The sequence below is a fragment of the Hypanus sabinus genome, chromosome 8 (genome assembly GCF_030144855.1).
Source record: "Hypanus sabinus isolate sHypSab1 chromosome 8, sHypSab1.hap1, whole genome shotgun sequence".
Lineage (NCBI taxonomy): Eukaryota > Metazoa > Chordata > Chondrichthyes > Myliobatiformes > Dasyatidae > Hypanus > Hypanus sabinus.
The window spans coordinates 32,473,644-32,617,822 of NC_082713.1; the positions used below are offsets into that span (position 1 = coordinate 32,473,644).

General features: G+C 41.0%; 2 long non-coding RNA genes across 9 annotated transcripts; one reads left to right on the plus strand and one right to left on the minus strand.

Annotated features, from left to right (window-relative positions):
* Positions 1-18,915: 18,915 nt before the first annotated feature.
* LOC132398032 (uncharacterized) lies at positions 18,916-103,267 on the plus strand. 8 transcript variants are annotated; one of them, XR_009513517.1, is made up of 9 exons: positions 18,916-19,079; positions 39,760-39,876; positions 49,491-50,885; positions 52,485-52,587; positions 59,384-59,533; positions 61,227-61,319; positions 72,560-72,685; positions 91,367-91,428; positions 99,567-103,267. It is a non-coding gene; the product is annotated as an uncharacterized LOC132398032 (long non-coding RNA). The 8 variants fall into 8 exon arrangements; XR_009513519.1 differs by having other exon boundaries at positions 52,527-52,587; XR_009513512.1 differs by having other exon boundaries at positions 49,491-52,587.
* On the minus strand, positions 61,232-73,831 carry LOC132398033 (uncharacterized). Its single transcript, XR_009513520.1, has 3 exons — positions 72,548-73,831; positions 62,656-62,872; positions 61,232-61,966 (listed from the first exon to the last, which is right to left on the minus strand). It is a non-coding gene; the product is annotated as an uncharacterized LOC132398033 (long non-coding RNA).
* Positions 103,268-144,179: the final 40,912 nt, after the last annotated feature.

Consider the following 144,179-nt stretch of genomic DNA (forward strand, 5'->3'; position numbering starts at 1 on the left):
CAAGGAAACCCAAAAGACCCCATAAATTAAAAGGCCATTAAATGCCCCATGTGCAGGAAAAAAGAACAAATGGTGCAAACAATAAGCACAAGCAAACAGCATTCTAAACTGATGTCCACAAACCCTGAGTTCAAGGCAGAGTGGAGCAGCCAGCTGAACCGGCCCATCCTTGACATATGCCCCTGCACCCTAACCTTTTTCCACCTGGCCCAGCGCCTGAGTTGTCATTGAAACGTTGGGCCTGGACCCCACCACCTCAATTCAGCCTGTACCCGACCTTTCCAATTCAGCTCGGCGACTACATCTATCAAACCTTGGGTTTTCCTCCCTTGCAGTGACGGGGCCCGTCACCTCACCTCACCTCGGATCTGCCACGTTGAATTGCTGGAAACTCATCAGTCCAGCCTTATGTATCATGCATAGTTTCTCTGGGCACTGTCTGAGGCCCAAACATTGTTGACTGCTTCAGCAACATCCTTAGCTCCATCACAAGATCAGCAATGGAAACGTTTGCTGATGAATGCCAAGTGTTCAGTTCCTTTTGCACCATTTCAGATAATGAAACTGCCTGTGTATATGCAACTATCGGGCAAGAAATAATAAGTTGGCAAGTAACATTCATATCACGTATGCTGGATAATGATCACCTCCAGCATGGACAGTATGACCATCTACCTATGTTGCTCAATGGCATTATCATTGCCAAGCACTCATTTGTGCTAACTTGCATAACACCACTGCCCAGAAGTTCAGTCACAGAAAGACTGTGGCTACAATAGAATTTTAGAGCCTAGGCATTTTTGTAGTAAGTGAGTCATGAACCGGCTCTGTATAGCCTATCAACCATCTAGTAGATTCATGTCAGGAGTATGGTAGGAGGCTGTCTTCTTGCCTTGATGAGTATAGTTCCTGCAGTTCTAACAAAGCTTGACACCATCCAGATTAAAGCAACTAACTTGAGTGACATCTCAGACATCATACAAAGTGTTAGTGTAAATAGAGGGCGTACAATTCTTTAAAAATAATTCAATTATATGACCCTGTCAAATCTTACAAACCCATGCATTCAGTCTACCAGAAGATAGAAGACACATAGAAGTACCACCCCTATAAGTTCTCACACATGTGGACTTGGGAATGTAGTCCCATTCTCTTGCTACTCACACAAAATGCTGGAGGAACTCAGCAGGTCAGGCAGCATCTAAGGAGAGGAGTAAACAGTAGACAATTTGGGCCAACACCCTTCATCAGGAATGGAGAGGAAGGGGAAAGAAGCCAGAATAAAAAGCTGGCAGAGAGGGGAAAGAGTACAGAGATTCATTTGTTGTCTCCTGTATAGTTCTACCTAAATACATAGTGGTACTAGTTCAAAGAGGTAACTTATCAACATCTTGCAAAGAGCAATTGGGGATGGCATTAATTGGTGGTCTTCCATCAATTTATATATTTTGTAAATGAAAGAAATCTAAAGAAATTGAAAAGAGTAGAACATACTAAATGGTTTGGAGTAAAGTGAGAGGCTGAAGTGCATTAAAGAACCAAAATTTGGTAGCATCACTAGAATTCTGAGATTAGAAGATTTCAGTAAGTCATAGTGCATCTGCAGAAAAGAACACAGTCAATAATTCAGTTTGATGACATCTCTCAGATGTTGTGCGGTGTGAGTAGTTATGAATAAGAAGAGGAAATACGCATATTAAAGCCCTTTTAGCTAAAATAACATAGCTTATAGGAAAATATAAAAGTATAAAAAAAAACTGGGGTCCAATACATGAAAGTTGTCTTATAACATAGGACAGTTCAGGTTCCAAGATTAAAGGGACAATGGTACTTGACTAGGAAATTTTGCATAGAGAAATATCTTTACACAGAAAGATCTGTTATTTCTCAGGGCTTGAATTTGAAACTGATCACAGTCAAAGTTAAATTTAGATTGCTGAATAACCAAGTAGGGATTGATGGAATATGACAGTATGGTAGATGTCTGTGTTTAGAACATCTTTCTTACACAGAGAAACCTGATGATGCAGACTGATAAAACTGAATTCCTTTTATAACTTCAGTATATGCATATTAATGCAATCATATTAGATTCCTGTTTTAATGAAGCCATCTACTGTTTAAAATGCATTGAATGCTACTTTTTAAAATGACAAAACTGGAATTAGTGTACATATATTATGTATTTGTACCAAAACATCACCAATAGAATTTCCTTGTTTTTGTATGTTTTAACTTCATATTTTTAAAAAACTTCTTCCTGTATTTCTGATTACAGCATACCTTAACCAAATGACAATTATTCACTTAAAAGCTTTCTATGACAGTAAACAAAATTATACTGAAGATTATGATGTACTCATTGGGCTCAGCTTTGTCTAAACTCCATAGATCCACCATGAATTTTTAGATAACTATTATATAGGGGAAGTCCAGTTGGATATTTTCTTGCTGAGAAAACAAAGCTAAGTTTAATACTTCCTTCACCATTAGGTGTGTTTTTTTTATTCAAATAAAATAGAAATGACCGCAGAAGTATTCATCACACAGTCATAATCAACTCTTCAGAGGTTTGCTTAGAAATTACATAGACAGGAAAGTCAACACGTTAGGGGTCAGGGAGAGAGATTGCTGTCTGGATTCACATACAGGGCAGACTGGATAAGGACAGTAAATTTCTTTCTCTAAAGAACAATAGTATTTCTGGTATGTTTTGCAACTATCCATTGCCTCACATACACAATTATTGACAAAAGTATTTTGTTTCTTATTTATTTATTGTAATTACTTGACTTTAAAATGTGTAGCTTATCGATCAGATAAAATGTCATTTGATCAATAGTATAATACTTTTCATATGCATTTTATCACTATTCAAAATATCCTATGACCATGATGGGCCAAGCTAACATAGAGCTAATATTTACTGTTACCTGTCCAATTGACTTTGTTATCAAAAACCAGAATGACTCTTTTTTTTTGCTTACCTGTTTTGGTCATAAAATGGTAGAAGTTACGGTTCTTAGGTTATTAAGTTATGAAAAAGAATATTTTATGAGATTGAAAGGGCATTTTTCCAAATTTTCATGATTCCTGCTGGGGTTTCACTAAGTGATCCACTAACCATTTTCTGTTTGTTAGTCATAATAGGGAGCGTGAGATAGTGGGGTCACCAGGCAAGAAGAAATGCAGAAAATCAAACTTGTATGAATGTTGCATTTTGCTGTATGAGTAAACACTGTATATGTCACCACAGATCATGGCAACTAAGATAGAATAATTACAGAAAATCAATTCTGTGGTAAAATATTCAAGGCAAATTCAATAACATTAACCAGAAGATCAAATTAATAAATATAAATGCAACAAAACATTGACATATGTTATCACAACTTAAGTACCAAAGGCATCATAAACAAAAAAAAACTTCCGTCCAGTTCTCTTGCTGGAATAAAACATCCTGTTAAGTGTTGATTCCATTCATTGAAGGTGAGATATGTTTTTGCAATGCATTTCTTTATTATTGACATGATGGAAATTAACTCATGCTTTGGAGAGGCTGGAGCTTCAGTAGTCTTATATACAAATAACCATTTTACTAAAGGAAAAAATAAATAGCTTGTCTTATCATTAAAGTGTTCGAACTAACCACTATTTGTTATTACTTCTAGCTCTGAGTAACGGGACAAGTAGTGAAACAAGACTACAGGCAGTAGTTTTCATTTACTAGTTACTATTAGATGGTATATGAGAAGCCAAGTTCTAATTATGAATTTTCAATGTAAATTAGCAGATACTATAATGTACCTCCAGAATAATAAGATTATTATTACTCCAGAATGAACACAAGATTACTGTCCATTGCAATGTTCCTTGGTTTGCAGCAGCAAATGGAAATTGAATGGATTGATGAGGTTTTTGTCATTACTGTTCAAGACCTGGGGCTCTGTTTTTTTTTTGATTCTGTGTTATGTCGAGTTTTCTAATGTCCCTTGAAAATATAAAAGTTTTTCTTTTATTAGGCTTGATGCTTATAATACTTTATTAATCCTGTCTTGACAGAAGCATTTACTTCCTTAACCTCAATGTAATATTATGCCTGAGAGGAATTAAAAAAGGAACATAGACTGAGTGGAAGAAGATGACTAAATGTACGGTCAAGATAATTTGCAATGACAATTCCAAGTGTAGAGTGAAATGGCACAAAATTGAAAGATTTAAGCTGAGAGTTTCAGATGCCAGAATGCACCTACAGTAGTGCTAGAAAGTTTGTGAACCCTGTAGAATTTTCTCTATTTCTGCATAAATATAACCTAAAATGTGATCAAATCTTCATATGTCTTAAAACAGATAAAGAGAACCTAATTAAATAAATAACACAAAATATTATACGTGCTCATTTATTTATTGAGAGAAATGTCTTCTATAAAAGCTGTTTGGAGTCAAGTGTTCTGATCAATGAGATGCAATGGAAGTGTGGGTTGTGGACATGCTCTGCCCTATAAAAATGACACACAAAGTCAGGTTACTGACAAAGCCTGCTCTTCTCAAGAAAGAACTGCTAAAGTGTGCCATGCCTCGATCAAAACAACTTTCAGAGGACCTTAGAAGAATAATTGCAGAGATGCATGAAGCTGGAAAAGGCTACAAAAGCATTTCTAAAGACCTGAGTTTTCATCAGTCCACAGTAAGAGAAATTGTCTACAAATGGAGGAACAGTACTGTTGCTACTCTCCCTAGGAGTGAGCATAATGTTTTTTGTGTTATTTATTTAATTAGGTTCACTTTATCTAGTTCTATGACTTATATGAAGATCTGATCACATTTTATGTCATATTTATACAGAAATAGAGAAAATTCTACAGAGTTCACAAACTTTCTAGCACTACTGTATATTATTCATAACGAGAGCTGTGCGCTGGCAGAGTAGATAATAACACAGTGGTGTAGCTGAAAGTCTGAGGACATGATGGAGGAGAGGTGATAGCAACAAGCAGCCTGATACAGAAGATTTCTCTTAGGACATAATTTCCTGCAACATAGGAGAATGATAGGAGATTTGATAGAAGTGTACAAAACTATAATAGGTATAGATAGGATTATTGCAAGCAGGATTCTTCCACTGAGGTTGGGTGAGACTAGAACTGGAAGTCATGAGTTAAGGGTGAAAGGTGAAATGTTTGGGGGACGAACTGCCATTGGAAGTGGTCGATGTGGGTTTGATTTCAATACTTAAGAGAAATTCGGATAGGTACATCAATGGAAAATGTATGGAGGGCTATGTTCTGAATGCAAGTCAATGGGACTAGGCAGAATAATAATTTGGCATGGACTAGATGGGATGAAGAGACTGCTTCTGTGCTACAGTATTCTATGGCTAAAATTAGTGGGAAATTAAAGGATTGGGAAGCTTTTCAAAACCAATAGAAGTCTCCTAAAAGGCAGAGAACTAAGGAGAGAAAAAATAAATTTGAAGGTAAGCTTGCCAATAATATCAAAGAGGACACCAAAAGAATTTTCAGAAATATAAAGAGTAAAAGCAAGGTAATAGTAGACCTCTAGAAATTAATGTTGAAGAGATAGTAAGGTGAAAAATAAAATGGAAGAAAAACTTAATCAGTATTTTATATCAGACTTCACTGAGGAAGACAATAGCAGTGTGCCAGAAATTTGAGAGAGTCAGCAGGCAGAAGGGAGTGTAATTGCTAAGGCGAAGGTGCTTGGCAGCTAAAAGGATTGAACGTAGAAAGGTCATCTGGACCAGATGGACTACACCAGCATGTTCTGATATCATAGACGAAGAGCTTGTGGAGGCATTAGTAACTATATTTCAAGAATCACTAGATTCAGGGATGGTTCTGCAGGACTAAAATTTTGCAAATGTCACACCATTCTTTAAGAAGGGAGGAAAGCAGAAGAAAAATAAATAGGCCAGTTAGCCTGACTTTATTGGGTGGAAAGATATTGGAGATGATTGTTAAGGATGAGGCTTCAGGGATACTTGGAGGCACATGATAAAATAGGCCAAATTCAGCATGGTATTCTTAAGGGGGAATCTTGCCTGATAAATCTGTTAGAATTCTTTGAGGAAATAACAGGCAGGATAGAGAATAGAAAGTCAATGGATGTAGTTTAAATGGATTTTCAAGAGGCCTTTGACAAGGTGCTACGCATGAGGCTGTAAAACAACATAAGAGCCCTTGCTATTACAGAAAATGTACTAACTTGGATAGAAGATTGACTGATTCCCAGGATCAAAGTGTGGGAGTAAAGGGGGCCTTTTTTGCCAGTGACTAGTAATATTCCAGAGGGATTAATGTTAAGACTTTCTATTCATGGTTTGTCAATAATTAGGAATTTATTGTTTTGTGGCCAAGTTTTTAAATGATACAAAGATTGGTGGAGGAGCAGGTAGTGCTGAGGAAGCAGGAAGTCTGCAGAAGGGCTTAATTTGGGAAAATGGCAAAGAAGTGTCAGGTAGAATATGGTGTAGGGAAGTGCATGGTCATGCATTTTCATAGAAGGAATAAAGGAGTAGACTATTTTCTAAATGGGGAAAAAAATTCAAAAATCAGAAGTGCAAAGGGACTTGGGAGTGCTCACAAAGGGTTCCCTTGCAGATTGAAGGAGTGTCATGAGAATAATTCTGGGATTGAAAGTGTTAACATATGAGGATTGTTTGATGGTTCCGGGCCTGTAGTTGCTAGGGTTTAGTAGGATGTGGGTGGATTTAATTGAATCCTATCGAATATTGAAAGGCCTAGAAAGAGTGGATGTGGAAAGAATGCTTCCTATATTTAGTGAGTCCAGGACCAGAGGGCACAGCCTCAGAAAAGAGTGATGTCCATTTCGAAGTGAGCTGAGGAGGAACTTCTTTAACCAGTGGGTAGTGAATCCACAAGCGTCTGAGGAGACCAAATTAATAGGTATACTTAAAGCAGAAGTTGATAAGTTCTTGATTTATTACAGTTTCAAAGTTTGCAGGGATAAGGCAGGAGAATGACGTTGAAAGGGATAATAAATAAGCCATAAAGGAGTGGCATAGCAAACTCAATTGGCAGAATGACCTAATTTTGCTCCTATATCTTATGGTCTTATAGCATTATGGATTACAATGGATAAGCTATGACAAGGGCGGCAGAAATTTACATTATTCCAACATAAATTAATGAAGAAGTTATAAACAATAAATTGATATTGAATTCTGGGATATGTGAACAGCAAGAATGTTCAAAACAGAGTTGTGGATTCATTGGAGTTTGTATGGAATAGATCTCATGAAGCGATTGAGGAGGAAATAGTAGTAGAACAATCGAGGAAGCTAAAATATTGGCAGGAGTGCTAATGGTGCAGGAATGGGGAAAGTATTTCAAAAATCATTGCTGGAATGTGTGCTAAATAAACTATCTGCTTCTGAAATTCAATAGTATCAATGGAAGGAGAGCACAATGTGCTAGAACACCTATGTATCATGATAAATGCTAACAAAAGGCCTTGACAGAGTGGATATGGAAAGGATAATTCCTATGCTGGGAGAGTCCAAGGCCACAGCCTCAGAACAGAGGCACCCTTTTAGAATGGAGATGAGAAGGGATTTCTTTAGCTGGAGTGTGGTGAATCTGTGGAATTCATTGCCACAGACAGCTGTGGAGGTCAAGTCATTATGTATATTTAAGGCAGAGGTTGATAGATTTTTGATTGGTCAGGGCAGGAAGGAATATGGGGAGAAGGCAGGAGATTGTGGCTGCAAGACAAAGTGGATAGAGAAATGGCAGAACAGATTCGATTGGCCAAATGGTCTAATTTCACTTCTATATCTTATGGTCAAAGTACAGTATATTTCTAGGCAAATGGAGGAAATATTGTTTCTTGCTGTATTGTCATCAGCTGAAATTGAACTGTAAAGGGGGTTTCTTCTTTTTTCTTTGTTGCTCTTGGGAAAGGGTTTCTTCTTTTTGTTAACTAGCAGGAATGCTAATTTACTGATAACAAGAATGGTATTCCTTTGTAAACCAAATTGGGATTAATGTTCTTTCTTCTGAGTCGGTAAGCTTTTGTTGACGGACTTTTGGGCAGATCGGCGCGAGGGGGTCGAGAGAGAGGACGCAATGCTGTAAGCTGGGCGAGGATTGGACCCCAAAGGGGGGTCCGAAGCCGGGAGGTACTCCGAGGAGGGGGGATGAAGCTAGATGTGCTTGGTTGACCACTCGGAGGGTCCTGAGCTGCGAGTCGAGGAGTTCGGAGGGGATCGAATGGTGGCCAGAAGACTTCAGAAATTGAGCTCCAACGGTTGTGCATGAAGTGGTTTGGACTTTGATAAGTTTGGCGCCTTTTCTTTATTTTTTTTCTCTTCATATATACTGTATCGTTATTAATCACTTAGTTCTAGTAACCTTTATAAATTGTACTCATTTAATCACATATGGTGTACTGTCTGGTTTTGGGCGAGGCGGGGACATCACACAGCATCCACACCAGTTGATTACCCAGTTTGGCGGGGCCGAAGGCTGCTCCCCCCCCTAGACGAAATGAGCTGAACGAGCCTGAGGCGACCCGGGGGTTACAGAACTATCAAATTCCTGACAAATAAGAGAGTTAACTTAAATATAATTTAGTTCTTCTTAATGTGAAGGAAGGGTTGAGCATTGTGAATCTTCAGTTAAAAAAAGCATCATAAGTGGAGGAAGTTATAATAAAGATAACAACATTTGAATTCTAGCAATTAAAGAAAACAGTAAAGATGGAAGAACCATTTTGCGCAAGGTATTCCTGCTATCTTATGATCATTTCATAGCCATAGTTCTCCATTCATGGCTCCAATCTGATTATGTTACATTATATGTTCCAGTTTACTTTTGTCCTTCTTACAAAAATATTGAAAGGTACCTGTAAAGATGCAGTACTGAGGCAGTGTAAGTGAACCAGAAAATGATTTATTTAAGAACACACTCCTGAAAAATTCAGCAGCATGTTATGCATTTGGTACTCAATGTCTCATCACTTCACACAGACACTTCGATCTTTGCAAATACTGCTGTCCTTTAAGCAAGTGTAAATTTCTCTGGTTATAAGACTACAAAATCTCCTGGCTATTTAACAGTCTCAAAAGAGTAACAATGTAATTGCAAGCAATCTGTTTGTTGGTGCTCTTGTACTTGATTTACACAAGAAAAACTACGTCAGCACTCAATACTATAGTCTTAAATTTATTTCAAGGACTCCCACATTAAAGGTAGGTGCCCACGAAACTAGGCATTTCTTGCTTGAGCTTTGCCAATAGTTCCTCTTATCCTCACCTACCTCCCCATTAGCCTTTGCATTCAACACATCATTGTCTTCAACTTATGCCTTCTTCAATGGGACCCTACCATCATACACCTCTTCACCTCACCTGCCACTCGCTACTTTCCACAGGAATTATTCCATCCCTGCTTCCATTGTTCATTCATCCCTCCTCAATAATCTCTCCCCTGGTACATCCCTCCAAGTGGCCAAGGTATCACTCTTGCCCATTCACCTCCTTCCTCACCTTCATTCATGGCCCCAAATAGTCCTTCCAGGTGAGGCAACACTTCACCTGTGAACCTGTTGGGGTCATTTATTGTGTCCGTGCTCCCTATGCAGCCTCCTCTACATTGGTGAGATCCAACATAGATCGAAAGAACGTTTTGTTGAGCGCTCCCGCTCTATCCACAAAAAGCAGCATTTTCTGGTGGCCAACCATTTCAATTCATATTTCCATTTCCATTTCAACATGTCAGTCCATGGTCTCATCTTCTGCCATGATGAGGCCACTCTCAGGCTGGAAGAGCAACACCTCATATTCTGTCTAGGTAGCCTTCAACCCAATGGCATGAACACCCAATGTATTTCTCCAACTTATGGTAATTTTTCTTCCTCCTCCCCCTTCTTCCCAATCTGGCTCCTTATTTCTTCTCCTCAGCAGTTTATCACCTCCTTCGGGTGGCCCTTTTTCTTTCCTTTCTCTCATGGTCCACTGTCCTCTCCTATCAGGTTCTTTCTTCTCCACCCTTTTGCACCTATTATCTCCCAGCTTCTTACTTCATCTCCTCTGCGTTCACCTATCTAGTTTGACCTCCTTCCCCTCCCTTCTTCTTCTGACAATTTCCCCCTTTATTTCCAGCCCTGATGAAAGGTCTCAGCCTGAAACATTGACTGTTTATTCATTTCCATAGATGATGCCTGACTTGCTGAGTTACTCCAGCATTCTGTGTCTATTGCTCTGGGTTTCCAGCATCTGCAGAATGACTTCAATTTACTGGTAGTTGTTAGATATTTTTTAGGCTGTGAAAAGGCTGCAGCGGGGGCAAAAATGGAACAAAATATTGGAGCAGGCTATACAGGTAAGAAGTGAAGATTGCAGATAGATGTCAAGTTGGTGTTGAAATATATGCCTGATTACTGACTTACAAAATAATTGAATCCATTGTGAAGAGAGGCACTTTTCTTTGCACAACACATTGGTCTTCTTGGAAGGCCCAAGTGCAGAAGCCTTGTAATTAATTAAGTAGTGCAAAAAGAGATCAAAATATAATAATGAGGTTGTTCCAGGAACAGAAAACGTGGTTCTGGTCAGAAATTCAATTGTAGTTTCTTCTACCATAGTGATTTCCATTCAGTCCTAATGGTATGGTCACCTCTTCTTTGAAGAAACTGAACACCAGTTGAGTGATGACTTTGCAGTTCACAGGAGTGACTCCAAACTTTCAATTATCTGTGAATTTAATTCTCCATTCCTCTTCAGTTTTGACTTACCTTAATTTTCAAAGTACCTTTATTATCAAAGTATGCATATTATATATCATCCTGAGTTTTGTCTCCCTACAGGCAGCCCCACAACAAAGAAACCCAAAAGAAGCCTTTGTAAAAAAGACTGGCAAACACACAATATACAGAAAGAGAAAACAAATTGTGCAAACAATAAAAGTAGTCAAATAACATTCAGAACTGAAATTTACGACAGTGAGTCCACAGCCACAAAGCCCATCATTACTGCAGCTAATCCAGGAGCACATTAGTTGCAGGCCGCAGCCTCAGTTCAGCACAGAGATGAATAAACCTCATGGAGCTGAGAGCTGAACACCAACCCATCCTCCTCCTCCAGCCCTGAAACCAGTGGTCGGTGCTCAAATTGACCAAACTATCTGTCTGTGGTCCTACTGTTATAAGAAGCCCAAAGGAAGTTTCATGAACAACACTTCATCTTCCATTTGGGCATACTAAAGTGCAATCAACAATTTTAGTAACTTGTTTCTCTTGTTTATCAAAACTGGTCAATTCTTCTGTAGGTAATATTAAATGTTTTTTTCCTCTATTTTGAATGATCCACTGGCCATTTCCTACAAAATTTCACACATATTGCATGATCTTTTTTTTAAATTTAGGGATAGAGTGCAGAACAGGGTCTTCCAGTCCAACAAGCAAACCACCTATTTAACCCTAACCTAATTGTAGGACAATTTACAATGAGCAATTAACCATACTAACCAGTAAGTCCCTAGAATGTGGGAGAAAATGAGGACACCCACGTCTGATTGGAAGGATGAACAAACTTCTTACAGACGGCTTGGGATTTGAACTCCAAACTCAGACACCCTGGTATGTAATAGTGTCATGCTAACAACTATACTACCTTGGCGCCCCAAGTTTTTGATAAGTATCTCTAAATGTCCTCATTAATCTATCAATTACTAAATGGTTTCATCAGCGGATTGTCACCACAGCAACCCTGGCTCCATCCTTTCTGACTTTGATTGGATCCTGTGGCATTCTGGGCCATGCGAACACCTGGGAGCTGTTCCCCAGCTGAAAGATGTGCCTAAAGATTTGCTCCAAGAGCAGGTTTTTTAAGCAGGCAACCAGAATATTTGGGTGGCTAGCTGGTCAGTGCAGGATCCAGGCCTTAGCAACTACCTCAGCACTTTTCCTTACCATATTTATACGAGTAAGGCATGAATTATACATCTGAAATAGTACAAGGAAGCAGACAGAAGTTGAGGAAATTCTCAGACATGACAACCTGTAAGAATCATCCATGACTTCCACAATTTTTACATTGGATATTAAATATAATGTTTGCAGATTTGAAACTGCTTTATCAAAATTATATTATATTATATATTATATTATATTATATTATACATCCTGAAACATACCTTGATTGAAATATTAACACAGGCATTGAAATAGAAGCACAGTTCAACCAGTCCTGTCTCTATTCACTATTATGTGAAGATGCTTTCTTCTGGCAACATGCTTTTCAAGTGAAACATATTGAACAGAACAAAAACACACTCGCAATTTCCATTACCCAATCAATCTGAAAAAGTGAAAAGCACATCCTAAAATTCATTCAAAATTTATTTTACAATCAATAAAGTCCTTCAGGGCCCATTTATCCAAGTCAATTACAATGGATACAATCAAAATTGTAATTGCTTTTTATATCTAAATTTCCTTCCTGATTCCTCATTTTCTGGATCCTTCAAGCAATTGTATACATGATTGGTTCAGAGTTTAATGGGGGTACTTCATTGGGAGTGTCATAATCACAAGAGATTTTGCAGATGCTGGAAATCTTGAGCAACACGCACCTGAGCTAGAGGAACTCAGCAAATGAGGCAGCATCAATAGAGGAGAATTAACAATCAATGCTTCATGCCAAAACTCTTCAGCAGGATTTGAAAGGAAAAAGGGCAGAGTCCAGAATAAGAAGATGGGGGAAGCGGAAGGATTACAAGCTGGCAGAATACAGGTGAATCCAGGTGAAGAGAAGGGTAGGTATGTGGATGGGTGGAGGAAAGGGGGTGAAAGAAAAAGATGGGAGAGAATAAATGGAAGAGGTAAAGTGGTGAAAAAAATTAATTTGACAGGTGAGGACAATGGGAGAAAGAGAAGGAGGAGGAAAATTAGGAGAAGGTGGACAGGTGATGAGAAGAGAAGGGGTGAGAGGGTAACCGGATGAGAAGTGGAAAATGAGAGGAGGAATTACAATATGTTAAAGAAATCAACGTTCATAGCATCAATTCAAAGGCTCCCCAGACAGATATCTGATGCTTCCCCTCCAACCTGAGTTTAACCCCATGGCATTAGAGGAGGCCATGAACTGTTATGTTAAAATGGGAAGAGGAAGTTTGAATTGAAACAGGCAGCCACCAGGAGAACCTGCTTTTTGCATCAATAGAGTGAAGATGCTTGACAAAGTAGTCCCTTAATCCGTGTTGGGTGTCAACAATATAGAAGAGCTGCAGATGCAACAGATGATCCCAACTGACTTGCAGGAGAAGTGACACCTCAGCAGCAAAGTCTGTTTAAAGTTTAAAGTAAATTTATTATCAAACTACATACAGTATATGTCACCATATATAATCCAGAGATTCATTTTCTTACAGGCATACTCAATAAATCCAATAACATTAATATAATCAATGAAAGATTGCTCCAACTGGGCATATGACCACTGTGCAAAAGACAACATACTGTGCAAATAGAAAGAGAAAAAAAAGAAATACTAATACTACTGATAATGATCTTAAATAAATAAACAATAAATATCAAGAACATGAGAGGAAGAGTCCTTGAAAGTGACTCCATAGGTTGTGGAAACAGTTCAATGATAGGACAAGTGAAGTTGAATGAAGTTACCGCCTTTGATTCAAGAGCCTGATGGGGGGGGGGAATAACTGTTTCTTAACCTGGTGGGTGGAGTCCTGAGACTCCTGTTCCATCTTCCCAATGAGAAAAGTGAGAATAGACTATGCTCTGGGTGGTGGTGTCCCTGATAAATGCTGCTTTCTTGCAACAGATTTTCATGCAGATGTGCTCAATGGTGGGGAGGGCCTTACCTCTGATGGTCTTTTTCAAAGTTTTAGGTGTCATGCCAAATCTTTGCAAACGCCTAAGAAAGAAGAGATGCTAATGTGCTTTGTTTGCAATTGCACTTGCATGCTGAGCCCATGAAAGGTCCTCAGAAATGATAACACTGAGGAATTTAACGTCGCAGACCTTCGCCATCACTGATCCACAAATGAAGGCTGGCTCATGGACCTCTGGTTTTCCCTTCCTGAAGCCATAAATCTGCTCCTTGAATTTGTTGACATTAGGGAAGCAAGAGGTTGGTATTGTGGCGCCACTCAGCTGGATAGATTTTCAATCTTCCTTCTATATGCCGATTTGTCCACACCATTGATTCAGCCTGGTTCCATGGTACTACTAGCAAATTTGAATATGGAATTGGAGATGTGCCAATTCCACACAGTCACAAGTGTAAAGCAAGTAGAGGGGCTAAGTACACAGCCTTGTGATGCATCTGTGCTGATGAAGATTGTGGAGGAGATGTTGTTGCCAATTCAAACTGACAGGGGTCTGCAAATGAATGAATTCCACAAGGAGGTATTGAGACCAAGGTCTTGAAGTTTATTGATTAGCTTTAAGGAGATGATAGTATTGAATACCAAACTGCAGTTGATAAAGAGCATCCTGATGTGTGGACCCTTTCTGATTAGATCTTACAGGTGAGTGAAGAGTGAATGAGATGGCATCTATTGTGGACTTGTTGTGCCAGTAGGCAAATCAGAGCAGATCCAGGTTGGTTCTCAGGCAGGAGTTGATATGTTTCTTCACCAATCTCAAAAGACTTCATCACTGTGGATGTAAGATCTACTAGATGATAGTCATCTAGGCTGGTTACCATGTTCTTCTTAGGCACTGGAATAATTAAAGCCTGCTTGAAGAAGGTGGGTACCTCAGGCTGCCAAAGCAAGAGGTTAAAGATCTCAGTGAACTCCCCAAACTGTTGATCAGCAGAAGTACCCCATGAGGGCCAGATATTTTTTGTGGGTACATCCTCCTGAAGGATGCTTGCACGTCGGCCTCAGATACTGAAACCACAGGATCACTGGGGGCTGTGGGAATTTGTGATGGTTCTTTCATGTTTTGACAGTCAAAGTGAGCATAGAAGGCTTTAAGCTTATCTGGATGCGAAATCCTGTTGTCACCTCTGTTACTTGATGTTACTTTATAAGACATGATAGCATTGAAGCTCTGCCACAACTGTTGAGTATCCTTCATTGAATCAAATTTAGTCCAGAATTGGCTTTCTTTCCAGAGATCATACCTGGACCTCTTGTAACTTTCTTGTTCACCAGACTTGAATGTCTCTGATCCAGCCCTCAGCAGATTGCAGATCTTATGGTTCATCCAGGGTTTCTGTATGTGAAAGACTATGAATGATTTTCTGGGGCATACTCATCAAAAACTGTTTTTATAAAGTCCATGACAACCATGGTATATTCATTTAGATGCACAGATGAGCCCTTGACTATATCCAGGTCCACTGACTTGGAGTAATTCTGTAGCCACTCCTCTGCCTCCCTCGACCGTCTCTTTGTTGTCCTAATCTTTAGAGCTTTGCTCTTTAGCTTCTTCCTATAGGCAGGTAGGAGAAGGACAGCCAAATGATCAGATTTCCTGAAATGCAGTCTGGCCATGGACGGTAAGCATTCCATTTCTTAAGAGATTAGTGGTCTAGTGTGTTGTGACCTCTGGTGCTACAGGTTATATGCTGATGGTAATTGAGCAGAGATTTCTTCAAACAAGCCTAATTGAAATCCCCAAAGATGAGATAAAATGCAAGAGGATGGACCTTTCTTATTTGGTGATGTTATCATGCAGTATCTCAGGCACTTGATTTTAGTCGGCCACTAGTGGCATGTAAACTGTGGTCAGGATTATGGATGAGAACTCCCTTGATAAATAGAATGGAGAGCATTTGATCATTAGTTGTTCGAGGTCAGGGGAACATGTCACATCAGAGAACCATAGAGAGTCTGTAACGAAACACACACCTCCACCGTTTGCCTTTTCTGAATAAGCAGTTTGCTCTATCCTGTGCATTAAAAAGCCTTTAAGTCTGATTGCCATGTCTCAGTAAAACACAGAGCACACCAATCTCTCATTTCCTTTTGATACACCAATTTTGCCCTCAGGTCCGTAGTTTTGTTCTTCAAAGACTGCAAATTTGCTGACAAGATGCTGGGTAGAGGTGGTTTCTTCCCTTTGTGTTCCAACCTGGCTTGGAGTGAAGTCCTCCTCTCCTGCCTCGCTCCTGCCATGGTGATGAAACTTCATGATGCCATACTTACTTGCTTAAAGTTAAGTCAGCCGAGTCCTTCAGAAGATCCTGTAATCTGTAGTTCAATGTAAAAGTCTGTTGCTTAAAGGAAAATTACACACTGCAGATTGCAATAAGAGTAATTTAGAAATAAGTATATTTAGAAGTATTGCATCTAGCATGCAGAACATCACTGTGTTTCAGAGGTGCCAACTTGTAAAATCTGCCTGGGGCCCTGAATGGTGGCAAGGGAGGTTGTAAAAGGGTAGATATAGCACTTGTCCCTCATGAGAAGGGGGTCATGTAGAGAACAATCCCTGCTGAAAGTGGAGTGTGGGGAGAGGGGTGTAAGAAAGATATGCTTAGTGGTAGGATCCCATAGAAGATGGTGGAAGTTATGGAAATTCATGTACTGGATGTGGAGGCTTCGGGCATGGTAGGTAAGGACAAGGGAATTATAACAATGAAAAAATGGGGTGAGGGCACAAGTTAGGTAATGGAGAAAGTAGGGCAATATTGATGTTGGTAGAGCAAGAAAGCTCACGAGGTGGGCAGGCAAGATGGCGGCGACCAAGATGGCAACTCCATGCCTCGCATCGCTCGTGGTTTGGACTTACAGGCCTTGGCGAAGTGGCCCTTCTTTATGCAGCTGGAGTAAGTAGCTTCTCGGGCCGGGCAGCATTTTCGGGGATGCTTTTTGAGTCTGCAGAAGTAACACTGCGTGGACTTGCGACTGGCAGCAGCCGTGGTCGATACGCCGGTGGGTTGTGGGAACTTCACGGACTCGCGACTGGCAGCAGCCGTCGTCGACTCGCCAGCGGGTTGCGGGGTCTGCAGCATCCATGGGGCCGGCGGGAGATCGCGCGCCTGGACAGCGTCAGCATCATGCAGAGCAGCCTCCAGCATGTCGGCCATCTTGATCGCCGAAAGTAAGGTAAGATCGGCTTGTTCCAGCAGCCTCGGGTGCATGTATACTGACCTGATCCCTGTAATGAAGGTGTCTCTTACTAGCAACTCCGCATGCTGTTCTGCTGTTAGTCCCCTGCAGTCGCAGGCCCGCACGAGTGTCTGTAGGGCCCGGACAAACTCAGCGCTCGACTCTCCGGCCTGCTGCCGCCATATCGCTAAGCGATGTCTTGTGTAGACAGTGTTCACCGGCCACAGGTATTGTCGTTTGACGGCGTCCAGTGCCCCTTGGGCAGGGAGTAGACCCACGGACTGATCCTGGAGAGCAGAATTTTGTGCATCGTTGCAGGCTTGGTCACATGAATCTCCTCCAGGTACGATTGGAAGCATGCAAGCCAGAGATCAAAAGCAATGCTGGCTTCCGGAGATTGAGGCTCAATATCCAATCTGTCAGGTCGTAAAATGCTCTCCATGTTTTAAAATTGCTGCTAATAAAATTGATGCACCATCAATAATTCTTGGAGACGGGAGGGGAATGATAGGCTTCTATTAGCAGCAAAACGGAGCAGTGCCTCCAATTGCCTTTATACAGGGGTCTGTGGGAAGAGCCACAGGAGCAGTCAGCAGAGGGGCGTGTCCAGACAGGTATACATTACTAAAAGCAGATGCTGCATTTCTCTTCCTGTGGATAGAATTCAACATTTAATTGTTTTCAGCTAAAATGAACTCTGTGTCATGCATTGTTCTATGTATTTAGTTATTCAAATGCATTATTGATTATAACTTGGGTCCTAAATGAATTCTGCTTGCTTCATTTCCAGTCCTGATGAAGGGTCTCAGCTTGAAACGTTGACTGCTTATTCCCTTCTAAAGATGCTGCATGATTTGCTGAGTTCCTCTAGCCTTGGGTGATCACTGTTTAATAGTATCTTATATCAGGGATATAATAATCCATTTGATTAATCTGATAACATCTCTGGATATGTTCTTTTTTTGTATTTAATATTGGTCATTGCTCTTACCTCATAACTTGCTCACCAATAATCTTTAAAAATAATAAAGTTCAAATCAATCTTGCAAGACTTCCTCAATCATGTCACATTCTTTGGTGCTATTTTGTGTCTGCTCTTTACACACATAGTCTGTATGTTAACATTTACTTCACAACAAACTGAAGACTGCTTTGATGAATAGGCTGTATTCTATCTACCCAAAAAGCAATCTCCCTTCTTCCAAGAACAGGAAATTAACGACCAATTTTTCTGCCTCCCTAGAAATTTCAGAAGAAAATAAATTGCTATGTTTATACTGCAATCAATATGATTATGAAACTGTTGAACAGTGTAAACCAGCTTAGTCACATATTTATTGACAGCATTGGGGCACCCGGATGGAAAAAAGATCAAGCTCATTTAATGTTTTGTATTCACCACTGGCCATAAAGCATTTGATATTAAAAGAACACTAAGAGGTATTTTTTCTGAGATATTATCCTTTCTTTTCATTTAACAAGGATGTACTTTTCATATGAAATAGTTTTCATTGGACCAAAAACACATTTGTAGTCAATCTGAAGAACTGAAATGGACACTCCAGAATTTATTCTGAGCGTATGTTATAATCAATAATGCCTTTGAGTAACTAAATACCTGGATCAATGTGTGAAGCAGAGTTCATTTTCACAGAAAATCATGAGATTTTGAGTTCTGGCCCACAGGCAGAGAAATGCAGCAACTGTTTATAAAGCTGCATAAAATTAACCTTGTGAAAAGGAAACGTATATTGAAGCAAAATGTGCATTTACTACATATATGTAAATTAGCTAAATCTGTTGTGACCCCTGCACTCCTTGCGACTTGCCGTAGAGCATTATGCTTCATGGGTTCTTGAGCACTTGTATTTAGTACAGTAATCATTATCTCAACTACAGCTGCTGTTAAACTCTCGTACTTTCAGTTCAATCTGGTCAAGCTAACTGTGATTGGCATGTGTTTCCTGCATTCTATGATTATTTAAAGAGGACTTTTCGTCAGCGCCTTAGGTGAGTCATTGTGTTGGGGTGAATGACTTGGCCTGTTCTGTTACTCAGTCACTCCCACGAGGCTCTGCTAGTATTCCTGTGTCTAACCTCTTGTTTCTATCTCTTCATGGGGAATCCGTCGCCCTCCACTCCTGAGTTGAGTAGTGAGCTTGCCATCCTGGGCGCCTGGGCTTGAGTTATTGTCAGTGCTACCAGTGACTTAGAGCCTGCTGCTCCTCCACTCTTGCATTCAGACTTCTGAGAGCACACTAGGATAAAATCCCACATAGAAATTCATTCTTCACTTTATTAATTCTGTATTTTATTGCCAGAAAGGTTAGTAAACCTTGGTTGATGAGAGATATTAAGAATCCGATCAGGGAAAAGGAGACATATATCAGGTATAGGCGCCTAAAATCACAGAAGTTCCTTGAGGAGTATAAGTGACTGAGACCATAAGAGATAGGAGCAGAATTAGGCCATTTGGTCCATTGAGTCTCGTCTGCCATTCTATCATGGCTGATTTAATTTCCCTCTCAACTCCATTTTCCTATCATCTCTTTGTAACCTTAGATGTCCTTACTAATTAAGAACCTATCAACATCTGCATTATACCCAATATATTGGAGGAAATTATAAGGTTATTTAAATATATTAAGAGCAAAAGAGTGGCTAAAAAGAGAGTAAATCCTCTTAAGGGTAAGTGTGTTGATCTATGTGTGGATGCAAAGGAAATTTGTGAGGTTCTAAGTTAATGCTACTCATCTCTGTTTACCATCGAGTCAGACGTGGAAGCCAGTGAGCTCAGGGGATAGAAAATTGATATCATGGAGCATATCAACAGGACATCTTGAAATGCATAAAGGTGGGACCTAACCAGGTGTATCCTCAGATGCTACAACAAGCAAGCTGAGGTCGAGCACAGATATTTGTAACTTTGTTGGCTGCCAGTGAGGTGTTTGAAAACTGATGTTTGCTATCACACAAGAAGGCCAGCAGTATGAGCCAGCAAACAATAGTCCAGCAAATTCAATCTTTCTCAGTGGTGAGAAAGTTATTGGAAGCAAGACTTATTTTAATTTAGAAAGGCAAGGATTATTAGGGATAGTCATCGTTGCTTGTGCATAGGAAATCATTACTCAAAAATTTGATTGAGGGTTTTGAAGAAGTGACTATGAGGGTTGAAAGCAACAATGAAATCAAGGCCTTTAGCAAGGCCTTAGACCAGACATGGTAATTCGGTCTATAAGGTTGGAACACATTAAATCCAAGTTAAATTAGCAAAAGGCCAAGGGTGGCGGTGGAGTGTTGCTTTTTAGATTGAAGGCCTGTAACCAGTGGTGTGTTTCAGGAATCAGCCATGGGTCCTTCATTGTTAGTCCTTTATATTAATAATTTGTATGAGAATGTAGTCAGCATAATTAGTAAGTTTGCAGATGACATCAAAATCTGCGGTATAGTGGATAGTGAAGAAAATCGTTTAAAGTTACAACAAAATATGAATGAACAGAAGAAGTGGATGCGCAGGTACATTAACAACGTTTGAAAGGTGCTGCACTTGGACAGGTACTTGGATGGAAAAATTTAGAGGGGCATGAGCCAGATACAGATGAAAGGGACAAGATTAGATGGGAATCTTGGTCAGCGTGGATCTGAAGTGTCTGTTTCCATGTTGTATAACTTTATAACTCTATTTACGTTTTAATATTCAAGACTGTTTAATGTTATTTCCAAGTGTGAAAGGAAAGAAAGTGATTGTTATTCCAGATCTGATGCAGCACAATATAAATCAAATAAGATAAAGAACACAATAAATTTTGAAAAAGCACAATAAATATAAATACTTAAGATAGTTTGTATACATAGATTGATTGTAACATACATGGATTCATTGTACAATTGTCTCTAAGGTTATGCTAAGCAGAGGAGTGTCTGTCCATAGAGTGATTCTGACGGGAAATAATAAAGTAGTGGTGGTGGGGTAGGTTAATGAATAGAGCTGTTGATCAGCCTTAATGTTTGGATGAAGTAACTATTTTTGCATCTGGAAGTCCATTCATGGATGGGAATGGGACAAACAGTCCAACAACAGGGTGTGTGGGGTCCTTCATACTATTACCATCTTTTTATCAGCACCTTTCAGTATACATCTTCTTGATAGAGGGTAGGCTTGTTCCAGTGATGTGTTAGGCTTTTTTGACTACACATTGTAGGGCCTTCCTGTCTGCCGCTGAGCAGTCCCTGTGCTATGCAATGATACAGTGCGTTTGGATGTTCTCTACTGCTCATCTGTAGAATGTCATAAGTATTGATGTGCAGCTCTTGATGGGTATTGATGTGCATGGTGCATGACCTGAAAAGTGGACACGGATGTGACAGATGTAATTTACTTTGGGCCAGAGTGACATGATGTTTTTTAGGAACTGAAACCAGCACAGGACATACATCATGAGTGACAGGAGTTTTGGTGAGTATTGTTGAAGTCAAAGATCTTGGCCTACATATACTGTATTTCGTTCCCTGAAAATAGGAACAGAGGTATACAAGGCAATGAGGAATGCATATAGCATGCTTACCTTCGTCAGCTGAGACAATGAGTACAAGAGTAGGGTTGTCATGTTACATTCTGTTAGGTAGCACTTGGTGTACTGTATGCAGTTCTGCAGTCTTGTCACCAAACTGTAGGTAGGACTTGCTTAAGTTGGAGAGGACGCAGAAAAGATTCATAAGGATGTTACCTTGATTAGGGGGCTGGAGTTTCAGGGGTGATTGAATAGGCCTGTTATCTCTGTAGTAAATGATTTTTTGAGAGAGGTATATCAATTTATGAGAGACATAGCATCAGTTCCCATTTGAGGGCCATCTAATATGAGAGGGCGTAGGCTTAAGGTGAGAGGAGGATATTTAAGAGTCATAAAATCATAGAATAGTTCGACACTGAAAGGGGCCTTTCATCCCATCCAATCCATGCTGACTCGATCTTTCCTTTTAACCACACTCAGGCCATATCCCTCTAAACTCTTTTCATCTATGTGCCTACACAAATGTACTCACTCACACCACCCTCTGAGTGAAGAAGTCTCCCTCAGATTCCCCTTGAATACGCCAACCTTCACACTAAACATGTGGCCTCTGGTCCTATTCTCATCCTACCTAAGGGGAAAAAACCTGTGGGGGATTAGAGGGGTAATTTTTTTGCACAAGTGTAGTCGACATACAGAAGAGTGCAGAGGAAGTGATGGAGGAAGGAACATAAAAAGCATTTGAGAGACATTTTGAGAGGTAGTCTGATAAGTAGGACTTATGGAATTAATGCAGGCAAATGGCCTTAATAGAGAGGCATGAAAATCAGCAAGATTTGATGCACTAAACAGTTTGGTTCTACCCTATACAACTTACTCTATGACTCTTTATGTTGTTACTGAAAACAGAAATGAGATTTAAATATATTTGCCATCAAAGTAATGCAAATGTTGAGAGGAGAGAGTTTGTTCACCACACTAAATAACATTATATCTGCATTGCATAACAGTAAACAGCTCAAATTTGAAGCAAAAACTGATGTGGTTCTATCAGTTATAGCTTATCAGCAGGAGTCTTGTAATGACAGCTTGGCAAATTAAGAAAGCAACATAATTTCCAGATCATGACTCAATGGTTTAGATCTTTAGCTTGCCATTACTGGAAAACCAATAGTCTCATTATAGAAATTGCCTAATTTGCTCTGTAGGTGAAACGGGTGGCCAAAATACACAGTAAAACTAATATTTAGGATTATTGTTAAAATTCACCTCAGAAAAATGATCCAGTAGTCAGAGCCATATGAATCAGAAAGGCCAAAGTGAATGAGCTGACTCGGTGTATCACTGGAAGTGATTAAAATGTTAACTTTAATAATAGTGGTGATTTTGAAAAACGACCACATCATTTTAACATGATATTAACAATACTACTACTGTCATATCCTTTTGTAACCATGATCGTGGAATCAGCAATTTTAGTATGTTATCCATTCAATGTTTTCCTTTCTGTTCTATTGATATAAAATGACAAATGCTCTTCCCCAGTGCTATAGTCTCAGCATCTGAATGGATCCAGTGTAAGTATTTCTCACTGCCACACAAACTTCCCTTACAGAATCTCACAGAAGGCCTTTTACACAAATGTCACCCTGTATTGGTAAAGTGCTTCAACTAAGAGTTGGGGTGAAACTGCATAAATTCAACTGACATATTATCTTGGAACTAGCTTCATATAAAGTTATTTGCATTTTCTCACTAGACATCAGATTTGAAATTTGGATGAATAGCTATCAAATTCAGTATGCTCTGATCTTAAGGTAATAAAGTATCTCATGAACAAACATGACCTTTTTGTTAAAATTAATAAGCAGAATATCAAAAAAATGCAGTCAAGGGGGAATATCAGAATCAGATTCCCAAAGTAACTTGTTAACATCAGTGACAATTCACATAATGTGACGAGCCTGCACTCAGTGGCCACTAATTAGATATGCCTGCTCATTAATGCAAATATCTAATCAACCAATCATCTGGCAGCAACTCAATGCATTAAAAACATGCAGACACGGTGAAGAGGTTCAAGTTGTTGTTTAGTGCAAACATCAGAATGGGCAAAAAGTGTGATATAACTGACTTACACTGTTGGTGCCAAATGGGGTGGTTTGAGTTTCTCAGAAACTGCTCATCTCCTGGAATTTTCACACACAACAGAAGCTAGAATTTACAGAGAATGCTGCAGTGAGTATCAGTGTTGTGGGCAAAAATGCCTTGTTAATGAGAGAGGTCAGAGGAGAATGGCCAGAGTGGTTCAAGCTGCCAGGAAGGTGACAGTAACTCAAATAACCACATGTCACAACAGTGGTGCACAGAAGAGCATTTCTGAATGCACAGTATGTCGAATGTTGAAATGGATGGACTACAGCAGCAGAAGACCACTGAAGAAATTTTAGGTACACTCCTGTACCTAATAAAGTGGCCACTGAGTTTAGGCTTGTCACCTCATATGAAATGTCACTGATGTTAACAAATTATTTTGAGAAGTCACTCTAAATAAATGTTGTCTTTCCTTGAAGAATTCATTTTAAAAATCAATTTCAATTGCAACTTGGAAAGAAATGCTTCAGCTTTGATTCCTGTCTTTTTGTTAGCGTCAAGACATATTTGAATATCTATTCATCTAAACAGTGAAGGGAGAAATGGAGATAAATACTATCATTCATTTACAATTCTTTGTCATCTCAGTGAATATTATGTCTAATCTTCAAGCTGGCAAGAATTATCTTAGGAAACTGGGAGGAGAAAATTTGAGAAATTCCTTCATTTCGTTTATATCACTGTAAGCTTACGCTACCAGTGGCTCCTACAAGTCAAAATGTTTGCAAAGACATTGAACTGCCTCACCTGATTATTCCTTACTTTATTGAAGATGGCTTTCACCATCATTCAGGACTGTTTCCTAGTATGCATTGAAAGGAGCTTTCTCCTTTTGCATGGATTTCTATCCTATTTGACTGACACCTTTACTTCAATATTCAAATTACATTACCTCAGGCAAGATGTTCTGCTTTAAATATGTAGATATATGCTAACAAAAGGCCCATTTCTTGTTTATAAAATTCTGTGAGCTGCTTTCTGGTGCTGTTGACTATCAAATTCCAGACACTGGGTGAACAAGAACTGAAGAGATTTTTAACTATAACTAAAGATGCTAAAGGTCTGAGTTCAACTAAACTAAAGCCATTTATTACAAAAAGCATAAAATTAGCAGGCAAAGACCAGTTTCTCCTTTGAACCAATATTCAATGAGATCATGGCTAATGGTTTACCACAATACTATTTTCATATTTCATTTCTATATTTCTTGATCCCTCTAAAATCCATAGACCTGTCAGTATCCTTTTTTGAATGCCAGCCTATTTAATCCTCCAAAGCAGAGAAATCCAAAAATCCAACATTTTCTGCATGAAGGAATTTCTTCTAATTTTAGTCCTGAATGGCCTAAATTTAGTCCTTCTAAGCTTTTAGGCCAAAGAAAAGATTCTCAGATCTTTCTCTTGCTGAGTCCTATACCCCATATAATTGTGACACATCGGGATCGGTACATTTTGGCTCAATTAAGTGGCTGCCCCAATTAGCTGAAATTTCATGGAAGTAGTTAAAAGGTATAAAAAAGACAAAATACTGTTTAACTGAATACCGAATTATGATTTAAGTGAAATACAAAACAAATTAGAATACTATCAATACTACTACAGCAATATAAAACTTTGTATTAGTTCCCTTTAGTCATTGACAGAGGAATTACAGGCCATTCTCTTTTGATTGACTGTAAATGAGGAAAATCAGCGCAGATGCTCTATTGTAGATAATGAACTGCCTTCATCCAATTTTCATCATTTGAATCTTCCAAATCTTCATTTTCATTGCAACAGTCAAGACGATGGTCAATATCCTCAGATTCTTCATAGTTCCTAACTTGTCACTCCTGGTTGTTACTGACATCTCCAAGCCTCGATGATTGAAATTGCAGTGAACAAGACAGTTCTGAATCGTATTACAGCTTACTCCTCAACAACTATCAGTGACAAAAATAGCTGCTCTTTGAACACAAGCACAGACAAATGATGTTGTTTAAAATCTGTTCACTCTAAGCATGGTGTAGTATCTAACAGCCACACAAGTGCATGCGTCTGATGGTAGTGAGAAACTGTTTGGCAACAGTCACCTGTTAAGTGGCATAGTGTCCCAAATAAACAAAGTGATTCCTAGCAATGTTTTTCTATTTGGTTTTGTTCTTTAAGGCTTGTCCCAATTAAGCAGCTGCCCTGATTAACAAATGATACAATTAACTGGAATCCTCTGCATAAAAATGAGATCACTTCTCCTTCTTCTCATCTCAAGAGAATAGAGGCTAGTTCACTTAATCACTCATTTTACAAGCCAATTGCCACACTCATGAACTACTTTGGTGACTTTTCACCTCTTTTTATAGCAAGTACATATACCCTCCTTCACGTAGAGCAATTATGTGTATTGCTAATAAGGATCCGGATTATGTGTATTATAGTTCTAAACAGTGTAGTAAGACATTGCATTGCATAACTCAGAAGGCTAGCCAGCATCTATGGAAAAGAGTTTCGTGCCCAGACTCTTCATCTGCTAGATTATAACAAACTTCCATTTTTTGGTGTTAGACTACCAGCTTAATAATTTTATGTTTTCTCACTGCAGAGTACTGATGAAGGGTCTCATCCTGAAATACTGACTGTACTCTTTTCCAGACATGCTGCCTGGCCTGCTGAGCTCTGCTTAAATTTCCAGCATCTGCAGATTTTCACATGTTTGTCCTTAAACTTATGACTTTTTCCTGTTGAAGTGAACATTTGGTTTCTATGCTAAATCATTTCTCCATATCCCCTTGAAATCTCCTTTCACTCTTGTCATTTTTGACATCCTCATATAAATTTGCATCATTAAACAAACCTGGAAAAATTACATTTGCTGCTCCCCAGTCAAATCCTTAATATAGATTTAATAGTTGCAATTCATCCTTTCTTGTTTCAGCCTGCTAATCTGAGAGAGAAAAAAAACTGCTCTTTCCGGATCCTTATTAGTCAGTTCAGTATCTGCACTGTATATTTCCCAACTGTTATGGCTTCTAATCTTCTTTACTAACTTCTTGTATGAAACTTTAGGAAAACCTTCTTAAAATCCAAATATAAAACCATTTGTTCTCCTCCATTATCCAGCTTGACTTCCAACAGACTAGTTTTACACAAATTCCCACTCATGTGTATGGTCCTCAACCACATTATAACTATATGTTTTCTCACTCCAATTTTAAATGTCAGGGTCAGAACTGTATATCGAATCTGTGGGAAAAACTTCAAGAGCTGTAGGGCTTTGGAAGAGCATCTACTCTGATACAGATACAACAACTTCCAAAATGCTTTGTTGTAGATTGCCAGGACTTTAGGATTAACAGTTTTCAGGCAATTTAGCTTCTCAGCAGATGTCGTTTGATTAACACTAATTACTTTTACAGTTGAAAAATATTCATTTAATTCCTCTGTCAGTCCCTTATTCTTCATTGTAAATTCACCTGTCTGCCTGATGGAGATCCACATTAACCCTCACTTGTCTTTTCTTCTTTGCAAACCAATAAAAAGATGGCCAGCCATCTTAGATTTAATGTTATCTTTCATTTCTTCTGTAATTTGTGTTTGGATAACTTACTTTCATGCCTTAAAGAATATAAATTTGTTGCCAAGCATCTGTATTGGTTTTTTTTTTAAATTTCTAGCTATAACTTGTTCATTGTCATATACTTTCTGCAGTTTATCAATCTATCATGGCCCCCTTATCTTCATAATTTCTTTCATTTAGATCAAAAATCATGCTTTCAGATTGGACTGCATCACTTTTAAGTTTACTGTAAAATTATATATTTTTTTCACTGGCTTCTTTACAGCAAGGTAATTAATTGATCCACTCTTGGCAGACATAAGTAGATCAAAAATAGCTTTTCCCTTGCCTACCAACATACTGACCTAAATATCCATGTCTCATATATTCCAGCAATTCTCCTTCAACCTCGCTAATACTAATTTCATTTGCTCAATCTATATATAGATTAATGTCCCTGATTATTATTATACTGCCCTTCATACACGAATCTATAATTTCTTTATTTATACTGCGACCTACATAACAATTATTCTGAAGCTGATAAACATCTTTCACAAATATTCTCTTCTCCCTGCTTTTCCTTAGCTCTATTGAAGTAAATTCTAGTTCTTTATCATTACCTGCCAATCCAAAACCCCATATTACCAGTGATACTTAACCTCCTTTCCCAGAATGTCTGTTCTTTCTATGTATTGAACTCTCTGTAATACTGACTTCTCAGATTTGGTCAGCTCCAGCTACGTTTATTAATGACAATTACATCATGCATATATATGATTATTTGTGCTGCTAATTCCATTTTATGCAATATCAATCTTGTTTAATTGTGCAAATCTCCAAACTCCAACCCTATTTGGCAATGTGTTGTTCTCACTATATATTTATCTCGTTCACTACACTGCTAAATTTCACCTCTAGCTTAGTTTCTCATCAGCTACATTTCTCCTTTCAGATTCCCATTCCCCTGCCAAGCTAGTTTAAAGTCTCCAAAACAGCACAGGCAAATTCCCCAGTAAGGATATTTACACAGCATGGTGTAGGCCCTTCTGACCCTTCGGGCCACATGGCTGCAGCAGCCCCACAACTCCAACTAAACCTAAACTAATCATGGGACAATTGACAAAGACAATTAACCCACCAGCACCTGTTTGGACTGTGGGAAGAAACTGGAGCACTCAGAGTAAACCCACACATTGCATGTGGAGGACATACAGAGGCTCCTTACAGAATGGCTCTGGAATAGAATCCCAAACTCCAGAATGCCCCAAGCTGTAATCCACGCTGTAATGTTGCTCCTGATTTTGCTACGACGTGACCTATGCAACATCCCTCCTGCCTTAAAAATGGGCACAATTTCTCAGAAACTTATAGCTCTTCTTCTGCATTCCTCAGCAGACATACTTTTATTGGCCCAGTCTTCGTACTTCTGTTAATTATCCACTCTCCACTTCTTTTTGGATATACTTTCATCCCCACCAGGAAGGTCTCAAAGCTCTCTGCTTCTTTTTGGATTCCAGACCGAACCACTTCACCTCTACCACCACTCTCCTCCATCTAGCAGAATTAGTCCTTACCCTCAATAATTTCTCCTTCGGCTCCTCCCACTTCCTCCATACTAAAGGTGTAGCCATGGGCCCCCGTATGGGTCCCAGCTATGCCTGCCTTTTTGTTGGCTTTGTGGAACAGTCCATGTTCCAAGCCTATACGGGTATCTGTCTCCCTCTTTTCCTTCGCTACATTGACGACTGCAATGGCGCTGCTTCCTGCACGCATGCTGAGCTTGTTGACTTCATTAACTTTGCCTCTAACTTTCAACCTGCCCTCAAATTTACTTGGTCCATTTCTGACACCTCCTTCCCCTTTCTTGATCTTTCTGTCTCCATCTCTGGTGTCACGTACCCCGTGACAGGGTACCAAACCAGCTGAAATGGAATGATACGTTGGAGTCTGGTGGTACTATAACTAGAAGTGTTTATTAGTAAACTAAGTAATACAGTACAGTAAAATGCAAATATACATATAAAACAGGTTAGCAATGATTTATAGAAAAGTGTGGAAATATAAATCAAAACCAAGCTCTATCAAAGTCTAGGGATAAATGAATAGTCTTAAGATGATGCAGAGTTCAGTTCAGTTTAAGTCGAGGTAGTTGCTGTTGTACTGTTGGGGGGAGGGAGAGAGAGAGACAGAGCAAGTGAGAGATGAGCAGCTGCAGCAGGCAAACCTTCCGTTGTCTTCTTGTTCTGTTGTGCTGTTGTGGTCACCGACCATGACCCCTCCGTTCCAGGCCAGACTGTTCTTCAGTGGTGAGCTTGTCACCCAGGCGAGGGTGAACACACACACAAGCCCCCAACAGCCTGGCTTCTCACACTGTGAGCCTCTGATCGATTCCCCTGAATCGATCCTCCAAGCCCCCACCTTCCTGTGGGTGCACAATGCTCTTTCAGAGTCCCGTGGCGTGTCTGCCTGTGTCTCAGCAGACTCGCTTTTTATCTCCCCTGCCAGGGTACCAGCCATCCATCAACTGACCATGTCCCTGTCCATCAAACTGGGCCACTCCTTGCTGTCTCAGCAAGAATGTTAATGAGCAAAGAAGAGTGTCCTTGCAGCAAAGGTAAATAATCAGTGAAGAAGCCATAATACTAAATCATCCATGGAGCCATAACTTAATCTTTGTCTCTCTCTCTCACATCTGCATAAGATGCCTCCCCCTTCTTCTCTCTCTCTCTCTCTCTCTCTCTCTAGCAGCACAAACAGTGTCCAAAAGCCAGGCTCATTCTCCCGACATTTTAAAGTGGTTGTCCACAGAAAATATGAATCCTGGGGGTACATAACACTGGAGATAGCTTATCTACTGATGTCTACTATAAGCCTACGGACTCTCACAGCTACCCGGACTATTCCTCTTCCCACCCTGTATCTTGCAAAAATGCCTTCCCCTTCTTGCGATTCCTCCATCTCCGCCGCTTCTGCTCTCAGGATGTGGCTTTTCATTCCAGGATGGAGACGTCTTCCTTTTTTAAAGAAAGGGGCTTTCCTTCCTCCACCATCAACTCTGCTCTCAAATGCACCTCTCCCATTTCATACACATCTGCTGTCACCCCATCCTCCCGTCACCCCAGTAGGGATAGGATTTCCCTTGTCCTCACCTACCACTCCACCAACCTCATGGTCCAACATATAATTCTCCATAACTTCTGCCACTTCCAATGGAATCCCATCAGCAAGAACATCTTTCCCTCCCCCACTCTTTCTGCTTTCCACAGGGATCGCTCCCTACGTGACTTCCTTGTCCATCCCCCCCCCATTCCTTCCCACCAATCTCCCTCCCGGCACTTATCCTTGTAAGCAGAACAAGTGCTACACCTGCCCTTACACTTCCTCCCTCACCACCATTCAGGGCCCCAGATAGCCCTTCCGGGTGAGGTGACACTTCACCTGTGAGTGGGCTGGTGTGGTATACTGTGGCCGGTTCTCCTGGTGTGGCCTTCTATATATTGGTGAGACCCGCCGCAGACTGGGAGACCGTTTCGCTGAATACCTACTCTCTGTCCGCCAGAGAAATCAGGATCTCCCAGTGGCCACACATTTTAATTCCAGTCCCATTCCCATTCTGTTATGTCAATCCATGGCCTCCTCTACTGTCAAGATGAAGCCACACTCAGGTTGGAGAAACAACACCTTATATTCCATCTGGATAGCCTCCAACCTGATTGCATGAACACTGATTTCTCTAACTTCCGTTAATGCCCCTCCTCCTCTTCTTACCCCATCCCTTATTTATTTATCTATATTTTTCCCCTGTTTTTCTCTCTCTGTCCCTCTCACAATCACTGCTTGCCTGCTCTCCATCTTCCTCTGGTGCTCCCCTCCCCCTTTCTTTCTCCCAAGGCCTCCCGTCCCATGATCCTCCCCTTCTCCAGCTCTGTGTCCCTTTTGCCAATCAATCTTAGCTTCATCCCTCCCCCTCCTGTCTTCTCTTATCATTTTGGATCTCCCCCTCCCCCCCCCCCACTTTCAAATCTCTTACAATCTCTTCTTTCAGTTAGTTCTGATGAAGGGTCTCAGCCCGAAACATCAACTGTACTTCTTCCTATAGATGCTGAATGGCCTGCTATGTTCCACCAGCATTTTGTGTGTGTTGCTTGAATTTCCAGCATCTGCAGATTTTCTCGTGTGTTCGTATTTCTGTATTTGTTAATATGTGACATTTGGATTAATCCTCCATTCTTCCTTCTACCAGTACCATGGTTGCACTGTAGACATTCTGCCTGGAGGTCGGTGACTGGTGATGTTCCGCAAGGATAGTTTCGGGACAAAGGAGAAGCAGCAGATGTCATTTACTTGGATTTTCAGAAGGCATTTGATAAGGAGCCGCACAAGAGGCTGCTAAACAAGATAGAATCCTATGTCATTACAGGAAAGATAGTGGATAGTGGTGTTTCCTGGTTGGCTGCCAGTGACTAGTGGTGTTCCTCAGGGGTCATTATTGGGAACACTGCTTTTCACATTGTTTGTCAGTGATTTAAATGATGGAATTGATAGCATTGTGGCAAAGTTTGCGGATGATACAGACAGGTGGAGGGGTAGGTAGTGCTGATGAAGCAATGTGATTGCAGCAGGACTTAGACAAATTGGAAGAATGGGCAAAAAAGTGGCAGATGGAATACAGTGCTGGGAAATGTACGATAATACATTTTGGTAAAATAAACAATAATACAGATTATTATCTACGGTAAATGGGGAGAGGTTCAAACATCACAGGTTGAGTCTATGGTAAAGAAGGTAAATGCAATGTTGGCATCTATTTGAAACCTACCGACTGTGGAAAGGACTAGATAGAGTGGAAATGGAGAGGATACTTCCTATATCCAGAACTATAGAGCACAGCCTCAAAATTGAGGGTCAGCCCTTTATAAGAGAAGTAAGGAGGAATTTTTTTAGCCTGACAGTAGTAATGCTCTGCCACTGACAGCAGTGGAGGCCAAGTCCTTTGGTATATTTAAGGTGGAAGTTGATCATTTTCCTGATTGGTCAGGGCATCAAAGTATAAGGCAAGAAGATATTTGTGTGGGGTTAAGTGTGATCCAGAATCAGCCATGATGGGATACAGAGCTGACTCAATGGGCTGAATGGCTTATTTCTGCTCCTATGTCCTATGGTCTTATGGACTTCTGCTCTTTAAGATTTTTTTTAAGCAAGTGGAAAGGTGGGTTACTAGGCTTTCAAATGACATGAATATTGGTGGAGTTGTGAATAATGTAAGAAGATGTTATAGGATACAACACAATATTGACTGGATGCAGTGCTAGGCTGAAAAGTGGCAGATGGAGTTCAACCCGGAGAAGTGTGAAGTGTTTATCTTTGGAAGGTTGAACTTGAGAGCAAGAAATACAGGGTTAATCATAGGATCATTTGTAGAGTGGAGGAAGAGAGTGATCTTGGGATCCACATCCCTATATCCCTCAAATTTACCACACAAGTGGATAGCGTGCTTAAGAAGGCAAATGGTTTGTTGGCCTTCATTTTGTTGGGGGTCTGAGTTCAAGAGCGACAAAGTAAGGTTGCAGCTCTGTAAAACCCTGGTTAGACCACAGTTTTGGTCACCACATCATAGAAAGGATGTGTAAGCTTTAAAAAGGATGATTTGCCAGGATGCTGCCTGGATTAGAGAGCATATATTGTTAAGACAGATTGAGCAAGTTTGGCTTTTTCTTTTTGGAGCAAGGGAGGATGAAAGGTGACTTGATAGAGGTGTACAGATGATAGGAGGCATAGATTGAGTGAAAATCCAGAGGCCTTTTATCAGAGCAGAAATGGCTAATACCAGGGGCTTTATTTTAAGGTGATTGGAAGAAAGTGTAGGGGGATGTCAGGTGTAAGTTATTCACACAGAGAGTTGTGAGTGCATGGAACACCCTCTCAGGGTTGAACGTAGAAGCAAATCCATTAGGGGCATTTAAGAGACTGTTAGATAGGCACATGGATGATAGGAAAAAATGGAAGGCAATGTAGGAAGGAAGGATTAGATTGGTCTTAAATGATCAACACAAATTTGTGGCTAAGGGACTTCTACTGAGCTGCAGTGTCCGATGTTCTATGTTCTGTGAAGAACACAATCCATGATTCTTCACACTGTTTTTTTTTAAAGGGATCAGCAGCTATCCAACAGCATCGCAATTCTGGCACTCAGAAGCCAACATCTGTAAGTCATGCCTATAGTCGCAGAAATACACATCTGTCTAACAACCATTGAACTCCCTTTTGTTATTACTCCTGCATTCTTCCTCCTTCTCTCCTGTACAACTGAGCCATGCATTTGGTTCTGGCTGCACTCATCTGAGGAACAGTTATCTTCAGGGTCCTTGTCTGTAGTGTTAACTTTCACATTATCCTATAAAACTTATTGTAGGACAAAGTTACTGTATATCCCTGCTTCATCAATATGTCAGACCTGTAATTGAATGAGCTCAGAAACAAAGAGCCACTATGATGTCCTCTTAAAGGTGACTTAAGAGGTTCCAAAACCATAACACACAAAATTGCTGGAGGAACTCCAGCACCCATAGAGGGGAATAATCAGACGATATTTCAGACTGAAGGTCTTCATCAGTATTGGAAAGGCAGGGACCTGAAGCCAGAATAAGTGGTCAGGGGAGGGGAAGGAATATAAACTGGTAGGTGATATGTGAGACCAGGTGAGGGAAAAGGCGAATAGGCGGATAGGAGTTGAAGTAAGAAGCTGTGAGGAGATAGGTGAAAGAGGTAAAGTGCTGAAGAAGAAGGAACTTGAGAGGAGAGGACTGTGGAACATGGAAGGAAGGGAAGGAGGAGGGGATCCAGAGAGTGTTAAAGAGAAGAGAATAGGGTGACAGGGTTACCAATTGGGGAATGGTAAAATGAGAGAATGGGGAAGGGTAAGTATTTATAGAAAATGATATTCAACTGTAAGTTGGAGAATTTCATGTATATTACACTTGATGCTGATTGTCACTGTGGAACCAAGGCCTGCTCCAGAATGTGTGTCCATGGTAACTGAGGGCTTGTCATGATGAATACAGATGAAATTATATAAAGGAAGCATATTGGGAGGGAATGATATATGCCTCAAAGAAATGGTGAAGGGGATAATTAACATAGAATAAGAGATAAGAAACACAAGAAAGCCTCCTAAAATATGCTAATTGGCAATGATGAACCTTCCTGGTGCATTACCATAGTGAACAATATGTTAAGTAAAGGGATGCTTTAGCCATAGGGTCACAGGACATCTATTGCAGGGGTATGTAAAACACATAATGATCATGCAGGGAATGCGATGTCAGAAGCAACTGATCATGTGCCTTCTTGCCCTGTGTGGTCAGGCAGTGATAACTGACTGTATGCACATTGGTGAAGTGTACCTTATCTCTAAGAAAGACATGTTCAAGATTCTCCACAGCTATCCAATGACATCAGTAATTCCGACTGCACCTGTAAGGTGAATGGACCTCTCTCTCTCTCTCTGTCCCTACTACGAATGAAAGATTGAATGAATAAATACGTCACTCCAAGAGCTGGAGCCAGACTTCTGTAACTGACTCCTTTGCTCTGCAATTTCTGTATGCAGAAGGGAAAATTTGAAAATGAACACAATGGATTCAAGGATAAGTAATTGTGTATTAATAATCAGAATCAGAATCTGAAGCAGGTTTATTATCATTGACATTTGCTGTGGAATTTGAGGTTCTGTGCTAACAGTACAGTGAAAAGACATAATATTACTATAAATTACAAAATAAGAGGTAAAATAGGATACTGTTGGTGAGTTAATGGACTGGTTAGAAATCTGATGCTGGGGCGGTGGGGAGAAGCTGTTCTAGCGTCATTGAGTATGGGTTTGAAGTGTCCTATATCTGCTCCCTGATGCTGGAACAAGAAAAAGGCATGCCCCAGATGATGAGGGTCCTTAATGATGGGATGCTGCATTCTGGAGGCATGGCCTCTTGAAGCAATCCTTGATAGTAGAGGGAGGTTGTGCCATGATGGAGTCTGTAGCCTTTTGCAATTCTCTTTGGAGGAGACTCTACAGCAAGCCGTGATGCATCCAGTCCGAAGGGTCTACACTGTGCATCTGCAGAAATTTGCAAGTGTCTTTGTTGACGTATCAAATCTCCTCAAACTTGTAATGAATTAGAGCCAATAGTGTGTCCTATTCATGTATGCATCAGTGTGATTCCTCCTACACTCCTATTGGTCATCCATTCCCTTTAATACAGAAAGATCATGTGGAGTTAGTGTTCGAAATAATGGACAATTTATGAAAAAAAACTAGTGCTCACCAGGAGACCAACCAAAGCTGATGTATATAAGCATGACTTTAGTACAGCTTTTACATTCTCAGTTGACGAGATTATGAGTAAAACTACATTTTGATTAAAGATTAGTTGCCTCCAGAAGACTTAATTAAGCAACAGACTAGGTGTTGATTACATAACAAAATGATTATCCACAGATCTAACAGTAAATCCAATTCTCTATTACAACAATGGGTGTATGTTATAACATAATTAGTGATGTTCCTGAAACTTGGGTGTCATCACTGCTGCAGTCCATGCTTCTACTTGTGTCTGCAGTTCCCTGTTTCCACATTAGCACAAAATACATCTCTATTTACTAGTTATTATCTCTCACTAGTTCATCCCTTACACTAAGTGGCCACTTTATGAAGGGACCAACCTGAGATATTCAAGACCCCCCCCCCACCCACCCCCGACACCAACAAACATTCCATGTCAAAGTCACTGAGATCATATTGCTTCCCCAGTCTCATAATTGATCTGAGCATCAACTTTGGGGTTTTGTTGTTTTAGATGTGATTGAGTAGCAGAGATTAAATGGAGAGGGGTTGCAGGGAAAATATCATGGCAGTGCTCAGTCAGGACAGACCAAAAAGCTCATCTACTGAGATTTTATGGGCAGAACTGAGGAATGAGAAAGGTATGACCATGTTAATGGGTGTGAAGGACCAGGATAAGCATAAAACTGGGAGAGCAGGTAAAGGTGAAAAAAAAAGGGGTTTTATTACCCAAAATGCTTACAAACTCAACAGAACTGTTCTAGAGTCCAAACTTGAATCAGCTACACAGAACTTGGTTACAACAACATATTAAATACTCCTCAAACCAAGAGACACCACTCATCTCCTGACTGTGAGTCTATATTAGGTGCTGGCCAGTCCATAGTAAATTACAGGAGAGAGAAAACTTTCCTCCCCTTAAAAAGATATGGCATAAATGAAGCAGCTCCAGAGAACACCCCTCTGGCTGTAGCAGAACGCCACAATCCAATTATCCAGCCCTATCTACTTAGGCCGGTGTAATGCAACAGCTCAGATGTTGGCTAGATTATCAGGAGGATGGTTGGCTACAGGATACTTTAATATGCCCAGTTGATGGTGTGGCTGGTAATTGCAGCTGCCACAATGGGTTTCTATTATAGATCACCTAACAGCCCATGGGATATAGAGGTGCAACAGTGACAAGAAATCGCAAACGGCTGCAAGAAACATAAAGTTGTGCTGAAACATATTGACTGGGACTCCTGTACTGTGAAAGGGTTGGGTGGGAAAGAGTCTGTCAAATGTATTCGGGAATGTTTCCATAAACAGTACATAGAAAAACCAACTAGAGAGAGTTCCATATTAGGTCTCCTATGAGGGAATGAGACAGGACAGGTGCCAGAATTTTGTGTTGGGCAACACTTTGCATCTAGTGATCAGAATGCCATTAGTCTCAAAGTAATTATGGAAAAGGATAGGGCTGAGATGCTAAGTTGGAGAAAGGCCAGTTTTGATGGTATCAGAAAGGATCAAGTGTGTATTGGGATAGGTTGTTTTCTGGCAAAAGGTGTATTGGTAAATGGGAGATCTTCAAAACTGAAATTTCAAGAGCATGTACATACTTTTTACATTCCTGTTAGAATAAAAGGCAAGAATAACTTGTTTATGGAACCTTGGTTTTCACGAGATATTGAGGCCCTAGTTAAGGAAAAAGTGGAGGTGCATAGCAGGTATAGGTAGGTGGGAAGAAATGAGATACTTGAGGAATATAAGGAATGCAAGAGAGCTTTTAAGAAGGAAAACAGGCGGGCTAAAAGAAGACATGAGAATTCTACAGAAATGGTAAGAGCAAAAGGATTATAAAGGACAAATTGGTCCTCTGGAAGATCAGAATTGTAATCTATGCATGGAGCCAAAAGAGATGGATGATATCTTAAATAGATTTTTTGCATCTGTATTTAATCAGAAGATGGATACAGATTACAGAGCTAGAGGTGTTTGCAGGTTTGAGGCAAATTAGGATCGATAAATCCATAGGCCCTGACAAGGTGTTCACTCAGTCCCTGTGGGGAGCAAGTACAGAAATTGCAGGGGCCTTAGCAGAGATGCTTTAAACATCCTTAGCCTCCAGCGCGGTGCTAGAGGATTGGAGGTAAGCTAATGTTGGGTCGGGTAAATGGAAGCAGGCTTTTCCACTGAATTTGCATGAGGCTACAACTGGAGGTCATGGGTTAAGGGTGAAAGATGAAATATCTAAAGGGAATATGAATGGGAGGTTCTTCAATTAGAGGATGGTGAGGGCATGGACTGAGCTGCCAGCAAGTCGATTTGAACATTTAAGAGAAATCTGGAGAGTTATATGCATAAAAGGTCTATGGATGGCTATGGTCTGGGTGCAGGTCACTAGGTCTGGGCAAATTAATGGTTTGCCACAGACTAGGTGGGTCAGGAATAGGGCCTATTCCTGTAGTGTAGTGTTCTATGACGCTGAATGAACCTCTTAACCGTGTCTGCATGCTTTTACGCTTTGAGTTGCTGCTACTTGATTGGCTGATTAGATTCTTGCATTAACAAACTGGTGAGCCTAGTAAAGTGGGCAATGAGTGCATAACACTGCATATTCTTAAGCTGCCTTTATTTTTTACTCTTAAGCTGACCACCTCCTTAGAAGCGCTATCCACAGAGCCCTCTGTCCTAACATTGTACTTTAGTGACCTCAGCTACCACATCAGCTCCAGAATCCAGAGTACAACAACACTGCAACTTGAGACACTTCCAGCCAATCTCATTGCCAGAGCCACTGGTCCTTCCATGCCTCCATTTTATAAATAATTTACCTAGTAAGAACCAGTCACAAGGCATCAGCTCTTGCCTAGTTACTAACGTTCCATTGATGTCATGTTTGAATGAACACATTCCCATAGTGATGAATAGTTTAAACTACTGCCAATGTTGGGTTGCCCCAAACAACCCTGTTTATGATTACCCTAATTTCACTAAGATGTCCACTCTGAAAAATGGGCAGTCGGAAGACCAGTATGATCAACAAGCTGTCATTTTGATTTGTATTATTCAATACCTGAATGGGAGAATATGAGTTCAATTCAGAGCTTCTTGCAGTAAAGTGCAGTTTACTGCAGTAAAATCGGTAATTTTTCAAGGTTTGCAGATGTATGTATTGTAGCAAACCAAATCTGTTAGTTCAGTAAAATATTTAGTTATAACTGTGACAACCACAGATAATTGTGGCCTGGGTCAAACTAGATGTACTGGATACCGCATCTTGCTTTATCCTGCTAAGGCAGGTTGATTAAAGTATTCCTCATTCCTTTCAGCTTCACTTAAATAATGCTTTGAAATGGAATGTGGGGACTGAGTTGACCTGACAGTCATGCATTTTTACAATTCCTGGCATAGAACTGTGGGCCACACTTCAGATACAGCTGGCAGGGCAGGTATGTAGCGGAAGGTAATTTTGCTGACAAGCAAGCTGGCAAGTTGCCAAAAGCCTGTTACCGCAGATTGAGAAGGAGAAATAGCTTTAAGCATTCATTTGAAGCAGACTTCATAATGAAGTGAAGACCCAGCTTTTAACTAGCGTTAGCTCGGAGTCTGATGCAGTGTGAATTTTTAATGCTCATTGTCACCAAAGCGACTCGCAAGGTAGGGCATCTAGTTCAATTCAGATCCAATTCAATTCAATCATAATCAAACTGTACCAAAAAATGGCTCGAATATAAGTGCCACAAATACCATTAAAAGTGGCGGTTGCCATGTACATCACTGTACTGCAGCGCTGGCTTTGTTTGCTAATTATATGTATGGTTTGATAAAGAGATGGCTTTTTCTTCAGCAATCAAAGACAAGTACCTTTTATCAAAAGGAATAGTTCCATTCTAACAAGCTGTCACACATACACACTAGTTGGAAAATTTAAGCATAGCACATGATAATTATAAATCTAAGGCACTATCTATACCGCACTGGGAGAAAAAAGTTTTGTTCAATTTCTTAAATGTCTTTAGAAGGGGTAATTTTCTAGTTCAGTTCTCACTTTGCATTCTGATCACTTGTTGAAAATTACAGAGGAAACAAAATTCAAGCCTGTTGTTTGTTTTATGCTTTGGATGTGATTTTTATTTTTGTTTATTCTTTGCCTTGCATGTGCAAGTAAAGAGAGAAAGAACTTCCACTTACACGGTGAATATTACTGCTTTTGGAGTCCAGCCACCTCATTGATCAGCAGCAACACTAAGTACATCAAGATCCCACACCAGAATAGAAAACAGTAGGAAATCTTTTCATTACTTATTTTTAGTTAACTTGTGGGTGAAGAAAAATGAGATTGAATTTCAAAAAATGAGCCAAAATCACATGGAGTCAACAATGAATTCTCCAGCTTTAGCTAACTTGATCTCACATTATGTCTGTACCATAACTTGGCATTTTTTAGCTCAGGTTTTCTCTCTCCATTAGCATAACCTGATCCTCTTGGGATTTGCCAAGGTACCACTATTAGTAACACATAACATGAATAAAGATCCATAATGTACTTTTAATTGTCACATTAAACCAATTGGTTTCAAACTATGAGAAATGTATCATTTCATCCCTGTTCTTACATTCTGTACCTCTAAAAATGAATGCCGTCATTGCTTTTGACTTCTGCATCATTGACTCAACCTGGAGGTTAACATTTAGGGTATCCTGCACAAGGACTCTCAAGCTCCTTTCAAATTCTGCATTTTGAATTCTCTCCCCATCTAAATAGTAGTCTTCCCGTTTATTTCCACCAAAGTGCATGACCATACACTTTCCATCATTGTATTTCACTTGCCACTTCTTTGCCCATTCTGCTAAATTATCTAAGTCTCTCTGCAGCCTCTCTGTTTCCCCAACACTACCCGCTCCTTCACCTATCTTTCTATCATTGGCAAATTTAGCCACAAAGCCATTAATCCTGTAGTCCAAATCATTGACATACATCGTAAAAAGCGGCAGTCCCAACACCGAACTCTGTGGAACTCCATTCATCCAGAATAGGATCCCTTTATTCTCACTCTCTGTTTTCTGCCAATCAGCCAATGCTCCATCCATGCAGGTCACTCCCCTGTAATTCCATGGTCTCTTATCTTGCTAGGCAGCCTCATGTGCAGCACCTTGTCAAAGGCTTTCTGAAAATCCAAGTACACCATATCTACAGCATCTCCTTTGTCTACCCTGCTTGTAATTTCCTCAAAAAATTGTGGTGGGTTAGTCAGGCAAGATTTTCCTTTCAGGAAACCATGCTGGCTTTGGCCTATCTTGTCATGTGCCTCCAGGTATTCTGTTATCTCATCCCTAACAATCAATTCCAACAACTTCCCAACCACCGATGTCAGGCTAATAGTTCTATAGTGTCTATAGTTTCCTTTCTGCTGCCTCCCGCCCTTCTTAAAAGCAGAGTAACATTTGTAATTTTCCAGTTATCCAGTACAATGCCAGAATCTATCGATTCTTGAAAGATCACTGTTAATGCCTCTGCAAACTCTCCAGTTTCTTCCTTCAGAACTTAAGGGTGCATTCCATCAGGTCCAGGAGATTCATCCACCCTCAGACCATTAAGCTTCCTGAGCACCTTCTCAGTTGAAATTTTCACTGCACATACTTCACTTCCTTGACACGCTTGAATGTCCGGTATACTGCAGATGTCTTCCACTGTGAAGACTGATGCAAAATATGCATTCAGTTCCTCTGCCATCTCTGTGTCTCTCATTACAATATCTCCAGCATCATTTTCTATTGGTCTTTTATCTACCCTCAACTCTCTTTTACCCTTTATATACTTAAAAATGATTTTGGTATCTTCTTTGATATTAGTCGCCAGCTTCCTTTCATAATTCATTTTTTCTTTCCTAATGACCTAAGTTTCCTTCTGCAAGTCTTTAAAAGCTTCCCAATCCTCCATCTTCCCACTAGCTCTGCCTTCCTTGTATGTCCTCCTTTTTGTTTTTAATTTGGCTCTGACTTCACTTGTCAGCCATGGTAGTATTTGGAATATATCTGTCTTGTACTTCCCTTATTTTTTTACAGAAATTCCAGCTATTACTGCTCTGCTGTCCTTCCTGCTAGTGTCCCTTTCCAGTCAACCTTGGCCAGTTCCCCTCTCATGCCATTGTAATTTCCTTTATTCCACTGAATTACCCACATATTGGAATTTAGTTTCTCCTTCTCAAATTTCAAAGTGAGCTTAATCATATTGTGATCACTGTTCCCTACGGGTTCCGTAACCTTAAGCTCTCTTATCACCTCTGGATCATTGCAAACACCCAATCCAGCACAGCTGACCCCCTAGAGGGCACAACAACAAGCTGTTCCAAAACACTATCCCTTAGACATTCTATAAATTCTCTCTCTTGAGGTCCAGTACTGGCCAGTTTTCCCAATCCACTTTCATGTTAAAATCCCCAATTATTATCATGACATTGCCCTTCTGACACACCTTTTCTACCTCCTGCTGTAATTCGTAATCAACATCCCGGCAGCTGTTTGGAGGCCTTACCATTTTACTCTTATCAGTTCTGAACTCAACCCACAGAGACTCTACACCTTCCGATCCTATGTCATACCTTTCTGAAGATTTATTATTATTTCTTATACACAGGACCACACTACCCCCTCTGCCTACTAAGCTATCTTTCTGATACACCTTATATCCTTGGACATTCAACTCCCAATAGCAGCCATCCTTTAGCCGAGTTTCAGAGATGGCCACAGCGTCATACTTGCCAATCTGGAGATGAATTTCAAGATAGTCCATTTTATGTCTTGTACTGCACACATTCAAATACAACATGTTTAGTCCAATATTTGTTGCTTTCTGTTTTAACTGCACCATGCCTCTATTGCCCTGTAAGTCATCCCACTGGCTGTGATTATGCCTCAACTCCTGCCTGTCCTTTCTATCATCTTTGTTGCATGCTATCTTTGATTTATTTCTGTTTTCCCATTCCTCAGCCCTACCACCCCAATTCTCATCCCCCTGCCAAATTAGTTTAACCCTCCCTAACACCTCTATTATACCTGCCTGCTAGGATATTGGACCCCTTTGGGTTCAAGTGTAACCCATCCTTTTTGTACAGGTCTTACCTCCCCCTGAAGGTGCCCCAGTGATCCAGGAACCTGAAGCCCTGCCCCTACAGCAGTCTCTCAGTCACACATTAATATGCCTGATCATGATATTTTTGCGCTCATTAGCATGTGGCACAGGCAGCAATCCCAAGACTACTACCCTGGAGATCCTGCAATTCAGCTTCCTACACAACTCCCTGAATTCTCTCTTCAGGATCTCCTCCCTTTTTCTACCTATGCCATTGGTACCAACATTTACCAAGACTTCTGGCTGTTCACTCTCCCTTCAGAATACTCTACACCCAGTCTGAGACAACCCGTACCTTGGCACCTGGGAGTCAACATGTCATGTGGGTATCTCTGTCAGGCTGACAGAACCTTCTGTCTGTTCCTCTCAATATGGAATCCCCTATGACTACCACATTCCTCACATTCTTCTCACCGTTTTGCACCATGGAACCAGGCTCAGTGCCAGAGACCCGATCTCTGTGGCTGTCAGGTCACCCCCCACCCAACAGCATCCAAAACGAGATGATTGTTACTGAGGGGGATGGCCACAGGGGTGTTCTCTACTATCTGAGCTCTTCCTATCCCTTTCCTGACACTCACCCGCTTATCTAACTCCTGCAGCCTCGAGGTGACTAACCCCTTGCAGCCCCTATCTATCTCCTGCTCACTTTCCCTAATAAGCTGTTGGTCATCAAGCTGCAGCTCCAGATCCTTACACGGTCTCTCAGGAGCTGCATCTTGGTGCAGCTCTGGCCATCTGGGAGACTGGAAGATTCCCAGGATTCCCACATTTGACACCTAGGGCAAACTACTAACCCTACAGAACTGCTCTTTATACCTCTAAAAAAAATAGAAAGAAAATAAAGATGAAGTCCACCCACCTAGCCAAAACCCGAATGAGCCAAAGTCTCTCTGCCTCCGTCGATGACCGCTCCGCAAGGCAGCGTCTCCCTTTTATGCCTTAACCTTCTCAGTCTCTCAAGTAACACACACAAACTGCTGGAATAACTCAGCAGGCCAGGTAGCATCTGCAGAAAAGAGAAAGCAGCTGATGTTTTGGGCTGAGATCCTTCATCAGGTCGAGTAAAATGACTTGATCCTTCAGTGATCATGATTTTAAGTGTAAGGTTGTGGACCTTTGTCCAAATGGATAACTGAATCTATCTCTCCATAGCAGACTCTTAACGGTGTATCTTCCCATAACCTGGAGAATGGTCCTATTGTGGGTGCTTAACCCCAGTGTACTCAGACTTAATGGATGCTCGTAGGTATTCTCAGTACACACTGTGCTATTTCATTTGTTTGGTTTGAAGTCAAGAGTGCAGAACAGGGACAGCACCATAGCGTAATGTGGCATTTTAGAGTAGTAGTTAGCAAAATGCTATTACAATGCCAGCAACCCAGGTTCAATTCCATTACTGTTTTTTAGGGCTTTGTATGTTTTTCCTGTAACAGCATGAGTTTCCTCCGGGTGCTCTGGGTTCTCCCCCATTCCAAAAGCACATTGGTTAGTAGTTTAATTGCCCTCTGGGGTGTAATTGGCTGGTATGTACTCATTGGGCTAGAAGGATCTGTACCCATTTCTATAAATAAAAATAAATAAATAAAGCAGTCCTGTTAGGGTTACATCTGTACACTAAACTGAAAAACAAAGTGGTGGAAGATGCTCACCATTGATAAAGATATTTATTATAAATATTGTTTGTGTACAGTGAATCCCACTTAACAACAGCTTCAGTTTCTGATACCAGTGCATGGATGGTACCCAACAGTACCCAACAGTCCTTACCAGGAATAAACTTTTTAATGAAATGCATAGTTTTTCAATGTAACCTATCTGGTGATAGTAAAATATCAAGGCTAGATATCTTCCCTAACAGCCATAATAAGGCTTCCTTCCTTTCCCAGTCATATTAGTTTAGCAATCACCTGGCCTTTTGTTTTCCACAAAAGGCATTTGTGATCATCTCAAAAAAGAGGCTGTTATCTTGTCTGTGGACTTGATCACTGGTTTCATCCCAGCATCTTGTCCTGATTAAAACTGTTTCACAATTGCTAATTCCCTTTGCGACATCATATCCATTCTGCATTCACACTCATATATTAGATTCAATATGTTAAACAGCTCTGTTTGAATTAATTCCTTATTAGTTCAATATAGATGCCATTACAGCTTGGGGCATTGGATTTAGGAGTTCAATTCCACCTTGTACTCCTCCTCCTCCCTCTACCTTCTTATTCTGGCCTCTGCCCTTTCTTTCCAGTCCTGATGAAGGGTGATCTCCCTGTGACAGCATGGGTTTCTTCAAGGTGCTCTGGTTTCCTCCTGCAGTCTAAAGACATACAGGTTGGTAGGTTAATTGGTCATTGCAAATTGTGATGTGATTAGGCTAGGGTTAAATTGGTGGGATACTGGGTGGCTTGGCTTGGTGGGCCTGAAGGTCCTGTTTTGTGCCATTTCCCTAAATAAATAAAAATAACAAAATGATTCTGCAGCACCTAATCTAAAAAAAACCTCTTAAACTTGCACTTATTAGCCTGACAACATATTCCCAAAATGTACTGTATCTTCTGGTTCCTATTCACATAAGCAGAATGTGTATCTTGTGAAAATCTCTGAAGCAGCTGGATTAAAATGTTCACCAGGATTCTCACAATCTCCTCATTATGAGATCTCATCCATGGTGGATGTGACTAAAGAAACTCATCAGTTTTTTGTTTATCTCTAGTCCTAATGTCAGAAACAGGGTCATTTCCTTTTTTCATGCTGGCGGCATTGTTCTATTCAGAGTCCTCCCCGGAATCTCAATAATATTTACTTTTGGGATCATCTGCACATTGTCCAGATGCAGAGCAAATGACAGCAATTTCTTATGTTATCCAACACTGCAACGCATCCATCATGTCCAGTTCAAACCATCATTCTTCTACATGAAGAATTTGTTTTCTTTTTCCAGGAACTTGCTTACTTCCTCATCAACAATATTACAAACTATTACCCAATATAACATCCATACATTGATCTCTACATTGCTGCTTATGAGGGCATCAACATGATAGAGCTCAGAATCAGATTTATTATCACTGACGTATGATGTGAAATTTGTTGTTTTGCAGCAGCCGTACATTGCCAAGGCAAGAGAATCTATATATTACAATAAAAAGATTCTTTATTGATGGCAAACAAGATGCAACTACAATTATAACTGATGTGACAATATATTTTCTCACTGATACCACCATGGACATGTCCTTCAGGATTATAATTGCTTGGAGGAATATGGCTTTCACCCCTCCTCTTCCCTTCACATGTTCATTACCTCTGTCTGGAACCCACTTCTTCTCTTTAATCCATGGTCCAATGTCCTCTCCTATTAGACTTCAGCCCTTTAGCTCTGCTACCAAACCTCTCCCAGTTTCCTACTTCATCTCCCCTCCTGCACCCACCCAACTTCCCCCATATCTAGTCTCATCTATCAACTGTCAGCTTGAACTCTTCCTCCTACCTCTACCATTTTATTCTGGCCTCTGCCCCCTTCATTTCCAGTCTTGATGAAGGTTGCTAGCCCAAAATGTTGCCTATTCATTCACCTCCTTAGATGCTGGCTGACCTATTGAGTTCCTTCAGCATTTTGTATGTGTGCTGCTCAAAATATAAAAAAAAGTTCAATTTCAAAGTTTAAAGTACATTTTATTATCAAAGTATGTGTAAATTATATAACCTTGAGATGTGTCTACTTTCAGGCAGCCACAAAACAAGAAATCCAAAAGAGCCCAATTTACAAAAAGACCAACACTCAATGCACAGAGAGACAGAAAAAAAAAGTCAAATCAAATCATGCATACAATGAAGAAAGCATCAGCATTCCAAACAAAATGAAGTCCATAAACCCGAAGCTGGGAGCAGCCACAGTTGGCCCATAGCCTTAGTCTCAGTCCATCACACATGGAAATCACTGCGAAGCTCACAGACACTTTGCCTGGAGCAGCTGGGGCGCGAACGAGCCTTAGCCTCAGTGCCAAGGAGAGCGGAGTAAAGGGTTGCTGAGTGAAACAGACTCGACCCACTCCTCTGGTCCCGACACCTTACCTTATCAGTCCATTTGGCCTGACATATAAATTGTCCAAGGACCGGGTCATCCCCTAAACTCCGGCCTTGGACCCACCGCAACGACACACTCAGTGACTCGACCTTTCCAAACTGTGTGGCACTTAAATGGACCAAACCTCACTTCTGGTTTAGATAGATGGGCTCCAAATCAGCTCCACTTCAGCTTTTCTCCCTCCTCTCGCTCCAACTACGTCTCCAGTTATGGATCCGCTTCTGACTCCATCTTCTCCTGGAACATGCCTCAACCTTTCTCCAATTCTGTCTCACACCTATATGCCTCGACCCTCAGATCAGCCCAGCTTCACTCACCTCTTCATTGTTTGTGGTGCTCATTTACCATATTTTTCAAATAAGAAGTGTTATTGGTAGAGTATTTAGTTCAATTTCTTGCTTTGAGAATCACCAGTAAGTTTTTGCCACATTTAAAAACGTTTTTGCGCTGTATTAAACCAGAAGCTAGAAAAGACCTAGACTTAAGAGCAGAATTAGGACATTCAACCCATCAAATCTGTTCAGTCATTCCATCATGGCTGATTTACTATCCCTCTCAATACCATTCTCCTGCCTTCTTCCCCTAACCTTTGACATCCCAACTAACAAAGAACCTATCAACCTCCACTTCAAATATATTCAATGACCTAGCTTTCACAGCTGTCTGTGGCTATGAATTCCACAGATTCACCACCCTCAGGCTAAGGAAATTTTTCCTCATCTCTGTTCCTAATGGATGTTCCTCTATTCTGAGGCAGCTCCCTCTGGTTTTAGACTATACCACTACAGGAAACATCTTCTCCACACTCACTCATTCTAGGTCTTTTAAAATTCGATAGGTTCAATGAGGTTTCCCACCCCATTCCACTGCTTAACTACCATCCTGTCTGCACTTGTTATGCCTCCAACCTCTCCAGCTGAAGTTCTAGCTTGTGCCCATTCTCGCCCAAGCCTGTTGAACCAAAGCCTGACCATTCTTACACTGGCCCACTCCAACACTGGCTAAACTGTTATACCTCGCTTCTTTTTATTGGCCCCTGTCGAGTGCCCAAAAGATCACAATGATTGTAGCCCACCAAAAAGTTCCAAAACTTCCCAAGGTCTGTTTAAACTTTGTTCAGCCTCACTAAATGACAGTGTGTTGCAAAGATTGCAGCCAACAGAAAATATATTCAAATGGACTAATAATATAATGATGTGGTGACAGAAAGAAATGTGGTGTGGATATAAAAAGACTGGATATAGAAAGGCTGAATTAATGGACAAGATCATGTCAAATGGAATTTAATATGGAAAAATGTAAAGACATCTACTTTGGTAGAAAATACAGAAAGCTTTGTGAGGCAGTGGAAGGTGTTGGTATTCAAAAGTATTTGGATGTCGATGTACAAAAATTCCTGAAAGTGAGCATGCAGGAGCAACAATTAGTTAGGAAGGCAGACAGTTTGTTTATTGAAGGAGAGTTTCCATACAAGTATCAATATGTTTCACTGGAAGCATAAGGGTTTCTGGAGAAACCATACCTGAAGCATCATGTATAGTCCTCATGATGCCATGTCCAAGTAAGATACTTGTGATGAAGACAGCACAATGAATATTCATCAGAATCCTGATCTGTGCAGGATAAGGAAGCAAGGTTCCTTTGAAAAGACATGAAGTTTTCTCAACGTACATTCTCTTGAGTTTAGAAGAATGAAAAGTGATCTCGTTAAAACGCACATGATTTTTATGGTGTATGAAGTTTTGATGCTTCCCTTGGCCAGGGTGTATAGAACAAGCCTCACCAATTCAAAATAAGAGGTCTGCTATTCCGCACTAAAATCAGAAAATTTTGTATCCTTTTGAGGATCATAAGTATTTGGAATTCTTTCTGAAAGAGCTTCAGTGGCTCACTCACTGAGTATATTCAAGAACCAAAATCAGAATCCAGCTTACTATCACTGACAGACGTTGTGAAATTTGTTGCTTTGTGGAAGCAGCACAGTGTAAGACATAAAAAATTACTATGAGTTACAATAAGCAACTTAGAAAAATAAATAAGTAGAGAAAAAAGAGCAAAATAGTCAGATAATGTTCACGGTTTGATGAAATGTTCAGAAATCTGATGACAGAGGGTAAGAAATTGTTCCTAATCCATTGAGTATGCATCCTTAGGCTCCTGTACTTCCTCCATGGTGGTATTTGATGAGAAAAGGGAATGTTCTGGATGCAAGAGTCCTTAATGATCAATACTGTCTTCTTGAGGCACTCCCTTTTAATGGTGTCCTCAATAGAGGGGAGGAACGTGTATATGATGGAATCTACAAACCTCTGCAAATTTTAATCAATCCTGTACATTGAAGCCTCCATACCAGACAGTATTGCAACTAGTTAGAATACTCTCCTGGCACTAACAACACTTTGGATATTAAAGAATCAGGAGTATTGGATTAGATCCAAAAAGTGCTGAAATAAAAGATCGGCCATTATTTTATAATGGGGTATTAGGGAAGAGGGCTGAATGGCCTATTCCCCTTTATGTTCTTTCGCAGTGGTAAATCATGACTGTTTTCAATTTTGCATGTTCTAAGCTGCCACAGCTTATAAATGCACAGACATAATGTGCACAAATTCTAACAGATATTGCAAATTTAAGCTATAAATGAGTTTGGAATCTCAAGAGTGTTCATTTTGTTTTCCAGCTGAGTACCATTGTTTTAATCTCAATTTGTCGGCAAGTGCCCCTGAGCTCAAGCTGCAGAGAATCAATAAGGAAAAGTCTGGAAGCATCTATGATGATGAATGTCCTGAATCATGCTGAAGCTGACTCAGTCCCCATTTGCTCCACATCATTCATTCCATCTGATGGCAAGAGAAAACATTGGATGCATCCCTACAGAGCAAACAGCTTGGCATCAATGAACACAAAGGCTTTAAACCTTTCTTGGATGAGGGCAAGTCTGTGGATGCTGGTAACAATGATAGATTACCACCACAGATAAAGATGCCAGCCCCTGCATGTTTCACAGATGTTCTCACTGCCTCACCAAAACCATAATGGTAAATTATGTGGATGGATAGAGGTAGAGCACAGTAAAAGGCTCTTCTGGCTCAATATGTCCATTCTATCCAACTAAACCCATGTGACCAACTAAACTACTAACTCCTTATGTGTTTGGAATATGGACATAAACGAGGAGACCCAGAGGAAACCCATGCTGATGCACAGAGAATGTACAAAGTTTTTACAGAGAGCAACTGGAATTGAAACTATGTTGCTGGTGCTTTAACGGCATTACACTAATCTCCCATACTGCCATGCCATCCCTACTTTACGTCAAATGCAAACAGCCCCTGCAACCTTCAGAGCCATGTTTAACTGAATGACTGAGTCTGTGTGGATGTCTTTTTTCTGACAAGTACACACTCAGCAAAACAAATGGGCAGAATGTGAGGGAAAATATCCTTATGAGTTACCACAAATTAATGCTATTATTGCTCACTAATATGGGAAAGAAATTTGATTTTTAATGAACTGTATGTTGTTGAGACAACTGATAAAGCTTAAATTAAATGCAGATTTTAGACTAGGCATATTCTGAGAATGTGAATCAATTAGATAGTTAATTATGACAAAGCACAGATATTTTCTCTCTTCTTAACTAAACAGAGAATGTCATTCCCTGTAGTGTAAACAAAAGAGCCAGAAAAGCTGAAGTAACACCAAATATATTGACTGTCCAGTTGTGAAATGTTCGGATCAAAATGAACTGCTGTGATTTATAAATGTAAATTATTTTTATTTCAAGTAAAAATGTTCCCTTCTACTCTTTCTTCCACACTTTTCAGCATAAATTTCTTTCCTTGTCATCATAGAAATCTAAATCCAATTATCATTGCCTTATTAATGGTTACTGTTTGTTTGGTCATGCTTCTTGTCTATTGGTGCTGACAGCTGAGGTTTCCAACTGTTGTTTATCCAGTAGTGAATTGAATTTTGAATCATTTATATTTTAATTGAATTTGTTACTTCACAGGAGCTGACCATTTACACAGCAGTGAACAATGATAGCTGAATCTGGAGCAGGCTCTTTCAGGTCAGATCTGCAGACATGTCACTCAGTCCCTCCAGTTTTATTACCTCCTGACATATGACACTGTAGTGGATTTTCAGTGGCCCCAATCTACCACTTATGAGACACTGAAAATCATGCTCACCGGACGGCCATTTTAACACCTGCAAATGCCTGAATCCATTTAAAAGTTACCTAACCACCTGGGTCACTGTCAAATCTCTCTGGGGTGGGTAGATATACTGGCTCCAGAGTGGGACCAACTGTTTCTCCTAAGCATCTTCAATCTCCTTCTTGCAAAGGTTGACCCATGGCTACCTGGAAGTCATGTATTTCCATGCTTTGTCAGAAAATATCTTTGCTGTGGCTGGTACTGGGACCATACTGGCTCAACCATACCGCAACAAGAGTCCTTGACGAGAGTGGCTTGGATACAAATGCTGGAGTATCCGAGGCTCGGATCGATAAACAGTCTCAAACTGGATCGGGAATCTGAGCACAAAGCAAACAATAGCCAAAATCACAAGTAGGCTTGGGGTTGAGCACAGAAGTGTTCCTTAAATATTCAATCCGTGGCCCCCAAAACACGATTGCCAATTAACGGGATTGTCCTGAATCTTTAAAGGGGCTGCGCTAGCCATCCATACTCTGGGGAGTTAGAGTGCATCTAAACCTCAGAAGCTGTCATAGATGGGTGCATGTCATTACAGTCAGATGATGTCGTCAATGAGGAAACCAAGAGGAGAGATCAGATCGTAAAGGGAGCAATAGAAGGGTCAATAAAAGAATACTCCGGTGAACTAGATGCATCTTTATAGGATCATGAAGCTCAAAACTGAAGAAGAAAAGGGAAGGAGAAAGGTAGCCACCACTGTCAGAATCACTTCCTGCAATCTCAGAGTAAACTCATATGACCACCATGGAGGAGACCTCAGAACCTAAGATTATTTTAAACACACAAGTCTCACCTGCCAAGCAGAGTGATTGCCGTTGTCCAGAAAGATGATATCCCACAAGAGCAAGAAATCCCCCACAACAATGAAATCTTTAGGCCCGATGGGACAATTTAACATATACTATGCTGTGGATGTCTGTATAAAGATGTTGCATTATATAGTATACAGTGTATATACTTTGTATTTGAGATGTATTCTATATTGAGTTGGAGTTTATAGCTAAGCGGGGAGGAATGTTGTGTACTTAATATTTCAATAGTATTCTAGTAATCTTGTGTATATATATTGATTGATTAAGCATTCTTGTTTGTTTAAATAATTCATTACGAGTTATATTTATAAATACGTGAATTGCATGTGTCAGCACACTACCATGTGATATGCATGTGCCTCACTTAAAATAAACACAAAGTTAGACATGTATCACACACAAAATGCTGGTGGAACACAGCTGGCACAAGGCAGCATTCCACCTGCATTTTATGTGTGTTGCTTGAATTTCCAGCATCTGCAGATTTCCTCGTGTTTGCATTAGACATGCATTGCTGGACTCCCACATCTTCCTGTGAATTAGTTTAATGTTTTGAAGTTACAAAACATACCAGAATGTTTCTGTCCTGATGGAGGGTCTCTAACCAAAACATTGACTGTTTATTCCCCTGCATAGACCTGCCTGACTTGACCTCCAACCTGTTGTGTGTTGCTCTAGAAATATACAGAGCAAGACCCAATCGGATTCAAGGATGAATGGAAGTAAAGGCCTTTTCAAGGTCAGTCACTGTATTGAAGTTTCCATAGCAACATACTTGCTGCTCCGAGTTCTAATCAACAATTGATCTTGCTGGTGATTCCTCTGGCTTGGTTACCAGATTACCAAGCAACACAGAATGTGTTCTCTAATTCTCCAATTCCAACCTCACTCCTTCTGAACGCACTGCTCTCCACTCCCTCTGCACTAATCTGAATCTTACCATCAATCTGCTGACTATGGGTGTGCTGTAGTAGTCTGGTGGACTGACCTTTATCTTGCTGAGGCCTAGTGACAAATTTCAGACACCTCCTCTTAATTACCTCTTGAACAGGATCCCACTGAGCAGCACCAGGCCATTTTCTCCCACACCTTATTAGTTCTGGGGATCTCCCATCCACCACTCAGCAAGCCAACAACCTCATAGTTTCTTCACCCCACACCTTCCATCTCTACCTCCTAACCAAGATCCTCAAACCTGCCTGTCTAGGTAGACCCATTGTTTCAGCTTGTTCCTGTCCCTCTGAACTCATATCTGCATATATCAGCTCTGTTTTATTTCCCCTGGTTTAGTCCCTTCTGACCTACATCCATGACAGCTCACGTGCTCTGGCCCTGAGCATTTTATTTTCACTATGGATGTCCAGTCCCTATACATCTTCATCCCCCACTAGGAAGGCTTCAAAGCTCTCCATTTCTTTCTGGCCACCAGACTCAACTGGTTCCCCTCCACCACCGCTCTCCTCCATCTTGTGGAACTTGTCCTCACTCTTAACAAATTCACCTTTGGCTCCTCCACTTCTGTCAAACAAAAGATGCAGCCGTGGGTACTCAAATGGGTCCCCGCTATGCCTGCCTTTTTGTCAACTATGTGGAACAGTCTACGTTCCAAGCCTATGCTGGTGTCACTCCTCTACTTTTCCTATGCTACATCAACATCTTCATTGTTGCTACTTCCTGCGCCCATGCCGAGCTGTTGACTTTATCAAATTTGCCTCCAACTTCCAACCTATCTTCAGATTTTCCTGGTCCATTTTTACTTGTAAAAGTGTCTTCCCCTCCTCCCAATTCCTCTGTCTCTGCTGATTTTGCTCTCAAGATGAGGTTTTTCATTCCAGAACATAAAATATCCTCCTTTTTCAAAGAAAGGGGCTTCCCTTCCTCCACCATCAAAGCTGCTCTCAACCACATCTCCTCCATTTTGCACACATCTGCCCTCACCCCATCCTCCCGCCACCCCACCAGGGATAGGATTCCTCTTGTCCTCACCTACCACCCCACCAGCTTCCATGTCAGCACATAATTTCCATAGCTTCTGCCTTCTCCAATTGGATGCCACCATCAAGCACATCTTTCCCTCTCCCCCACTTTCTACTTTCTGCAGGGATCACTCCCTACATGCCTTCCTTGTTCAGTCATCCCTCCTTACTGATGTCCCTCCTGGCTCTTATCCTTGCAAGCAGAACAAGTGCTACACCTGCCCCTACACCTCCTCCCTCACTACTATTCAGGGCCCTAAGCAGTCCTTTCATGTGAGGTGATATTTCATCTCTGAGTCTGTTGGGGGTCACCTATTGTATCTGGTGCTCCTGGTGTGGCCTCTTGTATATCAATGGGACCCAGGGTAGATTGGGAGATTGCTTCACCAAGCACCTATGCTTCATCTGCCAGAAAAAGAGGATTCTCCCAGTGGCCACGTATTTTTGTTCTTCTTCCCACTCCAATTCTGACATGTCCATCCCTGGACTCCTCTACTGTCACGATGAGGCCACACTCAGGTTGGAGGAAAAACACCTTGTATTCTGTCTGCATAGCCTCCAACCTGATGGTATGAAAATCGATTTCTCAAACTTCCCTCCTTCTCTATTCCCCATTTCCATTTCTCTCTCTCACTTTATCTCCTTGCCTGCCCATCGCTTCCCTCTGGTGTTCCTCCCCTATTTTCTTTCTTCCATGACTTTCTGTCTGCTCCTATTAGATTCCCCCTTTTCCAGCCCTGTATCTCTTTCACCAATCAACTTCCAAACTCTTTCCTTCACCCCTCCCTCCTTCCCAGTTTCAATTATAACCTTGTGTTTCTCTGTCCCTTCCCTCCACTTTTTTACTCTGATTCCTCATCTTTTTTCTCCAGTCCTGCTGAGGGGTCTCAGCCTGAAGTGTCACTGACGTTTTTTCCATAGATGCTATCTGTCCTGCTGAATTCCTCCAGCATCTTGTATGTGTTAACACACAGGACATTTGCCTGTTGCTGGTGTCGCTAGCTGAACTATGGGTGTCTTTTTTAATGTAATAGATGGTTACTGGGTAAATTCACAGGTAAGCCTTCAAAAACATTCCATGTTTCTGCTTCCATCTTCATTTGATGTCTTGGCCAGCTGAAGGAAACCGTTTTTCACTGAACATCAGAAGAAAGGTGTTATCATAAATGCTGATGGTAAAGAAGATATAGTCCAACAGCAAGTTTAACATCAGTAAACTTGATTTGTTAATTTTGATGACATCAGAATCTTTCTTCCAGAAAGCTCTTCAATTTCCTTAGTAGCTTGCTAAGATTCAGCATGATACCTAACACTTCTGCAAACTTTTACAGATGTATGGTGTAGAGTATATTAACTGTGTTACATCACATCCCTATCTCGTCACTTTCAGGGAATTGTGGATCTGTATTCCCAGATCTCTCTGTTCTACTGCAATCCTCAGAGCATTGCCAGCACCTAATTGTATCTGCCATTTTTTCAGCCCATGTTCCAGCTAGTTCAAATCCTGCTGCAAGCTTTAATAGCTGTCCTTGCTGTCCACTGTGCCCGCAGTCTTAGTATCATCCACAAATGTGTTGATCCAATTACCACATTATCATCCAGATCATTGTTATAGATGACAAACAACAATTAACACAGCTCTGATAACCATGCATACCACTAGTTACAGGACTTCAGTCAGAGAGGCAACCATCCACTACTACTCTCTGGCTTCTCTGACAAAGTCAATGTAACTACCTCATCCCGAATACCAAGCGACTGTACCATCTTTACAAACCTCAAAGGCCTTGCCAAAGTCCATGAAGATATCATCCACTTGATGCACCATCAATAACTCTTGGAGACATGAGGTAAGATATAGGCTTTTATTAGCTGGAAGAAAGAACAAGCAGCAATTGACCACCACACTGCATCCTGGAGACTGAGGCCAGGGCGGTGTCCCCAATCGCCTTTATACGGGGTCCGTGGGAGGAGCCACAGGAGCAGTCAGTGCGGGGCATGTCCAGACAGGTATATGTAGTTCTCCACACCACTACCCTTACTTCATCAACTTTCCTAGTAACCCCCTCAAAAATATCTGCAAGATTGGTTACACATGACCAACCATGTACCCTGTTGACGACCATGTTGACTATGACATGATGATAATGTTGACCATCACTATACTGATACTTACATATCCTGTCCCTTAGAATAGCTAAGGGCATAACCTAGTACACGTAGTGCTCTGTCGGTGAATTGAATGCCTTCATCCATTCATCGCCCTCCTTGATATGGACTAGATTGTAGGCACTCCAGACATCTAATTTTGTGAATACAGTACCCTCATCCTTGAAGCATTTAGAAACCTGCACCAGTAGGTGAGGTGGAGGTCTGAATCAAACCTGTGCCAAGATCTTCCTTTATATACTCCTCCACTGCACTTGCTTCTGGGCCTGGACTGCATGTCTATGGCACAGTCATAGAGCCAGTGTAGTGGAAGAGTCACAGTCTTTCCCTTGCTAAAGACCTCCTCTAAGTCCTTGTAAAGCGAGGGTATTTTGACTGGTTTAGGTGTTGCTGACTCCTCTAGACCTTTATTTGAGCATGACTCCTGAGACTTCTTTGTTGACAGGGACGATTCAACAGGCTTTTGAGTTCTTCCTCCAAGCTCATGAAGTTTATCTGTGGAAACAATGGCCGAAGCAGAGTCCAACTCCCTGCCTGTATCCACAGGCAATGGCAGTGAGACATTACAGAGGTTTCTTGCATCCCTCAGCTGCTTGGGCTCTCCTTGGTCTTCTGACCTAGAAGTTCCCTCTCTCTAGTTCCTGTGGGATTCTGACTAGACTGTGTTGAGACCATTGTCTAGAATTGGCTTGTCCACTCTTTCAGACTGGACTAGGTCTCCAGAAAGTCTCAGGTTCCCTTGCACTGAAGCCTGCTGTCTTATAGGTCATTGTCACTACAGAGTCTGTGAGCACCATGCCATAACAAATCCTCTTACAATGACTGGAGCAAGCAATGATTGTCCCCTCTCTCCAGTCCATAGATGGGTTATGATGGGATAACAAAGATTACCCGAGGTTCAGGGGTTGAGTGACAGGCAATAATGCAGAAACTAATGTCTTCTACATGGCCCCCTATCCTCACCTGCAATTCCACAGTCTGTTGCTGGATCTGCCTGGAACCTAGCCGGCGGCCATCCAAGAGAGTTGCAGCCAAGGACTGGCTCAACTCTCGCAGTGTATGTCAAACCAACGGGTGGTTTCGACATCCAGAAAATTACCTGCTGCCCCTGAGTCCCTAAAAGCACTCACCTGCCTTAACTTCTTACCCCAGGTGAACTCCATCTTCAGCATGAAACCAGAATCTGTGGGATTGGAAGTAGTGATTGCTACCATCACAGTTCTCCCCACACTGGACGGTCTAAGCAGTTCCCCAGGTGGCTACAGGTTATCTGCTTCCCCGCAGTAAACACAGCAACCTTGATTCCAACACCAGAATCTCTCATTGGCAGAGAGTCTAATACAACTGACCTGCATGGGTTCGACTGGATCTTGAGCAGGCAATGGGATAGTCATGGCCCAAGGTTGGGGAATGAAACTTGGGTTTGTGCGGTCTGGGCTCGGACCAGCGCTCTTTGACCTCCTGAAGTGGTCCTACGTTCGCTCTGCCAGATGATTATCGAGATGGATGGACTGGTCAATTAGAACCTTTAAGTTCTCTTGTGACTCTCCCAAGGTGAAGGCATCTTTCAGTTTGTCTCAGAATGTCCAGGGCCTCCCTCTTCCAACCATGGTCCAAAATTCAATTGTGTAATTGGCCACTTAACCCCGCTCTCCCCCCATTGAATCTTCTTCAGGCGGTCTGAGGCTCGGCTGGCTCCAGCAGGGTGATGAAACACCTTCCTCACGTTGGCCCTGGATTCCTCGGAATCTGAGAAAACCTCATTCCTAATGCGCGGTGACCTAGGGCGGGGCTCTTCCAGTCAGAAGAGAGATAATGAAGGCCACCTTTCCCTGCTATAAAGGGAACCGGGATGACTGGAGTTCAAATATCAATGAGCATTGGACGAAGAAGCTGTGGCAAGAACCTCGGTCACCATCGAATTTCTCAACAGTTGGAAGATGCACTGGCTCTGCAGTGCAACTGACAGTCTCACCTGAGCGACTTTGGCTTCCTCCCTGCATTAGTTGGCACATGGTGACTTGAAGTTCATGTATCTCCAGGCTCTATCTGGAAATATTCTCACTGTGGCTGGCCACAGCTGATAAAAGACAATGATACCCTGCTGTTTCCATGTTGGCTCAATTGTACTATGATGAGAGTACTTGATGAGGATGGTTTGGACCCAAATAGTGGGGTATTCAAAGCAAGGTTCGAGACACAGTATCAAACTAGATCTGAGCACAAAACAAACACCTGGTGATATCACTTATGATTAAGCACTGAACCTATGGTCAGGCATTCCTTAAATACTCAATTCTTGGCACCCTAAACATGAAGATCAATCAGCAGGATATCCCAAACCCTTAAAGAGTCTGCGTCAGCTATTCGTACTCTGAAGAGTTAAGATGTTTAAATCTTGGATGCTGGCGTGGTTGGGAGCGTCTCGCATCACTACCACTGATATATCCACTACTGATGTCAGGCTTAAATTTCCCAGCTTACTGTTAAACCTTACTTCAACAACAAAACAATATTAGCTATCCTCAAGTCTTCCTGCACCTCACCCATGTTTAAGGCTGTTGTAAATAACTCTGCTAGGACCCCTGCACTTTCTGCAGAAGGTGCAAGAGAACACCTTGGCAGGCTCTGGGGATGTAACCAGCCTAATTTACCACAAGAAGGCAAGCACTTCCTCTTCCATAAAACAGGTATTGCCCATGACCTCAATTCTGCTTTTTCCTCAGTTCTACAGCCTTTGAGTCCATCTCCCAAGTAAATACAGATGTAAAACATCCATTTAAGATTTCCCACATCTCTTTCAGCTCCATGAGCAGAAAACCACACTGATCTTCAACTAAACCAATTTTGTTTCTTGCTATCCATTTGCTCTTCATCTATCTGCAAAATTCCTTGGGATTCTCTTCATCTTGTCTGCCAGAGCAACCTCATGCCTTCTTTTAGCCTTCCTGATTTCCTTCTTAAGTGTTCTCTTGCATTTCTTATACTCTATAAGCACCTCATTTGCTCTTGGCTGCCCATAATTGCTATGCACTTCCTTCTTCTTTGTAGCCAGGACCTCAATACCTCTCTAAAGCCAAGGTTCCCTCAATCTCTTAGCCTTTTCTTTAATTCTACAGGAACAGAAAAACCGCTGTCCTCTTTATATTTCATTTTTGAAGGCCTCCCACATAACTGAGAATATTTTTTGCCAGAATCCCAATCCATACCTGTCAGAGACTTTCCGATGCCATCAACATTGATTTTTTTCTTCAAAGTAAAACCTCATCTCAAGGACCGGTCCACATCCTTCTCCATAATTATCTTGAAAGTAATGGAATTCTGATCACTAGATCCAAAGTGTTCTCTTATGCACGCCTCTATCACCTGCCCTGATTCATTCTTTAATAGGAGATCCAGTACTGCACTCTGTCAATTTGGACCTCTCTGTATGGATTGTGTTAGAATATTCACCGCTGGAGAACAGATAAAGAAAAATGGCTGAGGAGGACGGGGAGGAGCCATTGAGAAAGGCCCAGAAAATATTAAGAACAACAGATGGTATGTGCCCAACTTCATAAACTGTGATAACTTGCATAAAGTTGAACAGCAGACATTCATTTATCATCAGAATCCAGAACATGAGGACATGCATGTTGATTATTGGCAGTGTTTTTGCTGAATGTCGATGAGTTATGTTTCATAAGCAACCTACCAATCCATTTCTGTACGGTCTGGTGCTAAAGTTGGCAGAAATCATCTACGCCAGTTTTTCTGACCAACATTCTGTTGCAGGCCATTTCACAGAGTATCACCTCACTTCATTAGTTATACAAAGGAAGAATAATGCTCCATTTATCACATGCCAATGCCAATGTTTTTGCACACACCATTTCTCTCTGTATTCTAGTTAATTTGTTTACAGTACATTCCAGAATTATATTTAGGAGTAACACATCTGTTGTAGACTTTACATATTGCTTCAGTAAACTTGCTTCATATTTTGCAAGCAGAAATATACACTTAACTTCACAGCAGAGTTGATCGCACCTCACAAAAATTGTAACCCAACTCTCTTCCCAGTATGACTCACCTCTACTATGATTGATAGATGCAAGTTATCTCTGCAGGGGCATATTAAATAGTCTGTCAAACAGAACACATACTCCACTTCTTACTTACATATTGTCCACTTAATTTATTGCTATTGTGTCAGAGTCCTAAAATTGAATACAATTAGTATTTATATTGTGCTTCTACAGTGTAATTGTGGTCTGGATGAAAATTTACCACTGCTGCATATGTTTCCAAGTGGATGGGAAAATCATCTGTAAAGGGTACGCAGGGATCAACACTTCTAAAATTCAGATTTTATCTATGACTTCCAGTATCCAATCTTGAGGATTCTGAATACACAGGGCAAATGAGCACAGGAATCTATTGTTGGCTAAAACAAGAATTGGGCAGATAGTTCTATTTGGGTTTCAGGTCTTGTTCATAAGGCCATCATTTATTGGACATTCTTGATTGATTTTCAATCAAGACAGAGGTGAGGAACCTTTGGAGATGCAATGGTATGTATGGAACTGTTTTTTGTTTGATAGAATGTTGCAAGATTTTGTCTCAGTGTTGATGAAGACCCAGCAATATATTTCCTTGTCAGAATGTGTATGATTTGGAATGGATTTTGAAGGTTTTTCCCTTCCAGAATTTAAAAGCTGTCGCTTTGTGAATTGATGGCAAAGAAGCCATGACAACGTGCGGTTACAAGTTTTGTTGGCAGAACACCTCATGAGTGATGGGGCACAAACTGTCACCTGCACTGGATGGTGCTGAGGTTGTTCAGTACAACTTGAGGCACACTTGTCCATGCAAGTGTTAAGTACTTCATCAACCTCCTAGCCCTTGTCCATGCTGAAACAATTGATGCCAAATGACCAGCCTCTGATGAAGTCTGGGAGGAACATCTAAGCCAACATAATTAAAATGGTCCTTAGAAGAAACTTAATTGATGCAGGACCCAGAATTTTTATTTTTTTATGAACAGGAATCTTCTATAACAGAAATTAACATTTCCTGTTTTGCTATCAGAGGCGGAAGACCGATAGCTCATTAACAGTTCCTTAACAATCATACTTGAGTGTAATTATATGGAGATCTCTCTTGAACAATTATATTACAATAAATGTAATTTAGAGAGGAATAGTTCTTCTTGTATTATTTTTCATATTAACTTACATTATTATACTTCTAGATTTTGATGGCCGGTTGGAGTACACCTCAATTTCATAATGTGAACCTTACCCAGATCATCATCGAGATCAAGTTCAGCATTGTTTCCTGAAGGGTATGTTGGCCCCATCCCATCTCCTTATAGTTGGTTCCCATCTACACAGTGGTCTTGTCAAGATGTTACTCAAAAATGTATATTTTCATAAAGTTATTGTCAGAGACACACAGCTGAAGCTAATATTAATAATTATATCATTCATAAACAGTGAGAGATGAACAATTCTAATACCCGAGGTAACTGGTCTGTCAGATTATGCATTTATGTTAAGGCAATGCTGACTTCAACTTGCTCCTGTCAATAAATGCCAAGGAACTTCTCTGGTCTGTGGGATTCCACTATGCATATGCAAGTTAGTGTCAGGCTATCGATTCATGACAATAATTTAAAAATTGGCCCAGCAGGAAACTGCTACAAGGCCATCTATTTGAACTGTTTCCTTACTATTCTTGAGATGTCTGCAAACAAAATTTAAGGTCGATTCACTCCCTTACTCTCCCTGCCACACTCTTAATTTTGCTCCTGCAATTCACTTTCAAAATCCTTTCCCTGAAATTTACTTTCTGCTGAAGAGCTTTGCCTTGGTTCTGACCTGGGACCTTTTACACTAATTTGCTCTGTACCTCTGCTAGGTTGTCAGCTGACTGCCTCCATTCAACTAAGGATCAGGCTTTAAAATCCATTGGGTGTCATGCTGTAGGTTTCTGCAAATAAAACAAAATGAGGCGATTAATATTTAACAAAACTTGTTACACAATTTATTGAACTCCAAAACCTATGCAACAAAAGTGTGCTAAAAGCCCTTTGCATAACAACGTCATCACATCAGACCAATCTGTCAGAGTGAAACCCCAACTCAAAGTCCGTGGTTGAGAATTATGTACGTTTCTCCCAATTACATTGCCAAGCACCGGAGCACCCCCCCACCCAGAATGAATTTAAACCAGTATTGTGAGCCTGTCTGGAGATCAGACGAGCTACCTGCGTTCCACAGATGGAGGAACTGCAGGAGAGTCTGGCTCATCATGAGGTGATTTGACAAATTCATGGTCATGTTGTGAAGGCAGGGGATGCAGCGGAAAGCTCCAAATCTTGATGGGCCGGTATAAGACGTTCTACCGAAATACATTCAGGTTTACCCCTCTTACCTATAAAAAAGTATTTCTACCCCTTCCAAAGCACACAAAGAGCTACCATAAGGGGCCTAAGGGGATGCTGATGTGTGTCATGGTGGATGAAAACAATGAAGCAGAATGTAGTTCAAAAGGAACTCAAGATCGCTGTATGTCATACTAGGAGGTAGGAATAGCTGAAAAGGAATTGATCTTACTGAGGAGGGTAAAACGCCTTTGACAGGCCAACCAGGCAGTTGTGTTGTCACGAACAAACTCACCTGGCCAAGTACCAACTCAGCTGCAGATGACTGTAGGTCCTCCTTTGGAGCAGTTGCGAACCCCCGCAGAACCCGTGGAAGCCAACCATGCTAACACTCGTCAGTCAGGGAAGTTTTCAGAGCAGTCTTTCGGGAGCCGTGAAACTGCCTTCGGCCATTGTGATGATGTGATGATGTATCCTAATGGTCAGCTTCTTGGCCATAGCAGCCCAGAGGTCTGAAATGAATTCAGGACTACGGTCAGAGGAAATATTAGACGGGGTGCCAGACCGAGCAACCCAGGTGCTGATGAACACCCGAGCCATGTCTGCAGCCATCGTTAATGCTAGACGGATGACCTCTGGCCACCTGGTGGTACGGTTCACCATGGTAAGGAGGAGCATGTAATCGTGGAAGGGGAGAAGAGGATCAAGAATGTCCACATTGACATAGTCAAAGCATCACTTAAGAACCTCAAAATGTGCCAATGTTGCCTGTACACAATGGTTAATTTTTGCCCGCTGGCATTCCACACAAAGCTGCAGTCCAACCCTGCACATCCTTTCTGAAGCTGTGCGAAAAAAACTTCAGTGCAACCAATTTCTGTGAGGTCTTTTGGCCGAGATGTGAGAGGCCATGTGTGGAGTCAAAAACAGTCTGTCTCCAGTCTGCGAGCGCAATGGAATGAGAGCAACCAGTTGAGACATTGCACAGGAGAGAAACCCCAGCTGCCCCGAAACTTAATGTAAGCCAGCCTCAGGCCCGTGACTGTTGTTTGATAATCCTGGTCGTCTGGGTCAGTAACTTAGTTGGCTGCCATTCCACCATAATCAACCCCTAGGTGTACATCCTTAACTGTGAGAGGCAATCGACCACAGCATTATTTTTGCCCTTGGTATGTTGTATATCTGTTGTGAACTCTGATATGTAGGCCAGATGGTATTGCTAACATGCAGACCAAGGGTCTGATATGTTGGCCATTGTATGTACGAGGGCTAACAAATGCTGTGAAATAGTGACCCGCTAGAAGAAACCAAAAATGGCAGACAGCCAGATAGAAACCGAGAAGCTCACAGTCAAACGTGTTACATTTCCTTTTGGGGGGGGGAGGGGGTACGGAGCTGCCAGCTGAAGAAGGTGACTGACTGCCGCATGACCATGACCAACTATTTGTGCACTGCATCCACAGCATAGTCTGAGGCGTCAGTTGTAATGACTATGAGTGCATTGGGGAGTGGGTGTCCCAGTAGGGTCACATTAGAAAGAGCTGGTTTGGCATCATCAAATACCCTGGGTATGTCCGCTGCCCAGTCAAGCACTTGATTAGGGATATTGCCTTTAAGCACACTGTACAGCGGGAGCACAAGTTCAGCAGTTTGTGGAATGAAGCGGTGATAGAAATTCACTATGCCTAAAAACTCCTGTAGTTTTTTTTTGCAGTGCAGGGTGGAGGGAAATCCACAATAGTGGCTACTTTTAATGGGAGGGCTTTTGCACCTTCTGTGGAGATGCGATGGCTGAAAAAGTAAATAGTTTACAACCCAAACTAGCATTTAGCAGGGTTAGTAATCAACTTGTGTTGGCTTAAGCACTTAAAAAGCTTGCGGAGTTGGGGTACTTGCTTGGATTTGGGCACAATGGTGACTAATATGTCATCCAGGTAAACAAAAAGCAAATTTAAGTCTCATAATACAGAGTATATCAGCTGTTGGAAAATCTGTGCTGCATTTTTCAGTCCAAACGGCATGCGCAGAAACTCAAAAAGGACAAACGGGGTTATCACAACTACTTTGGTAATGTCCTCCAAGCACATAGACAACTGGTGGTAAGCCCGAACTAGATCGTCTATAGAAGAAATTAACTGTTGGGCTAAACATGCCGAAAAGTCTCGAATATGTGGGGCCAGGTAATGACTGGGGGTGATGGCCTCATTAAGGCGTCGGTAATCGCTACATGGGTGGCAACCACCATTGCACTTAGAGACCATATGATGGGGTGAAGCCCAGGGGCTTCCAAGTCTTTTCATGTTGGCAAACTATGCCTTCATGTTTGCCAGCTTTTCAGGGCCAAGCCTACATATGCAGGCATGGACTGTTGGGCCAATTGAGAGAATGTGGTGCTCGACCCTATGTTTTGCGAATGTAGTGGAAAATGTGGGCTTGGTGAGGTTTGGGAATTCACCCAACAGTCAAATAAACTCAGATGCAGTTATGCATGTGCTGGACAGAGTCAATGTGAGGAACTTAATGGGGGAGCAGGGTTTCAGCCCAAAGTCCTTGATATCCACAAGCCAGCAGTTATTAAGACTGACTAAATGTCATTGGGCACACAGGAAATCTGCACCGAGCAGAGGTCTAGCCACTTTAGCCAGGACGAAGTGCAATGTGTAACCTCACCCACTGAAACAGAGTGTCATCTGTTGTGTCCAATAAAACTGGATCTTTCTTTCACTGGCAGCCTCCACTGAGGTTTTGTTGCTCTTTGCCTTCTCATTAATAGGCAATGCTGGCAGCAAACTCACTTGAACACCTGTGTCTTGCAGGAGCATTGCCCTATAAGGATGTTTGTGAAGAGTAGTGGATGACCCTGACAACTGAAACCCCCAGTGTTCACTGACCTCTGATGTCCCGATGCGTCGACACTTCCTAGTGTTCATTCCAAAGACATCAAGGTTAAAGCACAGGCCCGATGTTGTCTGTTTTGCAGCTGCAAGAGTCCTTATGCTGGGGGCTTTGCTAACCAGGCTTATTGAGGTGGAGAAAGGAGGAGGAATGATGCACTGATATCTCGCTAAGCGTAGACTATCAGCCATTTTAGCAAGCTCCCTGTAGTCCGTCACAGGTGCACTAGCAAGACAACACAAACTGGATCACACATTTGCTGCAAGAAGAGTTCTTTAAAAATGAAACAACAGTGGTGATTTCCCAGGACAGACTGCATGTAGTCCATTAACTCTGAAGACCGGGTAAGGAGAGCAACTGCTTAGCGCGCTCAAACTCTGATAGCCCAAAAGTATGTTAAAGGTGGATTTTCAGTGATTGATATTTATCATATGCAGGCGGTGTTCAAGTAGGCACACCACTCTCACAGCTGTGGAGTTGCTACCACATAGAAATATTTGCTGTTGTCAACTAAGATTACTTGCAAGACAAACTGGGCATCAGCTTGTACAAACCAAATGACGGTATTTTTGCTCCCAAAACTCCAGCAGTTTCAAAGCGACTGTGTTGGCCGACATATTCAATAACTCCCAAGTTGCCTTAGAGCATTGGAGTCACCAGTGTAGGTTTCCACAGATAAAACAAAGTGTGGCGTTTTATGTTTAACAAAGCCCGTAACACATTTTATTGAACTCCAAAACCTACACAACAAAAGTGCACTAAAAACTTTTTACATAATAACATCATCATGTCAGAGCAGCCTCTTAAAGCGAAACCCTAACTCAATGTTGATCATTGTAAATTATGTACATTTCTCCCAATTATATTAACCTACAATGCTACTGACATGCAGCTCATTTCACACTTCCTTATCCAGCTCCCAGGTCAATTCCCTCCTAAATATTTATTCATAGCAATAGTCAGAATCATGATTAGGCTGCAATGCTCTTTATTGCTTCTTTATTAATGATCAATTGTTCATTATGATAATAGTGCACATTCTAACTTAATTTTCTGTTCTTGGGTTGTCCCACTACTGCTGATAATAGGGGTGAGCTCCTTTCCTGCAGTGATAGAAAAGCAAAAGACAAGCTTGCAGATGCTTGAAGTCAGGAAAAGCAAAAGAAAGTGCTGGAAATACTCAGCAAGTAAGGCAGCGCATGTGCAGAGAGAAACAAAGTAACATTTTAGGTCAATCACCTGATGGTTCAGATGGATTGATGTGAGATGTTAGCTGTTATGCTCTTTACAGATCTTGCCTTGTCTGCTGGATTATCTCCAGTGTTTTCTCTTTTGATTCCTTTACTACACTGTAGATCATACCTTGAAAGAAATCTACTAGACTGCTACTCACAGGTTCAGTTTGTATAGTCAACAGAATGGGTTGTAGATTTGGGCAAATGTTGTTTTAAAATGTGTCAACGTCCTTAACCCAAATAAGCATTAACTGTGTCAGTTCATTCTTAGCACTTAGCCTTCTTCAATAACTGATGGATTCAACCCCACCCTCTCGACAATAAAGTACCCCCATTTTGCCTAATCGTGACAGAGCTACATCACCTGTTACTGGCCCTAGTATCAAGTGCATAATTTTAATATCAGGTTAAAATAAAGCTTCAAATAATTGAAAAAATTAATACAGTTAATTAACAAAATTAAATAATAAAAATTAATAATATAGAAAGTTGTAAAATTTGTCAACTCCATCTTGGGTACTAGCCTCTGTAGTGTCCAAGACATCTTCAAAGAGCGGTGTCTCAGAAAGGCAGCATCCATCTTTAAGGACCCCCATCACCCAGGACATGCCCTCTTCTCCTTGTTACCATCAGGAAGGAGGTACAGAATTCTGAAGGCACACACTCAGTGATTCAGGAACAGCTTCTTCCCCTCTGCCATCTGAGTCCTAAAATGGACATTGAACTCAAGAACACTAACTCACTTTTATTATTTCTGTTTTTGCACTATTTTGAATTTAGCTGTTTATTATGTATATATATATATATATATATATACTTACTTAATTGGTTTACTTATTTAATTTCCCTTATATTATCATATATTGCATTGTACTGCTGCAACTTAATTAATACATTTAATGACATATACTGGTGATATTCAACCTGATTCCAATAAAGCCTAGGCTTTTAAATGCAATACTTTGACATTTTTACAACAGTTTCTGCCCAGAACTATTAATTTCTTAATGTTATAAAACAATGTACAGTAAAACAGATTCCAAATCTGTGAAGGTAATGTGTTGAAATCTGGTACATGAATCCAGCATCAGCCCATAATACTAGCTGGAAATTAATATAAACAGCATTATTAACAAGAATATCACGAACTAAATTGTTTTGAGCCCTAATCTGACTGTGATAGTTATTGGAATGCTGATTTGGATAGCTGAACTAAGCTGAATGAGTGGGAATAGTGGGCAATGAGGGAATTCTAAAACATTTCTTCAATAATATTTATACATAAAACCCTATGATTAACTATGAATGCAGGGAGGGCTGAGGTAGAATTGAACACTAATGACAAGACAAAATAGCACTATGTTCTTATAGCATAACCTTTTATATAGAATTTACCATACAAAGTTCAATTTCATTGGCTTTTGTGCCAGTAACCAAAGATAATTTTGTATTCAATTACCTTCAAAATATTTTTCCAATAATTGACTTCTTAATGATTATTAAGAATACAGTTCCAGCTTTCTGAATACATTCACATCGTCATAACTACATTTTCACTGAAGCTGATGTTTCAGCAACGAACCACTGCCCTTCCATCTTCTGCTGTATAAAGTGTTCTGTAATTCCAAAGTATTAAACTGCATATGGATATCTATATAGTAGTTTATGTTATGTAGTATATTGTATGTATGTAATACAACTATTTTATAAAGATTCAGTGCATAGTAAATTTTAAATGGTCTCATTCAAGAGTTAATTACTGTGGAGGATTTCTTACTCTTGTGGGATAACACAAGATGTCATTCTGCTTGGCAGATGAGACTTGTGGCTGTGAAAACATTTCTCATATTCTTGGCCCTCCTCCATGATACTTGTAGGAGTTGACTCTAGGACTGCAGGAATTGGTCTGACAGCTCTGAAAATCTTTCTTCTCCTTTTCTTGGCTTTTCTTTCTGGACCTACAGTGATCCTTTACTTGCTTCTCCCTCAATCCCATTCTTTTTCTTCTTCTTAATCTGTGCATCTTGATCCTAGGAAGATGTATTTAGTTCACTGGAGTATTCTCTTACTAATCCTTCTGTTGCTCCCTTTATGATCTGATCTCTCCTCTTGGCTTGCTCATTAACAACATCATCTGACAAATCTTCTGTTTTCGTATCTCCATTGACTCTTCCTTTGGCCTTCTATTTTTCCAGCTGGGCTTCAGTCTTTGCATCCATTTTTCCAAGCAGCTTTTTGCCTCCCAGTTGAAGTTCATGCAATAACTTATAAGTGTCATTCCCATAGGAGTTTCTCCTTACTTTTCTCAGTCCCTATACTTTTCTCCAGTATAAGTTCTTAGCTGGTTATCTACAGACTACAGTCCAGTATCTTTAAAATGCCATTCCAACTCATTTTGTGGAATGACTGGAACAGCCAAACCAGTGTCCAAGTCTATTTTAATTAATTCACCCTTCACTTCTTGTGTAAGTGATATTGTTTGTCTATTGTAGGTTTTTACGCTATAAATCTCAAGGCTACCCACTCCTGTGTCACTCTCATTATTATCATATTCTTCACCAACAGGATGCAGAGTTTTGAAACTGCAACTTGACTTCTCATCTTTTTCTCTTCTCTGTGCAGTAACTTTATTTTGTCTGTTTGTATGCATCCTCATTTTTGCATTTTCTGCAAGTTTCTCCTTTAAATCTGCATTGGTCTGGTGTATGTGAGTCTCTGCCACAATGGTAACAAAACTTGTAAACAGTTTCTCTTTAGACATTACAATTTTGTTCATATTCACTTTCATTTCTGACTGCATTTCAATTACATCGCTGTCTGCTGTTTCCATTGATGCTGCTATTTCAACTGCTCTTTTAAATATAGGTTGTTCTTCAATTAGAGGTATTTAAAATGCTTTCCTGTAAGATTCCACAAACTAAGTGATTTCTCAGTGCATCATTAAGCCCATTCCTGAACTGACAATGCTCAGATAGCTTCTTTAATACAGCCATGTATGCTGAAATAGGTACAATGATTTCAATGGTTTTAATTCTAAGTACCCCTGCATTACTTTCATGATATTAACAAAGCTCATTTCAGCTAGTTTGGTTGGAGCAGTTACACTTCAAAGTAAACTCTATGCCTTTAAACCCAACACCTCAGCAAAACTAGTTCTTGTTTCTCACTGGGTATTTCATTTGTTTTATAATACTGTTCAATCGGTTTCACATATATATTCTAGTTACCTTGTGTATAATCAAACGAGTCAATCTTTCTGATGTAGCCAATAATTTCTGCTCCATTTTTATGATTATTATCATCCAGTACTCAGTGTTATTGAAGCCATCAATCCTACCATTTTCTGTTTTTTTATATATATATGATCTTCGTTCCTTTTGTAAAGAAAACATGCAGCTCCAAAAAAAGTGCTGCACTTTTTTTTTAACTCGACCATTTCTTGCTGCACATTTATTTAAATTTGAATATCTCGTGCACTTCAACAGGTAGGTAGTCATCGTGGGATCATTATAAAAATACCTCTTCACCACTGTTATGTTTTGTACCTCCAAAATATAAGACTGATTGAAAAGAAAAGACAAATGTGAATCTAACCTTATGTCTACTTTAACCGAGATGCACATATACCAGGTGGTGGTGTGATGATGTATGCTGTCTATGTACTTTTACTTATAACCCACAATGCATCATTCAAACCAGCTGACTATGGACACACTGCTTATTGGTATTGGTCCATGGATTAAAAAAGGTTGGGAACCCCATTAAGATTGCTTAATCAAGTGATATATTTACAATATTACTCAAAGATGACTAAAATATTAAATACACAACAGAAAGCACCTTCCACATCCGCATCTGCACAATGCACATGGGAATATGAAACTAGATGATGTTGAGATGTGGACTCAGTGACACAGCTAATGGACCTGCAACATTACAGTTCTAGTGATCCCGGTTCAATCCTGAGCTTCGTTGTTGCTTGCCTGGAGTCTACACATTCTTCCTGTGAGTGTGTGGGTTTAGAGTCATACAAAGCCATAGAGGCATACCCTTCAGCCCACCTTGTCCGTCCTGATTGAGATGCCTGTCTAGGCTAATTGTATTTTCCAGCATTTGGTCCATATCCCTCTATTCCTTTCCTTTCCACGTACCTGTCCAAAAGCTTTTTTAATGTTATGTACCTACCTCTACACTACCTCTAGTAGTTGTTCCATACACCCACCTCTCTCTGTATGAAAAACTTTCCCCTCAGTCTCCTCCAGGTGCTTCAGTTTTTTTCCCACATTCCAGAATCGTGCAGATTGGTAGGTTAATTGGCCACTGTAAATTGCTCCTAATGTGTAGATGGGTTGTGGAACATCGCATGGGTTTTCTCCAGGTGCTCCAGTTTCCACACACAGTCAAAAGACATCGTAGTTAGTAGGGTCATTGGTCATTAAAAAATTGTCTAGTGATTAGGTTAGGGTTAAATCAGGGTTTGCTAGGCAGCATAGCTCAAAGGGCTGGAAAGACCTATTTCATGCTGCATTGCTAAATAAAATTAAAAGAAAAGAAAATGTCAGAAGTTTCAATTGAAATCAATGTAAAAGAAGTTTGATGATCATTATGGTCTGAGTGAACCAAAGTTCCTGATACAGTTCTGCTTGACTCTAAGACTCTGCTACCACACAGTAGGCTTATTCAGAAAGTCAGAAAGCATGGGATCCAGGAAAGTTTGATCAGGTGGATTCAGAATTGGCTTGCCTGTAGAAAGCAGAGGGCCGTGGTGGAGAGAGTACATTCAGATTGGAGGGTTGTGACTAGTGGTGTCCCACAAGAATCGGTTCTGGGATTTCTAATTTTCATGATTTTTATTAGCGACCTCGATTTGGGGGTAGAAGGGTGGATTGGCAAATTTGTAGACAACACAAAGTTTGGTGGTGTTGTGGATAGTGTAGAGGATTGACAAAGAATGCACAGAGACATTCATAGGATGCAGAAGTGGGCTAAGAAGTGGCAGATGGAGTTCAACCTGGAGAAGTGTGAGGTGGTACACTTTGGAAGGACAAATTCCAAGGCAGAGTACAAAGTAAATGGCAGGATACTTGGTAGTGTGGAGGAGCAGAGGGATCTGGGGGTACATGTCCACAGATCCCTGAAAGTTGCCTCACAGGTAGATAGGGTAGTTAAGAAAACTTATGGGGTGTTAGCTTTCATAAATTGAGGGACTGAGTTTAAGAGTCACGAGGTAATGATGCAGCTGTATAAAAATCTGGTTAGGCCACACTTGGAGTACTGTGTCCAGTTCTGGTCGCCTCACTATAGGAAGGATGTGGAGGCATTGGAAAAGGTACAGAGGAGATTTACCAGGATGCTGCCTGGTTTAGAAAGTATGCATTGTGATCAGAGATTAAGAGAGCTAAGGCTTTACTCTTTGGAGAGAAGAAGGATGAGAAGAGACATGATAGAGGTGTACAAGATATTAAGAGGAATAGATAGAGTGGACAGCCAGTGCCTCTTCCCCAGGGCACCACTGCTCAATACAAGAGGACATGGCTTTAAGGTAAGGGGTGGGAAGTTCAAGGGGGATATTAGAGGAAGATTTTTCACTCAGAGAATGGTTGGTGTGTGGAATGCACTGCCTGAGTCAGTGGTGGAGGCAGATACACTAGTGAAATTTAAGAGACTACTAGACAGGCATATGGAGGAATCTAAGGTGAGGGGTTATATGGGAGGCAGGGTTTAAGGGTTGGCACAACATTGTGGGCCAAAGGGCCTGTACTGTGCTGTACTATTCTATGTTCTATATGAACTCAACGCATAGACCAAGCAAGGCAAAAACAGAAACCTACTGAGCTCAGTGGATAGCTACATTTTGCCCCTCAGCTGTGTAGTTCATGTCTGACAACTATGGAAACTAGAAATGAAGGCAAGTGTTTCTATTTTGTTTTAATTTCTATGGAAAATTTAGTAAACCTGTGCTAAATATACTTTAAATTAATGTATTACTCCAAACTTTTAACATTTTTTGTTTTGAGCTATTCACATACAGTATATTCATGAAGTTTTTAAATGTACCTGTTGATTCAGAGACATATGGACGCAGTTGAAAAGGACAGAAACTACTTGGGCCTTGGAATCTGCCACCAGAGTCTTAGAAACTGGTGTTTGCGGAATGTCCAGCATAGCAAACATTAACTCATGGATTCACAAAAGGTGAGTGTGGCCAATGTTGATCACCAGTTAATATACATGAGACATTGGTAAATTCAGCCATAATCTGGGCCAGTAGAACTTTAGTACTTTATAAATGTGTCACATTATAAATGATTTATTTTGTTGGCACAGAAAACACAGTTAAGTTAATATATAATAGGGGCTCCTTTGTTTAGAACATTCTCCAAGATGGAACAGTATAATATATGTTTGATCCCTTGAAAAAGAAATAATGTTCTAGTTATTACATAATATTGCTTCATTGACGTCAAACCATTTCTAGTTATTCTGTGGGATCATCCAGTTTAGCCTTTAAATGGCCAACTAATCAGTTACTGATGTGTCCCCAATTTTTTAACCTTTCTGATCAAAATTCAGCTCTTAGCTATTTCCTATTTTCCTGTTTTCCATTATTGCGCTGTAGCATTATTTTGCATTGTATTTGTTTTTTTTTAAGAAGATCACAAAGAAATACTTAGAAACATAGAAACACAGAAACATAAAAACTTACAGCACAATACAAACCCTTCAGCCCACAATGACATGTACTTAATTTAGAAATTAACTATGTACCTATCCAGGAGTCTTTTAAAAGACCCTATCATATCCACCTCCACCACCATCACTGGCAGCCTATTCCATGCACTTACCACTCTATGCATAAGAAAACTTACCCCTGACATCTCCTCTGTACCTACTTCCAAGTACCTTAAAAGTATGCCCTCTCGTGTTAGCCATTTCAGCCCTGGGAAAAAGCCTCTGACTATCCACACAATCAATGCCTCTCATCATCTTATACACATCTATCAGGTCACCTTTCATTCTCCGCCTCTCCAAGGAGAAAAGGCCAAGTTCACTCAGTCTATTCTCATAAGCCCTGTTCCCCAATCCAGACAACTGGTGTATACACACTCCTGCTTTGATAAGAGGCTGTACAACTGAGAGCTGATCAGATGTCAAAATTGGATAAACTGCAAAGGGCTGGGGAAAACATTTCTGCAGTCTCTCTTGATGAGAGTAACCTTCGCAAAGGAAATGCTGTCTTTTCTCTGTAATGACCCAAAAGATAAGCTAAACATAGCTTCATTATGAGACAATTATGCCAAAATTACACCATGCTGTATACATTGTAATCTACAGAAAACTTCCATACAATCCATTTTCTGGAGAATTGTATCATTTTCTGAGTACCTGAGGAAATTCAAGGCTTTGTCTTTTTGGATGTGTGATGACTACAACTGGAAACGTAATGTAGGTTTCACAGATGGTATACTGTACAATAATGTAATATATTTCAGCCTGTCATTAACTGCCCTTGAGATCCAGCCAGAATTCTACTAATCTGGTTGAAAACCCTTACAACTGATTTTGTTCCTCACAAGACTTCATGAATCCAAATAAAACAGAAGGACCTACTTCAAAGCCAAAGAAGAATAGCTTTAAACCTGATCCAGGCAGAAAGCAAAGCTACAGGATTTGACTTAATTTTGGCCTTGGAATTGCTACAACAGTTGCTTTGTTTTTGGTGACTTCTCCCAATATGTACATTTCATAATTGGCTTTCTTATTGTTGCTCTTTTCAGGCCTTAGGCTGGCTCATAGTTAACAATAATTTCAAAATACTGCTCTTATTTTAAATGACTGTGCTTTTCAGTGTTCCAAAACAGCCAGATTCATAAACAGTTCAGAGAAAACCATTTATGAGCATGGAACCTCAGGTTGATTCTGATAGTAGCTGCATATGTCTGCCAACAGTTCGCTATCCCAGGAGGAAGTGTAATATATTGGAAACTCAAACCAGTCTTGTTGAGCAACTGATTGCTGCTCACATGTTTGATACTGAAGCAATGTTGGTTCAGAATAGATATGAGAGCTTGTGTAGCCTTCTCCTTCTTCAGTGTTCCATTGTGTGTTATTAATTGCCAGTTCTTCATCTCAACACTGAATTTCCCTGCACTCTCTTTAGTAGAGTACTGGCTATATGTTGCTTTATAACTGTTTCAATGAAAGCACTAAATGAGAAACAAATAAAAACTCCAGACAGTTGCCCAGTTTGAATTTTTTTTTTTGGCTATTACTTTCTATTGTTTATGGAATTCTGCTTGTGGTTAAGGTTAAGGTAAGAACATCTTACTGCTAATATACAAAAAAACAAAAAAAATCTTCTAATTTGATTGCACCAGTCATGGCTTCAGGAATGGAAGATTACAGAGGTGTTTCACAAGCGCACAAGGACAGAACAAACACTGAGCTAAAATAACAGAGATTATGGTGGTTGACATAAAACTTGGCTAAAAAACATAGTTATGAAGAATATATCTTAGTGGTTTATGAAGAAAATTCTTGAATATGTATTCAGGTTATTGAAAGCATGTCAGCCGGTGCATTGACAGATGTGCAGTATTCAAGCAGCCAGAACACTGGAGGGATTTTGTAGAGTCAGAGAAGAATAAAAAATATGGCAAGGGACAAGCCTTGGCAAGATTTAAACATTAGGATAAGAATTTTAAGTATAGGTTGCAAAAGATTTGGAGCCAATGTAAGTGACCAAGACAAGACATAGTGAATGCATTGGGATGGTTTGGGATCAAAGAGAGACAGGCAAACTTTGAATCCGCAAATATCGCATCCATACTTTTATTTACCATACCCTTTGCAGTAAAAGTCAACATTCATTTAGTTGTCCATATTACTTGCTGCCTGACTCATTGTGTTTCAAGTATTAAATCCCAGATCCTATTGAACCATAACATTTTCTAGTCTTGGTCCATTTAAATTATAGTTTGCTTTTCATTCTTCCTTCCAAATTGTATAACCTCACTTTTCTCATACTATATTCCAGCTGTCAATTTCTTGTCCACTCACTTAACCACGATATCCTTTTGCAAGCATTTTGTGCTCTCCTCACAATTTTCAAGCATACCTATTTATGTACCTTGAGTACATTTGACCACAGAACATTTGTTCTTTTTATCCAAGTCATTAATATGGATTGTAAATGATGTGGCCTATGGTTTTCAGTGAGAGTGGTGCCAGATCATCACCATAATGATGTTTGGACCTTTGCACCCACAAGCCTTGTTTACTTTATACCACCCAACTTTCACCAGAAAACATTTAGACTAACATAAAAGCTGGAGACTGTGATGCGGAGCATGCAATGTCATCGGAACTGTCCCTGGAGGTTAAGTGAAGGGAGTGGCAGGAAACTGCAGAGTTTGTGGCAGAGAAGGACAGCTATGTCATATGAATTCTGGTGAAATCTTGTTGGCCTTGGCCAAAAGGGGATTGTACTTAGAATTAGAATTAAAATCAAAATCAGATTTCATATCACTGACATACACCATGAAATCTGTTGTTTTGTGGCAGCAGTACAGCACAATACATACAAATATACTATAAATTACAATCAGAGATATACAGTATATATAAACAATAAATTAACTAATAGTAAAAAAATAGCAAAAATAGAGGGATAGTGAAATAATAAGAACTGTAAGCAATATACTTCTTTACATGGATTCTGAATGAATCCAGAATTTCCTGATAGCATTGAGAGGAAAATTCTCATTTGAATCATATCACTTGATTTGACCCTGTAGTGGATTTTCTTATTTGTTAAAGGAATGTGGAGTGAAATCATTGCAGTAGCTTTGACATCTAGCTGCCACTTTAGGCATTGTTTCTGCTGTGTAAGGAGAGTTAATTGCAAAGCTTCACTTTCCGTTACAAAGCAAGATTATTGTTCTCTGGAAAATGTTACAAATACTAAAGCAATTTTGATATGAATTTACCATATTAAATAGCCAATAGATAAATTATTTTTTCATTAAGTTAATAGTGCAATTGTAGGAGTATACAATCAGCCATGCAATGGGAAGGATTAAATACCGTTTGAATCTATGACCAGTTAAGCTCGCCTTGCACTATAATGAGACTGGCTTGCAATAATTGCTGGAACACTCCGGGATAACTAATTATTTCAATCCTTGGTTGAAGAATTAAATGAAAACTTGAAGTAATCAAAACAACCAATATTCATACCTCAAAGCATTGTTGTTAATCAGAAGCAAATCGTACGATAATTTGGAAAATAGCACATTTTAATGAATTACATTAGTTTTTCCACCAAGGAGGTAAATGGGCTCCTCAAATGAGGATGGATATAATGATGGGCAATTAGCCCACTCCCTTTGGACATGACACAGGCATCATGCCAATATTGTCCTGACTGTTCATTAAAATGTTTTTTTTTATATGTGAAGCCAAAACTAACTGTGGCTGCATATAGCATATTTAGTAACATTTGCATCTAAAAGCAGGATTGGGCTGCTTGGAGCTTCTGGCACTTCATGAAAAGGGAGAAACATTATGACTGGAATAGGATCTAAGATCTTTTTTAGATCAGTAGATCTCAGGAAGCTCCACATCTTTCTGTAGCTGACTACAGATTGTGAAAGGGTGATTGATGGCTGACAATGGGAGAGTTTTTTTTAAAATTCTGAGCAGAAACATTTTTGGTGAAGGAAGAGGAATGAAGTAGCAATGCCCTGTACCTCAAAGGGGAGGAGGATGCCAAGAGACATTTGATGAGGAAGCAGAGCAAATGGTAACAAAGTTAATGTCAATAGTGAAGTCTCAAAAACTTGTATGCAGTGCTGGAAGATGATCAATGAGTTCACATGACCAGTAAAGGTCAGAAAATGGATCTTTAAATGCTGCTTAATACATCTCACACTTATCAGTTACCATCAATAATCTTTTCCAGTTCAGGGTCATACTTAATATTCATATGCGTTCTCACAACATTAACACTACTTACAAGCCTCAAGCCCATAATTTACAGCTCTCATCCACATGCCAGGCAGGTTACCCAAGCGCATGATGGGACAAATCATTTCAATTGGAAAAGAAAGTGACAGATGATAACTGAAAGGGGTTTGCATACCTGCCCATTCTAACCTCCGTGAAGGACATTATGCTGATCATAAAAAGATAGGCCATTGCTTGGGCCATGCCTGCTTGAAAGAATGACATAGGAATATCAGTATACCAAATCCTATAATCTATAATCTAGATCAAGAAGTTGCTGATAGTCTAAGCAAGCATTTGTTTCTTACTGATCTCTCCTCACCACAACTTAATTCTGGGCCCTTATTTTTACCTTCCTTTCAGACATTAATGAACAGTAGTCTGCCCAGAAAATGAATGAAGCACAAGATGCTGAAGGAAACATTATGACACTCGTTCTCATAGTTACCGTCTCCAGCTCAGACAATGTACTATAGAGACTGGATTAAAGTCAAATAATCATGGATGTGGAAACCATAGAAAGGGTGCAGAGGAGATTTAGCATAAGACCATAAGACAAAGAAGCAGAAGTCGGCCATTTGGCCCATCGAGTCTGCTCTGCCATTTCATCATGAGCTGATCCAATCTCCCCTTTAGTCCCATTCCCCCGCCTTCTCCCCATAACCTTTGATGCCTTGACTACTCAGATACCTATCAACCTCTGCCTTAACTACACCCAATGACCCGGCCTCCACTGCTGCCCCTGGCAACAAATTCCACAGATTCATCCCCCTCTGACTAAAATTACAAGAATATTGCCTGGATTAAGGAGCATGCCTTATGAGAATAGGTTGAGTGAAATCGGCCTTTTCTCCTTGGAGCGACGGAGGATGAGAGGTGACCTGATAGAGGTGTACAAGATGATGAGAGGCATTGATCATGTGGATAGTCAGAGGCTTTTCCCAGGGTTGAAATGGTTAGCATGAGAGAGCAGAGTTTTAAGGTGCTTGGAAATAAGTACAGAGGAGATGTCAGGGGTAAGTTTATTATGCAGAGAGTGGTGAGTGTGTGGAATGGGCTGCCAGTGACGGTGGTGGAGGTGGACATAATAGGGTCTTTTAAGAGACTCCTGGATAGGTACATGGAGCTTAGAAAAAATAGAGGGCTATGGGTAACCCTCGGTAATTTCTAAGGTAAGGACATGTTCGGCACAGCTTTGTGGGTCAAAACATCTGTATTGTGCTGGAGGTTTTCTATGTTTCTACATTTCTATGTCACCATGAGGATAAAATAGGAGAACGGATAATGCAAGTCCAGATTATTAGAAGGAGAGGTCACATGCCAATTCTGCTTGATGGAACCTAGATAATGACTTTGATTAACCAGGCCATGAAGAGTTAATGGACATACATGTCCAAATGCCTGTGTTTATATCAAGAACGTGCTTTCTCCATTTTAGTACAGGGACTTTGCTCAAAGCTTGAAACTCATCATAGTTTAGGTAACCAATTCCTTCAACTTTTCTGTGAAGTCAGTCATGATACATCTGCCAGGAAGAACAGGCAAACTTACAGTAGCTGGGAGGCAACGCCACTGATCTCCAATTCTCTTTCCTCTTCCAATAACTTTCACCATTGTATTCCCTTATTCTGTCCATCATGCCAAGAGTAAACAGCATTAGACCAATCATGTCTAGGACAACCCTGCACCGATAACCCCTTCTCCTGTCTTCAATCCTCCTCACCTTCCTGGACACCCTGCCCTGGTCTTCTGCCTGCTCTGGACCTTCTCGTTGCCAGCTGCCAACAGGACATTAACCATCTCGACTTCAACATTCGTCTCTCCAATTCCAACCTCACTCTTTCCAAACGCTCTGTTCTCTACTCCCTCCACATTAATCCTAACCTCACCATCAAACCCATAGATAAAGGGGTCTGGTGAACTGACTTCTATTTTGCTGAGGCCAAGCAACTAATCTCAGACACCTCCTCTTACATACCCCTCAAACAAGATCTCACTACGGAGCATCAGACCATTCTCTCCCACTCCATCACTGACCATCAAAGCCCAGGGGGTCTCCCACCCACTGCCACGAACTTCATAGTTCCCAAGCTACACATCTCCTGTTTCTACCTCCTAACCAAGATCTTCAAACCTGACTGTCTAGGTAGGCCCATTGTTTCAGCTTGTTCCTGTCCCACTGGACTCATTTCTGCACACCTCAACACTTGCCTTATCTCCCTAGTTCAGTCCCTTCCTATCTACATCCGTGACACTTCACACATTCTGGATCTTTTCAATGATTTAAAGTTCCCTGGCCCCCATCATCTTATTTTCACTATGGGTGTCCAGTCCCTATACACCTCCATCCCCATCAGGTAAGCCTCAAATCTCCCCATTTCTTTTTGGACTCCAGACCCAACCAGTTCCCCTCCACCAGCACTTTACTCCGTCTAGCAGAACTTGTTCTCACTCTTAATGATTTCTCATTTGACTTCTCCCACTTCCTTGAAACAAGAAGGGTAACCAAGGGCACTCACATAGGTCCCAGCTATGTCTACCTCTCTGTTAGCTATGTGGAACAGTCTGTGTTCCAAGCCTACACTAGCGTCACTGCTCCCTTTTTCCTCTACTACATTGACAACTGCATTGCTGCTGCTTTTTGCACGCATACCTAACTCGTCAACTTCATTGACACTGCCTCCAACTTCCATCTTATCCTCAAAATTTAACTGGTCCATTTCCAACACATCCCTCCCCTTTCTCCATCTCTCTGTCTCTATCTCTGGAGACAGCTTATCTACTGATGTCTATTATAAACCCACTTTTTCTCACAGCTTCCTGGATTATACCTCTTCCCACCCTGTTACTTGTAAATACTTCATCTCCCTCTCTGAATTCCTCCTTCTCCTCCACATCTGCACTCAGGATGATGCTCTTCATTCCAGAATGAAGAAAGTGCCATCATCCTCCAAAGAAAGGTTTTACCCTTCCTCCACCAAAAGCGTTGCCCTCAACCGCATCTATTCCATTTCATGCACATCTACCCTTATCCCAACCTCTTGCCACCCCACCAGGAATAGGGTTCCTCTTATCCTCACGTACCGCTCCACCAGCCTCTGTGTCCAGCACGTAATTCTCCAGAACTTCTACCATTTCCAAAGGGATTCCACCACCAAGCACATCTTTCCCTCACTCCCACTTCCTGCTTTCCACAGGGATCACTCCCTACAAGACTCCCTTGTCCATTTGTCACTTTCCACTGTTCCCTCCTGGGAATTATCCTTGCAAGCAGAACAAGTGCTATACCTGCCCTACACCTCCTCCTTCACTACCATTCAAGGCCCTAAACATTCCTTCACTTGTGAGTCTGTCGGGGTCATATACTGTATCTGGTGCTCCCAGCGTGGCCGCCTGTGTATCGGTGAGACACAGTGTAGAATGAGAGCATCTATGCTCCGTCCACTAGGAAAAGTGGAATCTCCCAGTGGCCGCCCATTTTAATTCCACTTTCCATTTCCATTCCGATATATCAACCCACAGCTTCCTCTACTGACATAATGAGGTCACACTCAGGTTGGGGGAACAACACCTTATTTGGGTAGCCTCCAATCTGATGGCATGAACATTGATTCGATCTTCTGGTAATGCCCCCTCCTGCTCCTTTCCTTCACCATTCCCCAATCTTTTTCCCTCTCTCACCTTATCTCTTTGCCTGCCCATCACCTCCCTCTGGTTCTCCTCCTCCTTTTCTTTCTCCCATGCCCTTCTGTCCTCTCCTATTAGATTCCCCCTTCTTCAGCCCTGTATCGCTTTCACCAATCAACTTCGCAGCTCTTTACTTCATCATTCCCTCTCCCAGTTTCACCTATCACCTTGTGTTTCTCTCTCCCCTACCCCCACCTTTTAAATCTAGTCTTCATCTTTGTTTCTCAAGTTCTGCTGAAGGATCTCGACCTGAAACATCGACCGTACTCTTTTCCATAGATGCTGCCTGGCCTGCTGAGTTCCTCCAGCATTTTGTGTCTGTTGCTTGGATTTCCAACATCTGCAGATTTTCTCTTGTTTATGTCTGGGACCATGTTTATTTTGATCAAGTATTGACATGTTAGCACCATCCAGAATAATCAATGAAGATTACTGAAGCTTTTGTGTGACAAGAGACCTTGATGAGGATGGCTATAACCCAAGTGCTGGAATATCTGAGGCTAGGATTGAGACATGGTATGAGACAGAAACAAAAACTGAGTACTAAGCAAGAGGCTAGACGGTAACCCAAATTCACCTTACAATTCAGCATTGAATTCAGGTGCTCCATAAATACTGAAATACCGGCGCCAGGCACCAAAGCAAGGCAGCCATTTAGCAGGATGGTCCTGAATCCTTAACAGGGCCAATCCATACTCCAGAGATTTAGAGTGTTGGAATTTCATTACCTGGCATAGTTGGGTGAGTATCATAATACCTTTGCAGTCAAAATATGCAGAAGTGGAAGAGGGACAGTCCAAACAAATAATCCATCAATTAACCCATAAACTGGTGGTAATTCTTTTAAATAGTGGGGAGCTAATTAATTAAGGTAAAAGTTTAACTGTGCAATGTCAAGTAATTAATTAAGACACATGTACCATCATGCAATGTCAAGAGAGTTTGTTAGCTTTGTGTGGAACTCAAAAACTGTATCATCGCCATCAAACCAGACTTCTGATTTTGAGTTGCAGGTGCATTTCCAGGACCATTTTAGGTGCATATGCCCTAGCTTCTCCACATATAGTGCCCAGCCCACCTCGCTTCTGTTTCTAATGTGGTCTTTCTGATAATAAACGAAAACATGTCCACTGACACTTTTATAAAATGTTAAAAACAGGATTCTGGACAACTACTATAGCAGGCAAATGAGATTTCTGCCTTTTAAGAAGGTTTGACAGATTGCAGTTTAATGTAGAGTATATTTGTCTTTCTGTGTTCTGTTGATTGTCAATAATGCTTCTGCATATTTGAGGAATATAAAAGAGATCAGATTTTATATCAGACAAGCCTAGATTTTATTTTATGTGAAGGCAGGTCAACATGGGCCTAACTCTATGCTTTGCTATCTTATGGAAATAAATCCAAAATGATCATATCTTCCTTGTCAGCAGATGAAGCTGTCAGTCAGACTAGTGCTAACTTTTATCATATATCTGATGATTCAAAGATGACCTTCACCCACAGTCGTTCTGTCAAATTTACAGAGCTTGTCAAGGGAAGCATTTTTAGAATAGTCACCTCATGTGTTCTTGTCCTTCACACTACAGCATTGGCTCAGTGGTGCCACTTTTACTGCTGAGTGGGGTGGTGTCATCTAGACTGACACTTCAGTGCATTACCTAAGGAGTGTTGCCTTGTTGAAAGTGCTTCCTTTTTTAGAGAGACAACCTAACTGATGATCAGATTACTGCAAATAGAAAAAATCCTTGGTAATTTTTAATGAAGTATCATGGAGCTTTTCGATCACCAGCCTACATTCATCTTACAAACAGCATTTTACTTTTCACTGCTCTTTGTGGGGAGCAAATTGGTTTTCACATTCACCAACAAGACAACAGTAACTGCACTGCAACTAACTCATCAGCTGGAAAGCATCTTGAACAGCTGAAAGATAATGTACTTTGTTTCATTCATATTGTGTATATTGAAAAGAGCAATGGTTTTAATATGAGTAGAATCAATATAACTAATCATAAATGGGTATGCAGACCTTAGTACAGGTAATCAACATCAGATTTAATATCACCAGTGTATGTCATGAAATTTGTTAATTTTACAGAAGCAGCACAATAGAATACATCAGTAACAAATATAGTGAAAAAAACTGAGTTAAGTGAACTATATGTATGTCTATTAAATAGTTAAGCCGAAATAAGTAGTGCAAAATACCAGAAATAAAAAGTAGTGAGTTAACGTTCATTGTTTCAATGTCCTTTTAGAAATCGAATGTCAGGGGAGAAATAGCTCCCCCTTGATTTGCTGAGTGTGTGTCTTCACGCTTCTGTACCTCCTTCCCTACTGTAACAGTGGGAAGGGGACATGCCTTAGGTGGTGGGGATCCTTAATCATGGATGTTGTCTTCCTAAAGCACCACTCCTTGAAGATGTCTTGGACACTATGGAGGGCGGTACCCATGATAGAGCTGATTAACAAGCACCCGTTCATTGTAGTGCTGGCAGCCTACTAAATTGACACTGCCTGTCAATTCCCATTAATTGAATACCATCGGCTTTACTCAGCCTGGCACATCAACAGAGGGCTGAATATCACAAGTGGTTTGCTACTTTTATAGAGAGGAACTGCATCTGAAATAGTACTGGGAGTCCCTGGATAAGTAATTCTGTGCTGTACTACTTCAGTAAATGGTTAAACCACTGAGAGTGAGTTCAAAGGTTTCTGATATTGCATTGAATCAGAGGGAAAAGAGACATACAGTCGGCTCTCCTTACCCATGGGGAATTGGTAATTGGTTCCAGGACCCCCCCCACCACCCCACCATGTATACCAATATTTGTGGGTGCTCAAGTCCCTTATTTAACATGTATCAGTGCAGTGGTCTTTAGGACCCAGCGGAAGCTCGGACTTTATTTAACGTCTCTGTGCAGTGGACATTAGGACCTGGAGGTACAGCTCTGAATCCGCAGTGTTTCTTTTCACAAAAATAATCACAATCGCAATTGAAAATAAGGTGGAAGTAATAAAGCAATCAGAAAGAGGTGAAAAGCTATCGATCATTAGAAAAGCATTAGGCTACAGTCAGTCAACAATTGGAACAATTTTAATGGAGAATGTGAAAGGCCCTGCCCCGATGAAAGCTACGATTATTACTAAGCAACGCAGTGGTTGTTATTGAAATACGTATGTTTCTTAAGTGTTTTATATGCATAGAAAGGTAAAATATGTACAATATACTAAGAAAAACGTTAGACTAACTGACGCTAAATAATACCGGATGTACCTGTTCTGACTTCAAATCCGACTTAAAGACGGACTCAGGAACTGAACTCATTCTTAACCCGGGCACTGCCTGTACATTTAAATCATTTCTAGATTACTTATAATACCTAATACAATATAAATGCTATGTAAATAGTTGTTATACTGTATTGTTTAGGGAATAATGACAAGAAAAAATAGTCTGTACATGCTTAAGCAATGAGTGCTGGAAAGAGAACTTCCAGGTTTTCCCAATCTACAGTTGGTGAATCCGCGCATGTGGAACCCATGGATAAGGAGGGCTGACTGTACTATATATCTACAGGGTGATAGAGAGCTTTCAAGAGTCAGGAGGAAATCAGGAGGAATTGAAAAAAGGAGAGGTCAAGTAAAAAAATCCAAGAAATTGATGAAATACAGAGTGAACAGCGCAGGTGGGCAGTTCTATTACCAAAGAACATTAGCAATCTGGTGTGGCAAAGAGGAGTGATATGCATTTTAGTGATTTAGATCTGAGGGAATTATCATTGTCACAGACAGCAGTGGAGGCCAAATCACCAGATATGTTTAAAGTGGAGGTTGATAGGCTCTCGATTAGTGGGGGCATCGAAGGCTACAGGGAGAAAGCAGGAGAATTAACCATGATGGAATGACGGAGCAGACTCAAAGAACCAAATGGTGTAATTTTGCTCTTAAGTCCTATGATCTTATGAACCTCTACCTGCTTCAGTTGGAAGATGTGCTATCTGGTTTCTGATGTGTGTGTTGCTTCAGACATTGGTGTTTGATAATGGAACTGTCCAACTCTGCTGGAAAAGACCCTATATTCTTCAATGCTGAGAACACACTGAAGGTACAGATTGCTGCTGTCAACTAGCTAGAAATACCACCGCTTGCCTTCACACTCAGCCGAATATATTTTTTGCTCTATTCCACAAAAAGAATGAAATCCTCAGCTATGTCAGGTGGTACAAATTCTGTAATGCCATGAACAGCAATCTATCTCAGGGACCAAAACTGGTATTCACATACTTTTCCTAATGAACTAGTGGGCCAGCCTTTCACTGTCCTATCAGCCCTGAGTGGGGTGCACTCTGCCAGGACGGTACCTCCCATTTGAGAATCGACTGGTGAAAGGCCTCAGTCAAGTGGATGTGGAGATGCTGCTTCCTTTCCTGAGGAAGTCTCAGACCAGAGGACACAGCCTCAGAGTATTGGGGCATCCTTTTAGAATGGAGATGAGGAGGAATTTCTTTAGTCAGAGAGTGGTGAATGTGGAATTCTTTGCCACAGGCAACTATGGAGGCCAATTCTTTATGTATATTTAAAGTAGAAGTTGAGAGATTCTTGATTGGTCACGGTATGAAGGGATACAGGGTGAAGGCAGGAGATTGGGGCTGAAAGGAAAATTGGATCAGCTGTGATGCAATGGTGAAGCAGACTCAATGGGCCAAATTGTCTCATTCAGTTCCAATATCTTAAGGTCTTATAGAGAATGCTTCAAACTGTAGTCCAATGAATGATGATGTTGAAGGCATCAACTTTGATCTTTAGTGAAAGGAAGGTAACATTGACGCCAGGCAATAGATTCAGGTTCAGATTTAATTATCACATGTACATTGAAACATACAGAAAATGCATCATTTGCAGTGCTGGAGGCTGACCACAAGCATTGCCATATATTCCACCACAAACATAGCATGCCCACAATATTCCACAGAGACAACTCCTATTCTCACACACAGGCAGACCTCCAACCCCACCACAGGCCACTTCTGGGTCTCCAGTTCCTGTCCCTGAATTCTCCGACACACAGATATTGAGCCTCCTACTTTGAACTTCACCCCAGAATGCCAATCACAGGTTTGAGCTTGGGTCCTCAACTTCTGGATTTGTGGGGATTTCCAACCCTGTTGACCATACCTTCATGACTCATTCAGTCTCCACTCACAGGCCTTGACCTCCAGACTTTCCTGTGTTTGAACTTTGGGCCTCTACTTCTGGACTCACACAGAACTCTGATTATGGAAACTTGTGTCTTCCAGTCCAGGAAGCCATCTAATCTCACTATCAATCAGAAATGGAAAATGAAAATAAAATTGCCATTGCTTTTATGATAGCTGGTATTAGAATGCCATTCTTTTATGCTATTGTCAATCAAATTATCAAGGAAAAATGAGGAAGGAAACTGGAGAGGAATTCAAAATGGATTTAGTGAGAAATACATCAGTCTTTCTCTCTCCACAAATATTGCTTAATGTTTTGGCAATATCAACATCTTCCTTTTGGCTTCAAGTTTCAACAACAGCTCCGACTTGCAATTCTCACCTTCAATCTGTCCTTTTGTTTATTATTTTGCTTTTAATTTTCCACATTGACCTATTATTCCGAAAATCCATAAATATCAGGATCACCACCATCGTGCAGACTGTACAGTATCAAAATGCTCCATTCATTCTATCCATTACTCTGGCAGTCTCTTCAATTTAAAACTATCTTGAAGATCACTCTCTCAATTCTGATCAACATACATAAAATGATGGAGGAACTCAGCAGTCAGGCAGCATCTATGGAAAAGAATACAGTGGATTTTTCTGACCCAAACTGTTGACTGTACTTTTTTCCATAGATGCTGCCTGGTCTGCTGAGTTCCTCCAGAATTTTGTGTGTGTTGCACCAGCACCTGCAGATTTTCTCTTGTTTGTGATTTGTTTCCCAATTCTGATGCTGGGTCTTAAACATGAAACTCTGTTTCTCTGTCCTTGGAGGCTGCTTGACCTTACGGAGAGCTTCCATAATTTCCATGTTATTTTAACTTTTCAACATTTGCAGGTTTTTGTTCTGTTTTCGTGACGAAAATGCTATGTTTGGTCACATTTTGCTAATAAATAAAGAATCACAATTTGCTTTCAGATCATTATCAGTATTCAATAGAACAACTGTTCCATGTGTTTACAAAGGATGAACCCATAAGTGTAAATGAATAGAAGATTGATAAGGGAACACAGACACCTTTCCCAAATTTTGGGGGAATGAGATAAGAATTAGATATAAAATTTGGCCATTCAAACCTACTTTTCCATTCAATAAGATAATGGTTGGTTCAGTACTTCTTCACCCAATCTTCACATTTCTAGATTTCTTTGAAAGTAAAAGATCTATTGATGTCAGCCTTAAGTTATCTAAATGATTAACCATCCAGAATTTAGCACTGGATCATTGGCAGTCCTCCGTGCAAAGAAATTTCCCCCTACCTTTGTCTTACTCTGAATTTATAGCATCTGCAGAATTTCTCGTGTTTTTAACTATGTGGCCTTTTGCTGAGATGATGCCTGTAGCACCAGAGTCTCCAACCTGAGGAAAGAATAGCAGCAATATGTACCAATTCCTACACTTAATCTCCAAGATCTTAATGTGACAAAATGTTTTCTATTGATTGCATTGGGCAGCAATATTTTTTGAAAGTATTGCTTCCTCAGGCTTTTTTTGTTCCTATGATAGACTGTTTGCAGCTGAAACCAAATATAGTTTCAGACTACTTGTATCACATAGGAATTTGGAGAAACAAGAAACTAACTTTTAATGAATGTAATGCATTTAATTGCATAATGGTGCTGACGCATTGCAATAGTTCAACTTAGCTAAGAATGTTTTGTTGATGATTTTCAAACATCTGAGGCTTTTTGCTTAAATGTCCAACAAGAATCAGCCAGCATTGATAGATTCCAGTTGCCCTGATGCTGTCTCTCATGACTGCAATTTCTTGGTGAACCCTTTTGCCATGCACGTCACTGACAGCACCAAGAATTGCAGGGAAGAATTCTAAATGGGAATGCAGAAAATAAATCTCTAGTGACATGTTGCACATCATAGTTTGTATGCTTGAAGCATGTTGTCAACCAGCTGCACTTAGTTTGGTGCTCAGCTGTTGCCGAGAAAATTTTCACCAACACCTTTGAATGCCTTCCATGTGATTTTCTCCAGTCCCACCAAAACTTCTTCAAATCATTGATGACCTGTCTGATTTATGGACCAACAAAAATGCCTTCCTTAATCTTGGCATTAGTTATTCTGGGAAACATCTGTCTCAGATATCAAAATTCTTCACCTTCCTTGTTCATCGCAAATGTTTTTATAAGCCTCACTTTTACTTGAAGAGGATGCAAAATATTTTTGTTGGGTCTACAAGTGGATTGTGTGCTACATTTTCAGACCTGGAGTCAACTATCTACAGAGTGGCTTCTCCTTTTTAAAATGTATGAGGTTCTTTGGCACGGCTGTCCGATTCACAAATGAAATAATAGTACTTGGTGTATCAGGGTTGCATTCCTAGTAGCAGTACTACTGCTTTCAGATAACCACAGATGGTCCAGTTATAGTTCCTGTACAGTATGTGTTTCAACAAGTCTTCCAAATTTTAGTAGCTTTCTTTTAGGTGAACTGCATTGCTGATTAGTATTGAAGGGTAGATATTGTCATTGTGCAGCACAGCTTTCAGGCTGAACTCTGAAGAATCAATAAAGCAAGGTCATTGTTATGGGTCATGGTGGCAACACATATTAATTGACTTTAATTTTGATTTGAGCTAAAAAAAAACGTAGGCAATTCCAAAAAAAATGGTGCATGATAGGGAAATTTCATGGTGATTTTCATGATCAGCTGACCAAAGTCTATAAGGTAGATCTAAAGGTATTCTGGAAGCAAAATCATTGTTGTCCAGTGTTTCCAATGTTGTGTGTGTCTGTGCACACAAAATACTTCATTGAAAACAAGTACTAGCTGTGATTGTATATTACTGTGTGAATTGGGTTACTAGTAATGGAAATTTTGTGGGACGTAATGTGTTAAAGTAATTTAAGAATATTTTTATTATTAATTGAAAAGATGATGAAGGCCACATGCACAATCTAGGGAAATTCTTGCAAAAAGGAGTCTAAGTTAAATAGACTAGTTTCACTGAAGATAACACTGAAGTGTCTGGTGTAAAATGGAATTAATTATTAATCGGTATATTCATGAATTAGCACTCAGTAGCAAATATGTACTGCTATTTTGCCAAGTTAACAAGTTCAAGGTCATTGGAAGTAAGTCAGTGGAATAGCCAACATGACAAATGCATATTTGATGAAAGCCATTCGGTTCATTTGCATCTAATACACTTGATAAGTGTACAGAATGAAGGGTCTAAGTTGCAAGACCTGGGTATTGACCTGCCAGTCATGGCCAGTCAGTCAGTGAAGATCCACTGGCTAATTGACAAGACAATTAGGAAGTCATTGTCACTGAGAATTTGAGAACATTGTAAAATAATTGATCCCATTGACTATGTTATTATTATTGAACAGACAAGTTCCAAGTAACTAAGAGATGGAATATAGAACATTAGGCCGTCGAGCACAGGAATAGGCCCTTCATTCCACATTATTGAGCTGAACTGATTGAGGTAATGACATTTAATTAAATTAATCCCTTCTATTTGTACTTGGTCCATATTTCCCCATTCTCTGCTTATTCATGTGCCCTAGTGGTTGCTAAGTACCTCAACCACCATCCTGTTGCACATTTTAAGGACTTACCACCCACTGTGTAAAACAAAATGCCAAATATATAGGTGCAATTACAAAGAAGGCACACCGGCAGTAACAACTCATTGGGGGTTTGTGGAGATTTGATAACTCACCAAGCAAATTTCTACAGATGTGTCATGGAGAGTATCTTGACTGGTTGCATCACCACTTTGTGTGGAGGTTCCAATGCACATGATCGAAAAAAGCAGTAGAGAGATGTTAACTCAGTCAGCACCATCATGGGAACTAGTCTCCTCACCATTTTCAAAAGGTGAAACCTCAAGAAGACAGCATCCATTATGAAGGACCCTCACCATCCAGGATATGACCTCTTCTCTGTATTAGCATCAAAGTGGTTCTGGGGTCCTTGAAGGTGCAAGCTCAATGTTTTAGGAACAGCTTTTTTCCCTCTGCCACCAACTTTTTGAACAGTCCACGAACCCATGTACATTACCTCATTATTTTCCTAACTTCTTGCACTATTTATTTATTTTTGTTTATTCTTATTGTAACTTGTAGTAAGTTTTATGTTTTCACTGAATCAACAAAATAGCAAATTTTATGATATGTCAGTGATAATAAAACTCATTCTGATTCTGAGCTTGCCCTGCACATCACATTTGAACATTCTCCCTCTCAGGTTAAAACCATGCACTCTAGTATTAGACCATTTAATTCTGGACAAAAGACATTGGCTGCCTACTCTATCAATGCCTAGATATCTCCAGTTAGATGACTGGTAAAGAACAAGAAAGGATTAAGCCACTGTGAACTAATGCTGTTAATTAATCACTGTACCTAAATGAGTAAACCTGAGATCCACTAACACTGAGCCTTAGAAACCAGACATGTCACAGCAAGGATCTGCAACCTCCTTGCCTCAGCATGGGCCTTGGATACCTCTTTTGATCTTCAGCTAATACAAACACAAACAACCAGACAGGATACTTTGTTGTTTGTAAAACTTCTTTAGCATAATTGAATTCCAGGGACTTCATGAAAAGAAGGCAGAAGAAGTAAGATATTCTTTTGGTTTGCAAAATTGTGACAACATAAATTACTAAATTCAGTCCAGCTTCTCAACTTCTTACTGTGGAATTCACCTCTGACTAATTGTTTCCAACAGAAAATTACACAGATAATGCATCATTTGTGCAATTTCTTAACTTAAAAGTGCTCATAGGTTTTAAGCAATATTGAGTAATCCCTTGAACAAACTAAAGATCTAGTTGTTATGAAGGGTCATGGATCTAAAGCATTAATTCTACTGTCTGACCTGTTGTGTATTTCCATCAGTTTCATTTTTTCCTCATTCTATGAACTACCAGAGATGATGCAATGCTCTGTTTATTTGTAGTTTTGGAACACTATGTCCTGCAGATAAAACATAACACTGCTTTCTCCATGTAACAAGAACAGGTAAGCACTGACATCAGCAGCACTATCAAATTTGGTGTGTTTTATTAGTAACTCTAACTATGACTTGCATCTTTATAAACCTGAGAGAATATTCTACAAGTGAATATGCAAATAAATTATGTAAGATTAATCTCACTTTGAACATCTGGTAGAAAGACAATTTTACATTTTTAAGATCAACATCTTCACACTTGGCACCAAACAGTTCAATGAAAAACTGTCATGCTAACTCAAGATAATCATAATATAAATAAAATAAGTGGATAATTTTTTTAAATATTCTAGAAATCATAAAGAAGAAAAATGCAGAAATCAGGAAGACAGACTTAAATCTAACAGCATTTTGAATTTTGTGGAAGCTCTTTGCAGTTTCAAATTTCAAAGCCCATTTTGTACCATTGGTCCTAAACTCATCTCAGGAGCACCTACTTATATTATGCAATTGTTTGTTGACTATAGCTCTGCTTTTAATATGATAATTCCAAGCAAACTTATCTCCAACTTCCGGGACCTGGGACTCAGCACTTACCTTTGCAATTGGATCCTTGACTTCCTGACCAATGGACCACAATCAGTAAAGATAGGCAGCAAATTCTAGGTGCAATTATTCACAACACTGCTACTCCACACATCTGTGTGTGGTGAACTTAATATACCTGTCTGGACATGTCCCCCTCTGCTGACTGCTCCTGTGGCTCCTCCCACAGTCCCCCTTATAAAGGTGATTGGAGGCACGGCTCCTCCCTCAGTCTCCAGGATGCCGTGTGGGGATCTCTTGCTGCTGACTGCTCTCTTCCAGTGAATAAAAGCCTATATCTCGCCTCACATCTCCGAGAGTTATTGATGGTGCATCACTGTGGTCTCGGCCCCTTACACTAGTTCCTGTACATTCAAGACTGTGCAGCTATTTTCTGCTCCAACTTCATCTATAAGTTTGCAGATCCCACCATTGATCAGTGTACAGGAAGATGACATGGCATCATGACAACAACCTTTCTCTCAATGTAAGCAAAACAAAACAGCTGGTTATTGATTTCAGGAAGTGGGGCAGTACACATATTCCCGTCTATGTAACATTAATGAGTTTGAGAGAGTTGAGAGCTTCAGTACCTAGAAGCAAACATCACCAATACCCTGTCCTGGACCAACCACATAAATGCCAGAGCCTAGAAAGCTCCAAGCCCAACCTTATCGTTCCTCCCCAAGAAAACCTCCCACTAATTGGATGGCGCACATTCCACATCATCCCTTATCTTCAACAATGAGCCAAACAGGCTGAAAGCAAAACAGCAGCTCTTCAAGAGCATACAGCATAATACCTACAGCATACCAGTAAAGATGTGAACCAGGGCATTACATTAGGAAAAGTGAGGCAGTGATAAACAGGAGCTACAGCGGGTAGTCACCCCAAGGCTAAAGGAGACAGAAAAATGGGTGTCTGTCAGGAGAGGGAAGGGAGAACGTCAGATAGTGGAGAGCATCCCATGGTCATTCTCTCAACAATAAGTACTCCATTTTGAACACTGCTGGGCAGGGGGTCCTACCTGGTGGAAGTAACAGTGGCCGTGCTTCTGGCACTGAGTCTGGCCCTGTAGCTCAGAGGTGTAGGGAACTGAAAAGAATGGCTGCAGTAACAGAGGACTCTACAGTTAGAGAGGATGGATAGGTGGCTCCATGGATGTGAAAAGGAAACACAGACAGTAGTTTGCCTCCCAGTGAACAGGGTCTGCATGTTTCTGAATATGACCACAATATCCTGAAAAGGTAGGGTAAGCAGCAAGAAGTCATGGTACATATTGGTACCAGCAACATAAATAGAAAGTGGGAGAAGGTCCTGAAAACAGAATACAGTGAGTTTGGAAGGAAGCTGAGAAACAGGACTTCAAGGGTAGTAATCTCAGGATTGCTGCCTGTGCCACACAACAATGAGAATAGGAATGGAATGAGGAGGCAGATGAATGTATGGCTGAAGAATTGGAGCAGGGGACAGGGATTCAGACTTCTGGATAATTGGAACTTCTTGGGTCAGGTGGGACCTGTATGAAAAGGACAGTTGTACTTGAATCCAAGAGAGACCAATATTCTTTCTGGCAAGTTTACTAGAGCTGTTGGGAGTAGTTTAAACTAATATAGCAGAGGATGGGAACCAGTATGATAGAACTGAGGATGATTCAGCAGCTTACAAGTAGATTATGGATGTTACATGAATGTAAGGAAGCACAAGCCAGTGACTGGGTACAAATGCAGACAGAACAGAGATTTAAATTGTACCACAGAGGCCAAATTCAAATGGGCGAAGGATGCCAGACTGAAGGTGCCGTATTTAAATGTGGATAGCGTTTGGAGTAAGGTGGACAAACTCGTGGTGCAGTTAGAGATTGGTTGGTGTGATGTTGTGAGCATCATTGAGTCATGGCTGAAAGACGGCCATAGTTGGGAGCTGAACATCAAAGGATATACATTGTATCAAAAGGACAGGCAGGAAGGCATAGCCAGTGGTGTGGCTCTGTTGGTAAGAGATAGAATTACATCCTTAGAATGAGGTGACATAGGGTCAGTGTGGTGAACTATGTGCCTGTCGGGACACGCCCCCTGCTGACTGCTCCTGTGGCTCCTCCCACAGGCCCCTGTATAAAGGAGATCTGAGGCCTGACGCTCGGCCTCAGTCTCCAAGACATTGTATGATAGACACTCACTCCTGGTTCTTTCTTCCAGTCAATAAAAGCCGATATCTCGCCTTACGTCTCAGTGTGAGTTATTGATGGTGCATCAGTCAGAGAATGTTGAACCTTTGTGGTAGAATTAAGAAACTGTAAGAGTAAAAAACCCATTATAGGAATCACATATAGACCTTCAAATAGTAGCCAAGACATGGGGTTAAGGTTGCAATGGGTGCTGGAAGAGGCATGTAATCAGGGTAATAACACAATTGTAATGGGAGACTTCAATATGCAAGGAGATTGGGAAAATCAGGTTGGCGTCAAATTGCAAAGGAGGGAGTTCGTTGAATGTCAATGAGCTGGCTTTTTTAGAGCAGGTTGTTCATGAGCCTACTTGGGGAAAGGCTCTTAGGGGTGTTGTATAATAACCTAGATCTTTTTAGGGAGCTTCACGTAAAGGAACCCTTAAGAGAGTGATCATAATATGATTGAATTCATACTGCAATTTGAGAGGGAGAAGGGTGAGTCATATGTATCAGTATCAGTATCAATATGGGAATTACAGAGGCATGAGCGAGAAGCTTGCCCAGGTGGATTGGAGGAGGATACTGGTGGGGATGATGTCAGAGCAGAGATGGCTGAAGTTTCTGGGAATAGTTCACAAGCTGCAGGACAGATATGTCTCACAGAAGAAGTTCTCAAATGGCAAGCATAGGCAACTGATACTGACAAGGGATGTTAAGGACTGTAAAAAAGCCAAGGAAAAGGGCATATAAAAGTGAGAGGAAAGTTGGATGATTGTGAAGCTTTTACAAACCAACAAAAGGCAATTAAAATGTAAGAAGGGAAAAGCTGATATATGAGAGCAAAGGACTCAATAATATAAAGCAAGTTACCGATTTTTTTTCAGTTATATAAACAGTAAAAGAGAGGTAAGAGTTGATAAGGCAAAATATGGTGAGAAGGCAGGTGTATGAGTTTGAGTAGGATCCAGGATCAGCTATGATAGAAAAGTGGAGCAGACCCAATAGGTTAAATGGCCGAATTCTGCTCCTATGACTTATGGTCTAAAGCCAGTGCAAAGTGATTCTCCCTGATATAAAAATGGACAGAACACAATCGGCACCTCAAGACATCGCTGTCATTCCAGAAACACTGTCTCCACAAGTCCTTCCAGTATAGAAACATAGAAAACATACAGCACAATACAGGCCCTTCAGCCCACAAAGCTCTTCCGAACATGTCCCTACCCTTGAACTACATAGGCTTTACCAATAGCCTGCTATTTTTCTAAGTTCCATGTAGCCATCCAGGAGGCCCTTAAAAGACCCTATCATTTCTGCCAGAAGCCCATTCCACATGCTCACCACTCTCTGCGTAAAGAACTTACCCCTGACATCTCCTTTGTACCTACTTCCAAGCACATTAAAGCTATGCCCTCGCATACTAGCCATTTCAGCCCTGGGGAAAAACCTCTGATGATCCACATGATCAATGCCTCACATTATCTTATAAACCTCTATCAAGTCACCTCATCCTACATCACTCCAGGGAGAAAAGGCTGGGTTCACTCCACCTATTCTCATAAGTCATGCTCCCCAATCCAGGCAACATCCTTGTAAATCTCCTCTGCACCCTTTCTATGGTTTCCACGTCCTTTCTATAGTGAGGCAACCAGAATTGAGCACAGTACTCCAAGTGGGGTCTGACCAGGGTCCTATATAGCTGCAACATTACTTCTTGGCTCTTAAGCTCAATCCCACGATTGATGACGGCCAATGCACCATATGCCTTCTTAACCACAGAGTCAACCTGCGTAGCAGTTTTGAGTGTCCTATGGACTCGGACTCCAAGATCCCTCTGATCCTCCACACTGCTGTCTTACCATTAATACTATATTCTGCCATCATATTTGACCTACAAAAATGAATCACCTCATGCTTATCTGGGTTGTACTCTATCTGCCACTTCTCAACCCAGTTTTGCATCCTATCAATGTCCCGTTGTAACCTCTGACAGCCCTCCACACTATCCACCACACACCCAACATTTGTGTCATCAGCAAATTTACTAACCTATCACTCCACTTCATCATCCAGGTCATTTATAAAAATCACAAAGAGTAGGGGTCCAGAACTGATTCCTGAGGCACACCACTGCTCATTGGCCTCCATTTATAATCCATCTACAACCACTCTTTGCCTTCTGTGTGCAAGCCAGTTCTGGATCCACGAAGCAATGTCCCCTTGGATCCCATGCTTCCTTACTTTCTTAATAAGCCTTGCATGGGGTATCTTATCAAATGCCTTGTTAAAATCCATATACACTACATTAATGGCTCTACCTTCATCAATGTGTTTAGTCACATCCTCAAGAAATTCAATCAGGCTGGTAAGGCACAACCTGCCTTTGACAAAGCCAGGCTGACTATTCCTAATCATATTATGCCTCTCCAAATGTTCATAAATCCCACCTCTCAAGATCTTCTCCATCAACTTACCAACCACTGAAGTAAGACTCACTGGTCTATAATTTCCTGGGCCATCCCTACTCACTTTCTTGAATAAGGGAACAACATCCACAATCCTCCAATCCTCCGGAATCTCTCCTGTCCTCATTGATGATGCAAAGATCATTTCCAGAGGCTCAGCAATCTCCTCCCTCACTTCCCACAGTAGTCTGGGGTACATCCCATCCAGTGACATCCTCTTTCTTAAAATGTACATTCTCATATTTCTCAGTCCACTGCAAGTCATCCCTTCAAATGCCAAGATCCTTTTCCATAGTGAATACTGAAGCAAAGTATTCATTAAGTTATCATACAACTATATAACAATTACAGCATGGAAACAGGCCATCTCAGCCCTTCTAGTCTATGCCAAATGCTTACTCTCACCTAGTCCCACTGACCTGCACTCAGCCCATAATCCTCCATTCCTTTCCTGTCCATATACCTATCCAATTTTTTTTAAGTGACAATATCGAACCTGCCTCTACCACTTCTACTGGAAGCTCGTTCCACACAGCTACCACTCTCTGAGTAAAGAAGTTCCCCCTCGTGTTACCCCTAAACTTTTGCTCCCTTAACTCTCAACTCATATCTTCTTGTTTGAATCTCCCCTACTCTCAATGGAAAAAGCCTATCCACGTCAACTCTATCTATCCCCCTCATAATTTTAAATACCTCTATCAAGTCCCGCCCCAACCTTCTATGCTCCAAGGAATAAAAACCTTACTTGTTCAACCTAGTTACATCTGCTATTTCCTCCGGTTCCATACAGATTTCTCCATTATCACACTTGATTTGTCCTATTCTGTCTCATCTTATTCTCTTGCTCTTCACGTGCCTGTTGAATGCCATGGGGTTTTGATGCACTATCAATAACTCCAAAAGACTGGAAGTAGAGTAAATACCGAAAGGCTTTTATTGGCAGTAAAACGGAGCACGTCCATGCTGGATGACTGTGGGAGGAGCAGAGACACAATCAGCTTTATCCAAGGGTCTGTGGGAGGAGCCACAGGAGCAGTCAGCAGGGGGGCATGTCCAGGCAGATATACATAGTTTACCATAGGTTTTCCTCAATCCTGTCCACCAAGGCCTTCTTATGGCTCCTTCTGGGTCTCCTAATTTCATTCTTAAGATCATTCCTACTAGCCTTATAATCTTTTAGATTCATATCATTACCTAGTTTTTTGAACCTTTCATAAGCTCTTATTTTCTTCTTGACTTGATTTACAACAGCCTTTGTACACCATGGATCTTGTACCCTACCATCCTTTCCATGTCTTATTGGAATGTACCTACTCAGAACCCCATACAAATATCCCTGAACATTTGCCATATTTCTTTGGAATGTTTCCCTGAGAACATCTGTTTCCAATTTATGCTTCCAAGTTCCTGTCTGATAGCTTCCCAGTTCCCCTTACTCCAATTAAACATTTCCCTAACTTGTCTGTTCCTATCCCTCTCCAATGCTATAGTAAAGGAGATAGAATTGTGATCACTATCTCCAAAATGCTCTCCTACTGAGAGTCCTGACACCTGACCAGGTTCATATCCCAATACTATATCAAATACAGACTCTCCTCTTGTAGGCTTATCTATATATTGTGTTAAGAAACGTTCCTGAACACACCTAACAAACTCCACCCCATTTAAACACCTCAGTCTAGGGAGATGCCAATCAATATTTGGGAAATTAAAATCTCCCACCACAACAACCCTGTTAATATTACTCCTTTCCAGAATCTGTCTCATTATCTGCTCCTCGATGTCCCTGTTACTATTGGGTTATCTATAAAAAAACAGTCAGTAGAGTTATTGACCCCTTCCTGTTTATACCCTCCACCCACAGAGACTCCGTAGACAACCCTTTATGACTTCTTCCTTTTCCGTAGCTGTGACACTATCTCTGATCAACAGTGCCACACCCCCACCTCTTTAACCTCCCTCCCAATCCTTCCTGAAACATCTAAAGCTTGGTACTTGAAGTAGCTATTCTTTCCACTGCAACATCCATGTCTCTGTAATGGCCATAACATCAATGCTCCAAGTGCTGATCGACGCTCTAAGCTCATCTGCTTTATTCTTGATACTCATCATATTAAAACAGATGCATCTTAAACCATCGGACTGCATGCATCCCTTCTCTATCACCTGCCTATCCTCCCTTTGTCACTGTCTTCAAACTTTCTCTATTTGTGAGCTAACCTCCCTTTCCTCTGTCATTTCAGTTCAGTTCCAATCCTGCGGCAATTCTAGTTTAAACTCTCCCCAAATGCCTTAGCAAACCTTCCTGCTAGGATATTGGTCCCCCTCAGATTCAAGTGCAACCCGTCCTTTTTGTACAGGTCACACTTGCCCCAGAAGAGGTCCCAATGATCCAGAAATCTGAATCCCTGCCCCTTGCTCCAACCACTCAGCCATGCATTTATCCTCTACCTCATTCTATTCTTACACTCACTGTCACATGGCACAAGCAGTAATCCCAAAATTACTACCTTTGAGGTCCTGTTTCTCAACTTCTTTCCAACTCCCTGTAGTCTTTTTTCAGGACCTCCTCCCTTTTCCTACCTATGTCGTTGGTACCAATATGTACCACGACCTCTGGCTGTTCTCCTTCCCACTTCAGGATATTGTGAACGCGATCAGAAACATCCCGGACCCTGGCACCTGGGAGTCAAAGAACTATCTGCATTTCCTTCCTGCGTTCACAGAATCCTGGAAGTTAAGAAGTAACCATAGCTGAAAATCCTTGACAGAAACCTGATAACTTGTAGTTATCAGTGCTCCCCTCACCCTTTCCTTCTCCCTAGGCCTCCCATCCCGTGATCCTTTCCCTTCTCCAGCTGTGTATCCCTTTTGACAACCACCTTTCCAGTTCTTAGCTTCACCCCTCCCCCTCCTGTCTTCTCCTATCATTTGGGATTTCCCCCTCCCCCTCCTACTTTTAAATCTCTTACTGTGTTTTCTTTCAGTTAGTCCTGACGAAGGGTCCCGGCCCGAAATGTCAACTGTACTTCTCCCTATAGATGCTGCCTGGCCAACTGTGTTCCACCAGCATTTTGTGTGTATCGCTTGAATTTCCAGCATCTGCAGACTTCCTCGAACTTGCAGTTTGATGCTTTTCCTTGTGGTGCCTGATGATGTGATGATCATTCACTAAATGATTCCAGGCAGAGAAAGCAAACCAGTAGAAAGAGGAAAGGATGTCTCAAAGTCCCGAAGTTTCCTGAGAAACTGCAACTATTGGGAAACCTAAAAAGATGAAAGCGAATGAGAAATTATTTCAGTCAGGAAGAAATGCAGTATATTCTCTACAGATTGTATTTGAAAATAAGAGCGGTTGTGGCAATTCCTTGTGCCTTCACATTTATGTGTTTATATTATCCTCAAAGCTCTTTGAGCATGGTATACAAGAATTTAATATAGGTCCTCCCCAGCAACTGAATGCCCGTCTTACATACAGCACATACATACTGTACAAATAAGGATTTGGAAATCAGCGGGTTGGATTTGCCAGCTGCTGAGATGCTGTAGGCATCTTCTGCCAAGTGGGAATTAATTTCCTGTTTCTGAACTATTTGGGTTAGGGAACCCCGCCATTACATGGAAATGACCTATAGAATGTCAGACTTTCAAAGATGGAAAAGGCACCCAAGAAACACTAACAGTTGCTCAGTTTTCCATGACCCAATTCTCATTGTCATTTTAAAATCCCTTCCTGGATTTGGACTTGGCTTTCTCTGGCTCTGTCTTCTTCATTGTTAAACTCCAAATGGATTATGTTTCTTTGATCTTGCCCTTTTTGCATTCCCCTATTCCTTCATTCAACAACTGATAAGTTTATGACATGTTTTGAGGAAATAATGGCCAGATGTGGTGATCTCTAACGTAATTAGAAACTTACCTTACCACAGTTCCATTAAGCAGTAGTTCTATCCACAATCCTGGAAATCAAAGTCTTGCATTGTGGTACCTACCTCCTTGTGTAATCTGAGTGGATTATGCCATAGAACAGTTCATAGCTCAGCCATAGAACAGTAAAACCAATCCCTGGCTTATCCAACTATCAGACTTATCAAAATCTGAATTCTTCTCCATTACCAGAAAAATTCAAAATAATCAAAAACTTAGTAACATCAATGAAATACTTAACACTCTTTAAAACTATTAAACAATACATAAATTTAAAAGAAATGCTAAAATATACATAACAATATTTATTTAAAACACTGAGCTCAAAAATGTAACATACACAAAATGCTGGAGGAACACAATAGGTCAGAATTCGTCTATGCAAATGGATAAGGAGCCGATGTTTCAGACCGAGACCCTTCAATTGGAAAGGAATGGGGAAGAAGCCAGAACAAGAAAATGAAGAGATGTGAAGGAATACTTGATATCAGATTCTATCTTTTTTGGCCCTTTACTTTTTCTAGTTATTAGCTCTCACATTTTTACATCATTTTCCTTCCCCCACCCACATATCTTCCCCTCACCTATCACCTTCTCCAATGTACTTCATTCCCACCCCCAACTTCCTGTTCTGGTTTTTTCCCCTTTCTTTCCAGTTCTGATGAAGGGTCTTGGCCTAAAATGTCAACTGCTTTTTCATTTGCATGGATGCTGCCTGAGGTGCTGAGCTCTTCCAGCATTCTGTGTGTGTTACTTTGGATTTCCAGCATCGGCAGAACCTCTTGTGTTTAACTCAAAAAATGTGAATATGTTTACCGTTACTTGCAAAAGTTCCCCATCAATGAAATGAATGAGACTGTGTTCCCTTGCCAGCTTTGAACTGGCAGTGTCCCAACAGGTAGATTCCCTCACACGAGTGCTGGGGAATTGTCGCAACATTGTGCTCCCCTCACCAAAGAACACAACTCCGAGGTAAAGCTGAAAAATTTGGTGAAATTCTGTGTTCAATAAACTTTTAGCATTTACCATTAAGATAAAGGCCAGAATGTCATGTAGGAATGGGGTGGTGTTTATTAGTTTTGACATGCAAAGAGAACTGAGGGCTGCAGGAAGGAATTGCCTGCTTGTCAAAGGTAATTATCTATTGTCCTGTGGTTAGCCATCATTATTATGCAAATACTATGGATTCAGAGAATTGTCACATTGAATTATGCAAATCAGATTATTACTCACATTTCGTGGAACAATGGAGCATTCCTATGTTAATTAAAAAAGGTGATTAAACAATAAGCTCTAACTGGGATGTTCCTTGGTCAATTATCCTTAACCGAAAACAATCCAAAAATCTTGCAGCACACAGCTGCTCAGGAAGTCAAAAAGTAACCACAGCTGAAATTCCTTGACAGGAACCTGGTAACTTGCAATTTTGTTTTTCTCTCTTTTGTATGATGAGGTGATGCTGGCATGGTAAATGATTCCAGGCAAAGCCAACACTGCTGTACCAACTGCAAGATTCAACCAAAATCACAAATATGCTTCAATGCAATTACAGTTCATTTGTGGTTGGAAACTTGATTGCAATGTAGCAGATATTACGGATAAAGCAGCCTTGATTCTACTGCAGATATGATTAATTGCACGAGGGCAAGCACAATTTGTAGGTATGACAAGGCGAGTAATGTATGCCATTTAATAAACTAGTAAGTGTTCACAAAAACATAAACCTATCTAGATTATCAACATCCCATTATACCCATGGCTAATGGTTTAGAAATGAGGAAAACAGATCTGATTAATCTGAAATGCAGGGAGCTCTTAATGTCTGTCCATAGCCAGAATCAGAGCCAGGCTTAACATCACTGGCATATGTCATGAAATTTGTTGTTTTGTCGCAGCAGTAAAGCACAATTCATAATTTTTAAAAAAATTCATAATTTGCAATAAGAGCAAAAATAAGTGAGAGTGTACATGGGTTCATCTGATGGTGGAGAGGAAGAAGCTGTTCCTAAAATGCTGGGCATGTGTACCTCTCCTTGATGGTAGCAATGAGACGAAGGTATGCCTGGGTGGTGGGGTCTTAAATTAAGGATGTCCCTTTTTTGAGGCATCACCTTTTGAAGATGCCCTTGATGCTGGGGAAGCTAGTGCTCATGATGGAGCTGGCTGACTTTGAAAGAATCTGCAGCTTTTTCTAATCCTGTGCAGTGGCCCCTGTATGCCAGACTGTGATGCAACCAGTCAGTACATCTATAGGAATTTGTGAGAATCTTTGATGCCATACTACTTTCTTAAACTTATAATGTAATATAGTATTGAAAGGAGGCTGGAAGAAGATTTGGTGACAGTTTAGTTACAGGAATCGAACACTTTTTGAGTGCTTAATTCCTTCATGAAACATCTCAAGGTCAACGAAGAGTAACTAAGGGAGTGTCACCCATCAGGATCCTGAACCGAGGGGGATAACTCCACTCACCTTGACACTGAACTGATTCTACAACCTGTGGACTCACTTCCAAGGACTCTACCACTCATGTTCTCAATATTTATTAGTTATTTGTTTATTATTTTTTGTACTTTTTCTATTTTGTATTTTATACAATTTGTTGTCATTTTCACATTGGTTATCCATTTTTCTTCATGCTCAGTTGATAATTGATTATCGAGTTTCTTTGTATTTACTGTGAATGCCCACAAAAATATAATTTCATGGTAGTATATGGTTACTTGTGTAACTTTGTTAATAAACTTACTTTGATCTTTGCACTTTATTTTCATTTAGGTGGCTCTTTAAACATGCCACCACAGACACAATATGCCCCAAATCCTTACCTGCTGTATAGTCCTATGTTCAAAGGTTCAAAGGTTAATTTTATTGTCTAAGTATGCATGTAGAATACAACCCTGTAAAGCTGAAGGAAACCAATATAAAGTGCAGTCCTACAATCACAATAATCTCAGAATATCAGAAACATATTTCTGTTTGCATACGAGGAGAACAGCTGCACGAACTCAGTCTTTGCAGTAGTGACTGGCGGCCCAGGTCTGAATGCCATCAATCAGGATGCTGACCATTTCTTTGGGTAGCCATCGCTGACCCCACTCTGCATTCACCTTAATGCTTCAATCTTCCTTACTGTTTAGAGATGGACTCAATCATAACCCCGTGGCTCATCTCTGGTTTTTTCCACGAATCAGCTTGTGTACTCGATCCTTTTCAGCTTACCCCCCCCCCCCCCCATCTCTACTTTCCAAGAGGTAGCATAACGCTGGATCCTTCGAACGAGTTCCAAACTGTACGTCACAGGCTCCAACAGTGTCTGTAACAGAAACAAGACAATAAAAAGGAGAAGGCTTAGAAAAAGTGACATAATTGGAGAAATTTGCTGTCTGGAAGATATTGCCCGAGGGATCGTTGTTCACTGGTGCCATCTTGACTGCAAGATCTTGGTTCATGGAAAAGCTTTTAAAATTAAAATGGTAACAAAACTGGGGAGCAATCTAAGTGTTCACTCTGACTCAATGACTCCATCAGTTGATCTACTCAAACTCTGGAAAGATACTGTACCTTAAATTGCAACTGGCAAATGAAGTTAGTAATTGAGTAAAGAGGAGGAATGGCACACAGTAGATAGATTTTACATAATTAGTTAACTCCGTGAACAAACAGAACATAACCATTAGATGTAATTAACTGAATAACTTCAGGTACTTGTTTACATAGCCATGAAAAGATTGTTTTCCCCTCTGCTAACACTGTAGTTAGTAATAGTTAACGGAGTTGTTCCTGAGCAGCACACACAAATGCTGGAGGAACTCAGCAGGTCAGACAGCGTATATGGAGGGAAATAAATATTCAACGCTTTATGCAAAGATGCTTTATCTGGACTGGAATGGAAGGGGGGAGAAGACAGATTAAGAAGTTGCTGGGAAGGGAGGAATACAAGATGGCAGGTGACAGACATGGTCAGGTGAAGGGGGTGATGATGTGAGAAGCTGCTTGGCGATAGGTGGGAGAGATAAAGGTTTGAGCAAGGAATCCTCCAGCATTTTGTGTATATTGCTTAAGATTTCCATTACTTGCAGAATCTCTTGTGTCTTTGTGTTTTAGTTGCCCAGTATTTTATTATCTTCATTAACCATATCTCATTGCCTTGTCTAATTTCTGTTTCTTTATATCCATACAATATTATTCTTCACACAAGGATACAATTGGGATATACAGAATATAAAGCAAATACAAAGTGGATTCTGGTTAATTGGTGCATTGGTTAATTAGGGCAGCTGCTTATTTGTGATACTCTTAAAGAACAAAAACTAATCAAGAAAATTGCTGAGATATCCTTCATTTATTTGGGACACTATATTGCCAATTGCCTGTTGCCAAGCAGTTTCTAACTAGCACTTATTGCGTAGTCTTACGTGGCTGTTAGACACTACGCCTGTGCTCAGAGCAGCCAATTTTCAAATAAGGTCAGTTGCGTGCATTTCTGTTCAAAAAGCAGTGATTTCTGTCACTGAGAGTTGGCAAGAAATAAGCAATAAGACAATTCTGAACTGTTTCGCTCACTGCGATTTCAAGCATTCAGGCTTGGAGATGCTAGAACGGGCTTGGGGTGAAAATGAAACAATTTCACTACTTCAGCAAGTCAGGAACTACAAAGAATTAGAAGGTCTTGAAAATCATGAAAACGAAGATTTGGAGGGTGCGATCATTGACAGCATTGCGTTATCTGCAACAGGTGTCTGTGCTGATTTTATTCATGGCGTACACAGGGTGAAAGCTTCTGTCGATTCCTCCATAGGAACTAATACATAGTTTTATAGTACTGTAGTATTATTGGTAGTGTTAGAATACATAAATTGCTATTCAATTTGTCTTTTTATACCTTTTCACCTATTTCCATGAAACTTTGGCTAACTGAGCCGAAATTATTGGTCCCAATGTGTACCAATAAACTGGAATCCACTGTATTCTGCCTATGTTGAAGAAATATAAATCTCCCCTTCTGCAGTTCAGTGAAGCCCTCTCTCACTGCTTGCCTTCTATGATCTCCGCTGCCCTCTGACTCTTCGACCGTGTGCTCACCCAGACTCGCTTCCTTAGCTCTTTACTTCACCATTCTCCCCCCCCCCCCAGCATTTTCACCTATCACCCAGCACCTTGTACTTCGTCCTCACCTTCTCTCACCATCTTGCTCTGACTTCTCATCCTTTCTTCCAGTCCTGATGAAGAGTCTTGGCCTGAAATGGTGATTGTTTGCTCTTTTCCATAGACACTGCCTGGCCTGCTGAGTTCCTCCAGCATTTTGTATGTGTTGCTTAGCTTTCCAGTAGCTGCAGGTTTTCTTGCATTTTTTTCCACTGTATTCTGACAGTTCAATTATTTACATTAAATAGCCACATTTTATGTGTAGGTCTCCAATAAAAGAAAAGGGAAGTGATGGACAGGTGTGAGAGAACAGATTTCAGGGATACAAAGCAATATGGAATTGGGTAGGTGATATTAGTGGGTGGGAAAGCAAGTGGTTGCTTGGAATTTGATGGACCAAAATTTTCTCCTGCTGTATGAATCATAACAAATGAGTAAAATAATTTAAATGCAATTATTCTTTAATAATTAATAAGCTGGTAATTTCCATTCATCAACAAGATCATATCTGATGTATATTAAACATTTTAAACACATAATCAGATTTAATCTGCTGTTTTGAATTATCTTGACTCTCTTTTATTTCAATAGTCAAATATTCATGTTCTTATATTCTTTAATTCTGGAAATTAATATCTGACAATCTCTCTGTTAAAAATCAGTAACACAAGAGATGCTTACATCTGTTGATGGAATTGCTACAATCTAGAGCGGAGAGAAGGAAGTTTCATTGCATACTAACATACTTCTCATCCCAACTTCTGAATGCTGCATTGAGGCCATGTGCAGTATCAACATGAACTGAAGCTGCCTTCTCTCCTCACTGAACTGTTATGTCAAGACTACAGGAATCGATAGATGGTACTAAATGCTTTTCTAATTGAACTAACAAATTACTACTGAGATGACTTTCAATTCTTATCCAAAAAGTACTGTGGTGAACTACGTGTGCCTGTCTGGACACGCCCCCCCCCACTGACTGCTCCTGTGGCTCCTCCCACGGACCCCTGTATAAAGGTGATTGAGGTCTGAGCCCGGCCTCTCAGTCTCCAGAATGTAGTATGGTAGTCACTCACTGCTTGTTCCTTCTTCCAGTCAATAAAAGCCGATATCTCGCCTTTACGTCTCAGAGTGAGTTATTGATGGTGCATCAAGTACACAAGTGGAACACCACAGTTACCAAAATTAGAGGCCTAATTAGAATCAGAGACTGAATCCGAATCAGGTTTAACATCACTGGTATATGTCATTAAATTTCTTGAAATACCTAATAAAAAACTATAAATTACAAATTTCTTCCACAGAATCTCCTTTCGTGGTGTAGTGATCACTGCAGGACCACCGTTTGGCTTGCCATGCAGGAGGACACTCGCATATGGCCTCACGTTCTCTATTGTGCCCATAGCAACACCTTCACGTGGTGTCCCTGTACTTACTGAGTTGGTAATGTCATGGCATGTCTGAGTGTCTAACGGTATAACTGGGCAGGTAGGCTGGGTTCAATGACCTTGGCTGCCAGCAAGCCTTGAAAAGGACAACTCCGATTCCAAACCCGTGTTGATGGGACTCGTTAACCTTGTCAGGCAGCCTGTTTAGGAGAAGGAAAACTCTGATATCAATTTACAGCCTTGTGGTTGCTGCAGTCATCGCAGTTCGCTGTGCCATTGTGGAACATCCCTCGGCCTAAAGAGTGGAACTGGTCCGCATGCACCAATCCTCACTGTAAACCTATGTAGAGCAGATGGGAAGAAAATGTCCTGCAGCAATGAGAATGAGTGTCTCTACAGTCACCAATGATCATGCCATTGCTCCTGTGGACTCTTCTTCCTTCCTGATCTTTGCAAGTGAAGAAACAGCCATCACATATGTTTGCAACACACACAAAATGCTATTGAAACACAGCAGGCCAGGCAAGCATCTATAGGAAGAAGCATTGTCGACGTTTTGGGCTGAAACCCTTCGTCAGGACTAACTGAAAGGAAAGATAATAAGAGATTTGAAAGTAGGAGGGGGAGGGGGAAATGTGAAATGATAGGAGAAGAACGCAGGCGGTGGGGTGAAGCTGAGAGCTGGAAAGGTGCTTGGCAAAAGGGATACAGAGCTGGAGAAGGGAAAGGATCATGGGACGGGAGGCCTAGGGAGAAAGAAAGGGGGAGGGGAGCACCAGAGGGAGATGGAGAACAGGCAGAGTGATGGGAAAGAGAAAAAAGAGAGGGGGGAAAAGGGGTAAGAAGGGGAGGAGGGGCATTAACAGAAGTTAGATAAATCAATGTTTATGCCAACAGGTTGGAGGCTAACCAGACAGAATATGTGGTGTTGTTCCTTCAACCTGAGTGTGGCTTCATCTTGACAGTAGAGGAGGCCATGGATAGACATATCAGAATGGGAATGGGACGTGGAATTAAAATGTGTGGCCACTGGGAGATCCTGCTTTCTCTGGCAGACAGAGCATAGGTATTCAGTGAAACAGTCTCCCAGTCTGCGTCGGGACTTACATGTGTATGTGTATGTTTGAGTGTGTGTGTATATATATATATAATTATTAGTGCAAAAATAAGATCAAAAGATTTAGTGATGTAGTGTACATGGGTTCATTATCCATTCAGAAATCTGATGGTGGAGGTGAAGAAGCTGTTTCTATAGCATTGAGTGTATGTCTTCAGCTCCTGTGCCTCCTTTTTGATGGTAGCAATCAGAAGAGCCCACGTGCTGCATGATAGAGGCCCTTAATGATGGATGCTTCCTTTTTGAAGCATCATCTTTTGAAGATATCCTTGATGATGGGGAGGCGTGTGCCCATGAAGCAGCTGGCTGAGCTTGCAACTTTCTGCAGCTTTTTCTGATCTTTTGTGGTGGCCCTCCATACCAGAAGATGGTGAAACCAGTTAGAATGCTCTCCACAGTATGCCTTTAGAAATTTGATAAGAGTCTTTGCTGACATATCAAATCCCCTCAAACACCTAAAGACATAGAGCTGCTGTGATAACTTCTAGGTAATTGCCGTGATTTAAAACTGCTCATGCTTTCCACTGATGATTCCTCAGTGAGGACTGGTGTGAGGTCCCCTGACTTCTCCTTCCTCAAGTCCACAATCAATTCCTTGGTCTTACTGGCGTTGAGTGCGAGGTCGTTGTCGCAACATCTCTCAACCAGCTGATCCATCTCACTCCTGTATAAGTGCTCATCACCATCTAAAATTCTGCCAACAATAGTTTTGCCATCAACAAATTTATAGATGGAGTTTGAGCTGTGCCTTGCCACATAGCCCAGTGTAGAGACAGTAGAACAGTAGGATAAGCACACATCATTGAGGTGCACCAGTGTTGATTGTTAGCAAAGAAGAAATGTTATTTCCAATCTGCGCTGACTGTGATAAGTGAATACTTCCAAGTACAATGCATTTGTTAGGGTATTATGGGTGGTTCTTGGGAATACAAAGACAGATTGGAACAATTGAAATTAATGGAAACAAACAGTGATGTTTGAATCTTAAGCAATCTTTAGATATTGCTGTCCAGATCCACCATTGTTATACCTCGCCAGATGGAATTGTGATGGTTTGTAGGAGAGATTTTAATTATATAGGTTCTGGTCCTTTGTCTGAATTATATATATATATATTTTCTCATCAAGGAAGAGAGATTAAGGTAATTAAAGTGAAATAAGGCAGGAACTGACTACCTATCCCGTTAGATGGCAGTGCGCTCAGTAGCAGTGGTTCACACGGGGCCAACCAAAGGGGCCAACCAAAGACCCTGCTGGACATTAAGAATTTAACAAACCGCAGGCCTACCCCATCAGTGAGTTGCTCATTGGGAGAGAAACTGAAGGAGCTGTTGGATCAAGCATATGTTAAAACAGAATTTCTGCTTCAATGACAGAAGAAAGGAGCTAAGTGTCTTTTTGGAAATATACTAACATGTTGTAAAAATATTCATATTATTTTCCACTCTGTAGAACCAACAAGGGTGATAGTTAAAAATATTCATTGAAGGGAAGCTGTCACTTTGGACCATAAACCATTAAAAGGCCCACAATCTGACCTTTGAAGAAGGAATGGTCAAGAAATGACAGTTCAGTGTCTCTCAACTGCAATTACCTTGTGTCTAATATGAACAAACTTGAGTATTTGACCTTTCACATTATTACAGGAGACATACCAATCAATTTTCGGAATATCATTGACTGATCTCTGATATGAATGAAATAAGCACCATGAGTTTAAAACTGCAGAAGACTTAAACTAAACATCTAAAGTCAGAGATGCGACTTCATACTAGGGAAATCAAAACCACTGTTCTTACAGTTCACCTCATAACACATTCTATGTTTTTTTCCCTGGTTTCTGACAAGCTTGTAGTTCGAGACAAGATGCTTTACAATGCTTTTGTTTTCTGTGGATGGATTCCATTAATTGGAGAGTAATCTTTGTTTTGCTGACCCTTTAAAGCTTTTACAGTCAATGTATTTGAAAGAAGTCTAATCAATGTGTGTACGTGCAGCCACCTACATGGTACTCTAAAGAAGCACTAAGCAACAAGAGAAAAGAAGGTGTCAAATGTGACATTAGTAGAATAGTACTCAACCATAAAGCTTTGTGCAACAGTGTTGGTATCATGACCTTGTAGCGGTGTGCTACACGCAGCGCTAAAATTACGACACGGAGTCGGTAACTGCAGTCGAAGGAAAAAACTTTATTCGAAATCTTCAGCCTCACTTTTAAGCCTCCCTCAACCTGCCCCCCATGGCGCAGAGGCTCCAAAGCTCTGTGCTCGCAAACCCCCGTAGGCTATCTAATTGTGAGTCGGTTCGGATGTGCCAGGAAATGGGTCGCCACATAACCCCCCCCAGAACCGGCGATACACCCCCCAATGTCCACAGTCTGGGCCAGAACCTGCTTGGGAGGTCGGCCTCTGCGCCGAGGTGCCGGAAACTCGGCCGGTTGCGCCAGGTCCACATGGGCCGGTTTGAGGCGGCCCAGCATGAAAACCTCCTCTTTCCCCCCAACGTCCAGCACGAACGTGGACCTGTTGTTCCGGAGCACCATAAACGGCCCCTCGTATGGCCGCTGCAGTGGTGGCCGATGCCCGCCCCTTCGTACAAACACAAACTTACAGTTCTGTAGGTCTTTGGGTACGCAGGTCGGGTGCCGCCCGTGCTGTGAAGTGGGTATGGGGGCCAGGTTACCGAGCTTCTCGCGTAGTCTGCCCAGGACTGCTGCGGGATCTTCCTCTTGCCCCCTTGGGGCTGGTAGGAACTCCCCGGGGACGACCAGGGGCGCGCCGTATACCAACTCGGCCGACGAGGCGTGCAGGTCGTCCTTGGGCGCTGTGCGGATGCCGAGTAGGAGCCAGGGATGCTCGTCCGCCCAGTTGGCTCCTCTCAGGCGGGCCATGAGGGCCGACTTCAGGTGACGGTGGAAACGCTCCACTAGCCCGTTCGACTGTGGGTGGTAGGCAGTGGTGTGGTGCAGCTGAGTCCCCAAAAGGCTGGCCATAGCTGACCACAGGCTGGAGGTGAACTGGGCGCCTCTGTCGGAGGTAATGTGGGCTGGTACACCAAAGCGAGATATCCAGGTGGCGATCAGGGCTCGGGCACAAGATTCGGAGGTGGTGTCGGTGAGCGGGACCGCCTCTGGCCATCTTGTGAACCGGTCCACGATAGTCAGGAGGTGCCACGCTCCGCGCGACACTGGCAGGGGGCCCATGATATCCACATGAATGTGGTCGAAACGCCGGTGGGCGGGGTGGAACTGCTGCGGTGGGGCTTTGGTGTGCCGCTGCACCTTGGCCATCTGGCAGTGCATGCACGTTTTGGCCCATTCACTGACCTGTTTGCGGAGTCCGTGCCAAACGAACCTGCTGGAAACCATCCGGACAACTGTCCGGATGGAGGGATGCGCCAAGTTATGAATGGAGTCGAAAACGCGGCGCCGCCAGGCTGTCGGGATGACGGGGCGGGGCTGGCCGGTGGCGACGTCACAGAGTAGGGTCCTCTCACCCGGGCCTACGGGGAGGTCCTGGAGCTGCAAACCGGAGACTGCGGTTCTGTAACTCGGAATCTCCTCATCTGCCTGCTGCGCCTCTGCCAGCGCCTCAAAGTCTACCCCTTGGGAAAGGGCATGAACGGTAGGGCGAGAGAGCGCATCCGCCATGACATTGTCCTTACCCGAGACGTGCCGGACATCCGTCATGTATTCAGAGATGCAGGACAGGTGGCGTTGCTGGCGGGACGACCAGGGGTCGGACGCTTTCGTAAACGCAAAGGTAAGCGGTTTGTGGTCCGTGAACGCGGTGAAGGGCCGACCTTCTAGGAAGTACCTGAAATGCCGGATTGCCAGGTAGAGCGCCAACAGGTCCCGGTCGAAAGCACTGTATTTGAGCTCGGGTGGTCGCAGGTGTTTGCTGAAAAACGCCAGGGGTTGCCAGCGACCTGCGATGAGTTGCTCCAGCACCCCACCGACTGCCGTGTTTGATGCGTCCACTGTGAGGGCAGTAGGGGCGTCCATTCTGGGATGTACTAGCATTGCGGCGTCCGCCAAAGCTTCCTTCGTTTGAACGAAAGCGGCGGCGGACTCCTCGTCCCAGGTAATGTCCTTGCTCGGACCTGACATCAGGGCGAACAGGGGGCGCATGATCCGGGCAGCTGAAGGGAGGAAGCGGCGGTAGAAATTGACCGTACCTACGAATTCCTGAAAGCCTTTGATCGTGGTGGGTCGGGGAAAGAGGCGGACCGCATCAACCTTAGCGGGCAGAGGGGTTGCCCCGTCTTTAGTAATCCTGTGGCCCAGGAAGTCAATGGTATCGAGTCCGAACTGGCATTTGGCGGGGTTGATTGTAAGACCGTACCCACTCAGTTGGGCGCAGAGTTGACGGAGGTGGGACAGATGCTCCTGACGACTGCTGCTGGCTATGAGGATGTCATCCAAATAGATGAACGCGAAGTCCAGGTCCCGTCCCACTGCGTCCATTAACCGCTGGAACGTCTGTGCGGCATTCTTCAGGCCGAACGGCATGCGGAGGAACTCGAAAAGGCCAAACGGGGTGATGAGAGCCATTTTGGGGACGTCGTCAGGATGCATCGGGATTTGATGGTACCCTTGGACGAGGTCTACCTTGGAGAAGATCCGTGCGCCGTGCAGGTTTGCTGCAAAGTCCTGAACGTGCGGCACAGGGTAGCGGTCCGGTGTTGTAGCCTCGTTCAGCCTGCGGTAGTCGCCGCACGGTCTCCAGCCCCCCGTCGCTTTGGGCACCATGTGCAGGGGGGAGGCCCATGGGCTGTCGGACCGCCGGATGATCCCCAATTCCTCCATCCTCTGGAACTCCTCCTTCGCCAGTCGGAGCTTGTCCGGGGGAAGCCGCCGAGCGCGGGCGTGGAGGGGTGGTCCCTGGGTCGGGATGTGGTGCTGTACGCCGTGCCTGGGCATGGCCGCTGTGAACTGCGGTGCCAGAACCGATGGGAAATCCGCCAGGACCCTGGTGAAGTCGTTGTCGGACAGCGTGATGGAGCCGAGGTGAGGGGCTGGCAACTGGGCTGCACCCAGGGAGAACGTCTGAAAGGTCTCGGTGTGGACCAGTCTCTTCCTGGGCAGGTCGACCAGGAGGCTGTGAGCCCGCAAAAAATCCGCACCCAGAAGCGGTTGGGCTACGGCAGCCAGTGTGAAGTCCCACGTGAACTGGCTGGAGCCGAACTGTAGCTGCACCTGACGGGTGCCATAGGTCCTTACTGTGCTGCCATTCACGGCCCTCAGGGGGGGACCCGGTGCCCTGCTGCGGGTGTCGTAACTCGTCGGAGGTAAAATGCTGATCTCAGCCCCAGTATCAACCAAAAACCGGCGTCCCGACCTTCTATCCCACACATACAGGCTATCCCGATGGCCAGCCGCCGTAGCCATCAGCGGCGGCTGGCCCTGGCGTTTCCCGGGAACTTGCAGGGCGGGCGACAACGGCGGGCTTCTGCGCCCCACCGCTGGTGGTAGAAGCACCAGTGTTCATTGGGCCGGGGGTTGGCGGGCTCTGCGGCCGGGCCTGGACTGGTTTGCTGCTGGGAGATCTGTGCGATGGACGCCCCGCTCACCTTTTTGGCGTTCCACAGCAAGTCCGCCCGGGCTGCCACCTTCTGGGGGTCACTGAAATCCGTGTCGGACAGCAGCAGGCGTATGTCCTCGGGCAGCTGCTCCAGGAATGCCTGCTCAAACATGAGGCAGGGTGTGTGTCCGTCGGCGAGAGACAACATCTCATTCATTAAAGCCGATGGAGGTCTGTCGCCCAAGCCATCCAGGTGCAGTAAACGGGCAGCCCGCTCGCGCCGTGAGAGTCCGAAAGTCCTGAGGAGCAGGGCTTTGAATTCCGTGTACTTACCGTCTGCCGGGGGCGACTGTACGAACTCCGCGACCTGGGCCGCTATGTCCTGGTCGAGGGAGCTCACCACGTAGTAGTAGCGGGTGTCTTCTGAGGTGATCTGGCGAACGTGGAATTGGGCTTCGGCTTGCTGGAACCATAGGTTCGGGCGCTGTGTCCAGAAACCCAGCAGTTTCAACGAAACCGCATGAACAGAGGCGGCATTGGTCATTTCTGGTCCAAAAATCGTTTGGACCGTCGGGGTCACCAATTGTAGCGGTGTGCTACACGCAGCGCTAAAATTACGACACGGAGTCGATAACTGCAGTCGAAGGAAAAAACTTTATTCGAAATCTTCAGCCTCACTTTTAAGCCTCCCTCAACCTGCCCCCCATGGCGCAGAGGCTCCAAAGCTCTGTGCTCGCAAACCCCCGTAGGCTATCTAATTGTGAGTCGGTTCGGATGTGCCAGGAAATGGGTCGCCACAACCACATAATTTTGAATTTCTGTGAGATTGTGAAGATTTCAAATTTATTTGCTGGGAACCTATAGTCTGCCTTTAATTCTTAATAGCTGATCTAAAAATGATAATCCTTCCTAGATAAGCCTTTATTTTTACATTTCCAAAGTCACTTGCAATTAAAATGGCCTACCTAGTAGCAAAGTGGTTAATGTGACGCTATTGCAATGCCAACAACCCAGGTTCAATTCCCTTGATGTCTGTTTGTATGTACGCCTTTGGTTGTGTGATTTTTCTCCAGCTGTTCTAGTTTCCTTCCACATTCCAAAGATGTACAGGTTAATAGGTTAATTAGTCACCTAGGTTTAATTGGTCAGCACGTGTTTGTTGGCTGGGAGGTCTTGTTACTGTGCTGTACCTCTAAACAATGTAAAATAAATAAAACAAAAAATCTTCTTCTCCTGGGAAAATGAGATCAGACTGAGCAGTGTTTTAAAAGCAAGAGGAGTAAGAGTCTTTAATCCTCACACTGCATAGATTTTTAGTAGAGTCTGTAATTTCTACCATATTCAATATTCATTCTTCAATGGAAAGTATCACAATTTTCACAAAAATACAAGACATACAACATTCACACATGGGCAGACAAGTGGAAAGTAATACTTGTTTCTAGGAAGAGAAAAAAATAAGTCACAATGGCAATGGTCATTATTCAACAACTCACAATCAACGATGTTGGACAATTGACCAATAAGCAAAAGACCCTAGTCACAGAGATTCTGGGGTTACAAGAGCAGGATGACTTTGGACAGGTAATGTATTCCCTGACCTGCCAAGCACCTTCCAGTATTTGCCAGCTCCTGTCAAGAATGAAATAGCAGGCTTGGCAAATGCAACTTCAAGATTAAAGAATGTCATCAATGTCCATGATAAACTCATCTGCTTGAATGGCACTTCACCTATCATCTTGAACATCATTCCTTCCAGAAACAGCACCATGTGGCTGTAAAATTTTCCAATGCCTTATTTCAACTCATCTTATGTACCATCTACAGATACACTACAGCATTTTCATCTTGATAACTTTGAATGCAGCTCCTGAACCTATCAACAGTCAAGGGAAGCAGGCACAAGGAAATACCACCTCATCCAAGTTCCCCTCATTAGCACCCTTCAACATGAAAGTGTCAAGATCTTGCTCCAACAGAATTATGGGAGCATTTTCATTAGACAGATCTGTCTGATTCAATTAGCTAGCTCATCGTGAAGTTCACAAGTGAATTTCAGGGGTGGGCAATAGATGATTACCTTGGAGGGAAATACCACTTCCCAAGGATGTATATATTTTTAAGAACTACCTGTAGTCTATTGTTTTACTTATAAGTATATTGTATGCTTTAAGACATGAAGTCCACAATAGGTTCAATTCAGATAATTTTGAAGTTCTCCAAGGAGAGTAACATATAAATAAGGCCATCTTGTCCCAAGGCTGCAAAGTGACTGGTACCCGAAACAAAGTGGTCCAAATTATTCGGCTGAACCCTGGAAGGGGTGCTTTACGAGAATGATGTTATCCTATACCCCCCTAACACCAGGAATATACCCCTCTACCACCACTAAGTTTTAAGGGTGACTCATAGCATAAATCCTCCAAGGTAATGTGGAACTTCTTGGAAATAGTCATTTCTGCAGGTCACTCTAGAAAAGAAAAGGATTTCAATTGCATGGCATTAAAAAATTCTTGGTGTTTAGATCATAGTATGCACTTTCTAATATGATCACATTTCTAAAGTAATATTTTCAATCCATAATTATTTACTGATAAGAAAATGAATGAAAATTCAAATACATTTTCAATAATAACAACATTTTCATTTTCAAAAAAATCTTAATTTCTATTCTGCACTTTAAAGCAGATTTATTTTAAATTCCTATTCTGTGGAAGTAAGTCTACAGATCTTTTGCCATTGTTATACAAATGGGAGAAAGACAGCTTGGCACTGAGACAGAGTAGCATTTTAAATACCTTCTCCCTTTTTATATATTTGAGAGGACTCTCTCAGTATTTAATTTTAAGCTATTTATGTTATAGTCCTAGTAGGGGTATGGTCCAGTTGAAGTATATTCCCTGAATGACAGTGTCCCAGCTGAAGAGGGTGGTGAATAATGATGTGGCATGCTGGCCTTCATCAGTCAAGGCACTGAATATCAAAGTTAGGATGTTAAGCCTTAGCTATACAAGATGTTGACAATGCTGCATTTGACATATTCCATCCTGTTTTGGTCACCTGCTGTAGAAAAGATGTTATTAAGTTGAAAAGAGTGTAGAAAAGATTCTGAGGGATGTTGCCAGGATTCAAGGGACAGAGGAAGGTAGAGCAAACTAGGCTGGGTGCATCGGAAAATGATGGGTGATCTTGTAGAGGTGTGCAAAATAATCAGAAGTACAGATAGGATGAATGCTTACAGTCTTTTCCCCAGGGTTTGGGAATCAAGAAGTAGAAAGTATAACTTTGAGGTGAAGAGTGGAGAGAATTATTGCAAACTCAAGGGCAAGTTTTTCACTCAGATGGTGACCAGGAAATAAAAAGTCTAGCAAAGGAAGTGGTTGAGTCTGATCGATTGGAAAGGTTTAGAGCTATATGAGGCAAATGCATGAAATGGCACTTGTTTAGATGGGAATCTTGGTCATCATGGACTAGTTGGGTCAAACAGCCTATTTCTATATTGTATGACTGTAATTTCATGATTCCTGATCCTCAACATTAATCATGACAATTATCACCTGTAAGACAATGAAAATTCTCCCAAAATATCTCATTCTAAATTAGATATTAAATTCTAATCCTCAACCCTATGTTTTCCCAGTAGTGATGTCAAAGTAACTATCATCGCTGATAAAATAACTAAAATTAACGGGCCCAGAGCATATTCACTCATGACTCACACATTCTTTTTGTTCTTCTTGTGCACAAAGAGAATAGTATGTGCCCCTGTCACCTGCACTGTTTTGAAACCAAGACAGGCAACTGCTGGTTTTCTACAGAATTGGCTTATCAGTTATGGATATTGATTATTGTATATTGTATAGTACATGTTTGAATTACTTACTTGCAAGATCAATCACCATTCACAATAGAGTCAATCAAAACTTCTAGCAGACATCCAAGAATATTTTGAAGTTAGTAAAGACTTAAGTTGTTGGGTATGTTTCACATCCTTCTGTTATCTCATCTGTCTTTGGCACATCATATTGTGTAAAGGGAAGCTATGTTTTAGGAAGACCTTTCTGAACAACCCCTCTACAGAAGCCTTAGTCATCTGGCTTGATAACATACTGCTACAATCTACCTCATCTGTCTTCTGCTGAGGTGTCTCTGGTGGTCTCACTTGATGACAACTGCCTTGGGATATCACAAACAAGCGAAAATCTGCAGATGCTGGAAATCCGAGCAACACACAAAAATTGCTGGAGGAACTCAGCAGGCCAGGCAGCATCTATGGGAAAAAGTACAGTTGACGTTACTTGTTACAGCATGATTGAGCCATCATGAACCAAGCAGAACGTGGATGTCTGTGAACCACATTGACCTACCAGGATGCAACTGTAGGCAGGCATGACAACAAGGTTTAAGAGGTCCTCACCACTCCAGAAACTCTCTGACTCTGAGGGGTAGGATCTGAGTTCGGCCTGAGTCAATACTCATAAGGGATCACTGCACCTGCCAGCTGCAGTTTACGATGGTAAATCCAGAGTATGCCAAGGATTCCTGGTATAATGTTCCTTGGCCTTTGAGTTACATCCATCCAAGTTCCTGTCAGAACACAGGAAGGTCGCAGACATCAGCTCACTCCACCTGGGCCACCACACTCTGCGAGAAGGATTCACTTGTCTGTACTAGTGCAAAGAGACTTTGAGGAAGGCGTTCTATCAACCTGACAGAGGACATGGGTATATAATAAAGCTCCTCAACTTGTACCAGGGGCATCGGTCTGTGGCTGATTATTCCTTAGAGTTTTGTATCTTGGGCACAGACTACTCCATTCCACAAGGTATTGAGTGAAGAGCAGATTGTCCTGTGGCCTGAGACCCAGTAGAGGATCTAGAGAGTCTTATGGACTAGGTGATTCGACTCAGTGACCAATGGAAATAAGAAGGGATAGTTGAAGCGGATCATTCTGTAAAGACTCTCCCCCTGACTATTCTCCATCCTCTCCTATTCCCCAGGCTAGGACCCCTCCTTGACCATCTTCGATCCGGCTTTCGAGGATCTAAAAAGTTGGTGCAGTCCCTCTTGAGCCAAAAGAGAGAGAGGAAGGAGGAAGAGGTGCTGCATTTACTGTGGAAAGGACAGGCTTTATTGAACTTCTTGTCCCAAGCTGCTAGGAAAAGCCTCAGACCTTCCAACATAGGGAGGGCTGTGACATCCTCACTCCTGGTTCAGCTCCCTCTGGAGTGGTGCTCCCAGTGTTACTTTCAGGTGGAGATCAAAAACATTCCTGAGACGCATTTATTGACTGTTGTGCAGCAGAGAATTTTTTGGACCTCAGACTGGCCAGAAGATTGAATACCCACTTTTCATGTCTCAACCAATGGCTTGTTGCAATGGCCCTGGATATAGGAGACCTTTGGTGTTGGGGAAGATCAATCACCAAACATCCCTGCTCAAGCTCAAGATTGGTCAGCATGTGTAATCAATCCAGCTCCATCACATTTGCTCCACAGAAATATCACTCATTTTGGGTCATCCCACAACCCAAGCATCAATTGGACTATTAGTATTGTTCTGGGACAGTCAAGCCAGTGCAAAAAAGAAATGCCTCCAAATGGGGCCTCAGTCATCTTCTGAGTTACATGTGTCATGCCTCCCAAATTATCTGTTGAACCTTCCACCTCGAACCCCAGTACATCAAATTTGTCTAAAGTACCTCCAGAAAATGAAGACCTGCTGGAGGTCTTCAGCAGGAAACTGCCTGCACTCTATCTTCTCATTGTGGCTACAACTGCACCATCTATCTGCTGGCAGGTACATGTCCTCCTCAGGATGGCTCTATTCCCTTTAGGCCCCAGGGGGAAAAGCCACAGAGGAATACATACAAGAAGCTTTGGAATATGGCTCAACGCTCAGTGCTCAATCATTGGAGTTCCATATCTAGTAATTCTGTTTGTGATTTTGCATTAGTTTTCATTTATGTTGTCTTATTTATTTTGAGTCTGAGTTAATTCTAGACCTCATGCTGCACTTGGGTTCAACACGAACTTTAGCTATCTTGTTACACGCATACTAGCCAGATAGGGTAAGGATTGTAAAAATCCCACGACCATAATACAAAATAATTTACATATCATCAGTAAGACCAAGGACTGATTGTAGACTTCAGGAGATGAAAACCAGAGGTCCATGAGTCAGTCCTCATCAGAAGATCAGAGGTCGAGAGTGTTAGCAACTTTAAATTCCTCTATGTTACTATTTCAGAGGATCTTTCCTGGACTCAGCATGTAAGTGCAATTGTGAAGAAAGCATGGCAGTACCGTTACTTTTTTTTAGGAGCCTGTGAAGATTCAGCATGACATCTAAAACTTCGACAAGCTTCTATAGGTGTGTAGTGGGGAGAGTATTGACTGGCTGCATTACGGTCTGGTTTGGCAATTCCATTGTCATTGAACAGAATATCCCACAAAAGGTAGAGGATTTGGCCCAGTACATCATGGGTAAAGCCCTCCCAACCATTGAGCACATCAACATGAAAAGTTGCAGTAGTAAAGCAGCTCCCATCATCAAAGTTCCTCACCAACCAGGCCATGCTCTTTTCTTGCTGCTGCCATCAGGTAGAAGGTACGAGTGTCTTAGTACTCTCAACACTTGGTTCAAGAACAGTTACTCCGCTTCAACCATCAGACTCCTGAACAAAAGGGGATCACTATTGCACACTCATATGCCCAATATTGGGATATTCCCTTAACCAGTGGTCTCACTTTAAGGACACTTTATCTTGTTGTGTCATGTGCTTTGTCTTTTGCACTCTGGTTGATCTTTCATTGGTCCTGTTATAGTTGTTGTTCTGATGAGGAAACCTGCAGATGCTGGGAATCCAAGCAACACACACAAATTACTGGAGCTCAGCAGGCCAGGTCTAATGAGTCAGAATCAGAATCTAGTTTATTATCATCGGCATGTGCCTTAAAATTTGTTAATTTAGTAGCAGTCGTTCAATGCAATACATAATAAAAAAGAAGAAAAAAATAAAATAATATTAATAATTAATACATAAATAAATAAATAGGTAAATTGCAGTATATGTATATTGAATAGATTAAAAATCATGCAGAAAAACAGAAATAATGTATGTTAAAAAAGTGACTTCCAAAGACACCCATATAGGACAATTCTCATGGTTAATGTAATATATCCAGTACATAATATTTCATACATTAACTGCCCAATAATATAATCTAAAATTGGGTAAGGCAAAGCCTCCATTCTGTTTGGTTTTTTGAAGGTGAGTTTTATTTATTCAAGGATTTTTATTCTTCATATATAGGAAGAAAGAATTGAATCCAAAGAGTCAAAAAAAGATTTAGGAATAAAAGCAGGCACAGCTTGAGAAAGGTATGAAAATTCAGGAAAAATATTCATTTTAATAGAATTAATTCGGCTAATCAATGGTAAAGAGAGAGGCGACCAATTAGAAAGTGTTTTTTTAACATAATTCATTAAAGTTAAAAAGTTTTCCTTAAATAAATCTTTGTAATTCTTAGTAATTGTTACCCCTAAATATAGATTTCCCCCGCCATCCAAAGGTAGGGCGTTCCTATGAAATGGTTCGTAAGCCGGAATGTCGTAAAGTGAAGAAGCAATTACCATTTATTTATATGGGAATAATTCGTGAGCATTCACAGACCGAAAAATTCTTACCAAATCATGCTAAATAACACATAAAACCTAAAATAACAGTAACATATAGTAAAAGCAGGAATGATATGATAAATACACAGCCTATATAAAGTAGATATAATGTACGTACAGTGTAGTGTCACTTACCGGAAACGGGAAGGCAGTGAGCACACTGAAGATGGTGTGTTAGGCTGAGTCATCGGAGGTTGGGGTGGTGGGACACTGGGGTGTCATCTCATCATCATCTGTTTCCATCAGGGCAGGCAGGTCATCTTCCTCTATGTCTGCCTGCCTCGATGTCTGAGGTCGAAGTTCGTCGTCTGCTGTGGCTGATGTGGAAGGCTTGAAATATGGCAGTACGCTTGGCTGCTTAAGCTCGCGTATTTTTCTATCATACAGTTCTTTGTAAGCACTCAAACTATTCTACAAATATGCCCTAAATCTACGTACCTTTCAAAATTAAAGTCATACTTTTCTGCAATCATTGCAGCACTGTCAATCGCAGCAAAAATCTCACGCAATTGCTTCACGTTCAGTTCCTGGATGACTTCACTTTCGGCCCATTTGCTACTGTGTTCAGCTTCAATTGTTATCCTTTCCTCTTCAGCAGCTCTTCATCTGTCAGTTCTTGGACATGGAATGCCAAAACCACTTCAACATCATCTTCGTCAAATTCCACAAGCCAACCTCACTTTGTCCTTACTTTGTACACCATGTTCAAAATGCTTAATTATGTCTAGTCTTATGCTAAGTGTAACACCCTTACGAGCTCTTTTAGGCTTTTCCGATATCTTACAACTCATCTGGCTAACGGATGCACAAAATATATCAACATAAAACACAGATGCTCATAGGTATGTATTTAAGCAATGATGGCTAGAATGCAGTTCCAGGGCTTTCCCCCAGAATTGTTACGCACGCTGCCTTTTATCATGAGCTGCCTTTTTTCACGTGCTTCTATTTCATGCACTGCCTTTTCTCGTAACAGTGAAAACAGCTTCTGTTAGTGAAAACAGGTAACTAATATAGGTCTTTCATAACAGCGAAGTGTCGTAAACTTAACGTTTGAAAAACGGGGGACACCTGTACGTAAATTGTTTTCTTAAAATTTTAAAAGGAAGGTTAATATCAGTTGGTATTAAATTGTTTAAAGGAAATATTTCACTCTTATGTAAAGTTAGTATTTATCCTGAGAACAGACTAAAATTAGTCAGTAGACAGAACACAAATGGCAAAGAGGTTTCACAACTCTTATGAAATTTTCCATTATTTCTTTACTTGGATCCTCACTTCCTTCAGCTTTAAATAAACTAACTGACAATGTGATGGTCAAACATACTTTGAAGATTTGATTACAGTTTAGAAAACATTTTGGTTTATTGAGATTCTCCCTCTCAAGTCCCATCTTTTCTAATTGTTTTTTTAAACCATCTTTAATTGATCTATCTTTTAGAGAATGGGATAGATCGGGTATTAAACGATTTCAGGATTTGTTTGATGGAGGAGATCTCCCATCTTTTGTGCAACTTTCAACGAAACTTAACCTTTCCAATACTCACCTTTTTCAATACTTACAGATTAGAGATTTTTTAAGATCCCAACTACATACATTTCCTACAAGTTCAGATAAGAATATAATAGATACAATTTTTAATCTGAAACCCTTTGACAACTGAAGACAACTGGAAGAGTATTTTTAAATTGATTAATTTTTCATCATTATGTGCTCGTCATTCCTTATTACAATTCAAAGTGGTACATAAAGTTCATATGTCTAAAGACAAGCTCTCTCGTTTCTACGGAGATATTTTCCCCTACTGTGATAGATGCACTAATAGAGTGGCCACACTAATTCATATGTTTTGGACATGTTTGAGCCTTGAAAAATTTTGTAAAGGTGTATTTCAAACTTTTTCTGTACTATTCAATGTTAGTTTTAAGCCCAATCCCTTGACTGCCATGTTTGGTATTGTTGAGATAGTATTACAAAACTGAAGCCATCTAATTTGTGGGTATTGGCCTTTACTCAAATGGAAGGAGGCTGCCTGGCCCACTAATGTTCAATTGCTATCTGAAATTATGTTCTGCCTTGATCTAGAGAAAATTTATTGTTCGATTTCTGATTCTAAACATGATTTTCTAATGTTATGGCGACCCTTTCTGAGTTATTTTCATAATCTTTGAACTGTTATTAAAGTATGGATTTGAGCCATTATTAATACAATATTATATGGTACATTATCTTTTTTCTCTCCTTTTTTAACCAACTAGCTCATTTTGGTAGTGGGGGTAGATATTTTTAATAAAATACAATTATTTTATTTCATTTCATTTCATAATTCAATCTTTTTTTTCTACATGATTGATTTGGAATATGGGATACTGTGATCATATTACTGTGATTTAAATGTAATGTAATTCGTATTACTTGTATCCTTATGAATTTTGTATTTGTATTCATGCAATTTATATAATATTAATAAAAATATTGAAAGAGAAAAAGTGAGGTAGTGTTCAACGGTTCAATGTCCAATTAGAAATTGGATGGCAGAGGGGAGGATGCTGTTCCTGAATCACTGACTGTGTGCCTTCAGACGTCTCTACCTCCTACCTGATGGTAACAGTGAGAAAAGGGCATGCCTTGGATGCTGGAGGTCCTTAATAATGGACACTACCTTACTAAGACACCATTTCTTGAAGATGTCCTGAGTACTTTGTAGGCTAATACCCAAGATGGAGCCTATTAAATTCACAGCCCTCTGCAGCTTCTTTTGGTCCAGTGCAGTAGGTCCCCCCCCCCCCCCCACTAGATAGTGATGCAGCTTGTCAGAATGCTCTCCACAGTACATGTATAGAAGTTTTGGAGTGTATTTGTTGACATACCTAATCTCTTCAAACTCCTAATGAAGTATAGTTGTTGTCCTGCTTTCTTTATAACTGCATTGATATTTTGGGACCAGGTTAGGTTGTCACACATCTTGACACCCAGGAACTTGAAACTGCTCACTCTCGCCACTTCTGATCCCTCTATGAGGTTCGGTATGTGTTCCTTCATCTTACCCTTCCCAACGTCCACAATCAGCTCTTTCATCTTACTGATGTTGAGTATCAGGTTGTTGCTGCAGCACCACTCCACTAGTTGGCATATCTCACTCCTGTACGCCATCTCATCACCATCAGAGATTTTACCAACAGTTGTTGTATCATCAGCAAATTTATCGATGGTATTTTAGCTATTCCTAGCCACACAGTCATTTTGGCTAAAAATGTCAACGTCACTCTTCTTCATAGCTGTTGTCTGGCCTGTTGAGTTCCTCCAGCATTTTGTGCCATAGTTACTATTCTATAGATTTGCTGAGTATACCTACAGGAAAATGAATCTCAGGGTTGTAAACTGTGACATATATGTACTTTGATAATAAAAAATTTACTTTGAAATTTGAACTTCATGTCTTAAAATAGTCTCCATACACTATACAATTCATTAAGTACAGTTAGAATTGTTAAATGGATCTATGTGGTAAGAAGAAGCCGATTTTGTATGCAGCTAACCAACACAACCAAGAAATGAAATCTATTCTTTTGAGATCACCAGACCTTTGAGCACTAGAGCTTTACTTCAGAAAAACTTTCACTACATCCCTAACTTCTTCAAAGCAATGATCAGTATCTTGACATTTCTAGGATTAATCAACAACCTGTTTCTATACTTTCAACTTCATGGGCTTAAAGGGACCCTGAGAGCTGAATTCCTTATGTGTTTCTATTTATAATTTACAAGTTGTGCCACCTATCTGAATTATGGATGTAAATAAATAAGTATTACAGAAGCTGCACGCATTTCAAGTTTTACATCCATAATTTAAATGCTCAGCCATACAGTGCTTGAATTATGGATGAAAGTAAATAAGATTGTCGATAGTTTCAGAGAATATTAAGCAGAGAAAAAATCTAACCTTTTTAAAGCTGCTGAATAAAATAATGAAATCCAAGTGTCTGTTTGCTTTCTTTTAATTCTGAAGCTGCTGTATGAAAAATTCAGCTTTTGTGGGCAAGAATAAAGTTCATGATAAACGTGGGGAAATATATTAAAAATCTGAGTTCCATACATCCAAAGTATTTCATGTCAGATTGCTAACCTGTGCCTGGCGAACAGATCTCCACCTTGGTGGAAGATCAACTTACTAACTGGCTGCAGCAGCCACAAAATCAGCCACAGTATCAATGATGAGTAGCTCACAGAATGTTGGCTAATACTGAAAAATATCAGAAGATAACTTGAAGAACTGTGCCTCAGAATTGTAAATTCTCCATTTTGAGAAAAAAATTACTTGCCATGCATTTCTTACATTTTTGGTTTTCCAAGTTTATGAGTGATTTTACTTCCATTAGTAAAATAAATTTCTTAAATATCACAAGTGAACAACTTTAAGAATAGAAACAAGAGATTCAGCAAACACTGAAAATCTTGAGTAACACACAAAAATTGTGGAGAAATTCAGCAAATCAGCAGCATTTATGGAGCAGAATAAGCAGTCAACATTACAAGCCAAGAACATTCATCAGGACTGGAAATGAAGGGGGCAAAAGCTAGAATAAGACGAATAAAGTTCAAAGTAAATTTATTATCAAAGTACATGTATGTTACCATATACAACACAGATTTTGTTTTCTTGTGGACATATTCAATAAATTCAGTAACTATTATACAAACAGTGGAAGTCTTCACAGACCAGGTGGCAAACCAATGTGTAAAAGACTACAAACTGTGCAAATACAAAAGAAAATAAATAAATGAACAGATAGATAGATAGATAGATAGATAGATAGATAGATAGATAGATAGATAGATAGATAGATAGATTAGATAGAAAGACAGTTAGATAAACAGATAGACAGGTAAGATAGATAGTTAGTTAGATAGATAAATAATGTCAAGAACATGAGATGAAAAGTCCTTGAAAGTGAGTCCATAGGTTGTGGGAATAGTTCTGTGATGGGGCAAGTAAATTTAAGTGACGTCATCCCCAGTTGTTCAAGAGTCTGATGGCTGAGGGTTAATGGATATCTTTGAACCTGGTGGTGTGAGTTCTGAGGTTCCTGTACCTTATTCCTGATGGCAACAGTAAGATGAGCAAGATTTTCATGATAGAGGTCCCTGATAATGTATACTGTTTTCCTGCGACAACACCCCATGAAGATGCTCTCAATGGTGGGGTGGTATTTACCCATGGTAGACTGGCCATGTCTGCTACATTTTGTAGGATTTTCTGTGCAAGAGTATTGGTGTTTCCACACAAGGTTGTGATGCAGCCAGGCAATATACTCTCCACTAAACATCTACAGAAGTTTGTCAAAGTTTTCGACATCATGCGTAACCTTCACAAACTCCTAAGGAAGTAAAGGTGCTGCTGTGCTTGTTTTTTGTAATTGTACTTACGAGATGGGCCCAGGTCAGGTCCTTTAAATTCTGAGGAAATTAAAGTTGCTGATCCTCTCTATCTCTGATCTCCCAATGAGGCCTGGCTCATGGATCTCCAGTGTTCTCCTCCTGAAACCCATAACCAGCTCCTTGGTCTTGCTGACATTGTGAAAGCAATTGTTGTTGTGGCATTGTTCAGCCAGATTTTTAATCTCTTTCCTATATGCTGATCCAATACCGCCTTTGATTTGATTGACAAGCTTGTAGATGTAAGCGAGGAACACACACAAAATCCCAAAGGATCTCAGTGGTGTTGACAGTATTTTATGAGTTGCTCTGCATTTCCAGAATCTGCAGAATATCCTGTGAAAGTAATAAGTGAGAGTAGGTGAGGGAGGGTTAATCAGGTTGGAGGCTACCATGGTGGAATATGAGGTGTTGCTCCTTCAACCTGAATATGGCCTCCTCATGGTAACAGTGGAGAATTCCCATTCTGACATGTTTTTCAGAATAGGAATGGGAAGTCAAATTGGAATGAGTAGCCATTAAAAGATCCTGCCTTTTGCAATGGACAATAGCCATAGAAGTTAAAAATGGAATAGCTGCCTTTACATCAGTGAAACCCAAATCAAAATGGGGGAACATTTTGTTGAGTATCTACACTCTGTCAATTGCAAAAGGCAAGATTCTTTTATGACATGTACATTGATTTCCCTAACTTCTGGTGATTAATCTCCCCCACCTCTTCTCTTCATCTCACCCACCACTTACTTTCATCTGGTTCCCGTCCTCCTTCCCTTTCTTCCATGGTCCACTCTCCTGCTTTATTACATTAGTTCTTCTTTAGCCCTTTACCTCTTTCACCTATTACCTCCCAGCTTCTTACTTCATGCCCTCTGTCCCACACAGCCTCTTTTCCCCCTCTCCTAGTTTCACATATCACCTGCCAGCTTGTACTCACTTTCTCATTCTGGCTTTTGCCGTTTGCTTCCTGTCCTGATGAAGGGCCATGGCCTGAGTCTTGGACTATTTTTTCCCTTCCATAAATGCTGCCTGACTTGTTGAGTTCCTGCAACATTTTGTGCATGCTACACACACAAAATGCTGAAGGAACTCAGAGACTGGGCAGCATCTATGGAAAAAAGTACAGTCAACATTTTGGGCTGAAACCCTTCGGCAGGACTGGAGAAAAAACGCTGAGGATTAGATTTGAAAGGTGGGGTGAGGCGAAAGAGAAATGCCAGGCAATAGGTGAAACTTGAAGGGAGGGGGGGATGAAGCAAAGAGGTAGGAAGTTGATTGGTGAAAGAAACAGAGGCCATGGAAGAAAGAAGAAAGGTGGGGGGTGAAGGGCACCCACGGGAGGCAAAAGGCAGGCAAGCAGATAACATGAGAGAGGGACAAAGGGATGGGAAATGGTGAAGAGGGAGGCATTACCGGAAGTTTGAGAAATCGATATTCATGCCGTCAGGTTGGAGGCTACCTAAACAGAATATAAGGTGTTGATTCTCCAACCTAAGCGTGGGCTTTTCTTGATAGTGGAGGAAGCCATGGATGGACATATCAGAATGGGAATGGGAAGTGGAATCAAAATGGGTGGCCACTGGGAGATCCCACTTGTTCTGGCAGACGGAGTGTAGATGTTCAGCAAAACAGTCTCCCAGTCTCCTATGGGTCTCACCGATATATAAGAGCCACACTGGGAGCACCAAACTCAGTACATGAACCCATCAGACTGAAAGGTGTCACTCAGAAAGACTGTTTGGGTCACTGAATGGTAGTGAGGGAGGAGGATAGGGGCAGGTGAAGCACTTGCTGCACTTGCAAGGATAGGTTTCGGCCTGAAACGTCGACTGTAAGTTTTTCCATAGATGCTGCCTGGCCTGCTGAGTTCCTCCAGCATTTTGTGAGCGTTGCTCAGATTTCCAGCATTTACAGATTTTCTCTTGTTTGTGTTTTGTGCATGTTACTCACTTTAAGTATTGTCTTCTGATATTCATTTTTCAAGATACTTCTCCCAATATCATTCCTTTATTTTTATTTGGGGAAAAATCATACTGAATCTAAGCTATTTCCTTTGTATCATAAGACTACAGTTTAAGTTTCATAATTCAACAAAACTTCAGAAAGTATAGTCCTTACCCCGCCACAATTACTAATAAGTAAAACAATGGCTTCTTTTAAAATTCCAAAATGTGATGGATTTTCACTTCCAGGCTAGTAGTCCTCTTGCTCATGTTTGCTAAGCTTGCTTTCTGAATACAGCAGCTGCCACTTCGAAGATCACAAACAGATGTAAGTAAACTTCCAACTAATATTTGTTTTGATTCTGGTCCTAAATGGGTGTTAGGCTTCTGTCCTTAATGTAAATGCCAAGCAGAAATCAGCTTGAAGTTGAAACATAGCTTTGCAAATAAGCTCTATATAAAGATGATCTTCCTATAGTAAGTAACTGCACCAGATTTATTGCTGCTTAGGAATGCAGTGTAAGACAACAGGTTATTTAATTTGTTTTGTTTCAAAATAGATAAGCTGACTAAGTTGTTTTAGTTCAAGGATGCTTGGAGACCTGATATATAACATCATTTAGCATAGATTTACAAGGATGTTGCCTGGATTGGGGAGCATGCCTTATGAAAATAGGTTGAGTGAACTTGGCCTTTTTCCTTGGAGCAACAGAGAATGAGAGGTGTATAAGATGACGAGAGGCATTCATCGTGTGGATAGTCAGAGGCTGAAATGGCTAGCATGAGAGGGCACAGTTTTAAGGTGCTTGGAAGTAGGTACAGATGAGATGGCAGGGGTAAGTTTTTTTATGCAGAGTTGTGAGTACGTGGAATTGGCTGCTGGCAATGGTGGCAGAGGTGGATATGATAGGGTCTTTTAAGAGATTCCTGGACAGGTATATGGAGTTCAGAGAAGTAGAGGTATATGGGTAACTCTACGTAGGACGTGTTCGGCACAGCTTTGTGGGCCGAAGGGCCTGTATTGTGCTGTAGATTTTCTATGTTTCTATGTTTCTTTCAGGTTGTTGGAACAGGGATCCAATTGCAGAACCAGTACTGTGCACACAGTGATATAAATTGAGTAGCAAATCCCGAACTTTGCAAACTTTGCAAACAAAGTTGGCATCAAAATTGAGGCAAAGATCAAAACATCCAGAGAGATCTAAAAACCAGAAATGGGAAACAGGTGGAGTCAATATTCAGATGGACAGAGTCCAGATGCAAACACTGGAAAGGCTCAGGAAAATTCACTGGGACAATCTGGCAACAAACAGGTGAAAACCACAGGACTAAAATACACTGAGCAATAAACAGAGAGACAGATGATAGGTGGAGCACAATGAGACACAGGTGGCAGCAAAACAGGTAATAATGAGAGACAGGTGAGAGACCGAGTACTCAATAATACAGGCGCCAGAGTAGAGCAGGAGCAGGGACAGGAGCACATGGGGCATGAGAACAAACAAGAGCACATGGCAATAGAAAACCACAGAATGATGGCTAGGGGGAAACATGCAAAAAGACAAAGTTGAACTGGAGGTATCTATATCTAATAACTGATTATTAATGATGGAGGTTTTATGTACTCAAGGAAGTTAGCTTGCTAGCATTAATTGTAGGATAGCTGAGAACTATGTCTCAAGGGCCGGATAAGATACACCCCAGATTTTTGTGGGAATTGAGAGAAGAAATCGCAGGAGCATTAGCTATGATCTTTGAATCCTCTTTGGCTGCAGGGGAAGTGCCGGAGGACTGGACAATGGCAAATGTAATTCCCTTGTTTAAAAAAGGTAATAGGGAGAAACCTGGGAACTATAGACCGGTGAGTCTTATGTTGGTGGTTTGCAAACTACTGGAAAGGATTCTTAAGGATAGGATCTACGAACATTTGGAGAAGAACAGTCTACTCATGGATAGTCAACATGGCTTTGTGAAGGGAAGGTTGTGCCTCACAAGCCTGATTACGTTTTTTGAAGAGGTAACAAAAGAAATTGATGAGGGTAGGGCAGTGGATGTGGTCTACAGGGACTTTAGCAAAGCATTTGGCAAGGTCCCTCATGAGAGATTCATCCAAAAAGTCATGAGGCATGGGATAAATGGAACCTTGGCTGTTTGGATAAAAAATTGGCTTAAAGGAAGAAAGCAGAGGGTAGTTGTGGAAGGAAAGTATTCTGCCTGGAGGTCGGTGACTAATGGAGTGCCGCAGGGATCTGTCCTGGGACCTCTGCTATTTGTGATTTTTCTAAATGACCTGGATGCAGAGGCGGAAGGATGGGTGAGTAAGTTTGTGGATGACACGAAGATTGAAGGAGTTGTGGATGGAGCTGTAGGTTGTCGAAGGTTACAAGAGGATATGGACTGGCTGCAGAGTTGGGTAGAAAAATGGCAGATGGAGTTCAATCTGGATAAGTGTGAGGTGATGCATTTTGGAAGGACAAACCAGAAGACTGAGTGCAGGATCAATAGTCAGTTACTTAAGAGTAGGGATGAACAAAGGGACCTTGAGGTTCAAATCCATACATCCCTCAAGGTCACTGCGCAGGTTGATAGGGTAGTTAAGAAGGCCTATGGGATGCTGGGCTTCATAAACATGGGGATTGAGTTCAAGATTAGAGAGGTCATGTTGCAACTCTACAAATCTCTGGTGAGACCACACCTAGAGTATTGTGTTCAATTCTGGTCACCTCCTTATAGGAAGGATGTGGAAGCTATGGAAAGGGTGCAGAGGAGATTTACCAGGATGTTGCCTGGTTTGGAGAACAAGTCTTATGAAGCAAGGTTAGCAGAGCTGGGACTTTTCTCTTTGGAGCATAGAAGAATGAGAGGGGAATTGATAGAGGTCTACAAGATTATGAGGGGCATAGATAGGGTGGATAGTCAGTACCTGTTTCCCAGGGCACCAACAGCAAACACCAGCGGGCATATGTACAAAATTAAGGGAGCGAAGTTTAGGGGAGACCTCAGGGGTAAGTTTTTTACACAGAGGGTTGTGAGTTCCTGGAATGACTTGCCAGGGATGGTGGTTGAGGCTAAAACATTAGGGGTATTTAAGAGCATCTTGGACAGGCACATGGATGAATGAAAAATAGAGGGCTATGGTGTAGTGTGGATTTAGTACTTTTTTTAAGGATTATATGGGTCGGCACAACATGGAGGGCTGAAGGGCCTGTACTGTTCTATGGTTCTATGGAGGCTTTCAGAACTTTTGTGTAAAAAAAGGGTATCTGAGGAAATATCATATGCCCAAGTGGAAGAAAAAGTGTATAAACATAGAGAGCAGCTCAGGCTTATTAGAAATGGTGTTAGGAACTTCAAGAGCCACAAAAGAAACCTGGGGTGAACTAGTATCCATTCCTCTGGCTTTGATCTCTGCAATGAATGGCTAGTTCATCTGCATCATTGGTATGTCTTTTTAGTTTATAGGAATTGAACTTGTGTTTTGAAAAACATTTGTGTTTTGCATATACTTCGTGTTTTGGAAGTGGTTTGTAATTTGGAAATGTTTAAAGCAGAAATGAGTTTTAAATGTGTTTTAAGAATATTGTTTGAATTTAAATGTTTATCAGTGTAAATAAATGAACTGTGTTTTAAGCTACATTGTTAGCTGGAAGTATATTCCGCTTGGTAGGGAGAGGGGACTCTTTGCATGAATAATGGGTTTTGACAGCTAAACTCACCATAAAGAACAAACAAGGGAAGTGAACTACTCTTTGAAGTTTGGGTAGTTATAGTAAAATCTTCCTTTAATGAAAGTACTTGTGGTTATTTATATCCATTAAGGCTTAAGGTCTATGTTTGAGTTTAGAACTTCACAGTCAGCAAACTCAATACCATTGCAAAAGAAAGATACCATCGATGGTAAAATGAAACAGAAAATGCTGGAGATACAGCTGGAGAGGGAGCAGCTTGATGCACCATCAATAACTCTCAGAGTCGTGAGGCGAGATAGGCTTTTATTAGCTGGAAGAAAGCACTGTGAGCAGCAAGAGACCATCACACAACATCCTGGAGACTGAGGGAGGAGCAGTGTCTCCAATCGCCTTTATACCGGGGTCTGTGGGAGGAGCCACAGGGGCAGTCAGTGGCGGGGGGGGGGGGGGGGGGGGGAGCGTGTCCAGACTGGTAAATGTAGTTCACCACACAGCTGCAGAGCTATCAATGATCTTTCTGAAAGTAATCAAATAAAACAAGAAAGTGAATAAGTGAAAGTCAAACTTACAGAAAAATGCAAGTGTTAGATTCAACAGCATACGTACAATGGAAATACTCTGGATTTCTACATATTCTTGGGTTGTCTTGAATCTTTTGCAGCTAATGGAATACCTTATGTACATTGTGAAATTTAGAATAAAGGCTAAACAGCAGCCTATCTGAGCAGTGTACTACAAAGAGCAAATGAATAAAAAATAACTAAAATTGTTTGGTGACTTTGGTTAAGAGATTGATTCATTTCAGAAATGTCACCTGCGTATCTCAGAATGCTGCCATGGGGTTCTTCACATTCACACGTGAGTTTGTTTTATCAGATATTTCAGATTGTAACATCCACAATACTGGATGCCCATCTTACAATTTCTGTTCAAGTCTCTGTGGTTGGACCTAATCTTGAACTTATGACCTTCTGACAAATGAAACATGTTTGCTACTTGCTAACAACAAATAAAAGCAAAGTAGAACTATGCAATTGGAAGTAAAGAAACCATCCAAAACATATTTTCAATTTTATCTGTATGCATTTACTTTACTCAAAGGGTAATACTAAAATAGTAAAGCTATCTCAGACATCTTAGAAGTCCCATTGCTGTGACACTGATTTCTAAGCAAGTATTAGCACGAGCATGAAAGCTCTTCAGCTCCATGATCATTTGGCCGCATCTCCACTTGGAAAGCCAAATGCGTTGCGCACAAAGAATGGCCTGAATAGCACAGGAGGAAGAAGTACTTGGAGATGTATGTAGTCAGAATGAGAAGTAATGATAAAAGGCATAAACAGAATATAAAGGTGGAAGTTCAGTCTTGATGAACAGCGCAATATTGTAGTCACAACTTATTGATTGCTTCTGAAATTCATTTGCAATGATATTACAGTTGAAGTTGAGGCCTAATGCTAACAATTTGAATGTATTTCTCAGTTTTAACAGCTCTATTAACTTGGGTGATTGGAAATGTTGCAGATTCTCTTCAAAATTAAACAATCTTCGCTGATTTGCCTCCTGGTGAAAGCTAGTCTTTCACTTGTTCTCTTGGATGAAAGTTCATCCAAAACACTGTGACTCACTACATGGGCTTTTTGTGACATTTACTCTTAATGCAGAGATGTATCCACCCAGCATTTTAAAGGAATTCTACTTGAAATATTATCTGGCACCTAAATTGGAAAAACTATTCATAGGGTGTTGTTCGCTTTAACACCAATGCATTATGTCAAGAAGCTACTGTACCTCTAGCTATGTACACAATTTTTGAGAAAAGTGCTATGACATTCAGTTGCTCACAAACCAAAGTTTATTTTTCCAGTGATGTCTGCTGAACAATAATGAAAATAAGTGAAATGTCTATTAAGTTACTCCAGATGCTGCTGACTAAACGAAGAATCAGAATCAGGTTTATTATCACCGGCATGTGACGTGAAATTTGTTAACTTAGCAGCAGCAGTTCAGGGCAATGCATAATCTATCAGAGAGAGAAAAATAAACAAGTAATTGATTACATATATTGAAGAGATTTGGAATGTAAACAAATACTCTCTAAAACTTCTATAGTTGTGCCGTGGAGAGCATTCCGACAGGCTGCATCACTGTCTGGTATGGAGGGGCTACTGCACAGGACAGAAAGAAGCTGCAGAAGGTTGTAAAACAAGTAATTGTTTACATATATTGAATAGATTAAAAAGGACGTGCAAAATACTATATATTAAAAAAGTGAGGAGGTGTCCAAAGCTTCAATGTCCTTTTAGGAATTGGATAGCAGAGGGGAAGAATCTGTTCCTGAATCACTGAGTGTGTGCCTTCAGGCTGCTGTACCTCCTACTTAGTGGTAACAGTGAGAAAAGGGCAGACCCTGGGTGCTGGAGGTCCTTAATAATGGACGCTGCCTTTCTGAGACAATGCTCCCTGAAGATGTCCTGGGTACTTTGTAGGCTAGTATCCAAGATAGAGTTGACTAGATTTACAACCTTCTGCAGCTTCTTTTGGTCCTGTGCAATAACCCCTCCATACCAGACAGTGATGCAGCCTGTCAGAATGCTCTCCATGGCACAACTATAGAAGTTTTTGAGTGTATTTATTGACATACCAAATCTCTTCAAGCTCCTAATAAAGTATAGCCGCTGTCTTGTCTTCTTTATAACTATATCAATATAGTTATATAACTATATCAATACAGTTATATAACTATATCAATAAACTAGAGGACATGATTTGAGAGTTAGGGGGCAGAAGTTTAAGGGAAACACGAGGGGGTATTTCTTTACTCAAAGAGTGATAGCTGTGTGGAATGAGCTTCCTGTAGAAGTAGTAGAGGCCAGTTCAGTTGTGTCATTTAAGGTAAAATTGGATAGGTATATGGACAGGAAAGGAGTGAAGGGTTATGGGCTGAGTGCGGGTAGGTGGGACTAGGTGAGATTAAGGGTTCGGCACGGACTAGGAGGGCCAAGATGGCCTGTTTCCGTGCTGTGATTGTTTATGGTTATAATATATTGGGAACAGGTTAGATCCTGAGAGATCTTGATACCCAGGAACTTGAAGCTGCTCACTCTCTCCACTTCTGATCACTCTATGAGGATTGGTATGTGTTCCTTCATCTTACTCTTCCTGAAGTCCACAATCAGACTTTTTGTCTTAGTGCCGTTGAGTGCCAGGTTGCTGCGGTGGCACCACTCCACTAGTTGGCATATCTCACTTTTACGCAGTCTCGTCGCCACCTGAGATTCTACCAACAATGGTTGTATCGCACCAAATTTATAGTTGGTATTTGAGCTATGCCTAGCCGCACAATCATGTGTATATAGAGAGTAGAGTAGTGGGCTAAGCACACGCCCCTGAGGTGCACCAGTGTTGATCGTCAGCGAGGAGAATATGTTATCACAAATCCACACAGATTGTGGTCGTCCAGTTCGGAAGTCGAGGATCAAATTGCAGAGGGAGGTACAGAGGCCCAGGTTCTGCAACTTCTCAATTAGGATTGTGGGAATGATGGCGTTAAATGCTGAGCTATAGACGATGAACAGCATCCTGACGTAGGTGTTTGTGTTGTCCAGGTTGTCTAAAGCCATGTGGAGAGCCATTGAGGTTGCGTCTGCCATTGACCTATTGTGACGATAGGCAAATCGTAATGGGTCAAGGTCCTTGCTGAGGCAGGAGTTCAGTCTGGTCATGACCAACCTCTCAAAGCATTTGATGCTTTGTCGATGTGAGTGCTACCGGGCAATAGTCATTAAGGCAGCCCATGTTATTCTTCTTAAGCACTGATATAATTGTTGCCTTTTTGAAGCAAGTGGGAACTTCTGCCTGTAGCAGTGAGAGGTTGAAAATGTCCTTGAATACTCCCGCTAGTCAGTTGGCACAGGTTTTCAGAGCCATACCGGATGCTCTATCGGGACCTTCTACCTTGCCAGGGTTCACTCCTTTTAGAGACAGTCTAACATCGGCCTCTGAGACAGAGATCACAGGGTCATCAGGTGCAGCAGGGATCTTCACAGCTGCAGTTATATTCTCCCCTTCAAAGCAGGCATAGAAGGCTTTGAGTTCATCTGGTAGTGAAGCATCACTGCCATTCATGCTATTGGGTTTCACTTTGTAGGACATAACATCTTGCAGATCCTGCCAGAGTTGCTGTGCATCTGATGTCGCCTCCAACCTCATTCGAAATTGTCTCTTTGCCTTTGAAATAGCGCTCTGCAAATCATACCTGGTTGGTAAGTGATTGGTATAATTTTTTGTATTAATTCCTAAAGTTGGTGAATCGTAGCTATGTTGGAGAATGTGATTTGAGTTCTATTTGAAACTTTTTTTCATTCATTATACAAAATGAAATCTGGAAGCAGAAATGCTGTAGAATGGGAAATCTTTTGCCAAAAGTAATCCTGCAGCAAAGCAGGACAGATTGAGCAACAGGTTCAGGCAATTACAGGAAGAAATTTGGAATTCCACATATACTGTGAAACAACATTATTCTCCATCATGCATGTCAAAAGTGAGTGAATTTTCACGGCTGTAAAAAAAATTCAGTAGCAGTTGTTCATTGCCCCAAACATATGCATCGAAGAAACCAAACAGCGACAATAAACAGTATATTTTTTGTATAGATTGTGTTATGTTACAAGGAGCAGAACAGAGTGACCATCTGCTGTTAATCATCTTACATTGTGCCAACCTAACCTGGTGAAACTCTTCTGCCATTATTGCTGCACCATGACTCAAAATGGATTTAATCCTATTCGTATGCCCAAAACCAAGCCCCTGAAGCACAGACTCTACTCCACGTTCTGTCACACAAGGGATGACCAAGTAGAGACAGAAACTATTTCAAAGATGTTTTCAAGGTATTTGTGAGAACATTTAATATCCTTATCAACTCAGGGGAATTCCTGACTCCAGTATCAATTAAACTGAGAATGAACATTTGGAATGTCACTGACTGAGAACCTCTTTCCCAGAGGAAGAAACAAACCAAGTAAAAGTAAGAGAATGCACTCACTACTTCCGCTGCCCTTAAGGATACCCAGTTCATCAAATACCTCCTGCTTCAATGTGGGAGAGTCTATGGATTCCTTATTGGCATCATCAGCCATCTCAGAAGGAAGAGAACTGGATTCAAAGTGAATCATACTTGACTCTGCGAGAGTGGTTTAAAAAAATTACTGAGAAGAGAGAGACTAGTGTAGTCTATTTAGTAGATCATTTGGTGCTTATTCAAAGATTCAGATTCAAAGATTCAAGAACTTTATTTTCATTCCAACCGTACATCAGCTCTGCAGGGCAGAATGAGACAGCGTTTCCCAGGGGCAAGTGCAATCATAACATAACAAATGCAACAATAAATGGTAAACACAACAATAAACAGTAAAACAAGCATACAGTATGTGTCGCAGTGATTGTCAGTAGGGTATCTGAATATCCAGGACCTATCACAAATTACTTTCTTCAGTACATATTGATTTATCTCCTGCCTCTTCAGAGCTGTTGCATTTAGTTTGTAATTCTAGTATGTTCTAATTTATTTCAAACATATTTAAGCAAATCATATTAAAATTAAGAGCCATTGTTACAGACAAAAGGCTTAAACAATGCATGCAACTATTCCATAGGAAGCTATAGCAGAAAATGAATAGGTCGTAGAGTCATAATGCAACACAGAAACATCCCTTTGGCCCAACATGTCCATGCTGATCAAAAAGTTCCTCTAAGCTGGTCCCACTTGACAAGTATTCTTCTAAACCTTTCCTATCCATGTACCTGTCTAAATGTCATTTAAGTATTGTTACTGTAATGCACTGTAAGGTTTCACTGCTACAGTAATGGCCACTCAGTAATGTTCCACTTCTAAGGTAATGGTTTCTCTGTAGCCACAGTGCTTGGGTTATGACTAGAGATAACGGGGCCTTTAGAATGTATATTAGCCAATGAGGAGATGTTGTTCTTTCTTGTGGGTCTGAGAGAACAATTTCTTCATCTTTTGTCGGGGAGCGATGAAGAAAGAAGACGCGAATGGATAGGGTAGACCGCCGGACGGAATGGACTGCGGAGTGAGGGTCTGAGGGTCGGCTACGCTCAGAGGAGGTCAACAGGAACAAATGGAGAAACCATGAGCTCCAACGTTTGGGCATTAGACTGTTTCATGAGAATGGGCCCTTTTCCTTTTTTTGTTTCTTATAGTCAAATTAAGAATTATAAAGCTCAATCATTTAATCGCATATTGTGTACTGTTTGTTATTTCATGGCACAGTACTGAATTGTAACAGAGGACACATCGCGCAGCATCCACCCACACGAGATTTCTTAAGTTTGACCGGGCCATGGGCTGTTTCCCCTAGGTTAAGTCACTAACCGAACTGAGGGTTACATTGCTCTACCTGCTTCAACCACTTTTTCTGATAGCTCATTCTATAAATGGACCATTTGGCTGAACGAAGGATTGAATCTTACCCCTCTCACGTTAATTCTATGCCCTTGAGTTCTTAATTCACTAGCCTTGTGATTTATACATTACTAGAAGATGACTCCTCAGTTTTCTATGCTCCAAGGTAAAAAGCTTGCCCAACATCTAACTATTTCCCAGTCCCTCAAGCCATGGGAGTTTCCTTGAAAATCTTTTCTGCCCTCTTTTCAGATTAATGACATATTTCCTAATGTGGGGTGACCATAAATGAAATACACTCCAAGTCAGGCCTCACAGCAATATCATGTTCCTACTCCTATATTCAGTGCTCAGACTATTGAAGGCCAGCATTCCAAAAGGCCACAACATCTACCCAGGGATGCACTCCCAATCCCTGCACTCTGTTAAAAACTATTCCTAATGACATGATAGATACAGGTGAGGGGTCTATTCAGTACCTCTTAGAATACCCATCAAAAGAAAGCCTTCCAGTTTCTCCATTCCATTTCATGCAACCATCATAAATCTGAGCAATTAAATATTCCAAATATGAATAGTTAGTATACATATTCTGGACATGCACTTTAAAATGCCCTTTCATTGGCTTTCACTCTATATCCTTTTTCCCTTTCTCCTAGGGTCTACACTAACATAGGAACAAAGAGATATAAGAACATGTCTGGATCATTCAGGCTCAAGGAAGCATTCTTCTAGGGTCCATCACAACCTGGTATAGAAGTTGTCCTGTCCAAGACTGGAAGAAGCTGCAGAAGATTGTGAACTCAGCCCAGCACATCACACAAACCAATCTTCCATCCTTGGACTCACTTTACACCGGATGCTGTCGGAGCAGTGCTGCTAGGATAATCAAGGACACGACCCACCCAGCCAACACACTTTTTGTCCCTTTTCCCTCTGGGAGAAGGTTCAGGAGCTTGAAGACTCATATGGCCAGATTTGGGAACAGCTTCTTTCCAACTGTGATAGGACTGCTGAATGGATACTGACCCGGACCTGGGCCGTACCTTCCAAATATCCAGACCTGTTTTTCTGTTTTATTTTGCACTACCTTACTTTTCTTTTTCTACTTTTTTTATTTATGCCTTATAATTTAAATTTTTATTATATTTAGTATCGATTTGTAAAGGGAGCGCAAAGCGCAGAATCAAATATCACTGTGATAATTGTACACTCTAGTATCAATTGTTTGGTGACAATAAAGTAATAAAGCACTATTAAAAGTTCAAAGAGAACTTATTATCAAAGTGCATGTCTGTCACTATATACAATCCTGAGGTATGTTTTCTTGCTGGCGTACACAGCAAATCCAAGAAACACGATAGAATCAGTGAAAAACCCCACCCAACAGGAAGGACAAACAATCAATGTGCAAAAAACCAACTGTGAAAATACAGAGAAGGAAAAAATAATTAATAAACAAACAAAGAATCAAACAAATAAATAAATAAATACATACATAAGCAATAAATATTGAGAACATAAGATGAAGGATCCTTGAAAGTGAGTCCATAGATTGTGGAAACAGTTCAGTGATTGGCCAAGTGAAGTTGAGTGATGTTATCATTCAAGTGCCTAATGGATGAGGGGTAATAACTGTTCCTGAACCTGGTGATGTGACTGTGCCTTCTTTCTGATGGCAGCCAAGAGAAGAGAGCTTGGCCTGAATGGTGGGGTGGTCCTTGATGTTGGATGCCGCTTCCAAATAGACTGTGACTGATTTGTGCTCAAATCCACCTTTTCTCCTTTGGTTTTTTAATCTTAAATAGCTTTGTCAAACAAAAGCATATTTTATTTCCTTTCCTTTCGGTTATCCCTGACGAAGGGTCTCTGCCTGAAACGTCGGCAGCACTTCTCCCTATCAATGCTGCCTGGCCTGCTGTGTTCCACCAGCATTTTGTGTGTGTTGTTGTTTTTATTTTTGAAAACATAATGGACCTAATTTGAACCAAGGCAAAAAATTTCAGATTTCCATAGCCTATTAGATGAAAGTGCATTTTTGGTCTGTTGTTTTGAACTCTATGATCAAAAGAAATTTTCTTTCCATCTTTCTCATCGCTCTCTTTAAAGTAATTACATTTTTTTTATTGCTTTATCCTCTCAGGATCACTAATCCTGTCAATACGGTCTGCCTCATAATATAACTGAACCAAGTTATACTGGATACCCCCATCAAGGCCGAGATATCTATCCTGAGGATGGTGGCCCAGAATTAAATGAAGAAACTCTGGTTGGAATCTAACTAAACCTTTGTACATCAGAAGATAACACTTGTTATGTTTTGTAACTCCAGAAATTAATCTAAAGGCAAAGCACAGGAGCTGGGATACTTAGTTTATCGTTTCTGTTTTTTCTCATGAGGCATAATGATGAATGCCTTTCACATACGTCTTATATATAACCCATAATGAATTATGTAAACAAACAAAGAATGCTTAATCCAACAATATATTTACAATATTACTCAAATATTACTGAAATATTAAATACACTACAACTTCATCAGTAATTTTATTTCCAACCTTCAGATAAAGGTCAAAATTCCACTAGAATTTTAGGCTCATTGGTGAGACTGGATGCAGACTTAGGGAACCACTTAAAGAAAGAGAAATAAATAATATGTATTTATGTAGCATCTTTCATGGCTTGAAGTAATCTTAAAACAGTCAATAAAATACTTTTGTAGTTTACTCCCTAATGAATGCCAAAACAAAGCTATTTCAAACAGAAGTGAAAATGATTAAACAATTGTATGATGCCGAATGAGTTTCAAATATTGCCCAGGTTATAAGGAATAAGGTTTCAACCCTTGCTTGAAAACTTTCAGTCCACATGAGAGGGCAGAAATATGCTCAGTCTAATATCGCCTCTCAAGGATTAGATCGATGTTAGTAGAGAGTGCCCTGCACTATGTTTTTTTGGTACAGAGGCACAATCACTTTCTTGCCGCCTCAGGAATTGACTTAATTTGCAGAAGCGACATTTTGTGAGGACATTGCTGGTTTAAAACAGTTTTGGGCCACTTATCAAAGGAAGGATGTCCTGGTATTGGAGAGGATCCAGAGGAGATTCATGAGAAGAATTCCAAGAATGAAAGCATTTACATATGATACGTTTTTGTTGGCTCTGGGTCAGTACTCATTGGAGTTTAGAAAATGAGGAGGAGATCTCATTGAGGCCTGCTCATTTCTTGCTGCTGCCATCAGGAAGAATTACAGGAACCTCAGGGCTCATACCACCAAGTTTAGGAATAGTCGTTACTTCTCAATCATCAGAGTGTTGAACCAAAGTGGATAACTTCACTCAACTTCACTTGCTCCATCACCGAATTATTCCCACAACCTATGGTGTCACTTTCACAGACATTTTATCTCATGTTCTAGATATTTACCTATTATTTTTTAATGCTATTAATATTTATTTTTTCTCAGCACAAGCTGGTAAAACTTGAGTTGTGTGCATGGCCAAGCACACTGATTTGTGAATCACTAGGAACTTCTGAGCCATTCTACTTGTGTTTAGTATTGTGGCTTTCTGGAGATTTACATAAATATTGCTGTGTAGGCCTGTTTGTTTGGTACTATTGTGCAGTGATTGGAATAATGTATACCCTGTTCATGTGTGTTTAGAATGGCTACATCTATTAGGTAAGTGGTTTGTGCTTGTTTATCCTGTATTTTTATATCCAGATGGTTATTACGGATTGTCCTATCGGTAATAACAGATCAGCCTTAAGATCATTTGTGGGACTGACTCTAAAACTGGATCAGTCTTGTATTTATAGAAAGGTATGGAGTCCTGACGAAGGATCTCGGCCCAAAACGTCGGCAGTGCTTCTTCCTATAGCTGCTGCCTGGCCTGCTACGTTCCACCAGCATTTTGTGTGTGTTGCTTGAATTTCCAGCATCTGCGCATTTCCTCGTGTTTCTTTTCTGAGTTTGTATTTTAAAGCAAGATTTTGGTGAATGATATCTGCCACTTGATTTAACCTGTGTAAGTAATCAGATTGAGTGAAACTGCTGCAGGATCCTGCAATATGTTGGATTGTTTCTGGTTTCTTTTGGCACTTTCTTCATTTATCATCTTAAATTTGTTGCTCTTTCATTATGTATTTTTGATTTTTTTTGTGTTAACCACCTAGTCCTGTATTGCCACAATGAACCCTTCTGTTTCTAGGAAGAGGTCTCCAACTCTGAGCCAGGTGTTTGACACTTCCTTGCCAACATCTAGTCTGCTCAGACCATGGGGATGTCTTCCAAAGAGGGTCATACTCTTCCATTGGTTAACTTTTTCTTCTATAGTGATATTGTCTTCACTTTTCTGGGTTGTGCTTTCACTTCAGTTCAGTGATGTGCACTTATCAGAAATGCATATGCTCACATGGGGTGCAGAATCCTGTTTTCATTGATTAAAATATATCCTTAGAATTTCTGTTCGACTGTTGTGTAAATGTTTAATGTCTGATATTCCTCTTCTTCTTCTGTCCTAGGTAGTGTTAATTAAAGTGTGATCAAGTGTAAATAGTGTTTTCTAAAATCTGTCATTTTAGTTCTTATTTTTCTTCATAAATTTTCCAGATTGGCTTCAGACCATGATAATATCCCAAAAGAATTTTTTGATATGGGTATAGCAAAAGTGTTTATTTCATTTATTATATTTTTACTACTGAGTTCTGTTTGGCAGATTTTTTAAGCCTTGGAGTAAATTCTGTCGAAAGTTTCCCCTTTATCATGCAATGAACAAGTAATAGGGTGATATTTTGATGGATCATTTGTGATTTCTCCTTAGGTAAGAGACATGTTTTATCTTCTGTCAAAAATTCGGGCACTTTTTCGGGATTTTTGAGAAAATTGTTGATATGTATTAATAGGTATGGATGAAGTAAAGTAACTCTTTAAAACCAATAATTACTAATATTATCATGGCCAGTACTTTTCCAGTTGTGGGTATTTTTTATAACCACTTTTAGTACATCCATTGCAACTTTGTATATGCACAACAGTTCGCCTATAGGTCTACACCAGGTATGATCTCAATGGGTCTCCGTGCAGCCTTGGATCACCTGGGCAATGCAAATACAGTCAGGAGTCGGGATGCAGTTTATTGACTATAGCTCAGCATTCATTTGGTTTGAGAAGTTGGTCAAGGCTAGAATCAATACCTGTCTCAGGAAGAATCTGGACCCACTGCAATTTACCTATCTCCACAATAGGTCTACAGCAGACACCATCTCAATGACTGTCCATGCAGCCTTGAATCACGTGGACAATGCAAATACCTATGAC